The 142,606-nt window shown below is 48.8% G+C and overlaps 3 protein-coding genes across 6 annotated transcripts; 2 read left to right on the top strand and 1 right to left on the bottom strand.

Moving 5' to 3' along the window:
- The first annotated feature begins 25,763 nt into the window (after nt 1-25,763).
- On the top strand, nt 25,764-28,169 carry Islr (immunoglobulin superfamily containing leucine rich repeat). Its single transcript, XM_051197593.1, has 2 exons — nt 25,764-26,022; nt 26,202-28,169. Exon 2 carries the CDS (start codon nt 26,210-26,212, stop codon nt 27,494-27,496), a length of 1,287 nt encoding a protein of 428 aa, XP_051053550.1. The 5' UTR covers nt 25,764-26,022; nt 26,202-26,209; the 3' UTR covers nt 27,497-28,169.
- A 2,313-nt stretch (nt 28,170-30,482) lies between these two features.
- On the bottom strand, nt 30,483-106,707 carry Stra6 (signaling receptor and transporter of retinol STRA6). 4 transcript variants are annotated; one of them, XM_051197588.1, is made up of 18 exons: nt 106,596-106,707; nt 49,335-49,463; nt 45,932-45,998; nt 45,594-45,679; nt 44,483-44,622; nt 43,830-43,996; nt 42,156-42,278; nt 39,496-39,563; nt 39,219-39,298; nt 38,961-39,022; nt 37,360-37,522; nt 35,691-35,766; nt 34,792-34,925; nt 33,702-33,819; nt 33,516-33,617; nt 32,454-32,617; nt 31,865-32,020; nt 30,483-31,309 (listed from the first exon to the last, which is right to left on the bottom strand). In XM_051197588.1, exons 2-18 carry the CDS (start codon nt 49,445-49,447, stop codon nt 31,143-31,145), a joined length of 1,986 nt encoding a protein of 661 aa, XP_051053545.1. In that variant the 5' UTR covers nt 49,448-49,463; nt 106,596-106,707; the 3' UTR covers nt 30,483-31,142. The 4 variants fall into 4 exon arrangements, with proteins under 4 accessions (XP_051053545.1, XP_051053547.1, XP_051053544.1 ...); XM_051197590.1 differs by lacking the exon at nt 106,596-106,707 and adding an exon at nt 95,182-95,305; XM_051197587.1 differs by lacking the exon at nt 106,596-106,707 and adding an exon at nt 58,874-58,939.
- Nucleotides 64,247-130,409, top strand: LOC127231687 (coiled-coil domain-containing protein 33-like). Its single transcript, XM_051197401.1, has 12 exons — nt 64,247-64,652; nt 65,564-65,913; nt 84,925-85,088; nt 98,954-99,087; nt 104,153-104,262; nt 105,317-105,424; nt 108,348-108,439; nt 109,556-109,676; nt 115,804-115,933; nt 116,575-116,708; nt 117,895-117,966; nt 130,099-130,409. The coding sequence occupies exons 1-12, from the start codon at nt 64,247-64,249 to the stop codon at nt 130,273-130,275; spliced, it is 1,998 nt and encodes a 665-aa protein (XP_051053358.1). The 3' UTR covers nt 130,276-130,409.
- Nucleotides 130,410-142,606: the final 12,197 nt, after the last annotated feature.

Genomic DNA, 142,606 nt, shown 5'->3' with positions numbered 1-142,606 from the left:
CAGGCATGTGCCACCATGCTTGCTGGTTTATGTTTGTTTATTTATTTTTTTTTTGAGACAGGATCTCACTGTGTAGCCCAGGCTTGCCTCAGACTGTAATCTGAGATTACAGGTGTGAGTCACTACACTTAATGAGGATGTATATATCTTTGGAGGGTCACTGTTACACCTGTGCTGTGAGTGTGGTCCAGTTCCTCTGCATCATCAACAGCATTTGGGGTTGTCACTATTTTTGGTAGGCATGTATCAGTACCTCATTGTGGTTTTAACTTTCATTTCCTTAGTGGCTGAAGATGCTGGATGTCTTTTTAGTATGTTGTAATTCCAAGTTCTCAGGAGGCTTAGGCAGAAGGATCTTGAGTTCAAGGCCAGCCTAGGCTATGAAACAAGACCCTGTCCTTTTAATTAAAAAAAAAATCTTGTCTGTATGTCATATATGTTTCTCTCTCTCTTTCTCTGTGTGTGTGTGTGTGTGTGTGTGTGTGTGTGTGTGTGTGCGTGCGCGCACGCGCGCATGCTTTATGGCATGCACATGGAGGTCAGAGGACAACTTTCAGGAACTGGTTCTGTCTTTCCTGTGGGTTCCAGCTCAGTTTGTCAGGTTTGTCATGGGAGAGCTGTACCCAGTGAGCCTTCTTGCTGACTCAAAAGACTGGTCCTAAAATAAAACATGCTCATGCCTGTGGTCATTTTCTAATGCGATTGTTTGTGATGTGTTCAGCATTGAACCTGGAGAGCTTTTTACAAATCCTAACTACACACTAGTTAGATACTCTGTTTGCATATATCTTCTCCCATTCAGCAGCTTGTCTTTTGAGCCCTTTGCCCAGTCTTTCACAGGATAAGCCCTTTTAATTTTTATGACATCGAATTGACCAAGTTTTCTTATTTTTGCTGTTGCATCTGAGAAGTCTTTGCCTAGCATTAGATCCTAGAGATTTTCCCTTCTGTGTTTTTTTTTTATCATTAAAGATTTAAAGTTATAGATTTTATCTACATTCCTGATCCATCTCCAGTTGATTTTTTGAGTAAGTGGAGAGCACTGCCTGTTGAAAAGCCGTCCCTCCTCCATTGAGCTGCCTTGTGTCTTTGTTAGAAATCAGTTGGGCAGGTGTGGGTGGGCCAGCTTCCGGGTTCCCCAGCCTGTGCCTCCCAGTTCTGTATGGAATCCTCCACACTGTATTGATTGCTGTAGAAAGTAAACCCAAATGTCAGGTGCAGTGATGCCTCCCACTTTATTTTGCCTACCACAAGGCTATTTTAGCTACTCTGAAGGCAGTGTCTGCCTTATATATTGTAGAATAAGCTGTCTGTTTACAGAAGGACTTGCTGAGATTTGCACAGAACTGTGTTATCCCACAGACATCTTTACTAGCATGAACCTCAGAATCCACAAGCATGATACTGTTTTTCCACTTGTTGAAGCCAACTTTGATTTTGTAATTTTTCATCATTACAGATTGTATAAAGTCTTAGTGTGTACATATATATGTGTGTGTATATATATAATGCATATATAATATGTGTGTGATATATATTATATATATGTAATTTCCTTTGGGGTTATTGTAAAATGTCTTGTATGAAATTTCAGTCTCCACTCCACATGTTTTTTATTAGTATATAAAAGTATAATTATTTTTGTATGTTGTTCCTATATTCTACAATGTTACTGAACTCACTTTTAGTCCTAAAAAAATTTCTTTCCTTGGTTTTCTAAGACATTTTAATTATATCATATTGATTTTGATTATTATACTCTTGAGACAGTGTCTCACTACGTAGACCAGGCTAGCCTTGAACTCTGCTCCCTAGTGCTAGGATTAAAGGCGTGTATCATCATACTCAGCTTTTGTTTCTATGTTTGAGGGAGACTCACTAATATTTCTTTTTAGAGACAGTCTCATTCTGCAGCCCAGCCTGATCTTGAATTCACCATGTGGCCCATACTGATCTCAAACTCATGGAAGTCCTCATGCCTCGGCCATCAAGTGCTGGAATTATAGGTAAGAGCCAGGGTACTCAACTTAAATGCTAATTTTAGAGACAACTCTCATTTAGTTTTTGAGACAGGCTCTCATAATGTAGACCAGATGACCCTGATGTCATGACAACACTTCTGACTCAGCATCCTGGGAGCAAAGGGCTGGGCTTGCAGGGATCAGGCACCACGCTTACACTATCTCTTATTTGAATTATCCATGGGCTTATGTGCGCATTATCTCTCCTAACATTATTAATTTATATTTCTCCTCTCTTGCTTTTTTTAATAAAAAATATTCTCATGTTGTAGACTGTTGGAAATACTCAACTTGTGTGTTTGCCAATCAATTCTGTTCCTTACCTAGTTTATCAATGTCTGGCTTTTATCTTTGCCAGTATTTTTCTTCCTATTCTCTTTGAGTTTATTGTTCTCTCTCTCTCTCTCTCTCTCTCTCTCTCTCTCTCTCTTTGAGAATTCAATTATAAAAACTTATTGCTTAGGAGCAGATTTGTCAAAGGCTATTGATTAGATCTTTCTGTGGATCTATTTTTTAAAAGGTAGTTTTATTATGTTTAAGTACATGTAAGTAAGTGTGTGTATCTGCATGTGGGTATGTGAACATGAGATGGGGTGCTGAAGAAGCCAGAGGTATTGGATCCCCTGGATCTAGAGTTACAGACAGTCACTGCCTGACATGGGTACTGGGAACCAAAGTCAGGCCCTTTGGAAGTGCAGCAAGTACTTTCAACTTTCTGCATATTATTTTAGTGACTTGTTCAGGTCTTTCTATGTAATGTTTTCAGTGTTTTTCCAAAAAGTCTGTATTTTAGTATGTGGTGACTGATGAGGAAGTTCTGGAGACAGATGGTGGAGACAAACGTAATGTGTCTATCAAAGTAGTTAAAGCTTTACAGATGTGCATTGCTCAGTGCTAAAAACTCCAGTGAGCATTTGAAATAATTTGAGTTTCATGAATTGGACTCTGGTTCTACATAAAGTACGATATCTGGAAAATTATCTCATGCATGTTCTACTGCAAAAGTTGATCGTGATAGTTTGAATTTCTTCTCAAAGCCAAGATTATTTTTAGGTTGTATTTTATGTTTAACTATGTGCTTTGGGTGGATGTGTGTGTGTGTGTGTGTGTGTGTGTGTGTGTGTGTGTGTGTGTGTGTGTGTTTGGGTGTCCTTGAAAGTCAGAGGTGTAGGATCTCCTGGAGCTGAAGTTACAGGTGGTTGTGAGATGCCTGACTTATGTGCACAGAACTCAACTTAGGTCCTCTGCAAAAACAGTATGCACCCTTTTTAAAAATTTATTTCATATGTGTAGCTGTTTAACCTGCATATATATCTGCATATTATGTGCCCCCAGAAGCCAGAGGAGGGCTTTGGAGCCCTGGAACTATAGTTAAGGATGATTGTTAGACACAAAGTGGGTCCTGGGAATTGAACCCAGGTCGTCTGTAAGAGTAATAAGGGCTGTTAACCTCTGGTCCATCTCTCCAGTCCCTAAGCCTAGGGCATTTACAAGTATATTTTTAATTTCTCATGTGAATGATTTTGTGAACTGTTGCTGTTGGCTAGTCTCTCTTTTTAAAAATAAATTAGTTAATTAGTGAGGTAATTTGTGTGTGGGTCATTTTGTGGTCCCCTTTTGGCTTTAATTTTTCTTTTTGAGAAAGAGGGTTTCTCTGTGTAGCCTTTTCTGTCTTGGAACTCCCACTGTAAACCAGGCTGGCCTTGAACTCACAGAGATCCATCTGACCCTGCTGAGATTAAAGGTGTTTGCCACCAGAGCCCAGCTTTGGATATTCTTTTTACTTTTTTAAAGAAACTTTTAATTTTATAATATATAGTTTGTGGGTTTGTGAAGGTACCACGTTGTATTTTTCATGATTTGAATTTAAGTCATTGCTTTTGTGAACCAGTTGTTTTGTTTGTTTGTTTTAATTTCATGTGTGTTTACAGAGAACATATACTTTCTATTTGGTAAAATATTTTAGATGACCTTTAAGATAAAGCTACTTAATTATTACTGAATCACTAATATATTTGCTTATTTTCTGTCTAATCTGTGAGCTTCTGGGAGACTTATTTAAGATCCTCCACTTTGGCACAGACCCCAAATCTTAGCTACTCATGAGGCTAAGGCTGAGGCTGAGGCTGAGGCTGAGGCAGGAGGATCACAAATTCAAGGCCACCTGAGCTACAGAACAAGTTCAAAGGCAACTTGGGCAAAATAAAAGGCAGGGTTTTTTGTTTGTTTGTTTGTTTGTTTGTAATGTTGAAACTGGAGAGACAGCTCAATTGATAAAATGCTTGCTGTACAAACATAAAAACCTGAGTCTGCTCCCCACAACCCCTGTAAAAAGTGGCGTGTGGTGATGGGTGCTTGTAATCCCAGTGCTGGGGGACAGGGGTACATCTAACCTAGTCATCCAGTTCAAGCCAATGAGAGACCCTGTCTCAAAGGAATTAAAGCAGAGGTAGCTCAGAGGTTAGCAGCACTTGCTTTGGCAGAGGACCAAGGTCCAGATACCAGCATGCACACAGCCACTCACACACCTCTGTGACTCCAGTTCCAGGGGACCCAACACCCTCTTCTGGTCTCTGTGGGCACGAGGTGTGTGAGCAGGCACAAGCGCACACACCCACACACCCACACACACACACACACACACACACCACTTGAGTGCATGCGAGGACATTAATACAAATAAAATACATAGATTTTTTTTTATAAGAAAAGCTTTAAAAGGAAAAGGCCCTCCAGTTGTCTTCTGAGCTCTGCACAGAACACCCAGGCGTGTGCACACACACATACGGATCTCTTACTGTGCTTGCAGATGTGCTTTTCTCTCGCCTTTCTCCACTTCAAAGCTGTATTGTGTGAATACCCAGGTCTGTGACATCCCAGAGGGCCACAGCACCTGCTCAAGTGTCATCACCTTCTGCTGTGATTTTACCATAAATCTATTCTTCTCCTTTTTTCTGGTGTTAAGACTGCAATTTTCATTTTCTTTGTTTCATAATGTATGCCTAATATACCCCTTTCTATTATTAAAATTTATTTTTAATCAAGTATTTCTCTAAGGAAAAATCTAGCTCTTGTGCCTCTCCTTGGATTCCAGTTCCCCAGGGCAACCATTCTCAACTTTTCCAACCTCTGCTGTTTCCTACTGTATTAAAAAAAAGACATGCTTTCCTGGATTTTTTTAAGTTTTGAATTTGACATATTGACTTCCTGTGGAGGTTAAAGAATTAATTCTCTCTCTCTCTCTCTCTCTCTCTCTCTCTCTCTCTCACACACACACACACACACACACACACACACACACACACAGCTACTCAGTGCCTCCCTCCTTCTAGTATAGTTAAATTGCAATTATTGCTTACATTGATGTTCAAAGTTGTCATTATGATAATTATACAAACATTATTCACATCTGGTCCATGTAAAGACCTACACACCTGTTTCTTTTTTCTTTTTTGATTTTTTTGTTGTTGTTTTTGCTTTTGTTTTTGAGACAGAGTTTCTCTGTGTAGCTTTGGGGCCCTCCTGGGACTCACTCTGTAGACCAGGCTGGCCTCAAACTCACAGAGATCCTCTTGCCTCTGCCTCAGAGTGCTGGGATTAAAGGTGTGCACCACCAATGCCTGCCTCGCTCCTGTTTCTTTCCTTATACAACCTTCTATTCTTCTTGAAGTTGATAATTACCTTGTCCTTCTTGTTAGCTTCTTTTTTTATTTCTATTACTGTATGCAATTTACTACAGAAGTAAAATTTTCAGGGGTGCTGGATGTCTGCTAAACTACTGTCTTTATGGTTATCTGACAAGTATGTAACCCACTGAGCCATTCCTTCAGACCTCACTCTGTCTTTTAATGAGCAGGCAAAAATTTGTAAGACTTAGAATAAATGTACATAATTACTAAATGATCAAATGTAGAAAATTATGCATCACAAAAATGTCCTTAATATGAGTAAAGAAATAACAACAGATTGCAAATTTTGAACATGTGCAATGAACACAAATTACAATTTTAGGAAATTAACATAAACTGCATGACACACCTCTGCAATAATTTATCATTCTTTCCTGGATCTTAAAAATTATATTTCTAATGGCCTCAGTGTTAGTTAATTCAATTAGAAGCAGATTTCTCTAGGTGGAGATATTTTTGTCTGTCTATCTATCTCTTTATCCATGTGTCTGTTTCTAGGCTCTGACCTTTTCAAGTCATGGAAGCTGCTTCCGTGTGCATTGCAAGGTTCTTATGCTGGAGCTTGGTGTATAAAGAACAGCCTGGGTATTAAAGGAGATACATATAGAAACTAAACAGAATAAGGATTAGCTGGAACCCAAGAGCACCAGCTGGGACCCACTAGGGCAGACAGGAATTCTCTCTGGCTTTGTTAATGCAGGCCTCTTGCTGAAGAAGCTACCCATTTCACATAGCTAAATGCATACCTGACTCAGGTGTCAGGGACACTGAAGAAGAAGCCTAATGGAAAGTGGATGATTTTCAGACCCTCTGCACAAAGGATGTGACCAGGCAAGGAAGCACCCAGCTTCTGTCTTCCACAGCCTTCCAAAACATCTCTGTGCCCATCCAACTAAAATTATTCCAGAAAAGGAACTCTGAGAAGCAGCTCAGCTTAAACTAGTAAGTTGGCAAATTACAAAGCTGCTTCATAACAGTGATGACTCTTTTGTATTTTTATTTTTCCTCTCAGTGCAAGGATTGAACCTGGGGTCTCAAGCATGATAGACAGTGCCATGTCACCAAGCTACATACATATATCTCGACTTCACCAGGTAGCACTTCCCATAGAGTAAAATAAAAGACGAACTCAGGGCTTTTCTTCAACATGTTTGAATCAAAATCTGTTGTTATTAGCTGAGATTTATTATATGCATAACATCATATGCGTCAGCTTGAAGGTTTTTTTTTGTGTTTTGTAATTGTAGATATTGTTTTTGTTTCATGAAGCTCAGCCTCAAACTCCTGATCCTCTCACCTCCATGCCCTGCATGCTGAGATAACAGGTGTGTGTTATCACACAAGACTGTTTGCTTGTAGTGAAGATTTTATTACATAGCATTGGCTGGTCTAGAACTTATGTAGACCCAGCTAGCCTCAAACTTGCAGTGATCTTTCTCTGCCTCTCAAGTGCTAGAGTTACAGGTGTATGCCACCAAACCCCGGCACAATATGAAAGATTTTGTGTATGTTTTAATTTACTTATTATTTACTTTTATGCATATGAATGTTTTGCCTGCATGTATGTAGGTGTGTCTGGTGCCTGCAGAGGTCAGAAGACAATGCTGGGTCTCCTAAAGTTACAAACAGCTTTAAGACACTTGTGTGAGCTCAGGTCCTCTGCAAGAACACAAGTTCTCATAACCACCCCCACCCACTGTATTTTTCTTGCTTTATGTTTTGTTTTGTTTTGAGACATGGTCTCACTATGCAGAGCAGGGTGGCCTTAAATTCTAAAAACTCTGCCTGCCTTTGCCTCCTGAGTTCTAGGATTGAAGGTGCATGCCATAGACATGGATATTCTAACCAGCAGTATTTCATATGCCCTCAGTTTTAACTAATAGTGTTGATGGGCATAGAATTCTAGACTTGAGGCCATGTTCCCCTAGTATCTTAAGGTGTTCATTTATTTAACAATCCAGAATACATTTTTCTGTTTTGTTTTGTTTTGATACAGGGATTCTCTGTCTCTTGGCTGTCCTAGAATTCACTTTGTAGACAAGGCTGGTCTCAAACTCACAGAGATCCACCTGCCTCTGCCTCCCAAGTCCTGGGATCAAAGGTGTGCACCACTGATGCCCAGCCATAATGCATTTTTGATAGAACAATGCCTGATTTGACTAAGCCTCTGTGAGATCTGAGCACTTTCCTGACACATTGGCATATGGGGATGATAAGACAAATTCTCCTCATACTAGATTTTGTCTCTGCACCTCAAACTACACACATTGATGCCCACTGAGTTGATCCAGAGGGCAGCAACACACTCCCAGGCACCATTTTTTTTTTATAAGAGAACAAGCTGCCCATATGGACAGCCAGGCAGGTACTGGGGACATCTGAGAGGCTCTCTGGCCCGCTGAGTGGTCAGCTGACAGCAACACTGTGGTCAGCAAGAAAGGCCAGCAGAATTTCCTGGATGGCCAGACCCATAGGATTTCAAAAAGTAATAAACAAACCACTTCCATCTCAACACCAAGCATTGGGAATGCTTGTCACACAGCAATAAGTAAGAAAATATCTAACTGGGTTTTAGAAATCCAGGTGGGATGCTTCCTACCCATGGATAACAATGGGATTATACTTTACTATATGCAAAGATGTGTATGGTGTGGATGGATCTGGAACACTTTGAGTTTTCTGTCTACCATGCCCTCCCACCTTTTAAAACACTTGATTTTGTTTCCCTACTACCACTAGTCATGCTCTGTATGGCTACACATCTTGTTTCTGGTTTTTTTTTTTTTGTGGCCCTTTCTTATTCAAGAAACAAAGAAAGATGTCAGGACTGGTTTCCTCATTTTTCTCTGGCTATTGGATGTGCTTCAGATATAATTAGGTTCATTCTCCCCCCCCCCATCATAAGGGAACTACTGCTGAATGGCCTAGAAAAGGATGAAATACAGAATAAAGCAATCAGAATCTCGGCAGGAAGGGAGCCCCGTGGGTCTGTCTGTACGAGGCTGTGTGAAAGGAGAACTCCTAGAATGAGGTTGAGGGACATAATCTACCAGCAGTCACTTTGTCTAATCAGCCACCCTTTCCACACTTGTGGAAAGCATCAGTTCCCAAGGTGACTGATGTGCACACTGCCTGCTTCTCACCCATTTTGCCTTGCTGAGGCTGCATGCTGACTCCTCTCGCCCAGGCCCCAGGCCCTGCTGCCTTCAAGACAAAGCAAGCACACAGAACACAATGGAAGGTGACCCCTGCTCAGCTGTTTTAGGGAACTGGGGGTCACAGTTGAGCCCTCCTGTTGGATCCACTGGCTGTGTTCTCTTGCTTCTTCAGCTTCCCTCTAAAGATTTTGCTCTTTTCTGCTCACCCCTACTTAACCCTGAAAAGCCAAATCCTTTTCTTATTTGATTTTGGGATGTTCTTGTTTGGATTTCTAAGGTGGGAGTGTCTACCATATTGCAATAGTCTCTCTTTCTAATAATGACTTCCTCTTTAAGCACAGACTTGTTTTAAGTTGCCGAATGGTGTTACGGTCACCCTTTTCTGGGGATGAAAATGTGGATAACTTCACAAAGCAGAGGTGTCTGAGCCTTATGGTCAAAAGGCCATAAGGTTCCCCATTCTTTCCCGGGACTTAACCATAGCCAGTGTTTAACATGTATTGAAGGAAGGAAGCAAAAAAGGAAGAGAGGGAGGGAGGAAGGACTTCCTGGATTCAACAGAGAAGAAAGCTGGTGCCTGGTCCATCCTTGCCCCAGTTTACAGCTGTTACCACGGAAGATTCTGGAAATATATCCCACTGCAGTGGAAATGAATGCAGTCATTAGGTACCCACTAGGTGAGCAAACAGCTGTGACTTCTACACAGTCACACCCTTAGAACTGTGTCTCTCCCTCTGCCTCTCCCTCTCTCTAATACCAGGCACTGAATAAGTATGAAGGCCTCACATATGCTAGACCCTGAGCTACATCCCCAATGAGGTTGTTAAATTTTACTTCAAAACAATCTCATTAAGTCACCCAGGCTAATGGCTCACTCTGCAGCCCAGGTAGGTCTTTGAACGCTCCACCTCCTGCTCATCTTTTGAGTAGCTAGGGTTACAGCCCAGCCAAAGCAGAGCTCTAAAACTTTGCTGCTACAGCAGTTGGTGGCTGGTTGACAGTAACTGAGTCCATATGGCTAACTGTGACAGCATCACATGAAGCTAAAATAACTGCTCAGAAATATATATACATATATATTTGCCAAGGACTCAAGGTCCCTGCCAGCCCTTGCCTTGCTTTCTCCATATCTATCTACTAGCTCATGCAGGTTCTTGTGTGTGTGTGTGTGTGTGAGAGAGAGAGAGAGAGAGAGAGAGAGAGAGAGAGAGAGAGAGAGAGAGAGAGAGAGAGAGAGAGAGGAGGGGGCGATCTTAGCACTTGGCTCATCCTGGTGACAGGCAGGAAGTTGAGCTAAGCCTTAGCATTCTTGAAAAAGCTAAGTCAACAAAAATCTTCACTTCCCCTACCATCTCCTCTCTCCTCCCAGACCCAGGGACCAGGCTGTTCCCAACCCTGGCCGCTTAGCTGTATCTTGTTATCTCTTCATCACTCCTGGCCAGCTCTGCACTATTTCTGGATTCATATCTGTACTCTCACAAGCCAGGTGCCTCTGCTAGCTCCCTGGTATTCCTAATTCTGCTCTAGAAGCATGGAAAAATGACATTTCTCAACAGAAGCAACATCCCACTTGGGGTAAACAAATAAATAAAACCAGACCGGGCAAAGCAAATTGAGTACACATGCATGTTGCTAGTCACATGCATCACACGTCCCATTTAAGTAATTTAGTCTTTTTGGAAAGCTTATGCAAGCAGGTATGCAACTTGAAGTATTGTTATGGTAATATTTTCTTAATATCAATGGGCCCCTCTCCTCTCCTCTTTGGTTAAGAAATCATTTAAGTCCATTTTTATCTGATTACCCCTTCCCTGTCTTGCCAACATGCTAGGACAAATGTAATTCTCCAGCAATGGGAGGCATTTCCCTTTCAGCCAGATGAAATTTGGGGTTTGAGCTACAGGCCAAAGATTTCTAATATCTTCCTGGCCTTACTGTGGCTTTGTGACCCATCTTTCCCTGGAAAAAAATCCATTGCAGACTTTTACCTGCTTGTTCCAAGACTGGCACATGGCACAGCACCATGGCAAGCCTGGGAACTAAACCTAACCCAGGCCTTCTCCTGGATAGCTGACAACAGGAGCCATAAGATCTGCAGGCTCAGCTGATTCCTACTGCCCTGAGGTAGGCTGCATCCTAGGAGCTGTGTCTGCTTGTCTTCCCTCTCCCCCACCTCCCCCAGCTGGAGTTTTATGCTTGTGAAACCCGGAGATCACCCATAGCCTCCAGGACCCCTTCTCTCAGTCACGTGTAAAGCCAGGACTGGCATGATGATTACATCACCTCCCACTTTCCCATTTGCACGGCTGAATAAGCAGTGCATTAGTCTAGAAAAGTCACCCTGGGAGTTAGCTCCAGCTTAGGGAGGAGGTACACTCCTGCTTTGCCCCAAGAGATGCTTGTCTGCCATCTTTGTGGTGGGGGGAGTACAACCTGGGTGGCGTGCTGCAGCCCTGCCCCTGGCAGGGAGAGGGCTGCTCACTAATGTGGAAGTGAATCTTGGTCATTGAGGTTGAGATAGTTACATCTACATCAACCAAGCAGGCAAGCTAGAATAAGTCAGGGGGGGTTTGCGTTCTGTCATTCAGAAAGGCACTAAAACAGTGGCCTTTGTACTGAGCACACCACACCAAGGACCTCTCCTCATCATGGTGCCTCTTTGACGCCCTAGGAAATGGAGTAAAAGTAAAAGGATTCACAGGCTGTGAGGAAATGAAAAGGGACATTCAGATAATACCTGGGTTCATCCTTCTCTGGCTTTGTGAGTTATTTCAACAAACACACATGTTCTAGCATAGTGAGCAGTGGGTTGAGTCATGGCAATGAAGACATGTTTGCGACAGCTCCTGGGTGCTTTCATTTGAAAAATAGTTTCAAGCTGGTTAGCGTTTGTCAGTCTGATACAAACTGAAGTCACCTGCGAAGAAACAACCTCAGGTGAGGATTGCCTCCATCAGATTGGCCTATGGGCCTGTTTGTGGGGCACTTTCTCAATTGTTAGTTGATATGATTGATGTTAGGTTCACTGTGGGTGATGGTGTCCCTAGGTTTTATAGGTGAGCCTGGGTTTTATAGGAAAGCAGGCTAAGTAAGAACAAAGCAGCAAACAACATTGCCACATGCCTTAGTTCAGTTCCTGCCTGCAGGTTCCTGCCCTGACTCCCTTCAATGAGGACTATAAAGTGTTCAATGATATAAACCGTTTCCTCCCTCAGTTGCTTTTGGTGAGTGTTTTATCACAGCAGGGTCCTCAACACTGCAAAAACTGTTTGCTATGGCATGCACCTGTAACCCCAGCTCTTGTGAGGAGGAGGCAGGAGAACTGGGTGAATTCAAGGCCATCCTTTGCTACCTAGCAAGTGTGAGACCAATCTGAGCTGCACAAGACCCTGTTTAAAAAAAAAAAAAAGTTTTCAACTTACCCTAATTCAAGCTAGGATTTGCTTGCTCATCAATCTGTATTTTTGGCAAGGGGTATAAATACAAACGGAAAAACTCTACTCAGTCTATAGAATGTGACCTAAGAGGAATTTAAAACTTACCTGCTAACTGTCTTTTCACAGTTACTGCCTACTCCTTTTACATAACACTGAAAAGACTGTGTCTTTATTACCTGCGAGAAGATACTTTCATGATTCATGATGTGGTCTGTGCTCACTTTTCAGCTTCCCCAAAGCATGCAGAAGCACATGCTGAGATTATTATTTATTTAAATAGAATGAGATGAATTTCTGAGACATATGTATACGAGATGTCTTATAGGAAAGATGCTAAAACAGTGACCTCCTGTAAGTCAGCTTTCCAAAGCGTAGGACAAGGGAAATAAATGTCTTTCTGTGTGTGTGGGAACACATGGGGGTGGGACTGGAAGGAAAGGTCACTGCCAAATGGAGTGAGAATGCTGTTTCTTCAAGACTGATCTGAGAGGCAAGGGATGACCCTCACAAAAACTCATCTGCTGTGGGGGCCGAGTGGGGGGGGTAAGAGAGAGGGAGGAAGGGAAGAAGGAAGAGGGGGAGAGAGGGAGAGGAGAGAGAGGGAGAGGAGAGGAGAGAGAGAGGGAGGGAGAGGAGAGAAAGGGAGAGGAGAGAGAGGGAGAGAGAGGAGAGAGAGAGGGAGAGAGAGGAGAGAGAGAGAGGGAGGAGAGAGAGGGGGAAGGAGAGAGACTCTCAAAAATAAGAGTCCTCTGACACAAAACAACAACAAAATCACCTGAGAACAGCTGTTAAATAGGACTTTTTCAACTTTTATTTTATTTTTTTTTTTTTAAGAAAATGTCATTTATTTTTTTTAAAATCAGGATACAATGTTATATACCATTGTGGCCTTTTCTGACAATGAGTTTTTGTGAATCTCTTCCTACCCCCATTTCCCTCACGCCCCATTTCCCCTGTTCCTTCCCTGTAGCTGCTTCCAGATTCTCTCCCCTTCCATGTCCCATGCTCTCCTTCCATCTTTCCTTGCTACATAATGTTACCTTCTCTTGGTCGAGTTTCTAGATTTTTTTCTTAGACTACCTATACTCACACCCGTTTAATTATAAGCATTATAGGCAGAGATCCACATATGAGGGGGAACACTCAGGTTTTGTCTTTTTGAGTTTGGAGTCACCTCATGCAGTGGTTGCAATGAGATGTGCCCCATAAGCCTAGGGCATTTGAATACTTGGGCCCCAGTTGGTAGCTGTTGGGGGGGTAGATTAGGAGGTATGGACTTGTTGGAGAAAGTGTGCCACTGGGAGCAGGCTTTGGGGTTTCAAAAGCTTCGTCCCATGTTGAGTTGGCTTTCTCTGCATCCTGCTTGTGGTGTGAGATGTGAGCTCTCAGCTCTTTCTGCCTTCTTCATGCCTTCGCTCCACCATTACGGACTCTAACCCTCTGGAACCATACACTTGATCAAGCTCTTTCTTTTAGAAGTTACCTTGGCCATAGTGTTTTATCATAGCAATAGAAAAGTAACTAAGGTACCTCACTTAAACTTATGTTTTCTAGATCCTTCCATTTTTCTTCAGATTTCACTTTTCTTTACAGCAGAACAAAATCCGACTCCGTGTATCTACTACATTCCCATTGCCCATTCATCTGTTGGGGTCCACACAGGCTGGTTCCATTTCCTTGTTGCCATGGACATAGGAACAGTAAATATAGATGCGCAAGTATCTCTGTGGTGGGATATGGAGTTCTTAGACATCTCAGAAGTGGTATACCTGAGTCATATGGTAGTTCTATTTTTAGTTTTTTGAGGAACCTCCATATTGAATTTCATAATGGTTATACTATTATGTACTCCCACCAACAGGGCTCCTCTTTCCCCAAATCCTCTCCAACCTTCCTCTCTCTCTCTCTCTCTCTCTCTCTCTCTCTCTCTCTCTCTCCTTCCTTCCTTCCTTCCTTTCTTTTTTTTTTTTTTTTTTTTTTTTTTTTTGTCAAAAGGAAACCTGTAACTTATTTGTAATCCAATTTCAGTTTCACACATTCAAATGACCCCACGTTTTTCATCCATCTTCCTGAATCAAGAGGTTCATCTTAGATGATACCAAGTGTCCTTTGAGGCACTTTGGGATGATGAACTGTTTTAGACATAGATAGATGAATAGTTTGAATAATGAATCTATGGGTATGAAAAAAATCCCTATCGACGAGCATCTGCCCTACTAATAAGGCTGTCTGAAACAAGCCTTTAGTGACAAAGAAACTGGTCACCATCTATGGAGAGACCAAAATGGCCACAAGTCATAAGAATTAGTCTAAGGGGTGGGTAGAAATACTGCCCAACTAAAATGCAATTGGTTTGTTACTGAGTGCTATTCATGAGAAGACAGCATCCTGACTCCTTGTCTATAGAATACCAGTAGTGAAAATGATGCATCCCACGTGGAGTATGATTGGGAGTTGAAAGACAGAAAGGAATAACCCTACCACCCTTGGATTGTAATGTAAAATTATGTTACCATGTCAAGAAATTATTAAAAATATTAAAAATACAGGTACTTTGACCTCTTTCTTTAAAAAAAAAAAAAAAAAAGGAATTAGTCTGAGCCAGTAGTGGTGGCACAAGACTTTAATCCCAGCACCTGGGAGACAGAGGCAGGCAGATCTCTATGAGTTCAAGGCCAGCCTGATTTACAGAGCAAGTTCTAGGATAGCCAGAGCTACACAGAAAAAAGAAAGAAAGAAAGAAAGAAAGAAAGGAAAAAGAAAAGAAGAAGAAAAATTACTCTATAAAATGTAAACTCCCAGAAGCAGTTGCAAAGAGATTGCTATAGAGGATAGAAACCATATCAAAATATAATATTTTTCTGGACTGGAGAGACGGCTCAAGCAGTTAAGAACACTGGCTGCTGATGCAGAGGACCTGGGTTTGGTTGCAACACTTATGCTATTGTTCATAAATATCTGTAACTCTAATTCCAGGGGATCCAGTGCCTCTTCTGGTCCCTGAAGGCACCGGGCATGCATGCTGTACACACACACACATGCATGTAAATACACAAAAATAAAAATATGTAAATCTTTTTTTAAAAAATTATGTTTTCTCAAATATATTATTTAACTAGCTGTATTAATTACAACTGACAATCACTATCTGGTCTGACTAAGTAACTGTGTATTTTATATTATTAATATATAATAACATACATTACATTTTATATTTTGCTATATATTACATATTATATAGCAAACAATATGTAATATGTAATCCTAACTCAAATTCTATTTTCACATTTTTATGATCAAATTAAAAAGGAGCATGGTTATGAATTGTTCTGGATTTTCTTTCTTTGAAGAGAGTTCTTTAAGATTTTTTTTAAAATTACATTTTAAAAATGTGTGTGCATATGTACACATGTGGGTTAAAGGAGAAGTTTTGGGGATTGACTCTCCTTTCACCTTGAGGGATCCAGGGATTGAATTCAGGTCGTCAGACTTGTCAGCAAATGCCTTTACCCATTGAGCCATCTTTCTGGTCACCATGTTGTTGTTGAGACAGGGTGTTACTATGCAGCTCCCAAACGCTGGGTTACAGATGCATACCCCCACACACAGGCTCTTTTTGGCCTGTCGTTTTTAAACATTGGTGACCCTGTCTTATGCACCACACTTCTGAGACGTCCTCAGGCTGCTGTGCAAGTTAGCAGCCTTACCTTTTCTTCATTGTATCTTTTTTTTCCCTCCTTGGTTTTTTTCAAGGCAGGGTTTTTCTGGAACTAGCTCTTGTAGACCAGGCTGGCCTCGAACTCACAGGGATCCACCTGCCTCTGCCTCCCGAGTGCAGAGATTAAAGACATGCACCATCAACACCTGGCTCTCCATTGTATCTTTTACCCATTTCCTAGCTGATGGACATTTGTGTTTTCTAGTTTTTGGTGACCAAAAATACGCTATTCTATGCGTGTGTATCAGATTGTTGTGTGTGTGATTACATTTTTATTTTTCTTGAATCATAAGAGTAGATTTAGTGAGTTGCATGGTTAGTGTATGTTTTGTTTGGTAATCCCCCCCCCCCCCACACACACACACTGCATTATTTTCTAGGGTAGCTAGACTGTTTTATATTCTCCCCAGCAATGTACCAGCAGCCCGGGATCCTGCTCATTTCAGAGTTTAGTTCCTCTTCAACTGTGCTTAGCGCCTTACCCAGGCATTTTGATGGGCACTCACAACTGTCTCCCATGGAACCCAGACATGAAGAAAACAAGAAAAAACATTCTTCCCATGAAATTGAGGAACAGGGACAGGTGTGGAAAAGATCCAAGGAATGTGCGTGACATTAAGAGTCTGCTTTGGCTGAGGAATGGTGTGGTGGTGGGAGACACAGACTCTCCCCTCCCCCCAGGGACTCCCCCAGTGTCCTGAAAATTCCCTTGAGCTTCAAAGGGAAAGGAGGAAAGGGGCTGGGCTGGCTCTTATTGGCACAGTTCTTCGGGGGGGGGGGGGGGGCCGGGCAATCAAGCTCTTTGAAGGCAGCCAGCACTCAGCCCCTGCTTTTCCCCAAGAACTCACCTACTTCTTAAGAGCAGCCTGCAGATGCTTGTGATGATGAAATGAAGGTGTTGGAGGAGCACCCCTTGTCACCCTTTTGTGGGCTGAGAGTGTTCTTTCTCTCAGTCTGGGGAAAGTCCTCTTCCTGCCCCAGCCCCGCCCTGCCCCGCCCACCTGGTCATTTTGTTTCCACTTCTCACTGTTCCTCCACACACTGCCTTTCTCTTTCTGTCTCCCATACTTCTCTTATGACAGCCTTTTCTATCTCCTCCAAGCGCTCCTCACCCTTCTATCACCACTATTCTCACTTTCTATCCAGTATCGGCACGGGATGACAGTTTCCTAAGTTCTAGCTCTTACCCCACACCCAGACACACACAAGAGGAAAGCCTTGTGTCTTCCTGCCTTCTAGCTCCCATGGACCCTCCAAAGAGTTCAAGCTCTGAATCATGATTTTTATGTCCTTGATTCTGCCCTTTCCAACAGAGACAAACCCTATCTCGTCTATAGGAACCCTCTTCAACATGGAAGGACAAGAGCTTGATAAGAGAGACACGACTTTGGAGTCTGGTCCCCTATTGCTTTTGTTTTTTTTTTTTTTTTTTTTTAAGTATTTTTTTTTTATTTATTCTTTGAGAATTTTATACGATATATTTTGCTCATAATCATCTCCCTTCCCAGCTTCTCCCTAGATGTTAGGACTGTCCTGGAGCATGGTTGTTATACCAGATGTCTTAGTTACTGTTCTGCTGCTGTGATGAGACACCATGGTCAAGGCGATTTATAACAGAAAACATTTAATTGGGGGCTGGCTTACATGATCATCATGCCAGAGAACATAGTGACAGTCAGTCAAGCATGGTATTGGGCAGTAGCTGTGATCTCACATGTGATCCACAAATTTCAGACAGAGACGGGGAGGCGGGGCGGGGCCTGGTGTGGGGTTTTGAAACCTCAAAATCCACAACCAGTGACACTTCCTTCAATAAGGCCTCCTAATCCTTTCCAAATAATTCCACTAATTGGGAACCACCACCCTCTCAAACATAGGAGCCTATGGGGTGGGGGGCATTCTCCTTCCACATCAGGTTTACTCCAGTGACATCTCCCTCTTTCAGCAGCACTCAAATGCTGGTAGGGGTGAGATTTGTTGTGAGTCTGTCTGCCTTGAGTTTTTCAGGTCTTATGTATGCTATCATTGTCACTGTAAGGTCATATGTGCATCTGTCTTGTTTCATCTAGAAAATGCAGTTTTGAAGTTATACACCATCTCTGGCACCTTCTCTTCCACATAGATCCCTGAGCTCCGAGGAGAAAGAGGAAGGTGATGAAGACCTTGGTGTCTTTTATTCTCTGCACATTGACCAGGTATAGATTTCTGTATTAATTACCATCTACCACAAGAGAAAGTGTCTCTGATGGGGACAGAGAGATGATTTATGGGTATAGCAATAAGTCAGTAGGAGTTCTATTGTTATGTCCATTTGGCAGAATAACAGCAATAAGTTTCCCCCTCCTGCCCACTAGTGCATCTTTTCTTTTGAAACATGATAACAGAAGTTTTTGGAGTTATAGTAGGAGCTTCTGGGGGTTAGTCTGTTACACACACACACACACACACACACACACACACACACACACACTGTTGCCAGCCAAAGCTGACTCTCTACCCACCATCACACATATGAGAGAGAGAGAGAGAGAGAGAGAGAGAGAGAGAGAGCACTTGGGGTTCTATAACACCCAGAAGGCTCTAAAAAAACAAAACAAACAAACAAACAAACCTTGTGAGGTTTTAAAGCACTTCCAGTTGCCTGAGAAGCAAAAACAAACATTTGCTATGTCAGTCCAGCAAGCGACTGGGTGATTTTTGCAGCAGGTGAAGTTAACACATGGAACTGTGCACAAAGACAGGTTATTTTTAGCATTTGGTGAAGGCCTACTCATTATTCTCCTGACAATAAGAATAAAGAAAGCAATTAGAACTTCAGGTAGTTCAGAAGCTTTTCCAAAGAAGCCGTAGCCCAAATATAAGGCAAGCGACTCTCGAATACCTCCAAGCGATTGTTAGCGCTGAAAGACAACTGGATCCATCTGACCTTGGCATCCCAACGCTGGGCCAGGCAGAAAGGAAATGTAATCCTTAGATGGTCCTTGGCTCCACTGAGGCAATGGACATGAGTTTGCAATATTAGGTTACTGATTGTAAAAAGAAAAGTGATTCTTAATTATAGAAGACAAAAGAGAAGAAACAAAAGTTTCTTACAACAAGAAGCCTCAGAGTACACCACTGCTCTGTGGAATGGGAAGCCCCATTGGACACACCTGTGTTACTTAGTGCTCATGTGGACACAGGACAATAAAGAATTATGTTTATTTGTATGTATGTTGATGCTTGTGTGTGGGTGTGTACTTGCCATGACTTCAGGGTGCAGGTTCATAGGATGCCTTGCTGGAGTTGGCTCTCTCCATCTACAAGGGTTATGGTGCTTGAACTCAGTTTGTCTGGCTTAGCATCTTAATCTACTGAGTCATCTCACCTGCCCCAAGATTATTTTTACATTTTTAAATTTTACATTTTATTTCATGTATATGGGTGTTTTGCCTTTGTAGTATTTCTATGTACCACAGGCATGCCTTGTACCCTCAGAGGTCAGAAGAGGATATCTGATCCACTCAACTGGAATTACAGAAAGTTGTGAGCCATGGGGGTCCTGAGGATTTGAACCTGGGTTATCTGAATGAATAGCAAGTGCTCTTGACTGCTGAGCCATAGCCTCAGCCCCCTGGCCCCAAAATATTTTAACTAGCAAAATGAGAAGGATTAAGGAGGGGTTAAAGAAGATTATATATGTGAAATGAAACCTTTTCACAGAATGTTTTCCTCAAGGATAGACCCAAAACTAGGTGACATAAATGAAAGAAATGTATTGTGTCACAGGCCTGAATGTGAGGGCTACACAGCCAGGAAGTCCTCAGGGCTGGTTCATTCTATGGGCTGTGAGGGTGGGATCTGCTCCCTGACCCTCCCTAAGGTCTGCAGGCTGATGGCCATCGTAGGGGTTTCTTCACTTGTAATTCATCCCTCTAAAGCCACCTTCTTCTTTATTTACTATCTTTCTACCCCTGTGTCTCTACATTGTCTTCCTTCTCCATTTAACTGTCCCCTTTTGCAAGCACTAAGTTTGAACTTGGTCTTCTAGGTGGGCGTGAAGGTGTATTTGTCAAAGAGGGAGAGTAAAAAACTACTAGGCACCTTGAAGGGTATGTAACATATATTTTTTCAGAGCGTGTGTGTCTCCTCTGTTGCTTTGCCTGCAAGTGTTCTGTACAGGACTGTGGCATGTGACCACAGTAGAAGTAAATACTGACACAATGGGAAGCCCACCCTCCTGTGGAGTAGCAAGGGGACAGAAAGGAGGAGGGATATGCCTTGGGGTCCAGTTGTAAGCATCTCTGTTTAATTTCTCTCTTAGCATTAGCATGTTCTACTTCCTTGAAAATTAGGAACATTATTTGAGCTACCATGTGTTGCTGCCTTGTTTTTTTTTTTTTTTGTTTGTTTGTTTGTTTGTTTTGTTTCATTTTCTTTCACTCTTTACCCTTTGGGGGCCCACTACCCAGCTCCCAAATAAATCACTCATTCTTTCTTGTGAATGCTTGGCCTTAGCTTGGCTTGTTTCTAACCAGCTTTTCTTAAATTATCCTGTCTACCGTTTACCTCTGGGCTTTTATCTTTCTCTGTATGCCTTCCTTTACTTCTTACTCTGTGGCTGGCTGTGTAGCTGGGTGGCTAGCCCCTGGGATTTCCTCCTTTTCATGTTCCTCGATCTCTCTTCCCAGATTTCTCTTCCTATTTATTCTCTCTGCCTGCCAGCCCTGCCTATCTTTCTAAAACATAGCTTTGGCTGTTCAGCTTTTATTAGATCAATCAGGTCTAATGGATAGATGAAGTAACACAGCTTCACAGATCTAAACAAATGCATCATAAAAGAATGCAGCATATCTTGACATCATTAAAAGATGTGCTGTCCTGCCTCCTTGAAGTCTCTGCAGCCAGTGCCACCATCCCAGGCAGACTAGATACTATCTTTTCTTCTTCACATCAGGTTCCTTTGGGCTGAAGTCAGCACAGCTTTGCTGCCCTGCCCTCCCCTCCCTTTGCCCAGCAGCTCTACCAGGTCTCCCTCCTCTTTCTGTCTCCAGTCTATGACCCTACCCCTCTCTGTTACCCTGTACCTCATTGCAGCTCCCTGGATTGAGAGAAGCTAAGCCCTGTCTTCAGGAGTGTCTGGTTGCTGATGTGGGAAGCAGTGTTGCATGGAAACAGACTGCAGCCTAACCTCTTAGTGATGGGCATGTGTCAGCTCTGTGGCATGGTCCTCTGCTGTCATCAAGAGGTTGACTTTCTCACAGATGTCCCCAACCTTTCCTATAACAGTCCTCCATGTTTCCACCTCTCCTGACTCTTACTCTGTCCCACTACCCTCTCTCTTCTTCTCCCTCTCTCTGCACTGTCCCCAAGCCACTATCCATCAAGTCCATTACTTTCTCTCAACCCAGTAATCCAGGCTTGGCTTTGCCCACAAAGCTGAACTATTGCTCTCACCCACATATTATCCTGGCTGGTTATGGGTACGCCTAACAAGCGTGTGTAAAGATCAGAAAATAACTTACTTGCAAGAGTCAGTTCTCTCCTTCTACCATGTAGGTCCCAGAGCTCAAATCCAGGTTATCAAGTTTAAGGGCACGCACCTTTATCCACTGAGCCATCTTGCAGGCCACTGGGACTGTATTCTTGAAGTCTTTAGGACAAGTGTGGGTGTCTTAGTTAAGGTTTCTATTACTGTGATAAATACCACGACAATGAACAATTTGGGAGGAAAGGATTTATTTCAGCTTATAACACTCAGGTCATGTCTCCTTGCTGAAGGAAGTCAGAGAAGGAACTTAAACAGAGTAGGAATATGGAGACAATCTGCAGAAGAAGCAAAAGCTATGGGGGGATGTGAAAGCCAACTGTCAACATCTACTGAGCCTGTTTAGATGTAGCAGTGACAATCTTGCATCCTAGAAAGGCCAGCAGGCAAACCAGGGCTGACCACTCTGCAGGCTGTCAGAGAGCCCTGGAACTGGGACTAGGGCTGGTAGAGGGGGTCTTTCTTCCCTCTCTTCCTCTGTGCTCCTACTGTGAGGGCTGCTGAAGACCAAATGGCATAGGGGGCTTGAGGATCTGAGAAAAGCTCTCCGATCTTAGGTGTCTGGGTAGCCCCCGTTGTGGGCAGGGAATTTGCAACAGGCTGGAAGGAAAATGAAGCCTCCTGCATTGCATCCTCTGGAGTGGCTTTTGCAGCAAGAGCTGTCATCAATGGGACAAAAAACAGTTACTTGAAGAGGTTGTGTCCTGGAACAACAATGAACTGCCCCTAGTGTCCTGCTGGGGGTGGTCTACATATCCCATTATAAAAATGCACAGAAGGTCATATGGGGTTGACCAGTAACCCTTTGGTGGCAGAGGAGGCACTGCCCTACCCAGATGGCCTTAGTTGGACCTGTTAATGCAGAGTTACCAGTGACTACACATATGGTCTCTTCTGCTTGGGTGGGCCAACTCCACCTCATTCTCATGCCTTCAGCCTCCAGGGTTGTTCTGAAATGGAATTGTAGGGGGTCAGTGTTTGGCTACCATCAAGAGTTTTGATGGTGGGGAATGAGGAGGCTGGGATTGCTGTTCCTGGGACAGCTAGTGACAGGCCTCCATCCATGAAAAAGGTGACTCTTTTGCATTCTATGCAACTTTTCCTGAGATGCCTTCATTGTAGGAAACTTTCCTCCTCCCATCCAACCTAGAGTTCTCATTTGTGCCACAAGGAAAAGAAGAAATGAACCCTAAAATACTTTCCTTTGTGACATCTAATGACCCACCAACTCATTCATTCACCCAAGGGCTTCTGGGTCCCAGGTACAATAGCAGCCTGTGTGGAAGAACAGATGACTTCGAATCAGAGCAAAGTGGGGAAATAAAGGCTGGGCAGGGGTTCAGTGAGGACAATTAGTGAGAAGAACCCCAGACTTGGGGGCTTCAGAAGGCTGTGTGATGAGGTGATTTCTCTTTATTTTTCTTCTCCTCCTCCTCCCTTTTTTGTTTTGTTTTGTTTGCTTGCTTGTTTGTTTGCTGTTTGCTTGCTTGCTTGCGTTTTTGAGACAGAGTCTTTCTCTACACAGCCCTGGCTGTCCTGGGGCTCTGTACACCATGCTGGCCTCCACTCACAGAGATCTATGTGCCTCTGACTCATAAGTGCTGGGATTAAAAACCTGTGTCACTTGATTTCTATTATCTGTGCCAGAAGGAAGCAGCCACAGCAAGAGGGGTTAAGGGTAGGAAGGGTGGTTGATCTGTCCTTGGGTGGGCTTTAGAGAAGTAGCATAGATTGGGGACAGTGGGCTCTTGGAGGGCCCTCAGGTGGGGCTGATGGCATGGATTTGTTCAGAGCGTGCGAGCAGCTGTGTTCTGAGAAGCCTAGTGAAGCCCTCCTCATCAGGAAGTCGCCCCTGACAGGCGCTGAGGTCGAAGACTCCCCTGCTTAGTTGAATCTGGATATGGAGGTCTTCACCCTCTGCTCATTCCATACAATTCAGGACTTGCCTCAAACTCTTGCACACACTGTGGAAGGTGGGGGAGAAGGCAGGAGCTGAGGGCAGCACAGAAAACGGCATAAATAATGGAGTCTACAATAGCATCCTAGCTTCGGATTTGATGTTTGCAGGCAGCATTCTGGGGTCTTTACAGCTTCCTGATGGGGGGGTGTGTGTGTGATAAGGAGGGGGCGTGAGGAGCTGGGGTGGGATTCATTGTATACTTCCAATCAGTGATACCCATTTCCCCTTGGCCTTGCAGAGAGAGAGGGTTAAGCTGAGTCACAAGCAGACTCTGTCAGGTTACCAGACAGGAAAAGGAAGCATGGGTGAGGGCTGCTGGGGGAGATGGATAGGCATGTGCTGTGGAAGGCAGAGCAGTCCATGCTAGGAAGTTGTTCCTGGCTCCCTTGTTATTTGGTTCCACTCCAGCTCTTTTGGCTTGAGCCTCTTCCTTGCTCCATTCCTATCCACAGTCCTTCCTGTTTGGAGAGAAAGGTTTTAAACCCTCCCCACAAGACACAGCTGCCCCTTTCACTCAGTGTGGGATGGCAGACCTCAGGAGTGGCTCCTTTCACTCAGTGTGGGATGGCAGACCTCAGAAGTGGCCCCTTTCACTCAGTGTGGGATGGCAGACCTCAGAAGTGGCAAAGCTGACTACACTGTCTGGCATCTATGACAGGTCTTGAACACTGTGGGCACTGAGCCACAGAGACTGACTGTCCCTGAAGTGAGGCCCTTCAACATTCTTCTGAGTGCTGGGTCCTGGACCAGGGAACCTCTTTGTCTGCAAGCCAGGGTGTCCAGGACCCTCAGCCAGTGACACCTCTGCCAAGGCTGATTTCTGTTCTCTGTCAGGCATGCTGTCATCCTGCCTGTACACACACCCTGCTCAGTGTGGGGCTGAGCTGGAGCCTTGGGAGCTCCCTGCCCAACAACCTCAGTCTGCAGGATATATTTACTTAAGAAAGAAAGAAAGAAAGAAAGAAAGAAAGAAAGAAAGAAAGGAAGGAAGGAAGGAAGGAAGGAAGAGCTGCCTAATATTTTGGTTTCCCACCCAGGGGCTGGTGACTGTTCCCTACACTTTAGCCTTCACAGTTTTTCATTGAGACACCCCAGCACACACATACACACACAAAGACACACATCAAGAGAGATACACAAGAATACACACTCCTCAGGAGACTAATTCATATCCATATACAAACACACTGTCCCACAAAGTCACACAAAAGCATCCTCAGCCTCAAACTCTCATGAGCACGGTGTCTCTTGCTGCATGTCCCTAATATACAAACTCATCCACACACAGCAATGCCCACTCTCCCCCACCAAGCCCACAGCACACACACTCAGCTGCCCACACAAACAGCAGCACAGCCAGGAGAGGAGGAAGGGCCTCTGCTTTTTCCTTGTTGGAAGTGAGGTTAGAAATTTCCCACTTTCCATGATATCCAGTTTCTTACCCTTCCCCCAATTTAAAAAAAAAAAAAAAAAAAAAGTCCACTCAAGCTTCATCTTTTCTTGGGTCCTGCCCAGACGGTGCTGTGACTTTAAGAAAGTTGAAGCTTACAGAGAGAGAGAGAGAGAGAGAGAGAGAGAGAGAGAGAGAGAGAGAGAGAGAGAGAGAGCATATGAACAACCCAAAATTTGGCCCCTTTCCCCTCCAGTTTCTGGTGTCATTTATGAAGCAAGGCCCCTGTTGCTGAAGCTCATTTTTGTTTTGTTGAAAAGAGTCTAGGCTGCACAGAGCCTTCCCTGCAGCCCCTGCTCAGTGCTGTCTCAGGCAATCTGGTCAGCAGGGTATACAAAGCAGCCAGCCCCCTCCTCCAGCATCCTGGTCCTGCTCTGGCAGTCCTGGTCTTGTGGACTTCAAGCAATCCAGTCCTTTGGTGCTTAGGTTCCATCAGAAGGGGCTCAACTTGACTTCAGAAGAGCAGTTTGGAGGTAAGTCAGGGAAGAAGGGGCCCCCACAGCTGGGGGTGAGGGAGTTGGGAGTGGAGGTCTGCTAGACTTCAGGCTGTGGGTTTGATGGACTTGGAACAGACCCTTTCTCCAGAGAGCGTCTGCTTGCACAATCTCAACCCCAGAACTCCCAGCTGCATTTGAGATGAGCCTCTGCCCCCACCCCCACCCCCCATCCCCACCCCTGCCTTAGTTGAGAGGTCCTGGTTGGTTTATTTAGGCAGCTGCATGAAGTAGTTTGAACAGAACAGGCCACGGAGTGGGAGGGGTGGAGGGTGTGTGTGTGTGTGTGTGTGTGTGTGTGTGTGTGTGTGTGTGCATTGCACAAGGGGCCTTGTCTGGACCAGGGCAGCAAAACATACCTATGGGGGGCTCCAGTGGGAGGGGCTGTAGCCAGGATGTGGGAGGGCAGAGGGAGGTTCTGTGAAGCACTGGGGGAGGAGGTGGCTGGAAAACAGATTCAAGTCATAAAGTCAGCTAGGAACAGGCCGAGGCAGAAAGAGCTTTGTGCAGAGGAGAAGCTGGGGTCCACTTCCATCCTGTCTTCTCCTTGCCTGCCTACACGACCTTGGCAAGTCCAAACCCTCCTATGGGCCTCAGTTTCTTCTCCTATGGAATGGGGGTGGTGGGTTAGGTGGTGTTGGATTCTGTCTGGGTTATGCAGGGCCTTCTAATGGCTGGGGTCTGAGGAGGGACAAGGCCTTTCTGTGACTCCTTAAGCTAACCTGGGTGGCATGCCCTTCCCCATAGGAGGTACCATGCAGGCACTGTGCCTGCTTTGCTGGGCTGTTCTTCTGAACCTGGTGCAAGCTTGTCCGGAGTCCTGTGAATGTGGAGAGAAGTATGGCTTCCAGATTGCAGACTGTGCCTATCGTGACCTAGAGGCTGTGCCACTAGGCTTCCCAGCCAATGTGACCACACTGAGCCTGTCAGCCAACAAGTTGCCAGGCCTGCCGGAGAGAGCCTTCAGGGAGGTGCCTCTACTGCAGTCACTGTGGTTGGCACACAATGAGATCCGCTCGGTGGCTGCTGGTGCCCTGGCCCCACTGGGTCACCTCAAGAGTCTGGACCTCAGCCACAACCTCATCTCTGAGTTTGCCTGGAGCGACCTGCACAATCTCAGCACTCTGCAGCTGCTCAAGATGGACAGCAATGAGCTGACCTTCATCCCTAGGGATGCCTTCCGCAGCCTGCATGCCCTACGTTCTCTGCAGCTCAATCACAACCGCCTGCACACTTTGGCCGAGGGCACCTTTGCGTCGCTCACCGCGCTGTCCCACTTGCAGATCAATGACAACCCTTTTGACTGCACCTGTGGCATTGTGTGGTTCAAGACATGGGCCCTGGCCACAGCAGTGTCTATTCCAGAACAGGACAACATTGCTTGTACTTCACCACATGTGCTGAAGGGCACCCCGCTGAGCCGCCTGCCACCCCTGCCGTGCTCAGCGCCCTCAGTGCAACTAAGGTACCAGCCCAGCCAGGATGGAGCAGAGCTGTGGCCGGGCTTTGTGCTGGCACTCCACTGTGACGTGGATGGACAGCCAGCCCCCCAGCTTCACTGGCATATCCACACCCCGGGTGGCACAGTGGAGATCGCCAGTCCTAATGTAGGCACTGACGGACGTGCCCTACCCGGTGCCCCTGCAGCCAGTGGGCGGCCACGCTTCCAGGCCTTTGCCAATGGCAGTCTGCTTATCCCTGACTTTAGCAAGCTGGAGGAGGGCACCTATAGCTGTCTGGCCACCAATGAGCTGGGCAGTGCTGAGAGCTCTGTGAATGTGGCATTGGCCACTCCAGGTGAGGGGGGAGAGGATGCACTGGGCCACAGGTTTCATGGCAAAGCGGTGGAGGGCAAAGGCTGCTACACAGTTGACAACGAGGTACAGCCATCTGGGCCTGAAGACAATGTGGTTATCATTTACCTCAGCCGTGCTGGAGCCCCAGAGGCTGCGATAGCAGCAGAAGGGAAGCCTGCGCAGCAGCTTCCAGGCCTGCTTCTTCTGGGTCAAAGCTTGCTTGTTGTCTTCCTTGCCTGCTTCTAACCACACCCTTCCCAGCTGGCTGCAGCAGCCCCAGCGCCTTCCTAACTCCTCCTGATCCTGCCAATGTTCCTTCTAAGTACCATGAGACCTGGAGTTGGTGAGACCTGAGGTTGGCCTGGGGACTTTAATTTTCCTACCTCCCTTTCTAAGCTCTTCCAGGCCACTCATTATTCCAACTTGTAGATCAGCTCAGAGCTAGCAACTGGGATAGATTCATATCCCAGAACTCGTAGTCTGTGGTGCTAATTGCTGCTAACAGCATTGTCTGTGCTCCTAGCAGGGGCAGCATGCTAACAGGGCAACAATAATGCCCTAACTATGGCCCACCTTGAGAGTTCTAGGTTCTGAGGTAAGGAGCTTGGGACGCCACCCAGGTGGGCACTGGGGCTGGGCTGGAAGGGAACCTGGAGTGGCCAGTACAGGACCAGGAAAGGAAGTACTACAGGCAAGGGCTGGGAAGCCTAAAAGCTCTCCCTGTCTTCTTGATGCCCTTGGTAAAATGTGGAAACCATCCCTGGCTGGACCTCTTTCTCCTCTCACCCCAAATCCCACAGCCTGTGCCTGCCTCTCAAGATACTTGCCCCTCCTTTATTTCCAAGTATGCACCAGTGGCCTGCCCCTCCAAAGTGGCTGGTCAGTCTGGGTTAACAGAAAATAAATAAATAAATAAACAGCATTTCTGATGCTCCCCTTCGTCTGCCTGGAAGTCTGTTGGGAATCTAAAAGTCCTTTTGAGAGAATGAGACAGCCACATGGAAGAGTTGTGCCAACACAAGACAAGGACTTGTAGGACATATTGCAGAGTGTTTCTGGTGGCATGGGAGGAGAGCCCAGACTCATCGCCGGGCCTTGACATGAGCCAAGCCGTAGATTTTCTGTCTCCAAACTAGCTCATGGGACAGGTGGGATGGGAACCTGAGCGTAGCTTTCTGTGTTTCGAAAGGGGTCAGGCAAGAGCTTGCATTGTAGACCCAAGGAGAGTGTTAGGAATAGAGCTGGAGTCAGATGAGAAAGAGCAAGGGATGAGACTGAAGGATGAGGAAGTAGGGGACAGAGGACGAGGAAGAAGCTGAAGAGAGCCTTGGAGGAAGGGACCGGGAATAGAGCTGCACCTGGGCTTTCCCTCTAGAAAAAGGAAATGGCCCCAGAGTGAAACCCTCTGACCGATGGGAGGCCTGGGAGTTGGAGGCTAGCCACAGCGGTGAGGTTGTAGATACCTCTGCCTGTAGAGACACTGCAGAATGCCAGGCCTGTGCTGGGTCAAAGGTGCCTCCCTATTCCCCACCTTTAAAGGTTGGATGTGTGCACACAGGGTCGGTGACTTTCAGGGGAAAGGCTGCCCCCCTTCCCAGAGCCCCAGGACTGCTGAACTAAGCAGAATAAAGGCAGGAGGTTAAAGAGTCTGAGGGAGCAGCTGTGAGCTTGGCAGCTGGCCAGTGGCTCCCCCACACTGGGGCGCACGTGTAGGGCCTCCTATTACCCTCATCCTTCTCCAACTTGTGGGTCATGCTGAGGCTTTGTTAGGCAACAGCTGGCCGGGGTCAAGAATGTCTTCACATCTGACCCCCCATATCCTGTATGCTGTGTTCCTTTGGGTCAGTTACTGCACATCTCTGGGTTTCAGTTGTGTCAGAAATGAAAGGGTAGAGGGCCAGGAATGTAGCTGAGTTGACGGAGTGCTTGCCTGGCATGCACGTGGCCCTGGAGCAGTGTTGCATGTCTGTAATCTTGACACTTGGGAGGTGGGCACTCAGGAAATGAAGCCAGGAAGACCAGATTCTTATAGAATAGCAAATTTGAGGCCAGCCTGGGCTACATGAGATCCTATCTCCCCAAAACACAAAGAAAAGGCAGTGCCTAAAGGTCCAATTGACTGACCATCTGGACTTCACAGTTCTGACTTGGAGCCCAGCATCCCCATTCCACTCACCACTGAGCAGGCTGGGCATCTTGAGGGTCTACCTAGTACCTGTCACTTACCACTCAAGGCAGAGCAACATGGGAACTGTTGTCTCCAAGGAAACTGGGTACTCCTTTGTGTTGCTCTTTTGTGGCTTCCGCTGTCCTTGGTGTATGGCATGAATTCCCAGCCAGCCATGGACCCCCCTAACTGGCTGCCACCATGTGGACCAGCCCTATCTGTAGTTTCTTACAAAGCCTGTGAAGAAGCTGCGTCATCTTCATCTCTATATACTCATGCCCCCCCCCCCCAGTATTCCCTTTTCCTGGTCTTCTTCTGGCTGAATCAGTTTTCTGCATCACCTCCTCCAAGATGTTTTCTTGGATCCTCTCCCACCTTCAGTGTGAACCAGGCCCCTTCCTTTGATCCCTTGTCTTGTGACCCAGCCAGGTTAGATTCTGTTGTGATTGTCTCCCTGTTAAGGGCAGAAGCAGTGTTGGAGTCATCCTCCTGTGACTGTGTGGGTTATTGATACCCCACATAGAAGACATTTTCAGTAGGCTGGGGGGGGGCTTAAAACATGCTTTTTTTTTTGGCCTCTGGGCAGTCCAGGTCATGGATTTGAGGGGCCAGTAGGTAGCTCTGGTGACCCCTGTATGTGCTTGATCTATAGTTGGGAATAAACATGATTTTGAGAGTCCCTGGCTCAAACAGGGTGGGGAGACATGGTGAACCACATCTAAAGCGTCTCTCTGATTCATACATCTTCCATCTCCTCTAAGACCCCAGTGTGTCTGTATCTCTGCTGCTGCCTGCATCCCTGCCCTTGCCTTTAGCCTTCCCTGCTCTGAATGACATCTTTCTCCCCTCTGTTCCTTTCTTTATTCTTTAGGATCTCTGTCATTCCTGCACGCAGCCTCTTCTCCACAGATCCTGCCCATCCTTTAAAACCTGGAAGCCCAGGAATGGCATCGTAGGATCCCCAGCCATCATCACATAAAACAGGCAGTTTTCTCTATCCTCACCTGGAGTCCATCCCAGCACCCCAAGTGTCCCCCTACTCCCCCAAATCAACTTCAGATTAGATTTACTGACAGTGTAGGTGGCTCTCCTGAGAGCCCTTCCCCAGGAGGAGGAATGTTCCTCAGGGCACATTTATTACTAGGAACACACTAACTTCTTTCATGACAACTAATGGCATTAAAACTACAAAAATATGTAGCTCTTGGAGTGGGCAGCTCAGTGGGGCCTCTTGGAGTCTGACTTGGCTGCACTGGAAAGAGTGGTAGGAAGAAAGAGGAAGGAGAAGCTGGGGCTGAGAAGAAGCCCACACAGACTCCACCTTCAGGGTGGAGAGTGGGGCCAGCTGGGATGGGAGATATCCAGACCTTTCATCCTCACCAAGGAGCATGAGGGGCCTGAGTGAGGCCCAGCAGGCAGGCTGAGGGCAGAGCCAGTGTGGGGAGGAGAGGCCTAAATGTGGCCACCCCTGTTCTGCCAGTTTCAAGACCCACCAGCTGTTTTCTCTAGATCCCTAGCTGGTAGCCTGGTGGACAAGCACAGACCAAAGTCCTCTTGAGGCTGGTGGTGTAGACACAGTGACTCCAGTCTCCTGATCCCACAGGGATCTGCTGGCTGGCAGAGCTGCCGCTGGGGGAGGGGGAATGCTGACATGGATGGGAGGGAGGATGGTAGACAGGAATGTGCCTCAGCACACACAGCAGGGTGGCGTGGTTTTCCTCACCCTCAAGGCTGGGTGCCATTGGCCTTGGCGCTTAGGGCTGCCTTCCGCAAGGCCTGCAGGCTTGGATTGTGTAGCAGTGTGTAGGCCAAACCCCAGCGGGCCCTACTCTGGCTGCCTTTGGGTCCTGCTCCCTTGGCTAGCAGGTCCTTGGTCTGTAACAACTGCATCCCTGAGGGAGAGGAAAGGAGGAAGACGTAAGGAGAGAGAGAGAGAGTGTGTGAGTTCCAGCCAAGCTTCCACAGGCCCCAGACCCGAGAGGGGTCTGAAACCTCCAGGCACAGCCAGGGTTCCAGCCACTAGCCTGGGAATGGCAGAAGGCTGGGCTGCAGAAGCATGCTACTCTGCTGGTGGAAGAGGAGAGAGGAGATGAGGTCTGTGACGAACTAGAAGCTGTCAGGCTAGACAGCATAAGGTGGGGTTGGAGGCATAGTATCCTCTAGCATAGACCTCCTGGGCAGAAAAGGAGGTGTTGTCTCTTTCCAGGAGGAAGCCTTGGAGGAGTGTCAGGACATCCATTCTAGTCTCTGTGCACACATAAGGTACATGTGTGTGCAAGTCCATATTAAAGAAAAAATTACCCTGAGACCCAGGCAGGAGGCTGACAACAGGAAGCTCAAGGACAGAGGATGGGAGACTTCCTGCTGCTCACTATTTTGGAGAGGCCTCCTGCGACTCCTCCCTGAGAAACTGGGAGTCTGCATCCCCAACCCAGGTGAAGAAGTACCTTCTTCTTCCTCTGCTTGTCTGAGGCTGTCCTGGGGGGCCAGTGGGGGCCGGGACTGTGGACTTGGTGCATGAAGGAGCAGGGTGCAGAAGGCTATGACTGCTGGGTGTGACTGGCTGGCCTCGATCCTCAGGAAGTTTCGGTATGTGTGATAGCCTAGAATTGGTTGGGGACAGAATGCTGAGGCAGACTAGAGGTACCCAGAAACAGCAAGAGGCATCCAGGGAGATGTGTACACACTAGCATCCAACCAAGCACGGCACACACACACTGCACACAGGCACTGGCACCCTTGTTAGAATACACCACACCCACCCTGCTGCACAGGCTTGTCCTGCACCAAGAAGCTCTGTCATTTCTCAGCACACTCACTCCATACACCTGTGGAGCCCTGGCAGTGCACACACACACACACACACACACACACACACACACACACACACACATGGTCTTACACCACAGAGCCTTGGCAATGCTCACACACCTGCTACACATGCATACAGAAGCATACATACACAGATCAGCTCAGAGGTCAGGGTAGGGCAACTATCTGGACAGCTCAGTCCCCAGATCCTGCTAGTGACCTTACCTGGATCCAAGGAGGCAGCTCTTGGTGGCAGCAGGCTGAGGTCCATCTGGCCAAGGTGAACAGTGTTGTACAAGGAAAAAAGAATCACTCGCCAGATGGCCACTACAGCTCCCACCAGCATGTTGACAGGGAAGAGAAGAAAAGTGGCTACGCCGAGCATGCGCCTGGGGGTAGGGAGGAGAAAGGCTGAGGCAGGCCTCCCCGTACCCAGTCCTATGCCAGACCAGGATGGCAGCCCCAAACTTCAGGCACTGTTGTTATCCAATGACTGACATTTACTGGAGACATTACTTTTTTACCTCCCAGGGGAACCAACGTTTACTGGCAGGTGTCTCCCTCTATCATTCTCTCCCTTGGTTTTTGAGACAGGATCTCTCACTCAATACGGAGCTCACTGATTTGGCAAGACTAAGTCGGCCAGCAAACCCCAGGGATCCTCCAGGCGTGTGCCACCATTATGTGGGGGCTGAGGATCAACTAGCATGGCAAGCACATTACCAACTGAGCCATCCCTCAGCCCTCCACCTGTGTCTGTATGTGTTCCCACCTTCCTCCTCTGATACTCTCCCACACCCTTGCTCCCAAGTGAGGAGGAGTTTGTGGTGAAGAGTACATCAATGGTCCTCAAAGTAAGAAAGGCTCCTGGCAGAACTTGGCTGACAGCTCAGTGGCAGAATGTGTCTACTATGCCCTAGACCCTGGGTTTGCAAGGCTGTGGGTTCTTAGCACCCCCAAAATCTTCTGGGAGAAGACTGACTCTGTGAAAGACAGGAAAGAGGCATTAACTTTTTTTTACTTTATTTTTATTCCAAGTGCATTGGTGTTTTGTGTGCATGTATGTCTGTGTGAGGGTGCTGGTCCCCTGGAACTGGAGTTAGAGCAGTTGTGAGCTGCCCTGTAGGTGTTGGGAATTGAACTTGGGTCTTTTGGAAGAAAAGTCAGTGCTCTTAACCACTGAATCATCTCTCTAGCCCCAGAAAGAGGAATTTAAGGAGGTAAAATCTACAGAAAGAGAGAAGAGCCTGGGACCCGAGAGAACCACAAACTCGGGGGCCATCTTACTTGTTGGTCAGTTCTGGGTAACCATGGTGAGTCTCCAGGAAGACCCAGTGGGCTGCTATGTTCTGCAGGGTTACAGCCAAGGCCAAAGTCAGCCAGAAGGGCCTGTATGTGGGCAGGATGAGGAAAGGGATGCTGTTAGAGGACTCTATGGAAAGTCCCAGAGCCCCTGATCTTTGCCTCACTCACCATGTGGATTCCAGGGATCGCAGGAGCAGGAGGTTTCTGCCATGGAGCAAAGGTACAAACACCAGGAAGGCCAGGATGGTGGTCCCCAGGAAGAAGATGACCTGCTGTACCAGGAGCCCTGCAGGGGGCAGAAGGGACAAGGGGACAGACAGGAGGTCCTGTGGGAGCCAGCTTACCCCTGCACTCTAGGAGGCTTCTGTGGCTTCTTCCATTCTATGACACTGCCTGAGCCCTGGATTTTTGTTCTATAAAATAGGGGTAATAGTTCCTGCCTTGGAGGGTTGTTGTAAGACTCCAGTTGCCTCAGAATCCATGGTATTTCCCCCAACTTGAGCCTGAGTTTGGAGCACAAATTACCTTTTAAATGAGCATGTGTGTACCTCTGAATCAGAGCTTAGTACCTGTAGGGACTGAGTGTGGCTGTGGAAGCCATCAGGCCACAAAGTCACCTGGGATGATGTATACAGAGAGGCTTGGGATGTCTAAGGTTGACCAAGATGAGAACACAACTTTTTGTTCTACTCTTTCCTCCATCTTGCATCCCCTTCTCTCCTCCCCTGGGGGAGAGTGGGAGATCTCAAGGCCAGGTCTGGCCTTCGGATCTGCAGGAGAGGTCAAGTCCCTCACAGTTCAAGTGTGTTGCACACTGTGTTGTCTAAGGGGAGAACTTGAGACATGGTCTAGAAAACTCCTTGAGGCTCATCTGACCGGACTGTCTCAGGCAACACTGCTATGCAGCCTTCACATGTCCATGGAACCTTGCTTGCACTCCCCGGGAACAAGGAACTCTTCACCTTGAGGCAGCCCATTACGAACAACTTTCCCTTACAGAAGCAGCCATATGCCACCTTGAATATGCCACATCCAGACCCAGGTCCATTCTGCCCACAATTACCCAGGGATACCTTCATGTGAAGGGCTCCCTTTTCTGGGGGCTCCTGCACTGCCATCTAGAGCAAGTTTCCTGAGAGCAAGGGGAGCAAGTACATTCCTCCTACTGCTCTTTCTTTGCCCAGCCCAGTAAAATCCTTGCCAAGTATCCATCCCTCCCACCAGGTCCCAACTCTAGGAACATGACAAGGGGGCTCACCGAGGCAGCTGAAGGCTGTCTGATAGGCGCTGAAGTGCATCCAGCAGACTATGGCTTGGCGAGAGGGGTGAGTACTCTGAAGAGGGGGACCTAGGTCCAGGGCAGCCCCTCGGTGCAGTGCTTGAAGGTTGGCCCTGGATTGAGAACAGTGACCTCAGAGGACAACACAGTACCTCTAAGTGGTAGCTAGCCCAGGGTGAGCATCTGGTCATCAGCAGGGAACCTTAGGGCTGCAGGAGCCTGGAGGTTAACAGTCTGGGAATGGTCCTCCAGAGGAAAGTCTGTGTAGTCTTAGGAGACCCCAGATAGAGACACAACCCGAACCTTCACTGGAAATGATGGAATTGGAATCCAGCTGGGTGACCAGAGAGGCAGGCAAGGCAGAGGGCCTCAAACGCCAGGGCAAGTAGGGCCAGCTCTGTGGTCCAAGTCCCTGAGTAGGAGCGCTGAGGCCTATTGAGTGCTCAGAGTAGGGACCAGTTCTCTGCATCGCTCATTCCTTGGGACAACCTCCTCAATGCCCCCCACCTTCAGGGGTGCCTGCTCACCCTCTGGCTTCCGCTTCTCTGCTCTTACTCATGCAGTCACTCCTGCCTTTGGTACCCTTTGTCCTGCCCCTTTGACCACTGGAATTGGATTCTTCTTTGCCAGGTCACCTTCTCACAGGCAAACTGCCTGGCAATCCTGGCAATGTGTTGTGTTCTGTACCACTCACAGATCTCCAGGACAGCCATACATGCCCCTCGGGCAGGCAAGACCCACCTTCTCCTCCCACCACATACAAAGGGGCAGGGGTACCTGTGGCAGCCTGGACTACAGAGGCTTCTCCCTCCCTCAAGTCCTCAGGACTTGGACCCCTGCCATACCTCTGTACTAGAGTGTCATGGCTTGTCACTGACCTGTGAGTTCCCAGGGAACGGATCAGGAGCAGGAAGGTTAATGAGCAGGACAAGACCAGAGCCGAGATATAACATGCTGGATGAGAGAGAGAGTGGGGAGGACGGGCTGGAGGATTTCCCACAGCCTCTGACCCTTATCCCTCACTCTAAGGAGAAACCACTAAGCCCCATCTCAGGTTCTTAGGTTCAGCATGGGCTGACACCCTCTACAGCCCCATCCTGCTCAAGAACAAGAAAGAAAAAGGGCACGGAGGAGCCACAGACCTGGCCTTTGCCTTGGTTTTGTTGCTTACGTTGCTATGACCCCAGCAATGGGAGATTCCTACCTGGCATCTGCCTGCAGCTCCCCTCTATCTGCAGATGTAGCTGTCCCTCAAGAGGGCCTTGTGACAATCACAAGTTTCACTGATGGCCGTGCTGCTGTGGCCCACCTCCCATAAGGACCCTGGCTATAAACCCATCTGCACTTCTGGTAGTGGTTTTGTTCAGACCACAGAGGGTCATGCCCTGCACCTACCATAGTGAAGGAGGTGGCAACTATTACCTATCTCTTCTAGGCGGGGCCCTTCTCAGCTTTCTCTCCCGCACCCCTCACCACACACAGACACTGAGGTCAGGTCCGTAGTCTCTGTAATGGTGGCTAGAGAGCTCTGAACACATGTGTAAGAATGTAATGGAGGACAGAGAGCTCTGAACACATGTGTAAGTATGTAATGGAGGACAGAGAGCTCTGAACACATGTGTAAGGATGTCATGGATGCCAACCAGCCTTACTCCAGACCCTCACAGCAGGCTCACAAGGTCTCTCACAGGAATTGTTCAAGGAGGGATTAACAGCTCATGCCCCTGTATGCTCCCCGTTCTCTGCCATACACTACCAGCATGCCCTGGGATGGTGTCAGGAAATATGTCAAACAGCTACACCACCATCTGCAATGTTGGTAGCCTAAGCTCTAACCATTGCGTGCTGTTCCCCCAAAGCCAGAATGCTCATTCAGCAAGGGACACTCAAGTGGACCGATGAGACAGGTCCCATGAATCATGACTATCAGGCTTTATGACAGACAGGGTGGAAGGGAGCACTAACTTGGGCTTCAGGAGACCTACATTCTATCTACTGTGTCTGACTGAACAACCAAAGTCTGGCCCCTCTCCATGTGTCCCCCACAAAGCTTCTGGGAGAGAGTAGGGGTAGGTAGGGTGTATCAGTCCACTGAAGGGACAGCTTGTGTTGTCCCCTGGCTTGAAGCTCATCTCATGGGAGGCAGGGAGAGGGAGAGTCTGTCTAGGTAGACAAGGATTGGGAGGAGAAAGTGAGTACTCTGCCAGGTGCTTCCTGTGCCAAGAGGATGCTAATAAATCCTAGCCCCCATCCCACACACACGCCTTCTCCCTCCCCACCCTGAAGTCACACGACCATGGGCTTCTCTGTCACTATATCTAGACAGTTGGTCAAAGACACTGGAGCTGTGACATAGATGTCACAAAGGTTGATAAGCATCATGTCATGCCCTGTGAGATGTGGAAGTGCCAACCACCCCATTTTGAGATGAGGAGTAGAAAGGGGCGTGGCCAAAGGCATCCTGTGTGTTCATGGCAAGCCATCACCAGGTCCAGTAGCCTGTCTCCCATCCCCACTACCGCCTTTAGGGACACTAGGCAAGCTCACCTTCCACAGCCCATAAGTGATGCTTCACCAGCTGTACCACCTCCTGCCGGTCCTCGGAGAGCACGATCCCAAAGCCAGCCAGCAGGTAGGAGACATCTGTGGTGATCCCCTCCCTTACCTTCTGCACAGTAGGCACTACACTCACCAGCAGCAGCAGGGCCACCTGGAAGAGCCCTGCTATGAGGTTCGGGGTGGGGGGCAGCTGTGTGCATAGCAGGCCCCATCACCCTGGAAAAGTGTTTCCTAGTCTACCAGGGGAGACTGTAGCAGGCTGCATCCACATGCCCCAACCACCCTGAGCCTGGGTCCTTGTGCCTTCAAATAGAATGCGACATGAATGTATGACCTTAGCCCAGGAGGCTGAGGATAGGCCTCCATATAGCTATCCCTATTGATTTACCTCTACTTGTCTATCTAAGATTCAAAATACAAACATTTCCAACTTTGGGCTAGGGTGATATTTCAGTCAGTAAAGAGCACCAGTCACTTTACTGGATTCGATTAGTGTGAACCTGAATAGCATGAAGCTGAATTTGGTTTCCCAGAACCCATACAAAAAGTTAGGCTCGGTGGCTCCTGCTCATAATCCCAGCACTGTGGAGGCAGAGACAGGCAGATCCCTGGTGCTCGCTAACCAGCCAGTTAGCCTACTTGACAAGCGCCAGTGAGAGATCCTGTCTCAAAATGCAAGGTAGATGGCAACTAAGGAATAATACTGGACACACACACACACACACACACACACACACACACAGGTGCGCGCGCACGCGAACGAGTGTGTGAGAGAGATTTCAAACTTTTCCATAGCAAAGAAAACAAATAAGCATTAAAGTTTGACAGACCTGGAGTCAAATTTTGGCTGCCCTGAGATTCTAGCTGTAGAAAGTTGGCTGAGTCTGGTTCTTTGTGTCCGAATTTCCCATTTGTAAAATGGAGAGAAACCAGACCTACATCATTTCAGGAGTTTTTATTTTGTTGCTTATTTGTTTGTGCTTTGAGACAGGATCTCCTCTAGTCCAAGCCAGCCTCAAACTAACTTCGTAGCTGGGGAAGATCTTGGACTTCTGAACCTCCTGCCTCTACCTCGGCTGGGATAACAGGCATGTGTTTCTGTGATGCTAGGGATAAACCCAGAGCTTCATACTTGTAGGCAGGCACTGTACCAACTAAGATACAGCCCTAGTCCCTGGTAGTTTATTTGTTTTTAAGAGTTATGCTAAAGGGGGTGGTGATATATTCAACATGACAACTCACAAAATCTTCCCAGCATAGAAAAGTGGCTTTATTTCTTCTCTTTTATAGATGAGCTAATAGGTTCAGGAAGGTGGAGAAACTTGGCCAAGGTCACTCAAGAGGTAAACAGTAGAGGTACAATTTAAATTCCTATTTTTGTTGACTTTGAAATTTGTGAATCGTCATATGAACCTGCTGAGGGCTGGTATCCCTCCCACAAGAATAGGCTAGTGTTTTCAGGAGACTCAGAGCAGCTGATTGGATGAGGGGGCACACCTGGGGATCTGATTGAGGCCTGAGCTGTCTCAGGTTTGGGGGCTGAGGTCCGGGGTTCAGCGACAAAGGGCACTACACACTTCAGGACATACCTGATAAGTGGCTGTTCCTGTCAGAGTGGCTGAGATCACCAGCTTCAAGGGCAGGCGGAATCCTCCAGTCACCAGAAGAAGACATGAAGAGAACAGTGTGACCCAGACTCTTGCCTCATCCCTTTCAGGCCAGGCCAGTATATCCCCTGACCAGGACTGGCAGCTGTGCCTACATTTGAGGAATTGGCTGACCCTTCCCACCAGTTTCTCTGAGCAAAAAGGCTCAGCCTAATCCTGGACTTGCACTGAGCCACGTACCTGGCTGTGGAGTGTAGATGGAATGTTGGGAGCGGGCCCAGGCCCAAGACAGGAGGCTATGCTTGGAGATGGGGTGGGAGCTGCAGACACATCCAGGTAGGTGGAGCTCAGAGGAAGCCCTCTGCTCCAAGGCCACATCCAAGTTGGATCACTCTTCATCTTTCCAGACCATGCCACTACCAGGAACCTCCTCCACAGCCTTCACCCGGTCCCATCCTCCCACACATGACTCCCAGAACGTCATCTTCCTGCCTGCTGAGGTCTGCCCAGACCTTACCGGCTGTCCAGCTTCTTTGGGCAGAGGAGGGTTCTCAGATACTTCTCGGAGTAGCTGGTCTGCAGCCCCTGTGTGGACAAGTGTTGGAAAGATTGAGATCTGCCATCAGCTGCCCCCAAGTCCCTGGCCAAGGATACTGAATGGATGAACAGACACCATGTGGTTTCTGTAATGCCTCCTGATTAGGACAGTGGTGGTAGAGTCAGGGGAGGCTGACCTATGACCTATGGGGACAAGCCATACCCCAGAAAGCTACATTCTCCACAGATATTCTATCACAGAGCCTGAAACGCTGGGAAGTTTTTCCCAAGATCCCCTCTTAGTCATATCTCGGCTTTCTGACCAGGACTGGGGCCAAGGGAAGCCTGGACCCCATGGGCTCACTTCTGCTCAGGACACAAGATGGTGCTAGACTAGGGCACATACCCTAGTTCCCCTCCTGCTACTACTTACTCTAAGGAGATCACAAGGGAATGGGATTTACCTAAGCCACATTCCAGGTCTTAAGCTGCCTACACAGAGGCAGAGACCCATGGGGAAGGTGGGGTGAACCTCTGCTTGGATCAGTGGGAGAATACAAGCAATGGTTACCTGTTGCCATGGCAACCTGAGGACCCAGGGTAGGAGTGGGTCCCTTGTGGCTTAAATCTTTCTGACAAATGTCCAAGAAGGGTTTAACTCTCCCTTGGAGGAAGGGCTAGCCACGGCATGGAGGTGGGCAGAGGAAAGCCTGGGAGGTGGTGGGAGTACATGTACCCAGGCCACTGTGACCCCTGGGAGACCCCAGGCTTCACAGAGAGAATATAAACATCAGGAAGGCAAAAGTGGTGAGCACTTGGGGTCTTGCTACGTGTGGATAACATATCTGGAACCTAAAAGGCAGGAGCATCCTGACAAGAGCTTCCTCTCCCCTCATTTCTCCTCGGCTCCAGCTCAAGGCTTACCAAGGCCCCTCTGCCAATCCGTAACCCAAGCAGCATGCACCCAGGAGAATGCCACCCTGGGAGGTCCTGCTCCTTGGCTACCTGCTCTAGGTCAGCTGGGGGCAGTGGAAGTGGGGGTGGGGGAAGCTGTGTTGTTTAAGTCCATGCTTGTGCCCAAAGATACTCAGCCAGGTGGAGATTACTGCTGGATTGTTCCCCATCTCTTTGCCCTTGCTCCCCAGCCTGTGCTTTATCCCTTCTGGGTTTGATCCTGAGCACCAAGTAAACTGGGCCTTCCCACTGCCTAGGTCTCATGACCTCTTCATCTACATTCCTATGGCTACAAACTCAAGGCATCACTGTCTAGGCTTGCTGTGGTATCCTCTCAGGGCACTACCTGCAGGAGGTCTTAGTCAGTAAATTCTGGTCACAAATGCCAGCCAGCACCTGACACAGGGGAGGGGCTTAGGAGCTTCTTGATTAGTTTTTAGTGTCTTTCAAGAATGGTGTCTTGCATCTATCCCTCCAAACAATTCACAACACCTTCTTTTCTTTTTATAAAGACAACCTCTCTCTCTCTCTCTCTGCGTGTGTGTGTGTGTGTGTGTGTGTGTTGTTTGTTGGTTTGGGGTTTTTGTTTTGTTTTGCTCTTTTTTTTTTTTTTTTTTTTTTGCTTGTTTGTTTTTCAAGACAGAATTCCTCTGTGTGTCATGGCTGTCTAGAAGCTCACTCTGTAGACCAGGCTGGCCTCAAACTCAGAGATCTGCCTGCCTCTGCCTCCAGAGAAGTGGGGTTAAAGGCGTGCACCACTACTGCCTGGCCAAGGTACACTTATACCCTAGTCTGAACTTCTGGTTCTCCTGCCTCTGTCCCCCAAGTTCTGGGAGCCACCATGCCCAGTTTACTTGGTGCTCAGGATCAAACCCAGAGCCTCATGCGTGCTAGGCAGGCATTCTACCAACAGATAAAACCTTAGCCTGGCGGAGGTTCTCTTACATGCTGTGGTCTGTCCTGGCACAGGTGGGTCTGGAAAGTCCAACCCACCCTTCATCTAGCTCCTTCCTCTGCCTGACCCCCTCCCACTCCTGCTCCTCCCTGTCCCTCAGACTCTCACTGATGCCCCCTCCAGGAAGCCCCTTCCACGGTCACCCCCTGCCTTGCATCTGATATCATCAATAGTTCAGATCAGGTCAGAACGAGCTTCCTGAGTCAGCCCAGCATCTGCAGATCTCTGCAGCATCACAGGACTCTTGATAGCTCAGTGCTCCAACGGTACCCTCCAGGGTTTCAATGACAGAGCTATGAATCTATGGGTTCAGTTCTGCTTTGCTGAGTCCCCACTCTGCACACAGTCCAGTGCCCTGGGGTCCCTGGGGACCTTCAAGAACCTGGCCCAGACCAGCCTCTGCCTGGGGACAGAGATAGAGGACAGTACAAAACAGTTATTCTGAATTTTTTTCTGGGGATGGCAGAGAGTAAAACAGCTTGCCAAACTAACAACTGAGTTTGATCCCCAGAATCCACATGGTGGAAGAAGAGAACTCACAAAAGTTGTCCTTTGACTCTGGTACTCTCTCTCTCTCTCTCTCTCTCTCTCTCTCTCTCTCACACACACACACACACACACACACACACACACAGGGGGGGAGATGCAATTTTAAAACACAGGGGACACAGACATAAGCAGGCAGGTGTCAGGACAGTGCTGGTACACACTTTACTTGGGAGCCCGCTTACCTGAGATCCTGCTTCCATCCGGTGACGGACACTCAGCACCAGCTGCACTGGGTACCAGAGGCTCAGAAACCCCAGGCCCAGAAGCAGAGGCAAGGAGGCCAGCAAGGAGTAGTACTTATAGATCTAGATAGAGAGACACTCAATCAGACCTACCATCTGCCTTCTTCCCAGGGTCCATGTCCCTTCCCACCCAACACAGGCCATGGTAAGCCTTCTAGTTCTAGGACCTCTAGACTGGGTTACCTCCCCATCTTGTGTCCTAAAGGCTTAAACAGAGACCTAAAGAAGGTGGCACAACCCCTTCCTTCCTATACTCCCATGGACTTCAGTGACGCCTGAAACCAGACACCCAATTTCTCAATGTCTGTGCTCCCAGCATGTTAGGACACACTAGACCAAAAGGGGGCTGGAGAGATGGCTCAGCTGATCTTCCAGGGGACTCGGATTTGGTTCCAAGAACCCACTTGGCAGTTCACAACCATCTGCTGCTCTGGTTCTGAGGATCTGGTGCCCTCTTCTGGCCATCATGAACACTGTAAGCATGTGGTACATACACATGTGTCCATACTTGTAAATAAAACACTCATATACATTTAAAAAGTTAAATAAAATTTAAAAACAGACAAAGACCTAATTTTGTCTGGTACATTTGTCTAGTACATGCCCCAACACCCACGTGAGACCTCGCTGGGTCAGCCCCTTCCATGTTCATTTATTTGATTTTCAATTCAGTGTGTTTTTCTTGAGAACTTAATGTGTGCCAAGCTCTACATGGTGAACAATACCCAAGTCCCTTAGCAAAAAAGCTTCTTAGTTTTTTATGTTTGGGATCTTTGTTTGCTATTTTTAGACAAGCTCTCGATATGTAGCCCAAGTTGGCCTCAAGCTAGTGATCCTCTTGCCTCAGCTTCCTAAGAGCTGGGATTACAGATGAGATCCATGATGCCTGGAATTTAAAAAAAAAATACTACTCTTCACTTTCCTGGAGACACTGGTGCTGCCAACACCATGTATAGGCTGGGAAACTGAGTCTCAGACAAGTGACTCTTCTCTGAGCACTTAGTACTAGGTAACATCACCTTGCTTGTGTATTGTGTCTCTTCTGGAAGGGCAGCTCCTAGAAGGTCAGGGATTTTTTATTTTGTATATTTCACACCTGAAAATGTTGAATGAAGAAAGTGGGGACTGAAGAAGTGAAGGGTGACTGGAAAGTGAATGACACTGTGAAGCTGGGATGTTGGGTTGTCTGGCTAGAAAGCCGAGGCACCACTGTTCTGTGGGTCTGGATTGAGGGGCTTTGTAGTCTCAGCCAGTAGCCAGCAAAGCTGTTCTGGGGTTCTAGAATTCTTCTTTTGACCTCTGAGGCTATTTCCTCACTCAGCACTTGCCTCTGTCTATTCTCCCTGCCCAAAGGAGGGCTCAGAAACCAGAGAGGGATGCTATAGGCTTCCTTATCTTCACTCTGCCCTCCTAGGCTGACAGCTGCTGGGGATGGGCCCAGGTCGCTACCCCAGGCCTCAGCCCCAGAGCAGCCAAGCTTGGCACAGATGTGGGTTGAAGGGCATGAGAGCCTGAGAATAATGGAGGGAAGCAGGGAAGCCCAGTGTGTGGAAAGAGGCGAGAAGAACCAAACAGGTGCACCCATTGCCTTAGGCTACTGTGAATGGGGGTTACCTTGGGGTCCTGAGGACACTCGGCTCTCTGCCAGACCTGAACTCCAAAGTGAGCCCAGGATAGCACAGAACCCAATAAGTACGCAGCTCGGTGTTCTGCCGTGGCACAAGCAGCCAGAGGGTAGTAAAGGACTGGGTAGTAGAGCAGGGCCAGTAGCTTCCAGGGCCCTAGACAGTGAAACAAATGACAGCCACTAATGGAGAGAAAGGCAGAGGGCCTGGACCTGAAGCATCTCTCCTGTCTATCTTCTAAGCCCCTCAGGTTCTTCAGTGGGTAAGAGCTCACTTTGCCTGGGTTGGAGCAAAGGCTATGATCTTAGCCAAATTACCTCTTGAAGTCTCTGTCTCCCCGTCTGTGAAAAGGAAAGAATCACGTGTTTTAGCACGGTACCTGAGTAAGTACTCGGCAAACTAAGTACTGTTTTATCACTGCTTTCTTCTCTGACCCTTAGTTCTCTCTACTGTAAACTAGAGCTATTAATGTTTCCACCCTTTGAAGAGACTGTTGATCTAAAGAGGTCACTCTGCGGCCAGAGTACCCCCTACTGACAGATGTTCCTGTTGCTATCACCTCCCCCCAGCCAACCTTAACAAACCAGGACCACACCCTGCCTTTTCCCATCAGGCCAGCCCCAGAATTCCCTGCATAGATACCTGGGCTGGATGCTGCCTTGAGTCTCAGGAAAGGCAGTGGGTCCTCATCAGGGAGCAACAGGCACAGATTGCTGAAGAGTACCACAAAGACAGCAGTGGGCACTATCCAGGATCGGTCCCCAGCCAAGAAATCCACAGGGCTGCCACGGACAGACAGGACACAGGGAAAGCACTCAGTCTCTGAGTCTTTGCCCCTTCACACTATGCCCCCTAAACTGGGAACTAGTCAGTCTACCATCCAAAGGGGAGAACGGAGATCTCTCTTCACTGCCCAGTCACTCACTGCCAGCATGTTTGCAGAGGGCCTAGCGCCTATCCTGAGCTGGACCCTGAGGCTAAAGGCAGGTGGGAACAAGCTCTTGGTGCTCCGCCCTCCAGGAGAGCTCCAGGAAACATCCGCCTCCATGGGAGTAGATCTGTCTGTCTGGGCTGGCAGGCCTTCAGAGAACACAGCGAGTCATAACATCCTTGTGCAAGACCGTCTCCTTGGACTGGGTGTGGATCAGGGCAGAGGGCAGACAGCGGGCACGGCAGTCTCAGGCTTTTGGTCTCTGCGTCTCTACTCTAGCTGCCCTGGTTCTCTAAGAGTCCAACCTCCTTCACCTTACTCCCCAGTGAAGTAGACTTCTCCCTGCCCCAGACATCTCAGGCTGCTTCCACAGAAGTCCCCAGTTCCCAGAGGACTTGAACCTGCCGTCTCCTTCTTCACGCAGCCCAGTCCTGTGTCCTCAGAGTGATACCTGCCTCATTCTCTGAAGTGAGTTACACAGCCAAAGAAAAAAGGAAGTTGCAGCCGTGGGGACTGTAATCACTCACAAATTGTGATCAGAGGATGTTCTCAAGGGAATACAATGATACAACACCAGGAGTTATTGCCACTCTAAGATGCCTACCAGGACCTTCATTTCCCTGGAATTCTTTCCCCTAGCTCCTGAACACTCAAGCAGGTGGATGGAGCAGCCCCTCCACCTCCCTCGGTCATACCAACCTGAGATGAGGACTCTAGAATGAGAGAGTCAGGGGTGTTTCTGAAGTCAGAGCTGCCACCCACCCTCCCAGAGGAGCCTTGTCAGCTGGGCCTCAAGTGGGACTTCCCAGAGCTAGCACCAACCTGGGCAGTCCGGGCCTGCGGCCACCACATCGTGGCCAAAGCCTGCGACGCCTCACCAGCAAGGCCAGCAGCAAGAGAGCCAGGAGCTGGAAGAAGAGAGCAGAAAAGGGCTTGGATATCAGGCGTCCCAGACATCCAAGACTTGTCCCTGCCAATCTCAAAGTACTCCTCACCCACCCAGGGCATGCTCAGGTGATCTTGTGGGGTCTGGCTAAAAGATGACAGAGTCTATGAGGGTTGGACTTGGTCAGTACTTCTGGTTTGGGGGGCACTAAGTTCCCAGCATCATTCCAAATAGGAACACAAATCCCTCTGGTGGCAAGCTGGGCTGGACTTACTGACAGTGAGGCCAGGCAGGCATGGGTCAGGGCAGGTGGTGCACTTGGCTGGCAGGGGGGGTCCACTCTGTGGAACAAACAAATGACAGGTTTAGCTGGATCTAGTGTTAGAGGAGGCCTCATCAGCATCTCCCTTCCTCTACCTCTACCCCAGCCTGCCTAATTCTGCTTTTCAGGGTCAGTCTGGACCTCCATACCCCTGCATTGTGCTGGTCCTGTGCCATGCTATAGGGCTAGAGACAAGGGAGTGATGGGAAATGCAGAGTACGCAAGCTGTGTCTGAATATCTATTCTTGATCACCCAAACACTTCCTATACTCCAAGGTCATCATCATCCAACCACCTCTAGGAGACTCCTGACTGCCCAGAGCCTCACGGACCCTTGTGGAGCAGAGGTTGAGCATACCATCAAGTAGTCCAGCATTTAGTCCTGTCTGGTTTGCTTCTGATGCCTGATGTATCTGGAACTGGAAGGGCCCTTTCTCTTTCCCCATTCCATCTCATTAAAAGCTTTGGTGTAGTGCCAAACAGGTTATATTGCTACACAGGGACCTGAGTCAGGGATCCAGGCCATACAGTTTTCCATGCTCCACTGCCTACTGAGCTGAACACACTAAATGAAATGTCCCTTTTCTTAATCACCACAGAGGCTCCCTGGGAGGACCGGCAGAGGTCCTGCTCTGAAGGTAGTTAAGCCCAGAAGGAAGCCAGTGGAAATAAAGGGCTCAATGAGGACCACGAATGCTGCAACTTCCATGGCTGGGTCATGTGGCAGAGAAAGCTTGAACTAAAGACAGGTAAGCAGGCAGACTGGCTGCCAGGGCTGGGATAGTTCTCTAGAATGCCAAGCTTGGGTCTGAGAACCAGAGGGATGTTTCCAACATCAGGCCTGGGAAGATGGGGCTGTGGTGTGTGTGGGGTGGGGAGGTGGGGGAGGGCAGTGAGGAGTTGGGAGTGCAGAGTAGGGAAAGGGTGAAGCTGGAATGAGTCTGCTGTGGCTTGACTTCCCTGGCGAGGAGGCTAGGCCACCCTCTTAGACACCTGCATGCTACTGAGCAAAGAGGTGTACAGAGCCCTAGGACCATCACTGGGCTGGCCTGCTCCCTCCAGCTGGCTTTCTCTTGGGGACTCTCTGAGCTCATCATTGAGGTGGAGGAGTCAACTGGGTCTTACGGTGCAATTTCTAGCCCAGGCAAAGCTGCTCCCATAGGCAACATGCCTGCCATGCAGGAGTGTAAGAGCTGGATATCCATTGTCTGAGCTTGGATATGTGCAGTGTGACCAGCCTCTGGGCCTCAGGGGCATCACGTAAGTCCCTAAACCCTTCTCCGTGTCCAGTTCGGCTCAGCCCAGTGCTTCCAGCCTTTACCAGGACAGGGATAAAACATGCTGTCCCTTGAGCAACCCCCAACAAACCAAAAGCCACCTCAACCCTGGAAACCTTATTTAGGGCCCTGTCTGGGGGGACCTCTGGTCCTTATTGAACATAAAGTTCCTGACACCTTGGTTTAGTGTGTTCACTGGGGATGAGTGGGGCCTCAGGCTTTGTGTGATTGGTCAGACAGGATAGCATAGATATTACCATGGGAAGAGCAAGGAACTCCCTCCTGGGAGAACTACAAGCAGGTACTAAAGAGTGTAAAGGGGAGAGAAAGTTCTATCAGGCTTTTGAGAAGAAGGTTGGGGGGGGTCAAAACTGGATCACAGCTATGAAAAAGTCACCTTGCAGAGGTTTGGGGCTTGAGTTGGACAGAAGGTTGGCATCTCCATAGGAAAAGAAGGGAAGAGGTGTGGGAAAAGCCTGAGCAGAAGACAGTGTGGCTGGCACTAGATACGTCTCCCCATTAGCTCGTCCAGAGCGAGGCCAGGGCAAGGTTAAAGCCGGTATGGGAGGCACTGTGGAGTCTGCCTGCACAAGGCAGAGGCCTCAAGCTTAGAAGTCTGTGGCTGAGACCATCCTGACCCTGGGGCCCCACCCTAGCTCCATCCTGCAGTGCAGGGGCACACTAAGGTACAGAGAGTCTGCATCCTGGAAGTCTTCAAAGCTTTGATGTAGCATACCCCTGGGGTGTCTGACTCACATAGGCAGAGGTGAACCCAAGTTCACCTCGTAGGGAATCCCCTGTACTCCGGGCTTCCCGTTCTCATCTTGGGGTGGGGGCAGTAGGATGTGACTAGACTTGTTTTGTTTTGTTTTTTATATAAGTAAATTTGTAATAATCCCCTTCATTCTACAGACCCTTTTCTCTGCAGACCCGGTTCCCACCATACACTCTCCTTATTCTGAGACTGTGCACAGATTCCCCAACAATAGGACACGTTGCAGGCACCTGGCTTCCAGCCCATGCCCAGCCTAGTCCCTGACACTCTCAAGGACACAGTTTCTGATTGGGCTCTCACCCTAAATTAGGAGCTTGGCCCCTCCTCTAGTCCATGCCAGCATGGCCCAGTTGGGAATGCCTGGGGAGGGGGTCACCAGGGCCTTGCTGACCACAGACTTCTTCTGCAGGTGGCCAGAACCCTAAGTCCTCCAAACAACAGCACCTTCCCTCAGGCTTGGGTGGAGCCTCAGTCCCTGCTGGGTGACCCCAGCTAAGCCATGCCACAGCCCTAGCCTCTGGGGAAGCACTTGAGCGGTTTTTCCTTCTCCAGTTTCAAATTTTAATGGGGAACAGATGCACACACATCTGGCTTAGTACCTCCCCTCCACCCATATCACCCCACCCCCACCTCTCTGCCTCACCTTTCCAGTTCTTCAAAAACCCTCAGATAAAGCAAGGGCCAGGGACAATACCAGAGAGCTGAGCTCAGAGTGCCATGGAGGCAGAGGGTCTTAGGGAAGAGAGTGCCGTGCCACAGAAAACCTCAATGCCCAGACTAAACAGATAGGAAGCGTCCAGGCCAAGAATTCTCAGGATGCCCGTGGGGCGAGGTGAGTTGGACTGCATGCACACCCTCCCTGGGCTAGCCTGTGCATTTGCTGCAAGAACCAGCCTTCCATACCTCCCTAAACCCCACTCAGAGTGGTTCAGAGATGGCCCTAGCTTTCCTCAGTAACTCCCCAGGTTTTCCTGCAAGGGTTTCTGACTCCCCCATGCTTCTAAAGCTCCGGGTATAAAGCTTATACCTGTCACAGAGGTCTGTGACACCGTACTGCTTCTCATCCTGGCTGGCTATAGGCCAGATGGCCTCAAGCCCTCTGTAACCAGAGCTCAAGAACTGTTGTTCTTGGGTTTAGAGATAGCCTGAAGTTCAGAGAGGCTGTGACTTGCCCAAAAATCACACAGCAGATAAACGGGAGAGCTAATCTTAAACACTTGCCCAGGGTCTCTCTGCCCCCATCTCGGCAACCTCTTTACCCTAACCCTTTCTGATAGCTGGCTGAGCCAAACACCAAACTTACCCCTCTGGCTGCACCTCCTCAGGCCCTAGAGGCTCCTCGATGTACCAGCTGCTGTAGTCATCTGTCATCCCGGAGGAGGTCTGGTTCCCATCCTCTGCTGCCTGGGATGCCATGCTCCAACCCTTCTTCCTTGAACCCAGACAAGGGAGAGACAAAAAAAGAAAAAGGGGGGCATACAAATGTGAAAAGAGGCTTAAAAGAAAAAAAAAAGAAAGAAAAGAAAGAAAGAAAAACCCGAAACAAAGGAACATTTCTTCTTAATCCCAATGGTTACTTTCTTGCTTTTAGCTCTCTGGGAAAAGCTGTCTGGGACTTCAGGTCAGGGGAGGGCTGGCAGTGAGGGGAGTAGGGTGGGGGGGGCACCCAGGAGTCTCCTCTTGTCTTTTCCCACCCAATCTTGCTTTGGTCTGACAGAGTTTCCTGCACCCCTGGAGTTCCAGGCTCTTGCTGGAGCGCCTACTGGGCCAACTGACCTGCTACCAGCTGGTCCACTTTCAAAGATTTCCCTAGTGCAAACTGCCCTCCCTAGTGCCCGCACAGACCCCTTCCTTCCCCGCCCCAAGCCCACCCAGATGGACCCGCAGACAGAGTAGAAAGGGGGACCAAGGAGGAAGGAGCTGCAGAGATGAAAGGGTGGGCGGGCTGTGGCCGGCTCCACATGGTCTGTCCCACAGCTGGGCTCCCCACCCCTCCTGCTCTGGGGTCCAGCACAAGCCCTCCCCTCTTTGCCCAGGCTCCCTTGAGACCGTCCCCCAGTGTCTGCTTGCCCCTGGCCTGCCCCTTTACCTTTTTGGCCTCAGTGCTGGGAACACACCATAATTCTTGCTGAGCCCCTGCAGATGGATGGCTGCTGCCTGTGCACATGTCTACCTCTAGCACCTGCCCCAACTCTCCCCCCTAGGCACAGCCCCTCTGCAAAGACCAGCATTGTGGCATCTTAGGACAACACCCTACTGAGAGGCTGGCCACAGAGACAGGGAGGAACCTATCCACATGGCCTCCTGAGTATATATGAGGGAGAACACACGTGTTACACTAGTAAAACCTTTTTGTTCTTACGTCTTGATTTCACAAGAAGATAACTCACCCCCACAGGCGGAAATGAGTCCTTCAAACTCAAACCAGACCTGCAAGAAGATGAACCTCGCCTGCCTGCTGCTGTGTTTGTTCCAGCCCTGGTGAAGGGGTGAGGGTTTCCTATCGTCCCAGAGGAGCTGGACCCCTGGCTGCCCCCTCCCTTCCCTGGCCCAGCCTGTAGGGAGGAGCAAAAGGTAGACAAAGCAGAAAGCTCTTCTTAGCTTAGCTCAGGACCTAACACTCTGAGGCTCCCAGCCCTTCAGTGCCCCACAACCCTCCCAGCACTGATGCTGAAAGAATCTGGGCCATGGCCTTGCCCAGCTAGATTTTAAAAGCATTTTTAATGACATTTATTTTAATTTGTGGGTGTGTAGTCTGGGGGGGGGGCAGCACATGCCATCACAGAGGATGGCTTATAAGAATTGACTCTCTCTCTCTCAACCATTTGGGTCCTAGGGAGGACAGAGCACTGGACTGTGGGCCCTTGTGACACACATCTTCACCCACAGAGCCATCTGACACACTCCTCCTTTAAAAAACAAACAAACAAAAAAAAAAACCCCAAAACGTTAATTCATTTATTCTTCCAACAGAAACTTACTGACTGCCTACTATGTGCCAGTACTGTGACATGAGAGCTCTGAAGGACACCAGCTGGTCAGCAGGCCCAGACAGAGCAGAGGGGAACTTGTTCACTATAGAGGGAAGCCCCTCGTGAAGTTCAGAGTAAACAGGGCCTCCATCTCATAAGCTGTCCTCTGCACTGCCAGCCAGGCCCAGCAGGGCTGATGGTGGCCTGAGCCCTATGAACCTTCTCTTCCTCCTTCCTGAAGGACCTATATTCCAAGAGGAAGACTCCAACTTCCCTCCTGATCCCCCAGAAGAATTGCTCAAGCAGAGCTTTCTCAGACACAACACAGGTGCCTACACCAGCCCTGTCTGATCTCAGGGTTCAGGCAAAACCTGCCTCTCAGGCCTCCTGTAGACTCTGTGGACAGGGCCCTGCTTCTCAGTCCCCTGCTCTCTTTCCTTCCCTTGGGACAGTGCCTGGTCTCCAGATCACAGGGACTTTAGAAACAGTCTGGCAAAAGGACTCCTTGCTTCAGCGACCCTTCTCCACTCCTGGGCCTGCGCCATAAGGTTACTATGCGCCAAGCTTGCTGGAGCCCACTGCTCCAGTGCCAGAGCCTAGCATGCCCTTCACCTCTCAAGGGTCACAGACACTCAGCATAGAGAGCAGTCGGCCCCTACTGATTTTAACCCTGCCTCCTCCGATACCTTTAACAAAGAGAGCTCAGTCGGCTTCACTGAGCAGGTGATATGCAGTCTAGACATGAGGGGAGGGAGGTCGGGACCCCATCAGGCTGCCTGAAGAGCTTCTGTCCACTCAAGGGTGAAGCCAAAGAGACTTGTCAAGGCCAGGCATAGTCACTGCCCCCACCTCCCTGTACCAAATCTTCTCCCGCTGAGGAGATTCATATAAATGCTGCCCCAGACACCGAGATACCATCTCCCTTTATCCTGGAGAGATGCAGCAGCCACCTTGATGGCACGGATAAGAAAAGTATAAAAAGTGGTTTTCTCTGTTGGCATGGGCCCAGGAGCAGCCTTGAGGCTAGTGCCTGGGGCAGGGCAGCCCTGGCAGGGGAAGCAGGACAGGTTCCCACATGGCAGTGGGAAGGAACATTTAGGGAGAGGCAGACTACCTGTGCTCTACTGGTTCTGGCATCCAGTGGCATCCCATGGCATCCAGCCTATAGATCCTTCTATTGTGGCTTCTCCCCCAAGACTGTCTTCAGTGACTTCATGGCTTAAGAATGTGGACGCACCACACAGACCTTGTTGTAGCAAGCATATCAAAGCCACAGAGCCTGGCTGAGGCTGTTCAGTGCCCCCCATGACTTCTACCTACCCTCTGGTTCCCCCATCTACTCCAGTGGGGCCAGGAGGGATCCATGGGCGATGGGTAACCATGTGTCACCAGCTGAAGACAAACCCACTTCTTAAGCCCAAGGTTCTTTCTTCCTCAGCCTGAAACAAGAACAGTGTGGTCCTTCTACCTGCAAACCAGAGGACTAGCTCTGAGAAGATGGGGGATAAATCAGATCTCCTAGCCATAGGGGCAAGCCAATAAGGAGAGAGGTTGGGATCCAGGAATAGTAAGACATGCTCTTGAATGGTTTCTGCAAAGTCCTGGACAACAGGCCCAGCCTCTTCCTTGGTGGCCCATGTACCCAGGAAAACAGCAGGTAAGTTCTACTCTCAGGGTAGGGTGCCAGAGAAAAGAGACCATTGTAAGAAAAAGCTGTAAAGACCCGAGGAAAGCAGAGGGCAAAGGAGGAAGATCAATCTTGGGGGCTTCCTAGCAGAGGGGGTATGTGAGGTCAGAGAGATCTAGGCATGGTCACAAGAATGAAGTGTCTTAGGAAGCAGAGAGAGGGGATACAAGAGGCCAATGGAGCAATGGAGGGTAGCCTATCTGAGCTCTGGTGACTAAGATGAGGCTGATGCCCAAATGCCAAGACCTCCTCTAGCTAAGGCCATTGGCCATCTGGGCTTGATAGGGAGAAATTTTGTCCCTTGGGATGGAGCTGGTCCCTAAAAACTTTGGGCCAAGGCTTCCTTCCTCTCTGTGTTTTTGTTCAAGCTGATTAACCCTGAGGAATGTTTGTGTCCAGGAATAGAGGCCCACGTGCATGCCTGTGGTTATCAAAATCTTCAAAGGGCAAAGTGCTAAGCTCAGAAGGCACCAACAGCAACCTGCCAGGAATGAGGGTAGCACCCCAGAACCTCAGAAGGACCCCAGACCACCAGTGCTTCCCCTGAGGCCCCTCAGAACTTCACAAGCACACACATACCCATTCAAAAACCCCAAGACTTCAGCCTGGGGAGAGGGAGAAAGAAGGCCCAAGCCTCGGTGAGCATTACCCAGAGCCTGCAGACCCTCATCACTCTCCACCCGCCTACCCCAGCCTTGAACTCTAAACCCAGAAGCACACCCCAAGTCCCACAGCATCCAAAACTTAGCTACACCCCCAACCTCACAGAAAGATACAGGGCCCTTGGGTGCTTAAGTCTACTGTGGGGCTGGGTGGTGGCCCCCAGATATCATGCAGGTAAACAGAAAGGCAGTCAGCTCTAAGTAAAGCAGAGGGTTGGGAGTCTGCCTATCTGTACATAGCGTGTACACACACACACACACACACACACACACACACACACACACCACCACCACCATCAACATCATTAAACAACCTAAACACAGACAGGGGCCAAACTATCTTGGCTCCACACAGTGGGCTGGGAAGCAGGTCTATTGGCTGCCAAGCTTGAGAGAAGTTAATGTGGGTGTTCTTTATCTCTTTCTTCCTCTGCCAAACAGGAGGGTCAGAGCATCGTGGGATGCCTCCCTAGACTTCTATGCTTCCTTACCTATACCAGCACGCGCTGAGTTGGAGTAAGGTGAAACAGAACAGAGTACCTGGCTGTGCCAGGAGAGTAGTATGTTCTTCCTCTCCCCGGGGAGCGAGGAACAGACCAGGGGAGGGATGATGTGAAGCTCAGCTTCTGCTCAAGGCAGAGGCGACTTTCTTACTCTCATGGAGTAAGGCGGCTCCCTTTTGGTGAGATGGTTAATGCAAGGCCAGTGGCTTCCAGATGCTACTCAGGCTTCTGGACCTTCAGATTTGAAGTGACACAGGCCACGAAGATTGCACAGCTGTTTGTCTGGGAGTCTCCTTCCCCTTATGTCCTCTCTGGGTGGTACCACTATGGTACTGCCTTGAGAAGTGGGCTTGAACTCTAAGCTGACCACCGACTGCTGGCAGATCTGCTGACCACACAGGACAGGGCTTTCCACCCTTCTCTTGTCTCAGAACTTGGGTCCTGCTCTGATGTGACTTTTGCAACATTCTTGTACTTTCTTTCAAGCTCCCACTCACTTCCCAGCCCCCTGCTGTGCCCATAGTTGCAATCTGGTCCCTCAGAAAGGCTCTCCCTCTGACCCTCCCCTTCGAGCCTCCACAGCCTTAGTCCCACTTCACCTGGAGAGCTCCCTTGACTGCCCCTTCTGGACTCCTTCCACTCGTTGACTGATCTGGGGGAACCGCAGAGTGCCTCTGACCAACCAGAGCCTTCTTCTCTGTGTCCTGCCCTGCTAGAGCTGGGATCCCGGAGGCGGAAGCTGGCTGGTTGTGAAGCCAGCAGTCCCCACACCTGCTTTAATGACACTGCTTGATCTCTGAAAGGCAGCCCCCTCCCAGTCCCATTCCTGCCCCTCTTCCTGCCCACTCCCCCAGACCTCCTTCCCTCAGTGCTGGGATCAGAGGGACCTACCCCCCTTCTGTCCAACTCAGCTCCGTGCCCCTGAGCTGCTGGGGCCCCACAGGATACACTGAGCCGCAGTGTGTCTGCTGTAGCAGAGTATCTCCGCCCCTAAACCATTTGCCCGAAACTTGATCCCCTTGGCCCTCAGAATCACCCCCACTTGAGAAACCCAGGCTTTGATGGCTGAGTTTCCCCAGCTGTGGCCATGGGTAGCTCAGGGACCCCCCCTACCTACCCTCATTTGTCACCATCCATCACTCCCAGAGGGCCATGGCCTGATGAATTGTACTGAGCCCAGCCACCAGCTCAGCTTTTAATAACTGATCAGCACCCTGCTGCTGCCCAGCTGGGCTGAGATCCCTGACCATGGGGTAGGGAGGAGGGAGACCTCACTTTGATGAAGCTGGAATTTCTGGTATGAGCCATTCTAGGAGGAAGCCAAAGAGCCCCCTCAGAGACCCTCCCCTTCCAATCCTCACAAAGAGGCTGTGAGGCTCTAGGCCCCATTCAACAGCATAGCACATTTCTGTACACTCCCAAGGCAATGGAAATAACAGCAGATCCTTAGCACCCTATGCTGCTCACCACACTCCTCCAACATCCTCCTTAAAGGGATGCCCTGCAGGGAGGCAGATGCATGGGGGAGGAAAAGGACACTTAGAAGAAGCTATACCCTTTACTGTTACAGGCAGAGTAGGCGAGGGCTAGGACAAGAAAAGAGTCCAGCTTCTCAGGAGGAAGGCCTAGAGAGGGCAGTCTCCTTTTGGAAAGAGAAAGTTGTTGTAGTCAGTCAGGATGGGCAAGCTGGGGGCCATACGCTATCAGTGGCCAGGAGAAGAGAGCAGGATTGTGGACAATGCCCAGCATGGAAGAGGCAGAGAGAGAGAGAGAGAGAGAGAGAGAGAGACTACAAATAGCCCAAGGCTATGGCTATGAAGCTGTCAGTCTGCTGGGTACTGATGGCCCTTTCTCCTGGGAGAACTATTAGTGGGTAAACCATGTATCAAAAGAATCACCTGCCCTACTCTAAGGCACTGTGAAGCCACCCAAGGCTGTTTACAATAGGAAAAAATGAACAGCAATAAGTGCTCTATGCATCAAAAAGTCTTGATAGTCTACAGTGATGACTCTTTCACTGTGATAAAGGCGACACTTCCTGATACGATAGGGCAGATTCCGACACACTTTACCCGGTAGCAGTTATCACCTTGTCAGTGGCAGAGTGGTACAGAAATCACTATCTGTTTTATGCTTCAGACAAGAAGATGCGTGTGTGTTTGGATGAGGACAGAAAAGGTGAATCCAGCAGGCATACAGCACATCATCGTTCAGAGCAGTCACTCTGATGCCATTTGCCACAGGCATCCTTTTGCAGGTTCTTGGTCTCCTAGATAAAGGAATTTTTTAAAAAAAGATACAGAAGAGACCTCAAGGACTATTTATTGGAGTCAAAGAGAAAGACAGCCCCCTAACTAGCAGGGCCTGAAAGCCCTGTGTGTGTGTGTGTGTGTGTGTGTGTGTGTGTGTGTGTGTGTGTGTGTGTGTGTGGCGGAGGAGGGATGTCAGAATTTCTGAATCTAGGAAACGAAAACCAGAAGGTTCAGCAATGAGTCTGAGACCTTCTGCATGAAGGGGCAGGGCCTCGAGGTGTAGATGGACAGGTCTTACTAAGGGGACAATAGCATCCCATTTCCTTCTCCTCGCCTTTTGGCTTATGCAGGTCTCCTTTAGGTTGCATACAGGGTTCTTCTCTTTAACCCCGGAGAGATAACAAACAAAAGCATCCCCCAGGCTAGTCCTGATAGGAGAGCCACTGGCTGGCTGTCTTCCACTGACCACCTAGCAAGTCATTTGTAAAGAGAGCTACCAGCCATCAGACATGCCAGTTCGGGTGCCAGAGGATGCCCACATATTGGTGTCACATGTCCTGAATGGTGCCTGGGATGGCCCTCTGTAGCCGATGGCCATTTCTTGTCTCCTTTCTTCCTGCCTGATTCATTCTCAACACATGGGGGAGGGGCAAAACCTGACATGTATAGTGTTTTAATAAGTGAAAGGAAACTGGGAGGATGTACTGAAGCCTGAAGTGGGTAAGGAGCTGGGAGGCAGCATGGACTCCACTCTCCAGTGTCTGTTGTTCATCCCCCAGGCTCCCTTGCAGCCAGATGCAACCCTAAGACTAAGCTTTCATCAGTGAAATGGAAACATATTGAGTATAATTCTTAGGACATGTTTTTAAAAGAGGGTGCTTTCTTTACCTCTTCCTCCTTCCAGAAGGCTAAAATGCATCTGGAAGGCTAGATCTCAAGAAATCTTCAAGGACTAAGGTAGAGGTTGTGAGTTAATTAGAACAGAGCAGTAATTTAGCTGCAAAGGTGGAGCCTGAGCTGAGACTAGACCATAAGGTGAATAGTCTATCCTAGGTTCCACAGTCTGTCATAGCCAAAGGAGAGTTAACCATAGAGATCTTGTGAAGTAGTAGGGTCAGCAACTGAGGGAGAAGTTAGGTCAGAGATTTCTACCCAGCACATCCCCCACCCCCATCCCACTGCTCTATCCCCAGGGATCTCCCTTCCTCTACCACCGATTTGCTCTGGAGTTAGAAGACCATAACTAGGACAAGGGAAAGACCCCTTCAGCTCATTAATTCAAGTGACAGGTCATAGTTCTCAACACCTTGTCTGCCATGTGCAGCGGTCTGTCCATCTCCAATAGTAAGCTTGTTTTCCAACTCATTATCCTGCCAGGCTGTTAATCCCTGCCCGTCAGTCCCTCAATCCTGAACATTAGCACCCTTTGTCTCCATCTTTCTGTGTCTCTCCCTCCTTTACTTCTTTCTTCTCTCCGTAAGAAATGCCAAATATGAGTCCTTTCTATCAAATACTGCAACATTTGTACTTACGACAACCAATTCAAATCTGTTTATCTTCCCCGACTTATAAGACTTTTATGCAAATGTTTTAATCCAGTAAAACCCTTGTTTACACAAAGGCCCACTGGTGCTGTATTCCAGGAATTTGATGGCCTGGAGTAGTGACTCCTTTCCTCTTCCATCATTTCCAGTGTGCTAACTCTTTTCAGACTAAGCAATTGAATTAAGGCCATGAGATGGGACTCCAGCTGATGGGGAAAAGACACAGTCATCTCCTGATTAAAATAGAAACCAAATGCACTCCAGGTCTCAGTGTTTGTTCTTCTGAACTCACCCTCTTGATCAAAAGGAAAGTTTGCTTTGCCCAGATATTTCAGTTGGAGTGGTAATCTCTTTGTTTGTCTCAAAACTTATTACTATGCCCTCCCTTTCTCACTTTATAATATGTGGTTGCTTAGGCTGGCCTTGAACTTGTCGTAATCCTCCTGTCTCTACCTCTGAATGCTATGATTTGAGCCATTATGCTTGATTTAGGATATATTCTTGTCTTTCCTTTTTTTCTCTATTTTACATGCATGTGCATGTGCATGTGTGCATCTCTGTGTGTTTATCTCTCTGTGTGCACATGTGGGCATAAGTCTCTCTGTGTATGTGTGCATGTGTGTGTTCCTATGTGTATATGCATATGTGTGTACCTCTGTGTGTGTGTATCTCTCTGTGTGTATATGTATGTGTACCTGTGTGTGTGCATATGTGTGTGCACCTCTGTGAGTGTGCATATGTGTGTGTACCTCTCTCTGTGTGTATCTGTGTATCCATGTGTCTATAGATGTATGCGACTTCAGTTATCATCCTCAGGAGTGCTGCCTACTCCTTTGTCGATCATTGACCTGAAGCTCAACAATTAACTAGGTTTGCAGGGATCCTCCCATCTCGGACTCCCCAGTTCTGGGATTATAAATGATTTCCACAGCACCCAGAACTTTTATGTGGATTCTAAGGATCAAATTCTAGTCCTCCCACTTGCAATGCAATCACTTTACCATGCCCTAGTCCATCATGCCTCTCCTAACTGTTGGTGTGTCTCATTCTAACTATGACAGACATGCATTCTGTTCCTCCTTCCCTCACTAAGAAATTTGCTTCTTCCTCCTAAATGTTTCAGATAGGATCTCTCTTAGCCCCTACCTGCCTCCATCTGGCTCCTAACCAGGCCAGCTCCCCATGCTACTCAAACCAGTTCCTGCTCAGTTCTATGGCTTACCTGCTCTGTCTGTCAGGAGTTCCTGGAGGCCTAGAGTCTACAGGCCTCCAGTCTACAATCATGAGCCAGCTGATCCGCCCAGCAGTCAGCACTCAGACTCCCAAAGGCCAGTGCTGCTGACTCTGCCAGTAAGCCTGCCCTCCCCGACCTGCCACCCCAGGAACTTTAGTCCTCAGAGGCAAAACTGATGAAGAGGTTTGCAGGGGTGAGCCCCAGAATCTCCCCTGCAGCCTCTGCATACTCCCACAGCTCCTACTCTGCCAAAGCCAGGGCCAGAAGATTTCAGGAATGGCTATGGCACTGCTGGCCTGCTCAGTATTGAGCTTGGGGCCTCAGAGACTTACAGGGGACTGAGGGGGACAGGTTTAACAATTATCACACAGGAGATAGTTTCCAGGGAGCCGGTTCCTCCATGCAGGAAAATAACTGTGTTTTTAACCTATAGGCTTGTAACCTATAAACTGAATGATTATAAGTTCAAGCCCTCCTGGCCCTTAGTCTCTCAATCTGCCATGTGGCGATAGACTGATTGTCTGTTTCACTTTGCAATCCTGTCACCCTATGAGTCTGTGACACTCAGACCTGAAGAGAACAGGATGAGCTTGAGAAGGAGGAAGCTTTGAAGGAGCTGGGAGGGCGCAGGAAGCAGACCTATAGGGAGATGGGGTGATCTATGGATCCCACAGGCTGGACATCAGGAAACCTGAGCCTACCCTCCCCACCCACCTGCGCTCTCTTCCCTGTTTCCTCTGGTGGAAGAGGGTGAACGTCTCAGCCACAGGTCCCAGCAACTTCCAGGGAACTCTCAGATGTCCCTGCTCTTGGTGAGAACTCAGCTCTGTGCAGAGGCCAGGAGTGGGTAGGCAGAGAGGGAGAGGGAGGTAGGTGCCTGGAGATGGAGGCCTAAGAGCCCTCAGGAACCCTGGGGGCCACTGGCAGGCAGGCTGAAAAGAATCATTGTGAGAAAGAGGAAGAGGCCCTCTGGGGTGGCTAATTACAGGCCAGGCTCTTCCAGACCCTAGCAGCCTCTGAGTGGCCATTCTTCTAAGAAGAAAGGGGAGTCCAGGGGCCCATTAAGGCTTTCATGCTGGGACTGCAGAAGGTATCTTGGAGGTCAGACGGCCTTCGGAGACTACTGATTCCCTGCACCTTTCTCCATACTCAAGGGGCATAGGCCCTGCCACCCAGCACAGCCTTGCCTGAGGTTTGCTGAGGTTTCCCTAGACTTTTGAAAGATGTTAAAGGGGAGGTTCCGTCCTATCTCTCTATGCATGGTAGGACTCTGTTTTCTCACATCCTGATATGCTAAGATGCTATGACCATCTCTGCAGAATGGAGACCAGAACTCTTCTGAAAAATCTAAGCATCAGGGGGCCTTGCCTCCTGTCCTGCCACATAGTACATAGTCCATTACGGCTTTCCTCTCTTTTGGGCACACCAAGGCTCCTCAAGCTGAGTTCAAAAGCCTCAAATGGTCTTTACCTCTCACAGAGGGGATCCAGATAAAACAGCCACAAATAGAAGCTGAGTTTTATTTAATTTCTTATTGATATATTTAAAGTTCATGGGTGTATTACCTGCATGTATGTCTGTGCATCAAGTGTATGCAGAGCCCACAAAGGCCAGAAGAGGGTGTTGGATTTTCTGGGACTGAAGTTCTAGAGGACTGTGAGCCACCATGTGGGTGCTGGGAATCAAATCTGGGTCCTCTGGAAATGCAGCCAGTGTTCTTAACAGATAAGCCATCTCTCCAGCCCTGGTGAAGTTGTCTTTACTAATTAATTTACTCATTCATTCACTCCTTGATCCTTTAATCACCTCCTGGGTCCCTATTACTGATCTGGGCACACAAACTGTCACATGTTTCCTAAAGAAATTTCAATAGAAGATGGGTAGGTCATCGGTTGCAACAGGACAAGAAGGGTGCAGGGTAGCCAAGGAGAGGGTCGCTGGAGGGTCTGAAGGTAAAGGTTTTGTGCGGCTGCAGAAGGAACTGGGCAGTGTGAGCAGAGGAACAACACCAGCAAAGGCAGGCAGTGCAAAGGTGCAGGATGGACCTGGCAGGTGCAATCTGAGCCTTCCCTAGGTTGTTATCCTGTGGGAAGTGAGCCGGTCTGAAAGGACAGTGCTGTGAGGCTTCATTCACAGGAGGACCTGCAGTGGGCCTGTCCAACAGCATCCGGACACAGAAAGCAGAGGGTAAGGTGCCAGGGAATGAGGGCTGCAGGGAGGGGGCTGCTGTTCAATGGGAACAGTTTCTGTTTTAGGAGATAAAGAGTTCTACGGCTTGATAACAGAGCAAGGAGAACATACCCCTGAACTATACCTTTAAAAACATTATCTATTTGTATCTATGTAATTTCAAAAATCATTGGCGTTTTGTTGTTGCTTCTTTTCTTCATGTAACCCAATCTGACCACAAACTTGATGTAGTCAAGGATGACCTTGAACTTCTGATCTTTCTATCTCCCCCTCCTGTATTACACTCACCTTTATGTGGTCCTGGAATCAAGCCTAAGGCTTTGATGTGTGCTAGGCAAGTATCCTATCAACTGAGCTACATCCCCAGATCCATGATTTTTATTTTTTTCCCTTAAATTTTGTATTACATCTATCTATATTTCTATCTATTTATCAATCATCTGTCTGTCTCACTATCTATCTACCCACCTATTTATTGTGTATGTTTGTGAACATTTGTTCCACAAATCTCATGTGGAAGTCAGAGGACAATTTTTTGAGAGTTGGTTCTCTTCCACCAAGAAACAAAATCGAGTTGTTAGGTTTCGTAGCAAGTGCCTTTACCCTCTGAGCCATCCTGTCAACCAAGTTTTTGTTTGTTTGTTTGTTTTAAGTAATGCATACAAACACACAAAGTGAGCCTACCCTAGAGATAGAGTTGGAATGGGATAGTTGGAAAGGGATGGGATGACAGACAGTGGAGGGTCCTAAAAGCATGCTGAAGCCAACAAGAAACCTCAGAGGCTTTGTGAACAGATGGAGAGGGCAGCAGAGAGGCCAGCAGTTCTCCCTGGAAGAACCAACTGGGAAGACACAATTCTACACATAGGCCTTGCCTGCTGGAGAAGGGTGGGAGGGTACAGTGTGAAGAAGTCACCAGGTCTTGGGGCAGGCAAGATGGCTCCTCATCTATGGCATCTCTGGGAATGGCTTCAGACACATGAGGGAAGAGAGTTGTTTGTACCAAGCCTCTTTGCTTCAGGAAAGGCCTGGCAGAGACAAATCACAGGCTCCAGTCCAAGGCTGGCCACACGTGGGTTGTCAAGCAGCCCCTACCACCCACCATCTCCCCTAAACAGCCATTCTGTGGCCCTTTTCCCTGTGTGACTTCCAGAGTTCCAAACCACTAGAGCTACAGGATGACTCACCTACCCAACTGCTGCCCATCACACAGAAGGGGCACCAACACCCAAAGAGAAGGGATCTACGGAATGTTGGGTAACTAGAACTTTTCCTTGGGGTCTCCTTGGGGAAATGAAAAAATTGAATTTGATAGTTGTAAAGGAAACCTGCCACATACACTGAGATCCTTATCTGTATTTGTCAGTGTCTTTCTTCCCTAAATGAAAATGGTTTCAGCTGTCATGGCTAACTGAATGTAAGCATCTGCTACAGACTCAAAACTGTCCTGCAGCTTCAGGCTACAAAATTTCCCCAGTAGAAGGTATCACAACCTTGGGTTGCTCCTAGGACATGTTTTGTAGGGGAATATATAGCTAGACTGTACTCCTTAGGTTCAGACCTCAATTCTCACTGGTCATTTGTTCTGGGAAGTGTCTGAACATTCTTCCAGCCTCACATTCTCCATCTAAAAAACATGAAATAGTCATGTCACTTTATAGACCCACAAGAATGGCTGGTGCCCAGAAACTGCTTAGTGGAACGCATCACTAATAGTAGTGATATTGATATCATTGGTATGGTGATAATGGTTTTCTTGATGGTGGTGATGATGGTAATTGTTGGTATCTAGATGGTATGAAGTTTATTCCACAAGCACAAACTCTGAACCAGATGTGGCCCCATGCCTGTAGAAAACAGTGAACAGGAGGTAAAGCCTACAAGGACTGTCCTTCTGGACAAACACAAGGCCACATATATGGGGAACTGCAGAAGAAAACACTCAGATTAGGAGGTCAGAGAGACTGCTCAAACGGCAATGCCGTTTCTAGTAGCTAGATAAACAATATATAAACAGCAGTGGGAAAAATAGAAAAAATGTTCATTCTTGAGGTGAACCCAGAGTCTGGTATTTCTTTCTACCATTACTCCCTCTTTCCAGGTACCTGTGATGCACACTGCTATGCTTGCCACAGTAGGTAATGAGCGTGATGATGATGGTGGTGGTGATGATAATGATGGTAATGATGGTGGGGGTAGTGATGGTAATAGTGGGGATAATGGTAAGACAGTAGTGGTGGCAGTAGACTTGCTCTCTACTGAGAAGTGTTAGGATCCTCTGATTATCACTGAAACCCAGGACCAGGGAGCACAGATTCCTGATTGACAACATTGGTGTGAGAGACCAAATTCTCTCTGCAAAGTGAAGCTGTGTGTCTTGATTAAAGAAAGCTGGCTGCAGAAACACATACTGATTGGACACTCCCTTCCCACATCCACACTAAGGACTCTCAGGTAGAGACATGCTCACCAGAAATAAGAGAGTTCTGAATACCATATACCCACGTGCCCCTCATTTTTTATAGAACATATCATCTCTTTACATACTTGAGAATTTGAGGCAGTGTGTGTGTGTGTGTGCTTGTACATATACTATGTGTATATATTTAAGAATGTATATGTCTATGAGTACATATGTATGTGTATGTGCACATGGAGAGGTCAGCCTTGGGCCTTATTCCTCATGAACCTTTTTTTTTTTAGACAGGAACTCACTGATTTTTCTGGAGTGACAGGCCAGCTCCAGGATCTACCTATTTAGACCTTCCCAGGTTGAGATGATAGGCATGCACCACCATTCCCAGCTTACATGGGTTCTGGGAATCAAATGCACATTCTCAAGCATGTACAACAAGTAATTTACTGACTGAGCTAGCTTCTTGGCCCTTGTCATTTGTTTACATGTTCTGTGTTTATCTTTGTCATCTCTACCTACTGCCTTCACTGGAAGACAGGCCTGGGGGTAGAGGGGGCAGGAACATGTGTTGGGGTCACTGATATATTCAAAATGCCTAAAGCAGCACCTCGGATACAGTAGGTTCTCAATAAATATTTGCTGGAAGGTCAAATGCTAAATGGGAAGAATTAATTGCTGCTTTTGTTCCCTAGTTCAGGCTCAGTTTCCTGGCTTGTTGCCTGGATCCTTCTCAAACAAACAGAGAAGGGTGAGGTATGGCTTCAAATGCCAATCTGTCTGCTTTCAGAGTGGAAGGGGACTATGAGCAAGAGAGGACAGAGCTCTGCCTGGACTTCGACTCGGCTGAAGCCATGGCCTTCAGAGGTCCTGATCTCCACCTTCCTGCATTCCTGATGAGCCAGAGGCTGAAGGCAGAGGAGATGACATTGGACCTGGAGTTTGAAGTCTTGAGTGTGGGATTTAATGAGGAGGGCAGATATGCCCTGAGGCTGTCAGCTGAGAACCCACTGCAAGCAGGCTCCGGGGCTGGAGTGCAGTTGCGAGTCAATGATGGGGACCCCCTCCCAGCCTGCTCTGCTGTCACTGAGGTCATTGAGCAGCAGGCCCCTGAGCAGAGCCTCACCTTCACCAGGAACAAGTTTATCTTTACTTTGCCCAAAGGTACAAAAAAGAGTCAGGGGTTGGGGGGGGGGATGGAGAGCCTTGGGACTTTGCCCTAGACCTTGTCAAAACCTTGGGGAGCTTCAAGGGAACAGGGAGAGCCATAGACAGGGTTCTAGGCTTCTAGACAGACTTCCAAGCTGTGCCTGTGTGATTGTGTGACCTTGGGCAAATGCTGGCCCTGTAAAAGCCCCTGCTTCCTTCAGCGTAACATGGGGATGCTGACACTGTTCTTACAGGGGGTAATGGTGAAGGAGAACTAAAGGGGAGGTTTGGGTTTGAAAGAAGCAAGCCCAAAGCACGTCTTAAGCTTAGAGCCAGTCTTAAGCAGTGAACGTTACATGGACTAATGCTACAAGCCCCCTAAGCACCCATTGGTTATAGAAATGGAGAATGGACAGCATGGATGAATAGGAGACCCTGGTCTTGCCTTCTGGGAACTTACAGATTAGATACAAAAAGGCAGGAATTCTGAGTCAAATAATAGCTAAGTAATTTAGAAGATCCAGGCTTAGAATGAGACCTATCTAAGTAGGCTTCCTGGTGGAAGCCCAAGATTAAGGTTGGCCAGAAATCAGGGACTTGCCAAACTCTTCCCTGGTCCTGAGTGGTGTCAGGACCGAGAATGACTCCCACAGGCTGTAAGTTTTTCCTTCCTTACTCTGGTAGACTCACATGAGACAAAGGTAAGGCCTTGGGGGAGGCCTGAGAGGAATCACCCACAAGAGAAATCTTAGCCAAGCACACTTGGGTTCATCTCAAGTTGCCCTAGGATCCTAAATGCTCTTCTTATTCCCTGGAAGAGAGAGGGAGACCCTGGAGACCACATTCAAACCCATGTTCTCTGCCCAGGGTGTAGGAAGAGGGAGGGAACCCCACAGACCACATTCAAATCCATCTTCTCTACCCAGGGTTCTGCAAGAATGATGGGCAGAATGACGCACATCTGCGTGTAGAGGCACTGAGGCTGGATGGACCCTCAGGACAGGTGGCCCAGAGGGTAGGTGAGGCTATCTTCCCCATCTACCCACGACCAGATGAGCCCCGAATGAACCTCACAGCACAGAAGCATGAGGACCTCTATCGCTACTGTGGCAACCTGGCTCTTCTCCGAGCAAGTGAGGATACCACAGCCCGCCACTGCGGGGGCCTGGCCTACAGTGTAGCCTTCCATGTGCACCGAACCCCTGAGTCCTCTGTCTCAAACTGCCTTGTGGAGCCCAGCCAGCCAGAACTGATGTCCCTACATCCAGAGCTACAGGTGGGTAGTACTCCTGGGTCCTTGCTCAGGACATGGCCTCTGATAAAGCTTGCTGTCTGCCACCTTACAATCCCCAGCCTCAATCTCCTACATTCTCAGCAGACTTCAAGGGAGGCCCTAAGTGACAAGGCTTTTCTGTGAGCCCATCCAGCTCCAGCACTGACCAGGAAGGGCTTAGCTAGGAACCAGGATCTTGGCAGCATCAGGCTCAGGTGAGGCTCAGGTGAGGAGTATTAGTCCTTTTATAGGAAGTTTCCCAATATGGCCATGACCAGGCTTCATGTTCAATTGAGAATTCACAGAGCAAATAGTAGCTTACTTCACAGGTGGAGAAAACATACCCATGATTCTGGATTCCACTAAATCTCAACATTTATTGGGAATCTCAGAACACAGTGGTGTGTGGAATCCAAGGCCTGGTCAGTCCCTAAGCACGGACTGTCTCTAGATACAGTACATTTGGAAACAATATGGGTATCACACATGACCCTCAAGGCTGGCAGCAATGCTCTGAAGAGGGAGTGTAAGTCCGGGAAAGGCTTCCTCAGATGTGCCATTTGAGAGGGGTCTCCCATTCCTCCTCCACTCATTATCTGTTCACTCCTCCATCCCGTATTTGACTGTGTCAGAGCCACACAAGGTGGGTGAGGGTTAGGGGTGGCAATTTTAGGCGTAGGGGAGAAGATTCCAGGAATGAGGTCTAGTATAAGCTAGCAAAGAGAAGGGGATGGTTCAGCTGGCAGCAAAGGGACAACCTGAGGTGGCTCTCCAAGGGCACAGCTCTCCTGCTCGTTCTCACTCTCTCCCTCTCTCTCTCTCTCTCTCTCTCTCTCTCTCTCTCTCTCTCTCTCTCTCTCTCTCTCTCTCTCTCTCCCTCTCTCTCTCATGCACATGCATACACTCTAGGCTAGCACTGAGTAGAGCTGGGAGATAGACTGCGTTGGTCATGGAGAGAGGTGCAGTGAGGGAAGAAGGGGGAGGAATTGAAGCTATCGCTACCATGACAGAGAGCAGAAGTGGGTATAGGGAGGCACGGGAGGGGGATGCAAGGAAGGGATTTTAGGTAAAGTTAGCAGGCATCATATGTCAGGGACCCAGGAACAGCTGCTCTTGCCCAGGCGTCCTGGCCTACTAACACAATACACTCTAACCATTCTCCATTCGTTTCTGGATTAATTAGCCCACCTCTCTGACCCCTCTGTGTTCAGCTCTGTTCTGTTCTATTGTGAAATGAGATGGGTAGCCTGGGTGAGTCTGAAAGCTCGCTGTATCCAGAGCCTGTGCCCTGTCCCTCCATCTAATGGTGCTATCTAGAGAGGAGGATCGGAACCCAGGAAGAAGCTGTCCCTGCTCTTTGGATCCCAGCACAGCCTGCCCAGCCTGAACCACATAGACAGTACATTCAGGCTATGCTGTAAAATGGGGGTAAAAGAGGTTGGGACTGCTGGGGGGAGGGGGCTGGCTAGATGGCTGCCTCGACCTCAGCAGCTCTAATTTCTGTTATTTAAAGCCATCATCTCTGCGCCACACTCCCTCTTAAAGTGTCAGATGTCTGCTTCTACCAAGACAAGAAAATAGCTTTCAAGGGAGAGGAAAATGGCTCCCCTTGGGTGGGGGTGGGGGGTCAGCAATCACAGCCCTGATGACAGTGCCAGAGCCCACAGACAATGGAGGGCTCCTTGTGAACAGGGGACATGCTTGCAGTTAGACAGACTCGGTCCTGCAGCTCAGCCTAAGGAAGGCAGGCTCCTGTCCCTATTGTCACTTGGAGGCCTAGGCAGAGCACTAAAGGCTAGTGGGGCTCAGCAGTTCTTTGGACCTGTGGACTAGAACATAGGGACCCTCATAGCCATACTGTCTCCCTGCCATGTGGATAGGGACAAGGACATCCAGATAAGATGATTTCATAAGGAAGCAGGAATTTTACCCAGGAAGAGGGTCTTCCCCTGGCTCTCTGGTTGACAACTGAAGACGAGGTAGGCAGTGAATAGGAGGAATAGAAGAGACAACAGAGAATTTCATTTGGGACTTCCAGCACAACTTCAGCAACTTCAGTTCCCGAGTCCAGGAACAGATTTTTGGGCTCCAGAAACAGAAGCTTTTATTCAAAGCCATTTCCTCCAGGAAGCCTTCCCAGCATAGACACCATTCCTGCCTAGCTATTGTCAGCCCTGTTGGCACCAGGTGTCTCAACAATCTATTCAGTTTAGAATTTCAGTTTCACGAGTGTTTTTTGCTTTAATAGTGTGTGCCATTTTTCCAAGCCACAACAGATGAAGGTCATGGGACGGGGGGCAATAGAACAACGGGGTGAAGGGCAAGCAGGCATCAAACTGGGTTGCAGGGACAGGGCTCAGTGAGTGACCAGGCCCAGGGCTCAGCATGAATGTCTGCTGACTGAGTCTGAATCCTTTTGTTTCCTGGGCATGGTGCACCGGTTATTTGGTTCTAATGGGCCACACTGAATGCTGTTGCTTTAAGATAATATTTTCCTGGAGGTGGGCGCAGTTAGCAGGAACTGTTCCCAGGAATTTTTCCAACATAGACAGCCAGGGACTGAGGGTGGAGGTGGCTCATAAGTACCCTGACTCACAAAGGAAGACCCCAGGCAGAAGCTACCAGGTTCCCTGTAGCCACTGGCTATCACCCTCCTCCAAGGCACAAGGCCTTCCTTAGATGCCTGCCCACACCTGGTATACCTGAATTCACCTCCTGGCAGCTTTGAATCCATGTGACTAATCGTCTGTCCTTGCTCAGAAAAAGGGGTATGATCAGAAAGGAGGTACAGGGTCTGTACAGTGCTAGGCAGAGGGGACTCTGAGAAGAAAGAGGGTAGAAAGTGCAGGCAAGTCTGAGCTCTGACCAACTCCCAAAATGTATGCCTCCTGGTGGGGTGACTTAGGGGAGGCCCTGAACCATTATGCCTTCAAAGGCCACTCATCTTCCCATAGGCAGGGCTGTTGAAGACAGAAACTTTGGGTTGGAAATTCCCAGGGTTGAAGTTTCTGGAAACAAGAGTTTAATTTCTTGCTAGTAGCTCTGGGGGCCACCTTGGGGATTCCTGCCATTGCAAACCTCAATTTCCTCCTGTAGTTCCCCAGGAAGAGGAGGGAGGGTGTGGTGGGAGCCCTCCCCACAGTCACCTCTCCCAAACAATTGCAGTTTTGTTTCATGGAAATGATTCTGTTTCCCTGGAGACTTTTAAAAAGACACTTTCAATTTTTTTTATTTCTTCCATTTAAAACACCTTTTTATTTTATTATTATTATTATTTTGCCCTGGAGGAACAGGGAAAGGAAGAAAGCTAATAAAGCAATCACCCAATGCGAAGCACCTGGCTCTAAGCCTGTGGATTCTGACTATGGCTCTGGTACTAAACAAGCTGGGGGCTTTTATTAAGGAGAAGTGGAGGAGAACCGAGCAGCCATGGAACAAGCTGAGTGGCTTGCCTAACCTCACCTCGACTCTTGGTCCCTACACCTCGGTGGCAGGGGAGTCAGTGTTCTTTCCCTTTGTTCCCTCCCTCTCCCCACCCCCCTTCAGCCTGTTTGTTCCTAGTCCTGATTCTGGCTGGAGCTGCAGGCCAGCACTTTCGCTACCCCAGGAATCCTCCAGCTTCAGGCCAGAGCCCTGCCAGTCTTCACTCTCCCTCTCCAAGCTGCTTTTAAATTCATTATGCCTTTTATTGCTTGCTATTGCATGTGCTATTCCCATTGCCCTGGAGACTGGAGTGGTTCAAGCTGGGGAGGCACACGATGTGGATTTCATTAACTCCACTCTTTACTGCCCATTCACTCTGGTCTGGAGGGGTAGGGAGGGAGACTTGGGCACCTCTTTGTTCATGCCCCATCCCTCAGTGCCAGCCCACTCCCCCGAGCCCACTCCCCTGGTCTTTCAAAGCATCCACTTGCTGTAGAACTGGAAGAGAAGAATGCTGTGACCCATTTCACAGGTTGGAAGATGGGTCTGGGAAAATAATGCTGGGACCACAAAAAGGAAGAGATGGGAGGTGCGGCAGGAGAGAGCAAGTTAGCCCCTTGCCCTGGCTGGAGTAGCTGCTGTGTACTGGGATCCCAAAGCTGTCCCTTCTCTGCCTCTTTTGCCTCCATCAAGTCTGCGGACTGCAGCTAGCCAGCTAGCTCTTCCTTGCAAATGAGGCAGTTTTATGGGCTTTAGAAAAACACTCCAATTGTTCCCTCAATTACCCTGGAGCAGATTGAATATATTAATCTCTCTCTTAACTGGAGTTAGAGACTCAGCTGCCACCCCTCCCCCCAACCACCAGCGCCCTTCTGCAGGCACGTGCCAGGGATTGACTCCCAGCCCCCATCTTCCTGGGCCTGGAGCCCCAAGCGGGTCAGTTTTGGCCTTAGTAAATTCTCTCTCTCTCTCTCTCTCTCTCTCTCTCTCTCTCTCTCTCTCTCTCTCTCCCTCCCTCTCTCTTCCTCTCTCTCCCTCCCTTCTCTCCCTCTCCCCCCCACCTACACACACACACACACACACACACACACACACACACACACACACACAACCCTGTTTTACATTTCTCTATCAATTTTCATTGATTTTTTTTTTCTCCTCTGCCATTATTTGAAAGAGCTCTTTTCTTAAGTAAACGTAATCATGGGACTTCCACCCCCCCCACCCTCTTACCACATAGGGACTGGGCGGGGTCTGAGACACTCCCCTCAAGCTCCAGTGACAAGTGCCTCCAGCTTAAACACACTCTGCCCCAGGCAGCTGAGCCCTGCTAAAAGCTACCTGAGGTTTCCCTTTGTAGCGCGATTTTCTTTTATTTCTGTGGAACAAAGGCACTGTCAAGACGTTCTCAAAGAGCGCTGTCACCCATACAGAGAGGGGTGTAGCCTGTCTCTACGGTAGTGAGGCTGTGGCTGGCAGAGCAATGGAGTAGTTCTGGCCCTGGGGAGGATGGAGCAGAGAGCACTCCCAACCCCTCCCCAAAACACACACACACACACACACACACACACACACACACACACACACAAAATCAAGGGGAGGAGCTAGGGTCTGACTGTCTCTATAATGGCCTGCTGCCCACCTGCTATGAAATAATTCCTTTCAAGGAATCCTCTAGGGAGAACCAGCCCCCCCCCCATGGTGGCTATCCTGGCGCCTGGATTCCATATTTATGTCCCTACACAAGTCTGTGCCTCTACCTCCCAGCTGCCTGATCTTCAAGTTGTCTCTACAGGCCTGGCATCCTGTCATAGAGGCCCGGGTCAGCTGAGTGGACAGAGCAGCCAGCTTTCGATGACAGGCAGGCAAATGGGTCAGAATGGCATGGATGCAGGTTAAGCTCTGGTTTATCTAGCAGCATCTTGACTTTGCACAAGTTGCAGGATTTTCTCAGCCTCTACTTGCTCACTTGTGAATTGGGTGAGAACAACCCCTATGTCTGCTATTGCTGGGCAGATTTAAGTGAAAGTGGAGTAGCATACAGTCCAGTGTGCCCCGCATTCACCATTTTAATGAAGGCTTGCAGTCCTAGTAACGAGCTCACAAGCTCACGGGTGAAATCTGTGTTGAACAAGGCACATAGTACAGGCTTCCTTTTCTGCACCTAGAAAACAAGACTGCTCCTTCTATACCAGCCAGTCTCCCTGAAGAGGGGTGCTATGGACTTGTGAATCCCCTGATCCCTGGGTCAGATACCAGACTGCAGGGTGGAGAGGGCCAGTCTGGGTGCTAGTCTGGGAAGTAGCTCCCTTAGCAGATTGTTGTAAGGGAACAGAGCAGAGCAGATGGCCCTGCTGGCCCGCCTCCTTGCTGCCTCTCCCCTCTCCCACCAGCAAGGACTGGTGCTGAGTCACACCTTCTGAGAGAGAGAGAGAGAGAGAGAGAGAGAGAGAGAGAGAGAGAGAGAGAGAGAGAAGAACGGAGCTGGGGAGATGGAGAGGAAGGGGGTGCCTGCTTTTGAAGTCCTCTTAATCAGTCCAGCCCCAAATTCAGGGAAATGTGGGCCTACCTCTCATCTCCAGAGGTCACCTTCACAGATATTTAAGCTCACAGGAACATACATGCACATAGTGTTTATAGATATGCAAAAGCACATCCAGTCCCCTCACAAAGACAAGATCACAAGAAAAACATACATAGGAAGCACACATGCCTCCATATCTAGACCCACGCCTCCTGGCCTCATCTTTGTACAAATCCCCCAAGCACAATCCCTCCCAAGTGACTAAGAGGCTTGGAGACATGGCATGTGTGATGTATGAGGTGAGATTAAAGCTCGGTGTGAAACTGGTATTTAATACAACTCTGACAGCAGATGGGGGCAGGCAGTCAGGAAAGCTGACAGCCTGGTTGCTTTGGTCTCAGTGAGGTTTGCCCTCCCAGGCAGGGGTCAGCACAGCTACTCTTAGCCAGGGTTGGGTTTGCAAAGTCTCAGGATCAGCAGAGGCCCAGGCCAGCAGAGAACGGTGCCCTTTCCAAGATAAAAGGAGCATGCATATGGGTGTTCTTCTTCCATTTGGCTCCTACAACCTGCCTTGTGTGTGGTCCAACCTCACTTGACATAGGAGATATCTATCCATCCATCTGTCCATCCATCCACCCATCCATTTACCAAACTGTCCATCAATTCTATTCATTTGTGTGTCCAGCCCTTGGGAAAATGTCCAAATAGGCACAGAGGGGGAATAGGAGGTACTAACAGTGATTTTCCAAACCCCAAGGACTCAGGTGACAGCAGAAAAGCAACCATTGAAGGATTCAGAAGACTGTAGCTTTGAACCTCAGTTCCCAGCTCCATCTGAACTGTTACAACTCAAATGGCATCATTGCCCTCCTTGGGCCTCAGTCCTCAAGCAAACAATGAGCACAGTGAAGTCTATCAATGAGGCTTTCACGGTGTAAAACCCCTCACAGACATCAGGGAGATAGTTGAGCCTTGCCTGGAGGACAGATGAGGCAGAAGAGAGAGGGTTCTAATGGAGCTCAGAAAGGACACAAAGTAGAGGTGGGATGGAGCTGAGCAAAGACTGGCTGGTAAGGAGAAATCAGGAAACAAAGAACTGTAGGGATGATAAGGAGGTAGCATCTCCATGGGCTCTGGGATTTCTTTCTGTCTCGGAGGCTACTCTGAGCCAGACTGACAAAGGCAGAGCTCATACCTCACTGGGTATCCACAAAGCCCATTAGAGCAGTGGTTCTCAGCCTTCCTACTGCTGCAACCCTTTAATACAGTTCCTTATATTGTGTGGTGATTGCTACTTCATAACCATAATTTTGCTACTGTTATGAATCATAATGTAAATATCTGATGTGCAGGATATCTGACACCTGACCCCTGTGAAAGTGTCATTCAGCCCAAGGGGTTGCAATCCACAGGTTGAGAACCACTGTATTAGAACATCACCAGGGTCTTAGAAAGTGGGCAGGGTGAGTATTCACTTTCCTTGGAGGGAGCTAAACCCTGGAGGGGGCAAGGTCATGCAGAGTTAGCAGCAAAGGCCAAGCTGGAATCCTGCTCTCCACATCATGTTCCAGACTTTCTGCTCTAGCAATCAGCACCAGGGAAGGGGTGAGGAGATGATCAGCTGCACCCCTTCCCAGACAGACTCACAATTTGCTAGCTCTTCCTTAGTCCTTTGCTTCACTTTCTTGGATCCTGGGACAGGATCATAAGGAAGTAGTTTGCTTCTTGGTGGCATGATATGATATGATAGATATTATATATTATATAATATACCATACCAAGAGTAGCCAAGACAGGTTACCCAGTGTTCAACTGGGTGGTTTGAGAGCAAGGCTAGAGTGAAGTTGGGCTTGTCTGTGTGCAGAGTTCAGGACAAACCTGGGGGACCACTAGAACTGACTCATGAGACTTAGAAGAAGTATTGCATAAAAATTCTGAGCATGTGAGTAAAACCTCTGATGAATGATGGTGTGTTTACACCAACCAAGTGCCACAGCCAGACTTCAGACTCAGGCTAGCATTCTAATTCTCTGCCTTCTACTGTTCCTAAGGGAGTCATGTTAATTCTCTGATTCCTCGTCTGTAGAAGGGCCATAATGCCTCCCTTACAAGATGATTGTGAAGATCAAGTGACATACTGGTGTCCCTGTGGTCCAGGAGAGCTGGGAGGAGACAGGATCACCTAAGCTCCTCAAAAAATAGACAACTTGAAAGGTCCCCTGGGTTCAGCCCTGAAGGTAGGAGAAGCCATGCACCTGTCACCTGTAGGAGGTGAGATTTGTTGATCCCTGATTCTGAGCCAGGTCTGGCCTCTCAGAACTCTCAGGAAGACAAGAACAACACAGTGAGATTACAAAGTTATCGGGTACAGGAGGGGACACAGATTGGCTCCCTCTGAGAAAGTTAAAGAAAGAGAAGATGATACTGTTGTCCTTGGTACCCTGAGAATTGGTTCCAAGACCCCTCAAAAGCCCAGATCTGTAGATGCCCAGGTTATTTATATAAAATGGCATAGCATTTGCATAGAACCTATACAATCTTTCTGTTCAATAATAATAACTATTACTACTACTATTATTAAGAGATAGGGTCTTATTAGACATCCCAGGCTGGCCTCAAACTTGGGATCCTCCCGTCTCAGCCTCCTAGGTGTTTGGATTATAGGAGTATACAATTGTACTTGGTTCTTCCTACACACTTTAATTCATCTCTAGAGTTCTTATTGTACCTAATGCAACATAGGTACGATGAAGGTAGTTGTACTGTATTGTTTGAAGACACAAAAAGTCTGCACGCTCAGTGCAGATGCAGTTTCATTTTATTATTACTGAGGTGCCAAGATCAAACCCAGGCCTTGAGCAAGCCAAGCAAGCCAACCTTAGAAACTATTTTTCCCAAAGGTCTTAAAATATATGTTTAGTTAAATAATATACATTTAATGTATTTTTAATCCAAGGTTGACTGAATCAGAGAACATGGAACCCATATATGTGGAGGCAGACTGTACTGAGTCAGGACAGTAAGTAGGGAGGTGGGTATTGGAAAGTTCTGTTTCTGCTGGCCTTTGGCTGTGGGACTTCACTGGTGCAACCCTATTCCTGGATCAAAAGGCCTGGGAAAGATGTCCTGACAGAAGTGTAGAACAGTTGTGAAGCACACAGGAGCACACAGCAGGAGCTCAAGATGCTGGCTTCCTCAGGCAGGCTATGGAAACAAGGCTGGAGACTGTATTCTAGGCAGAGGACAGCTGTGCAAAGACACAGAGTTTGGGAGATGGTGGTTTCTTTCAGGGACTTGGAGATTATTGGGGAGGCAGTGAGCTGGGGGCCAGTGGGGTCCTAGCCATAGTTTCCTCCTTTCCCCCAGAAGAAAGTTTGCCACACTCTTTCAGGCTGAATGGTGCTAAGACCCTTGGGAGAGCATGGCAAGTGTAGAGATTATTTTAATCTTCCTCTTAGAGCATGATTGCTTTCTGTCCCCTGGTGTTCCTGAAGAGACCTCCCTCCCAGCAAAATGGCTTTCTAGGCTCCTCTCTCTGCCAGGAGACAAGACAGCTGGGCCAGCTCCATGCTGCATTAAAACACTGCAAATGTGATTTCATGGCCTCAAATCAGATTAGGGCCAAAGGTTCTGCTCTGTAGTGGAGGCAGCAGGCAATGTGGACAGGAGTACCCCGTGCTGAGCTGGAGGTCTGAGAGAGAGCCATTCCAGGCACAGCTGCCTGAACAAGCAGCTTCCTATAACTGGGGCCCCTCAGGCCCTCTGTTTTATCCTGGCTGCAGTGTCAGACTTAAGACTTGTCCTGAGGTGGGAGCTCCAGGCTTTAATGCCCTATTCCCAGGTTACCTATGAATACAAATTCTTCAGCATGGCTTCAATAATCTCAGCCTCCTCCTCCTCTCCATCCCCATCTTCCTTTTCCTCCTTTTCCTCTTCTTCCTCCTCCTTCTCCTCCTCTTAGCATGTAAACCAGCATAGGTTTAAGCATGCTATATAGCCAAAGATGACCCTGAACTTATTCTCCTCGGCTTTACCTCCCAAGTGCTGTGTTTACGGGCATGTGACACCATGCCCAGTTTTATGCAGTGTTGGGGACAGCACTGTGTATGCTAGGTGAACACTCTACCAATTGAGCTTCATTCCCAGCCATAGTTTCCTTGTGTTTAAAATGAGAATTACAGAACCAGGCACACACATATAATTCCAGTGCTCAAGAAGCAGAGGCAATAGAAATACCACAAGTTTAAGGTCAGCCTAGACTAATATAGGGAGTTCTAGGCCAGCCAGGGTTACATAGCAAGGACTTGTCTCAAAACAACAACAATAAATAAATAGGAACTATAGAGAGGATTAATCTATACAAAGTACATAGATAGAACTATTCTGTGACCTTCTGGATTTCCACTAAGCATTAGTCACTCTTCTGAGATTTACAGATGCTGTCTACTCTTATTGGGGGAGAGCCACTAAGAAGTACCACACAGATATCACTGTCCTAAGCTAATGTAGAAGAGGGGAGGGAATCATTGTATGCCAATGTCACTCCTCACTCACCAAGCACCTACCAGATACAAACTTTGTGTTGTGGGGTCTCCTGAGACATAACTTCCCCAGGCATGATCCCTGCCCTCAAGGAAGACAGACCCTGTACTAGAAAGTGAATAGTGGATTATGAGCTGTGGTAGGGGATGTCCATGGGTGGTGGGTCTGACACAATTATGTGGGGTCTGGGGTCCTGTTTCAGGGAAGATTTGGTGGTGGATAACTGTCTATGACTTCAGCTGGGGAAGGACTATGGGACAGACAGGGCAGCATATCTACAGTCCCCAGGGCTGAAGCAACCATGGCCTACTCAGAGGAAGCTGGAGCATAGGTGGGAAATGGAGATGGAGGAAAGAGAGATGGACATTCTCGGGACACACAGGCCAGACTGGTGGAAGTGTTGGGCTGAAAGGGCACAGAAATATGCTGAAGACTGGTTGATACACAAAAGCCTCCTGCTGAGCAGACACCCTCTACCTTGGCAGGGCACCTGTCACCTCTGGCCCTTCCTAATGGAAGGGAATAGGGGGGAGATTCCTCACTTACCCTTTATTCAATCGCTTGTTAACGAGTTATCGATTCTTTTAAAAGAAAAATGTTCAAAAGCCAGGCTGCATCTTTAGCAAAGTGATTTATGAGTTGACAGTGGGACCTAAGCTGCCTTAGATGGGAGCTCAACACTGAGAAGAATATTCCAACAGGGCAATCAATCAGTGTGCCTGCTAAGCAGATGGAAGCAGGGCTGTAGCCAGCATGAATACCACTCTCTTTGAGGTTACCCCTGTGTCTGCTGGAGACAAAGCCAGGGCCATGGGTGCTCTCTATCACATAAACTGTAGACACCTTCTCTGGGCTGTCCAGTTCCTCCTAGCCCCCATTATTTTGTCAAATACTCTCTGTCCCTCTGCATGGAGTCAGCCAACAAAGCTGCTTAGCTGATGAAGACACTGGGGTTACTAAGGTCAAAGTGACTACAGCAAACCAGGGCTAAAGGTGGGCCCCATAGATCCCAAGATAGCATGCATTTTGTATCTAAAGTTTTTCCTGCTCCCTTGCTAGTGTTTGGGCTAATCGTCCTGGGACCTAGAGGCCACTAGAACTAGGGCCGTAAGACACTGTCACAGAAATGGCCTGAAACAAAATATGAACACACCCAGATTCAGCCCAGTTGCCATTTACTGAGGTCCCCTTTGCATACTAAGGGACTGAGAGGAGACAGAAGTAGTCTCCTAGACCCTCCACTGTTAACTGTGGCCTACATGGCCGATAGGTCCTGTCACTACAGCCTTCATCCATAGGGTTTGGCCAAAACTAGACCAGGGCCACATTAATACTACCAGTCACACCTCAGAAGTCCTGAGCCTACCTGCTGGGGGCAGGGGCAAATGGTCTGTTAGTGTTGGGTAGCAGTGGCCTCCTCCAGATGCCATGCCACTCTGTCCAGATGAGCCTCCAGGACAGATCAGTTTGCTCTTTATAGATGCCATCATCTAGCTGCTGTAGTCACTGAGCCATCTGCCCACCCCATTCAAAAGGTTAGGGAGAACTGAGGTGTGGTTCAATAGCAGAAGGCTTGCCTACCATGGCCTCGGGTCAATCCCCAGCACAGAACAGTAACAATGGAAACAACCCACAGATACTCATGTCTGGCCTCAACCCTGTCCGTGTTACCCTGATTTTAAAAGAGAAGTAATGAGGATGCAAGCCTTTCTCCCAAATGGAAGGGAGAGGCTGCAGGGCTTGCTGGCCATGCTCACAGACTTTCCAGCCAGCAGGCCTGGATTAAAAGTCCAGCTCTGTCTTCAGAGCCAGGTGACCTTGGGCAGGTCTGTTTCCTCAGAGCACCTACTCCTTACTGGACAGAGAGAGTGATGAGGGTTGTTTCAAGGATCATAATGTGAGGCTTAACTGAGACAGTGTATGTAGAGCTGCTGGCAGGAGCCCCCACTCAGTCTATTCATTAAATGCTGGTGTGTGCAAAGATGCCAGGGAGGGGATGATGACAGTGGGGATTGTAGGATGTCAGGTGCAACCACAGGCTACAACAAGGGCTCACATAGCAGCTGTCTCAGGTTTAAGAGGAACAAGTTGGGGTTGTCATATCAAGCAACCTTGAGACCCCAGGCTTGAAGGGCAAGAGTTAGGAACATAAACTCAGTCCCAAGGGCAGCTTTCTGGCACAGCAGCCTGAGTGGCCTTGGGTGCCGGGATGAAGTTCCCCAGATACTTGCAGGCATCTCAAGGAAGCCCAATGCAACTAGAACCCAGTGTGGTCATCATGGAGGCACAGAGTGGAAAAGGAAGAAAGGATCTGGGGTGCAAATGAGAGAGGGGTCTCAGTCTCAGGTCAGAGGTGGGCTCTTACTGCACCTGGGCCTCACCCTTCCTAAGATGGCCAGTGAGTGTGGGATCCACCTATCACTGTTTCCCAGTTCTGATTCCTGATGTATGCAGCCATGCCCTGGTTTTTACATGGGTACTAAGGATCTGAACTCAGGTCTTCATGCTCACAAGGCAAGCACTCTCCCAACCAAGCCATCTCCCCAGCCCTGTGTTTATTGTTAGGCAGAAGGAAGACAAATACCCAAAGATGCTACTGATTCAAGAGAAATCGAACTTTATTATGACTTCTCTGAGGACAGTGATTGGGTCTCCTAGGCTGTGATTGGAACCACCAGGGACTGGGAGCAGTGTGGTGGGCCAGTCACAGAGCCTGGGGACATCAGGCAGTTCTGAGGAAAGAAAGGAGGGCTTCTGACTCCACCCTGCTATGCTGCATCTGTGTGACTGATTCTGCCCTGTGATGTCATACAGTGTTGCCTAGGTGATCCGGCTAAATGGAAAACTCTGTACTTTCCCAGGACTGGGCAGAACAAGGATCACCCCACTTCACCTTCCTGAAGGTGCCAGGAATCAATTCCCTAACTCCCTGCTTAGCTGGCCATGTCCCAAACACCCCCAAGCACCTCCACCCACAAAAGCTCTCACTTCTGAGAAAGACCCAGATTGCATACACCCACTCACACTTCCCCTACCCAGTCTAAACCCCAAAGCCAGTGTGTGGCACCCATGGGACCACACTGACAGGCAAAGAAAGACTCAAGGCACCCGGGCCAGCTGCCTGGAACCTGCTAAGACTGTGCTGATACTAACCCTCGAGACTGTTAAGTGAGCACTCCTGCCCCCAAGGGGATGGGACGACAAAAGGCAAAGGTGAGGCGGGGGGGGGGGGGGGCAGAGTCCAACAGCTGTGTGGTCTCATCCTTGGTGTCTGATGGTGACAAAAGTGTTCCTTCTCTGGGCTTCAGTCACTACTGTGAAATGAGAGTGGTGTCTGATGGTCTGTTCTCTGAGGCTCTCAGACATGAAATAGTTTCTCAAAGATGGTTGCTGACTTGGCCTCTGCTTGCCTGAGAGCCTGCTGATGTTGCCCGTCAGCCACCATACGATCCTTGGTTGTATGGATCTCTCTCTCTCCTTCTCTGTCCTCATCCTTGCCTTCACCTTGAACATAAATCTTTTTTTTGGGGGGGGTGGGGTTTCAGGACAAGGTTTCTCTGTGTAGCTTTGTAGACCAGACGGACCTCCCACTCACAGAAATCTGCCTGCCTCTGCCTTCCGAGTGCTGGGATTAGAGGTGTGCACCACCACCGCCTGGCTGAACTCAAATCTTGACCTTATGCAAAGAAGGCATTTTTGGGGGAGTCCGTTTTGATCACTGCTGTATCCCTAGCACTCAGAATAGCACATAGGATAGAATAGGTGCTCAATACAGAGTTGTGGAAGAGCAGCAAGAACCTACCAGGCTGAACCAGAGCCATGAAATGCCACCTGTTCACCACGAGGGCTCGCTTGCCTTTCACCAACCAAACCTGTGACTGTGACATTTACCTATAAGGACAGACCAGAGGCAGTGGATGCAAGCTAAGGATGCCCTCCCTAGAATATCGTATATTTGTATTTCTTTGATGTGTGTATATATGTATGTGCAGGTATGTGTACACATGTGCATGCATGGGGGCTAGAGGCAGACATCAAGTGTCTTCCTTTATCATTCCCCCTTGTATGTTTTGGGTCAGGTTCTCTCATTGAACCTGGAGCTCACTGATTGGCTAGACTGGCTGGCCAGTGATCTCCAGAGAGCTAGGATGCCTTTCTAAATCCCTCACTCTCAAACCTATCAGTGCTGGGATCACAGAGTCAGTCTGCCAAGTCGCCCAGCTTTTATGTGGATGCTGGGAATCTGAATTCTGCTCCTCATGCTTGTTTATTGGAGGGGTTGCCCTTTTTATTTTCTTGTTATTACTGTATACCTAGTGCTCACAACAATGCCTGGCATAGAGTAGGCGCTCCATAAAGTTGTGCTAGCAAGCACTTTACCCACTGAGCCATGCCCAACCCCCTCATTTCACTTCTTTTGCCATTCCCCAGCTCATGACTTTTTTACTGGGGCAGTATTCCAAATTTTACTGATCTTTGTTCATTAAAAATATTAATCTGTTTATTTATGCCACTTCTCTCTTGTCATCTTTTTTCTTTTTTCCTTTGCTGTCTGATACAGGGTCTCACCATGTGGCCCTAAATTGACCAGGAAGTCAATATGTAGACCCAGCAAGCCTTCAGATTTGTGGTGACCCACCTTCCTCTGCCTCCTAAGTGATAGGATCACATGAGGCAGCAAGCCTGGTTATAATTCACACTGTGAGGCCCCCTCCCCACGCTGAAGACTAAACACAAGGGCCTTAATGCATGCCAGCCAAGCTCTCTACCTGTGAGCTATCTCCGCAGCCTGAACTTTTAAAATCTGTAGTTAAACCTATCAGCTATCTTCCCTATGATGTTTGACTTTTTAAGCATATTTTCTGCGCTGCTGAGGATCCAGCTTGGGGCCTTGCACATGCTCAGTATGTGCTCTCCTGAGCCCTGAGCCTCAGCCCTAGGTCACTGTGTGAAAAGGCACTCCTGCATCAGCCACAGCAACTTCATGCTATTTCCAGTCAACCCTGCAAGCTCTAGGGGCTGCAAGCTCTAGGGGCAGGCATAGTAACCCAGGAAAGGAGCCTTCATGAAGAAGCATTAGAGAGGTCACATATCCTGAGTCCCTCTCCTCAATATAAAGGGGCTTCACTTACTATCCTAGTGCCCAGGCAAGGCTGGTCATGAAAGCTAGGTCTATGAAGTACTGTTTCTATTGTTGCTGTTGTTATTGTTGTTGTTGATGGTGGTGGTGGTGGTGGTGTGTGTGTGTTGTGTAGTTCAGAGGATAACTTTTAGGAACCAGTATTCCTCCTACCTTGTTCTGAAGCAGGATCTCTCTTGCCTTTTTGCCCATCCCACATGCCAGGATAGTGAGTTGGGAGTTTCTAGGCAATTTTCTGGTCTCCATCTCCCACCCTGCCTCAGCAGTGTTAAGATTACAGCTGCATGACACCTCACCTGGCTTTTTCTATGGATTATAAGAATCCGACTCTGGATGTCAGGTTTAGGCAGCTCACTGGCCCAAGAGACCATTTTAAGCCCAACATCCACCACAGTCTAGTAATTTAGTAATTTGCCCAAATGGCATATCAGAGTCACAAGACCCTCTCAGCCCATCATCCCTCTTGAAGACCTAGCACAGCCTCTTCAGCTGCTGTGATTTCAGATATGGACCCTTCCGGAAGAGACAGATAGGCTTCTTAGCTTTCCAGATTGCTGGAAGAGCAGATAAGAGGGAGTGAGTCTCAGTTCACCCCTTTCCCTGGCAAAACCACCTGAAGCCTGCTGAAGCTGTGACTTGTCTGTTGCTGGTCCCATTGCCTACTCACATCCCTCTCCTTCCTCAAACCTCCAATACTGCCCCAAGCAATGAACATTCTGGGACTCCCAAGGACATCTGCTGGCTGCTCCTGGCTTGCGGAGGACAAGTTTACTTGCATGGATGGACAAGATGTTAGGACTAGCAGTTTTTAAGCCTGCCTAGGGCCCAAGTCCTAAGGGGTAGCTGAAGGAACTCTGCTTGGAAACTGGCAGACTTTGCTCTTAACACCAGCCTGTGGGCTGTGGTCTGTGAGGCTGTAGTCTGCTGATTTCTGTATCTTAACAGCATTGTATGGGTGGGTGAGAGTGGGACCTGAGAGACTGTGATAAGCATGCAGTTCTGCTCTCATGGAAAAGGATTCTCTGCACAGGGTCAGCATCTTCACCCCATTTCCGTCCTCACAATAATATCTATAGCTCTCTATATATGTATTTTTTTCCTATTCCTCCACAAATTCTTCAGTGTGACTGGGGACAGAGATAGGCAGAGCACAATGGTCCTGATGCAAGGACACCACGAGGAAGGAAAAAGGCAAAGTGAAATTTGGCAGCCCTGGCTCATCACATGTCTGCCCTCTACAGGCGATACCTTGGGCCCAGCCTTCCAGGGCCTAGGGCCAGCTTGTCCATTGGTTATATGCCTGCAGACCTCACCAGGAGATGCCTGCCTAGCAGGTGGCCTCAAGCACACAAACAGTACTTCTGCAAGCTGTATTTCCTGGAAGACTGTCTTGAGAGGGGGGCATGGAGGAGATAGGAAAGGAAGACACCCAATCCCTGGAGCTGGCAGAGGCCTGGTGGCCTCCAGGGCTGCCAAGGAGTCATGGAAGCCTTAGACAACTGTTGTGGGAAGGGGCCTTTACTTCTGTGGCCCCAGAGTGCCCATGGCAGGCTAGTGTTCTCACATCAGCAAGGATGTCCATCTGGCCTTACAAAGGACATCACTCGGCTCTCTTAGCCTAACTTCATGGAGCCTTAGACATGCCAAGCCCAGGAAAAGCTAAATCACATATCATTCTAAACATTCCCACTGGTGTGCAGGGAAACAGGCTCTGAGTGGGAGCATCTCAGAAGAGACAAAAGTGCTATGATCTAGGTCTCTTGGCTTGCCAGCTGCTGTCACTCCTATATCAGGAACACAGGAAAGCAAAACTGCTGGGTGATGGCAGGTTGTAGCAGGGTAGAGAGCAGCGGAAGCACTGATGGACCTAGGGGAGGCAGGAACTGTGAATACTCCCCCTTCTCCATCTAGAGGAGCGCCCCTCCCCTCCCCTCCCCTCTACCCACCCTGGCCATGCAGGAGGGCCTAACTCTCATCAACACCTCTACAGATGGTGAAGGGCCCTGCTGGCTCCTGTGGGGGTGGGGAGCCGGTTCATAGGCAGAGGAGGAGTCTCTGCCGAGCTGGCACGTCTAGGGCTGGGAAGCCCTGTTCTCACCTCCTAATGAGACAACTTGTTATGCAGGGACCACAGCCTGCAGCGAGTGAGGGATGGGCAGGGATGCAGCAAGTGAGGGATGTGGCAGGGATGTGGGTTTGGAGTCTTCAGGAAAGAGCTGTCCAGGCATAGAGAATACTAGGACAAGGGCTGAGGGGCTCTGGGGATGAATAAGGGAGCTGTGGCTCCTGCTGTGGTCACCCCTGCAGTACCATGGCCCTGAGAATCTAGTTAAATGGCATTCATTAATGTTCCCAGTGCTAAGCCACACTGTTTCCTTTTCCCATGCTAGCAGGCAGGAAAGCGGAGCTCAGTGGTGGTTCCTGTCTGATCCCATCCCTCATTGTCCCATAGGATGAATATGAGATGACACAGGTGGCCTGAGGTGAAGGCATAGGAAAGAAGAAAGGTGCCAGCTGCTAGGACCTAAGGAGCAGGTGGCATTGAGGAGTTAGAGACAGAGGCACCTGCAGAAGCTTGTGGAGAGACTGTGATTACAGCTAAGGTGGGCTGACCACTGCTGCAACAGGAGACACACCAAAGGCTAAGGAAGAAACAAGAGAGACCCCGAACGGTAGCGTATGAGACAGAGGTAGGGAGAAACTGGCTTCGAAGGCTATTGTTCTGTAGTTCAGGAAGCAGGGAAGTGTTACAGAGAAGGAAAGGTATTGGGAGGAATCGACAGTCAGGCCTAGCAGGCCACAGCCCACAGGCTGTATGCAGCCTCCTGCAGCCAAGACTCTGTGAGCACAGTTCAGCACAAAATCATACTTACTCAAAACATACAACTTGTATTTTTCAGCTTTATTATTTGTATTTTATCTATTGTTATTGTGTATGTGTGCATGTGTGAGTACGGTGTATGCATGTCATAGCTCGCATGTTGAGAGGAGGAGAAAGCTATTTTAGGAGTCAGTTTTCTCTTTCCACCATGGGTTTCTGGAATCCACCTCAGGTCATCAGGCTTACACAGCAAAGGGTGAGCCAGTTCACTGACCCTTTTGTTGTTTTGCCAGGCTGGCCTCACGCTGGAGCTGAAGATGACTTTGAACTTCTGATCCTTCTGGTCCTCCTGCCTCTACCTCTTGAGGGCCGGAATTATAAGTGTATACCACCATCAGCAGTTTTTATGAAATTTCTTCCTGATTTTTGTTTTGTAATTAAATACAAATCCCTAGCCAAAATTACAATGTCAAAAGCTCCCAAGTGCTTGGTAGAGGTTATGGGTAATGGAAGAGAGAAGTTTTGTATCAGAATAGTCCACTCAGCCCTGGCTCTCCCCCACAGGTTTCTGAAGAACCAGTGGACCTCCAGGATACCTCCCAGGACCCAAATCCTGACACCAACTACCTGGCTCCCTATAATAAGGAGACTGTTGTGGTCACTCTGCATGGAGCTACCAATTTGCCTGCCAGCAAGGATGGCTCTGACCCATGGCCCTATGTGGTGGTGTAAGTAGCTGCAGAAACCAGTGTAGGGGTGGGGTTGGGTCTGTGAGCAGAAACCATCTGATGAATATTTGGAAACTGAACTCCTGAAGGGACTGTGGTACCCGGAGATGTCATACTAAGGCTGGACAAATGAGAGGCCCTCCCTGTCCCTTGCTGTGTGGTAATTGCTGCCAGGGCTGAGCAGGGCCTGACCTCACCAGGGCAAGGCCCTTGTCTACAGTGCCTATGCTGGGCTCAGTGCGGGGTGGGCATGGTCAGGGCAAATGTCATAAGCACAGATCTGAGTTCCAGGGCATCTGTCTTTCGGGGGGAAAAATTGATCTAGGGGGGACATGTGCTTAGAAATAGAAACAGCACTCCTAAGAATGAGAATGAGCTAGTGAGCTGGAAAGGCAAACATGGAAAAACTCAGCAGGTCATCACCTTTTACTGGACATTTACATCCCACCTTATATAGAATGGGCTTTTTATTTTTCCTGGAATGCTGTTACACGAAGCCTGGGTGGGGAATGGCTTCTAGTCTTTCTCTGCCAACTGCTCTTTGGCTACTTTAATCTTTCTGCATCTTTCTGAATTCCTTCCTTGCTCTCCTGTCACAGAACGACTTGGAGTCTGCTTCTCCTGGTCTTGGGGGATGCAAGAGCCTTTGCTGCGTGTAGCCACCCTCTGGGGGCCCTCACCTCTCCTGGTCGTTTCTGTAATGGGTTCTAGTCCTTTAGTGCATCTCTCTCTCTCTCTCTCTCTCTCTCTCTCTCTCTCTCTCTCTCTCTCTCTCTCTCTCTCACTCTCTCCATGGTGGCCAGGGCCTGCCATGCCATGTTCGCTGTCTGCTGCCCCTCAAAAAGCATATGAAGCAAAACCACAGCCAGCCAGCTTTCCCTGTGGAGGGAAATTAGCACTGTGCAAGAATGGGGACTTTTTGGCTTCTGTGACCTCCTACAGTTCTACCTGACACCTCCCTGCCTGCACCAGGCACTTCCCACCCACCGCTCAGTCCCTTTGGAGAATGCCTGCCCCAGCCCTCATGTGCACACCCACTAAATCTTCACCTTCATTGCATTCCTCCTGCCTCCTCCTCCAGGCAGCCAGATCTACCAGAGTAGATCCCCTAGCAACAGCAACACATGTGTTTCTTATCTGTCCCCAGAACTGAGGCTTCTTGAAGATCCTGGGTCTCATTCTCCATTTCTCCAACATGGTCACAGACTAATAATGGTCTAAGGATGCAAAGCTTGGCTAAGACGACAAGTAGCCTTTCTCACGCCCCCTTTCCCGCAAGGCATAGAGATTGAAGAACAACAGGTGGGGCTCTTGCCTGGTTTGCCCAGGAAAACCCCACCAGCCTCAACCCAGCTTCTTGCCCTACCCCCCCCCCCCAGCCCCATTTCTTAACCAGGGAAGGACAGGTGGCAGAAAGCTGCCTTGGCGGGAGCCTGGTTTCTACTGGGAATGTCCCTCAGCTTCTCAGCTATTTCCATAAACCAATTATCACTGATCATCTCAGGAGATTGAGGCCCTGCTTGTCACCAATCCAGCCTGGGCTGAGGAGGGGAGGGGAGCTGGATGGCTGCCTTGCTCCAAGACCCCTGCACTATCACCCTGTTGCCATAGGAACAGGCAAGGGAGGGGAGTCTAGGGCATGTGAGCCTGGATGGGAGTGTAAAGAGCTGAGAACACCCTAGTTCCTCTGACCCTACGGCACCACCGCATGTAGGATAGAAAGTGGGAGGTGTACATCCCTACTCCCCTTTTCATGATGGGAGCAGGGCCTGTGCCAGGCTACAGCCTGGTCCCAGAGCTCCAAGCTGAGCTGCCAGCAGCTCCAAGTGGTGCTAATGAGATGCAAATGAAAAGGAGAAGGGAGGGCTTCTGGGAATGAAGGCCCAGCTGCCAGGACCCAGAGATGGCTTCCAGTGCTAACCCCCAGCCCCAGGTAGGAATCCCAGAGGGGGGGACCAAGAACTCAAAGGCCCCAGAGCTGAGTCCTAGACCCTAGAACAAATTTGCTGTCTTCCTCGATCTGATTACAACAGAGAACAGCAAAATATGCAATAAGAAAGTCCACTGAAGTCTTTTCTCATATGGGTATTTCAATGTGTGTGTTTTAATTATAAACATTTGAATGTAAATCTGAAACTGTTAAGATCTAGAAGTAAACAGTTTTCCCTAGGATCCTTACATTGGTCTTGGCAATGCTTTTTTTTTTTTTTTTTTAATTTGACATCGAAAGTATAAGCAACGAAAACAAAATAAACAAATGGGTGACAAGAAGCTGAAAAACCCTGTGCAGCAAAGGAAAACTACCACAGACTTGAAGAAGCAGAATGACCTAACATACGTGCAAACCACACATCCAATGAAGAGTCAATGCCCAGAGAATATGGAGAACCTACACTCCCCAGTACCAGAAAGTCAATTTGATTTTAAAAGGGCCCTGCTATGATAGCACACACCTTTGATCCCAGCTACAGGAAGGCAAAGGCAGGCAGATCTCTGGGAGTTTAGTCCAGCCTGATCTACAAAGTGAGTTCCAGGACAGCCAGGGATACACAGTGAGACCCTTTCTCAAAACAAAGAAATAGAAACAGGCAAAGAGGGCTGGAAGTATAGCTCTGTGGTAGAGTGCTAGCCTAACATACACCAAGCAGCATAAACCTAGCATGATGGTGCACGCCTGTAACGTTAGCACTTGGTCACTCAGGAAGAGCAGACATTCAAGTTCATCATCTTGAATACATAGTGAATTCAAGGCTAGCCCACGATGCATGAAATCGTCTCAAAAAAAAAAAAAAAAAGTACAATTGGGTGTCAGGTGTAGGAGAAGGTGCTCAGTGCTACTAGTCACCATAGATAGATAGCCACTAATCACCAAAGATATCCAAATCAAAATTTGAAGATCATCCCACTCATCTCTGTTAAGCTGGCTATTATCAGAAAGACAAGAAGTAGCCTGATGAAAGTGTTTGTCACCAAGACTGACAACCTGAGTTCAATCCTGGATCCCACATATATGGGAGAGAACAGATTCTCACAAGTTGTTCACTGACTACACAAACTCCACGGCATGTGTACCACTCCACCCCATGAACACCCAGGTAAACAAGATTAATTAACTAATTAAATTTAATAAAAATTACAAATATTGGTGAGGATGTGGAAAGAAGGAAATCTCTCTACACTATGGCTAGAAATGCATATTTATACATTGTGGAAACTCCTCAAACATTAAAAATAGGATTAGTATAGATCTATCAATCCTACATCTGTATACATATCCAAAGGAAAGAAGTCAGTGTCATGAAGTGATAACTGCATCCCTATTTTGTTATAGCATCATCATATAAAGATATGGAATGAACTTAAACATCTAACCATCACTGAATGAGTAGATAACACACATACATATACATGTCATATGTAACTTTCTATAACATGGAAGATATAATGCTAAGTAAAATAAGCCAGGCATAGAAAGACAAACACCACATTATTTCATTCAATGTAGAATAACATTGAACTCACAAAACAGTGCCAGGGTCTAGGAATGGAGAAAATAGGGAGATGTCAGTCAGAGTCCAAACATACATTTATAAGGTGAATTTGGGAATCTACTATACACTATGACAACTATAATTAATATTATATTGTAGACTTTAAATTCAGCAAGTCTTAAGCATTCCCACCACATACATACAAAAGGATAACTGTGAAGGATGGATGTGTTAGCTCGATTACATGGTATCATTCATAGAAGGTAAGTATGTCAAATCCTGGTATACACTTCTAATATATATTATTGTTACTCTTCAGTTATACCTCAATAAGGCCAGAAAACACACATATACATGCATACATAACATCTTACTCCAAGTACTTTTACCATGTTTTCTGGTGTCCTGAGTCTAGTCACCCATCTTGGCTTACTGCATGCACTCTGCCTGTCCATATAGGCCCACCTCAGATCAGGGTAGGGATCCTGGTGTCCTTGTCTCAAACTCCTTCTGTCCTCTTTGGCTTTATTGCTTTCCCAGCAAGCAGATTTATAGTTGAGGTGGTAGGCTGGGACATGAACCCCCAAACTACTCATCTATATCATTAGAGGGAGCTGCAAAGGGTTCAGGCCACTTCACCCCTCTGTAGACTGTAGCCCCAGCCAGTCCAGCTGTCACAGCTGTCTAGCTCAACAGGCCCAATTGCTTGTTTTATGGTTCTGCCATTCTCTCTTTAAGCCACTTTTCCAATCCCACTCACTACCCCATGGCAACAATTCTCTCAAGTCCCTTGTGGGCACTGTACCTCAACTACATCCAAGGAGCATCTCGTCTGTGTGGTCTCCCAGTAGCACTAGACTGTGGTGACCACTCACTATCCTTAGATATCTTGGCTTCCAAGATACTCTACTCTCGCTTCCTCTCTGGCCTTGCTCCTCATGTGTCCCACATAGAATTAAATGTTGGCTTACCCTGGTTTCCTCCAAGGCCACACATTCCTAATATTCTCTATGCCATCTCATGCCCATCCTGGCATCAGGAATCACATCCTGCCCCATTCAACCTATGTCTAAGAGCACCACACACACACACACATACACACACACACACACACACACACACACACACTTGTCCCTTGTATTTGGCCATGTCTCTCTGCCACCTAGTAGGCCACTGTAGTTTTCCCACCTGCTAGGTACATCCAATCTTGCCCCTTTGCCAACTTCCTTCTAAGGAAGGTTTCCCTTTGCTTCTGTGGCATCAGAGTACCTAAGCAACCCCATGGCTTCTTGCTGCTCCCAGGATGAAGAGAACTCCAGGCCCACCATGGCTGAGTCTTCATTCACTGGCTCTTCCAGCTTCTCAGCAGCATGACCCCCCCCCCATCTATCTTTGTTCCAGCCATAATGGTCATCTCGGTCTTAAGGAAACACTGTCCCCTCCCACCCCGAGTCTTTGCACCCCTCATCCAACTTTACCTACTCTAAGAAGAGACCTCTGATCTCCCAAGCCAGCATCTCCCCATTGCACACCTCCACAGTACTATAGACTGCCACAGTAGATTGCTGCCTTTATGTGGTTATTCACTTGCTGTTCATCAGGTCTCACTGATTCCAAGAGCAACCACCAGGTCTCTTTTGTTCACTCTTCTCTCCCCATTACAAAACCTATGGAGTGTAGGAAGCTGGAAGCTAGTAATGGATGGATGTATGGATGGGTATGACACTGTCCTCATTTGCTGTGTGACTTTTGGAAAATTGCTTCACCTCTGAATGCCCAAATGCCTCATGTGGGAAGGTCTGAAGAGCCTTGAAGATGGTAGAATCAGGAAATGGGCAATACTGGCAGGTTCAGGGCAAAACACAGGGTAAGTAGTCCTCAGCCAGCACTCATATTGGGCACATGAAACCCCCCCCCAAAAAAACCCCACAGGACAGTAGAAAGAAGTCAAACTGGAGACAGGAAGACTCAGAGTCTGGCCCACTGCCCCTCCCTTCCAGTATGACAGCCTTCCAGTCCCTGATCTGCAAAGTCTCAGACTTTCCATGGACCAGGATGAGTTTTGGGTTCCATGTTGGTACAGGTCTGCTAGGCTGGCTTACTCTGTAGCTTGGGAAACTGTCTATTCTTTAGTGCCCTAGCTGTATTGCACAAGGCGACTCCACACCCAGGTCTGCTGGACCAGTGCCCAGGCCCCAGGTCTCCCCTAAATTGTCCAGTGTCCAGCGCCTGTCTCCCAGCCTGGCACAAAGAGACCTGTCAGTCAAAGCCCAGCAGGGACCAGGAAGGCAATGGTCCTGACAGGTGGGGGTACCCCAGTGGGCCGGATGGGGGAGCACCAGGAGATGGCCTGTGGATTCTGACCCCTGGCCAAAGTCTGGGGGAAGGACTGCCAGTTCTGGCAGCTGCTGCCTTGGCTGCCTGCTGCCCTGAGCTAATGAGTGGGGCATAGCCAGCCTGGGTGGTTCCTCTGAGCATGTGGCCAGCCCTGACTTAGCTGAGCTGAGGGTGAGAAACAGGTCAGGAGCAAGACAGTGACAATCAGGAGTGAGCCCAGACCCTGGCCCACACTGAGCCTGGTCTTGATTACAAATGGTTCTGTCCTTTGTGACTAAATGGAAAGGACATTGGAATTAGACAATAATGGTTCCGGTATGAAGAGAGTTAAAGAATCCCATCTTGGAGGCAAATGTGAGCAGAGTGTGTGAAGGTTTCAGACCTCATCTTACATAGGGATGTCTTGCTGCTCACAGCATTTCTAAGACCCTTGCGGTCCTACAGCAAATAGGTTTTCACTGGAGGATCCAGGATTTCAAATTCCAAAGCCCCTTCTACCTCCTGTTTGAATTGATCTTTTATGCAGTAGTTTCCCCTCTTGAAAGAGAAATGTTGGCATCAAGGACCTAACAGGCTTCCAAAGAGATGCAGTGACCAATCTGGAGATCCAGCCTGTGCTCTGGACATACCCACCCGTCCCTGTAGCCAAGGGGCCACAGAGGGCAAGAATCTAAGCAAAGAAGGCAGAAATCTGGGATGACTCATAGGTGACCTCTACCTCAGCAACTGTAGAGTTGAGCTGAGCAAAACTAACACTAATAGTGACCATACTTGAGAGAGAGTTCCAGGAAGAAAGTGGCCCCCATGTGTAAATTAGTCCTGTTTTAAGCTTACCAGTTCCCCATGTATACCTAACAGTAGGGGAAGTAATATTGTCCCCTGGAAGTAGTCAAGAAAGCTGAGGCCCTGGAGAGTGAAGAACTGGATTGAGGTGATTGGCTGGTCATGGAATGGAGCAGATAAAAATAATAATTCCCATCTGACTGGACGTTGGTGGCTCATGCCTTTAATCCCAGCACTCAAGAGGCAGAGGCAGGCAGATCTCTGTGAGTTGGAGGCCAGCCTGGAAAAAAATCTGACTCACTGGCTCTAGTAGAGATCTTGTCTTCAAGAAGGATGCCCCTTTGGAAAGAGACAAGGCTGGGGAGCAGATCCTGGGTGGGCCCTGGGACTCCATCATCTTGTACTCACTAGGCCTGTAGCCCGATTTCCTCCCCACAGCTGCTCCATATGGTTTCACCCTTGAGGCTCAGAGCCTCCAAATTTTTGTTCTGTGTGAAGCTCCCTAAGTCCCAGAGCTGTAAACACAGCTGGTGTCAATGGTTAAAGCAGGGCTGGCCTGGGACACCCCCCGCCCCTGCCAGACTGTAGTTACAAGCATTCTTTCCAGATGTTCCTCCACCAGCTCAGCATAAGGCGCCTGAGGTCTCAGACTGAAATGAACATTCAGTCCCTGACAGTATGAGCTCTCCCTGGGGCATCAGACTCCAGAGAAACAGCCGGGAGGGCAATGTTGCCCAACAGAAGCAAGCATGCTTCGGGAGAGGGCAAGAAACAGGGCAGAGAGGGCACTTTCTGAACTCCAGGGCACATGATGCGTAGACCCCAGAGCTTTTTACTGAGTATGTGCAGAGCTCCTACCAGGATGCTGACTCCCCAGACACCATGGGCAGCTGAGAGCTTGGGCTTCCCTCTTAACTTCGCCCAACTTCCTTCTGCCCCATCTGGGCCACGATGGCTTCAGAAACAGGTGTCTGGTGGTACAGTGCACAGCAAAGACAGAGGGAGGCCACCTGGCAGGGGCCAGCCACCTCTGGGTCCCAGTTCAGCTTCACCTGCCTTTGCCTCCTCCCTGTGTCTGTCACCTTCCACTTAGCCACACAGCTCCCTTCAGAAGGGGCTTTACTAACAATGACGAAGTTCATACCTTCAGGGCCAGACCGGTGACATAATCCTGAGGTCATTGGTATGTAGCAGAGCCTGGCAAAGCCAAGAACCCTGGCTCTTTCAGAGTACCTCCACCCCAACAACTGCCTACTGATTTCTGATTTTGGGGAATGAATTTGGGCTTATCTACACTGTTTTGAAATCTAGGTTTCTGTGTGAAATCCAGGGCTGGCAATGCAGGCCGAACAGCTGGAATCTTCAGTGGTCCTTCATAACTGTCCCCTCCCCAACCCAGCTCAGACTCAGGTGCCACATCCAGCCTTGCAGGCTGGTAATCTCCTTCCAAGAGAGTGACTTTGACCCTTCGGCTTCTGTGAGCAGGTATCACCTTTTCTTGAGGTCTCCCTTTTTCTCATTTCCGGGATGGCCAGATTCCCTTCCTTCCCTGGGACATTCATCTAGTTTCCACACCTGCAAATACTTCTTCCAGCTCCTTTGTGGTCTCTTCTATGCACCCCTTCTCTCCTTGAAATCTCTTCCACCCCAGGCTCCCTCACACTGCACCCTAAAAATTCCAGAAGCCCTGGATCCAGTTTGTACCTCCGTCCAGCCCTGTGCATGGGTGTGCAGGCAGCAGTCTCACCCTATGTTAGCCACAGGGCACCATTAGTGCAGGAAAGGTTTATGGAACGAGTCTGAGTCCATAGCAGTAGAGCCAGGAGCCAAGACTCAGATCAACAACTGTGTGCCTGAACCCCAGTCTGCCTCCTCTGGCCTTCAGGGGGGCCATCCTGGAATCCACAGAAAGCTGTGGGGTTTATCTCTGGAAAGGATAAAGGGTAAATTCCTCTCCTTTTCCACAGATAGGGATGGGGCTAAGAGGATGGGAGGGGGGAACTAGGTGTGACCCCATCTTCCCAGGGATCTTGATACCTGAGGAACGTTCTCTGGGTGCTGTGAAGGTGTTAGAGGAATGTGATTCAAAAACTAGCTTAGAACTGTGGCTGGGGATTCAAAGGATGGTCCGTGTGCCTAGCAAAACCAGAGCCAAGATCCACCTATGAGGCCTTGTGACAACAGAGAGGCCAGGATCTGGGCTGGACCCCTGAATAGGTCCTGTCCCTATAGCCACGCTTTGCTTCCACCATCTTCAAGGATATTATACTGGGACAGCCCTTGGAACCTGAATTTGCCCTGTGCCTCCTGGGCAGAACTGAGAGCTGATGCAGCATAGGCAGGGTCTGTGTCTGAGCCAGAATGCCCAGCACAGCTTCAGGAAAAGAGCTACTTCCATGTGCCTTTCCACAGCCATTTTCTGTCCTTATTCACACTAGGCTGGGACCCACTGGCCAATGCTGGGAGAAAAGACAAGAGCATCTGAGATGACCAATCAGGTCCCTCCTCCTGAATTCTGTAGTGTACATGGGAGGAAGGAGCTAGTAAGGTGACACTGTCCCAACTTCTTTGTCCTCTGTCTCCCCAGAGACTGAACAGGCTCCAGTCCCCAGTATTTGGGCAAGGAGATACCCCAAACCTCAGAATTAGGAATGATGAATCTGAACATCCAGGAAGAATTCTGAGACTGGGAAGTTCACCCCAGTATCTGGCCTGGATCCCTCCTTGCTAAGGGTGCTTACAGAGGCAAGGGGGTTCTAGAAGAGTGGATGGTCATTGATTGATCTGTTGAGAAGATCTCAAGACATGAAACCTTCTAAAGTTGTCTCACTCATACCCACAACTTGTCACGGGGACTGTCATCTGCCCCCCACAAGATTTTGGTGCCACCCTATCCTAAGAAGGTGACTTTTAAGAGCCACATCAATGATAACCCAAGATACATGCCTCCATGGCTTACAGGTAAGGCAGGTAACACACTGTCTTTGGCCTGGTGCTATCCCTGGCCTCAGAAATGATCATTGGAATCAGGGACACTCCCTTTCCAGAGGAGAGAGGATGTGATATTAAATCTACCCCAGACATTGCATTCTGTGAACCAGAGTTCCCTCTTGAACCACATGAGAAGATCCATCTGACTGACTGAGTTCCAAAAAGGGCTGACCTCCCTACCCCACGAACGGTTCCTCTAAGAACGGCTGAAGAGGAAAGGGATGAGGTAGAGAGACAAAGTCTCGTTTTGTTTGTTTTGGGTGTTTTTTTGTTTGCTTGCTTGTTTTGTTTTTTGGGCAATGAGAGCCCTTCACTTTGCATAATATAACAGCTCCATTTATGCCCTAGAGTGACAGATGCTGCTTAGCCTGGAGCCCACAAGGACTTGAACAGCATTGAAGCCAGAGAAGGGATGCATGATACAGGGGAGTGACTGTTGGGCTGGGTCTGAAATGAGAAAGGATGAGAAGGGGCTTTGGATGGGTCTCTACCTGACTCAGATCAGCCCCTCTCCTCTTTAATGATTCCCTGGGCACAGCTTTTTGACCAATAGTTCCCACATGGCTTAGCTGAGGCCAGAGGAGTCAGTCCTTTCCCTTCCTTATGTGATCTCAGAGGCCCTGGAGGTGGGCCTGGAATAAAGAGAATGAGAGAGGAGTCAATCAGGAGGCCCGAAAGCCTGACTGTCCAAGTCTGCCCCTCCTATGACTTGCCATGAGCCAACTCCTGACCTCCTCCAAATCTGCAAGGCTTCATTGTGGAAAGGGTCCTCTTTCTGGGGACATCTCTGTGACCCCTGCCTCCTCCAGACATCTTCCCTTGCTAGCCATAGCAGGTAAGCTCCAGGACAGGAATGCAACCATTGGCCCACTCTGCAGAGGTTAACTCTAGCTCCTACCCCTGTTGGGGAAGATTGACCTTGGGGAGAGGTCTTCAGGCTGTTAAATGCCTCCCAGGAGGAAAGCAGACTTGAGACCTGGGAGTCTGGCTGCCAGTTGCCTCCTAGAGGATGAGGAACCTGGTGTACTTGGCTCATGGGCTGACTTGAAAGAGCCTGGCATGGTGGGGGTTGCCTGGTGTTCTCAAGATAGGCCCAACCACACACCTGGCAGCTGACCTCAAGGACACCTAGTCTGAACCTGTCTTCCCACCTCTCTTTAGGTTCTCCAGGAGAGCCATCAACAGATCATAGTGGGCCACTTTGAAGGGTAGCAGGACCTTTTGTCAGCCATTTCCCATCTAAAGAACTGTCCTTCATTTAGCCTGTCGAAGCCTGCTTGAATGCCTCCCTCCCTGAGTTTCTGGGAACTTTGTTTTGGCCCTACTCATCCTGCTAAGAACTCTTTAGGACTCAGAACACACTGAATTAGGACCCTTCCCTTTGTTTTGCTATCCTGGGTGGTGAGCTATCCTGGGATTGTCTCTCCGAATAAGCACAGGCCCCCTATGGGGTTTGCTCTGAAGTTCTAAAAGGACTGGGAGGCCCAAAGGACTCTGGGGCAAATGGGGGAGAGAGGTTCAGATGGGACTAGAAGACAGCAGAGGCAGCTGGAAGCTAGCAGTCAGGGAAGGACAGGACTGAGATGGTGAAGGATCACCAGAGAGATGGCTCAGTCAGTAATGTGCTAGCCATGCAAGTATTAGGACCTGAGTTCAGATCAATCCCCAGTACCCATGTAAAAAGCCATGCTGCCTGTAACCCCGGGCTTGAGGTGCAGACAGAAGGATGCCTGGGCCTTGTTGGCCAGCTGTCTAGCCAAATCTTTTCTGAGAGATCCAGTCTCAGAAGAGATGGAGAGAGAAATAGGAAGGTATCTACAGTCAACTTCTAGCCTCCATATACATGTGCATACTCTTACATGCACACACACATCAGGGTGGCAAGGGAAGGAATGGGTGTAGTGGGGCATGCAAACTGAAACAACACGAAACACATGCCTCTCTGTGTGCATGTTTGTGGGTGTGTGTGTGGAGGTGGGGTTGCTGTGGGTGTGTGGGATGGATGTGAGTGTGTGTGTGTTCCCCAGCCTCCATCCATGTCTGGTGATTTTCCACTTCTCCAACCCCCAGCAGTAGCCTACAGGAATCAGGCACCCGCATTTTCCCTTAGTCGTGACCTTGAATGGAAAAACAAAAAACAGAAGCTTCTCATTCCCTCCCACTCACAGCTGTGCTTGGACTTGGCCCCTCACGCCATGTTGAGGTGAGACCTTCAGGTAATGCAGGCTTAGAGGCCTGGAGTTTGTCAGACACACTCCTCTTGTACCCTGGGGGAGGTGTAGGCCTTTTGGGGGGAACTACATTTTTGCACAGCTTGGAGCCCAAGGCAGCTGCTCCCCTCCTCTGCACCCAACCCCAGTCCCATCCTGCTGAGACTAAACTAGGTCTGAGCCCTGAGTAAATAGGCACCAGTGTCTTTGGCTTTGATTGCGGCTGCCAGGCTGTTTAGCAAAGGCTGCCCTTTGGAGATGGGGAGGGAGGAGTCTTAAACCTTGGAGAAGGATGAAAGGGATGCAGATCTTAAAGCTACGGGGACCTGAGGTTGTGCTGGGAGACCTGGGCTCCCTCAGAACATGGGGACCTAGAGCTCCACCAGGCACCAAGATCACAATGCCAGATTGGGACTGGGAGTCAGGAGTCAGCTGGCCCCCTGTTTCCACTCTGGAAGGAGACAGAACATTCTCCCCACCCCCAACTCCAGTTCTAGATTCTCATCGAGGCCCAAAGGAGTCAGCCAGCTGTGCCAGGAAAAGCCATTACCCTTACAGACTCCCCCACCTGCTAATAGCTTCCTTCTCCACCCCCTACCTTCTCCCCTGGGCCTCCCCCTCTTCCCTTCATCTCAGCCCCCTACCCTGACCACCTCTTGGCTAGGCTAGGGAGACTTAACTCTTTCTGGTCCTAAGGGGAAGCTCTAACTTCCTCCATCCTTTAACTCTGACTTGTTCCGGCAAAACCCCTAGAGCTTGAATAGAGGAGGGGAGAAGATAGGCACTGCAGGAAGAGAAGGGCTGTCAAGGGGCAGGCGTGAGTTCCGATCTCAGCCCTGTCACAGGCCAGCCCTGTCACCGGCGGCGTTCTCACACCCTTGGTTTTATGTTTTCCGTGCGCATACAGTCACTTGCAATCCCTAAGAGCCCCCAAGGATGAGCCTGTGTGGGGGCAGGACGGTGACATGTAGGAGGCCTGCTTTCCTTCCCGCGTGTCCTTAGTGAACCCACATCTCCATGGCTGCTGTGCTGTCTTCCCCTGCCTCTGTCAGAGGTGCAGAGCACCAGTGCGGGACTGAGGTGTCTCTGTGCACTTTCATCAGTGTGGTGAGCTGATGGCAAAGCCCGGGAGCCCTGGCTTTGCAGGTGCAGCCATTAAGACAGAGAACAGAAGAACAGAATGGCAGGAAGAGCTCATGTGGCACCCTTCAGTCAGCCATGATCACAGAGATAAAACAAAGGGCTCTCAGAGGGGGATGCACCAGATCTCCCCTGCTGGGTGTTTGGTATAGCTCCCCTCCTACAGACTGGGGCAGGGACTGCTCATCCCTGATCAAAGGATATTAACACAAGGATATTAACCCTTTGACTGAGCTGTCTGATGGCCCTGGATTTCAGGGACACTCACCTCCCACACCTACAGGCTCTACTGAGCCACAAAAAACCCAGGCTCCTGCCTCACCTGCACAGCCTGCCCCTGAGAGCCTGTGTGGTCAAGGGCCGGGAAGCTCTCTTCTGCCCTGTGCCCAGCACCCAGTGTCTACCCCAGGGTTCTGGTCAGAGGGGATAAGGAGATAGTTTACCCCATGGAAAGGGTTCAGAGCTGAGGCATCGGGTCAGCCTGGGACTCTGACTCAGCCAAACACTTAGAGAATTGAAAGCCAGGAGAGGGCAGCTTAGGTGGGTGGCACAGGGCCAAGTGTTATCCCGAAGCATTCTACCATTGAACAGACCTCCAGAGAAGAGGGTCCAGATGGGGTCCCTGCATATAGGCACCTGCCAGGAGCCCTCTTTGGCAAGGGGCAGGAAAGCAGATAGGTATGACATCTGCCTTGCTTTCGCTTTGAGCTTCTGCACCTAAGAAAGGTGAGCAAGTGGCCAGCAAGATGGGTGATCATCAAACAAGACAGCTGAAGGGAGAAGCCTGGCATGCATTGAGCCCAGGCTGGCATGAGTGTGTATGGAGAGAGTTGCCCACTTTCTGTCCCCACGCAGTGGAGCCCAGGAAGAAAGCAGAAAGCCTCCCTCTAACTCAGCTGCCCTTCCTCTCCAGAAAAACCACATCAGAGGAAGCCACCACTCACAACCCCAAAGCAGCGACCTCTGTGACCTCAGAACCCACCAGAGCACCCATCTGGGGGGACACAGTGAAAGTGGAGATCCAGGCAGAGGATGCAGGACGAGAAGGTGAGGCTGGGAGCTGGGGATTCGCATGTGGGAAATACAGGGAACACAGCCCCACCGGCATGGAAGGCAAAAGCACAGGCTTGTCCCAACACAGCTGGAGATCACCTGAGCACCTCCCTGGGCTCCCATAAAAGCATTAGGAAAAAAATCCATAATCCCATCATGCTTCATCTCTACAGCCTGCTGGAAAAATGAGTTGTTCCACATAAATGAATTTTCCAGACAATATGAGCTTATCGTTTTTTTTTATGACAGTTGCTGTTATTTTCATGGTTGTTATTACTGCCATGTCCCACTGAAATGGCATGTTATAGTCTTGTGGCATGTCCCCACGCATCCATCATTAGAGTCACCAGCCTCTAAGAGGAGCTATGCTCCTTAGGAGAGAACACTGAGGCTTAGGGAATTTAAATAACACAAGTCCTGGGTAAGCATTGAGAGACTAGGCATCTTCTATCACTGGAGCTCCAGGTTCTAGCTGAGTTTTATTAATGCCTCTGGCTAGAATGGATCTTTATCCCTGGCCAGTCCTCCCTTGGTCTTGGACCAGGTGCTTGTATGCACATTTGCCAATGCACCCTGTGTGTTTTCTCAGTGTGAGACCATCTAATGTCTACCCTCAAGTGAGAGGTTGGGCTGGGCATACTGAAGTGACTGCTGATGCCAGAACTGCCTGAGAGCAGTGACTGACACTGGGCAACCTGGGAGCACCAGTACTTGGCAGCCTGGGAGCACTGGCACTGGGCAGCCTGGGAGCACTGGCACTGGACAGCCTGGGAGCACTGGCACTGGGCAGCCTGGGAGCACTGGCACTGGGCAGCCTGGGAGCACTGGCACTGGGCAGCCTGGGAGCACTGGCAGCATAGAGCAGCGGTCCCCTGCCATGTCCCTGGACTCAACTAGTCAGATCAGCATCCTCACTTCTTGCAGGTGGCTTTAAAAGAAAAGGTAGGCTTTACTGCCCTCCTTGTTCACCTCACAGACCAAAAGCTGACAATCAAGAGACTGTAGGAGGGAAAGAGGTAACACAGTGGGCTCCCACACTTGGGGAGAAGGCAAGAGAATATTTGCCTTCCCATAAAGGAAGAAGAGGAGCTGTGGGGATGGTTTGAGAAGACATGAAAGAGCAGAAAACAAACAAAACCCATCCTGAGGTTTCACCAGATTCACATGTGTGCTTGTACACCCACACCTTTGTGAGGGCTCATGTGTTTATGTGAATGCCTGCTGTTGCATAGTATTGCTGTGTATCCTCCCACCCCATGTGTTCTCTCTCTCTCTCTCTCTCTCTCTCTCTCTCTCTCTCTCTGTGTGTGTGTGTGTGTGTGTGTGTGTAAGTTAGTAGCAATGATAGGTGGACCCTGCTCCTCTGCCATGCACAAAGAGGGTGAAATGAGGAAGAGTGTGGTGAGAGGTCAGTAGTCTTGGGTCTTCTGTGTAGCTGGGGGGCAGGACTAATTGCAGGAGGGACAGGAGGGTGAAGAGGCCACATGAAACAGAGAATATTGGCAGGCACAGATTGAAGTTGCTTGTTGGATCCTAGTTGGAACTGGTCACTGTGGTGATATCTACAGAGAGGGTAGGAAATTGGGGGCTAGGGCAAGAGGCAAGAGGATTGGGGGGAGGTAGCTTGAGGACATGTTAATGAAAAGCAAAAGGGTCAAGGCCAAAGTAGGCAGGTAGCCAAAATGACTTCTTGGCCACACAAAAGGAGTGGTGGGAAGCAGAAGGGCTCAGTGCCCAAACAGGAAGCTAATGAAACATTTGACACAAGAAGACAAGATCATGGAAGGAATGGCTGTCTATTCACCCAGTTACAGTTCAGGGCCAGCTTCCTACAAAAAACAGGGTGTCCCAAGATAGGTAGATGCAGGATCTCATAAAATCCTGATCAGTTTGGTGGGTGCAGAGTCCATGGGGAGTGGGTATGCGTTTACAGCTTCCTTGGCTACTGTTGTCAGATCTTAGCTGGGAGTCCTGGGATCCCCCTGCAGAATCTTCTCAGGTCTGTCAGGGATGGGTATGTGGAGAGCTACAGATGGTTAACAAGGAGAAACTGGTGAGAGCTGGGACTGGGCATATAGGGTTCCTCATTCATAAGTCCTTCCTCAGAAATCTTAATAATTGGATAAGATTTCTCTTTTCTGTTAGGTTGTTTAAAGTATACAGAGAAGCCCAGAGTAGCTAAATGACTCCCTAGAGGCCAGAAAGCAAGCAAATTAGCATCTTGGTAGGAGAATCCAGACCTGCTGATTTTAAATCCTGGAGGTATTATACTTTCTTTTGGTAAATTGCAAGACCATCCAGTGCCTCTTTCCTTCTTGGTATGGATCCTATGGAGCCCACTCTTGGTAAGGGCCTTCCCCTCTCTGTGTTCAGGATAGCTGTAAGGAAGACTGAGAACAAAATAACAGCCTGCTACCCTCTTGTCACCCCATTGCAGATGGGAGAGGTGCACAGAACAGCAGCAGCTGCTCATAGTACCTTAACATCCTCTGGGAAAGGGTGCCCCTCAAGCATAATCCTTGTCCTCCCTTGTCATCTCTTAGCTTCTCCTTATTCAGGCTCCATCTTGCTTCCCCCATTCCTTTATCCTTCTCCTCTGTCCTCATTGCCCATCTCTTCCTTCTTCTCAAAAACAAAAACAAACAAACAAACAAAAAACCAAAAGAAAATAGATTTCCAAGAATGAAGAAAATGCATCGAGTCACCGAATCCAGCCTCTTTGCTACCCATTTCCTAGCTATGTGGTGTTGATCCAGTTCCATGCCCACTCTGAGTGCCACTGGTCATGTTTTAGAGAGAAGGAGGATGATGCTTGCCATAAGAATTTGTAGGACTAGTAGCTAGGTACTTGTTACCACCATGCCTGGAACACAGCAGGTACTAGTGAGTGGGCAGCTGATCATTTCCAGGATGCTGGCTTTATCCTTAAAGTTTATCCTGATTTTAGGAGACAATGTGGTCTCTGGGAGGTGTTTACTAAATGGTGTGTTGATCTTCATTCTAATTTCTTTGGAGTAGAGACTGGAAAAGTGGCTTAATGTTTAAAAGCATTTGCTGCTCACATACATTTGTAACTCCATGGTTTAGTTACAGTTTCTATTGCTATAAAGAGACTCCATGACCATGGCAACTATTATGGAGGAAAACATTTTGGGTAGTTTGTAGTTCAGAGGTTTAGTCCATTATCATCGTGGAGGGACATGGTGGCGTGTAGGCAGATATGGTGCTGAAGAAGGAACAGAGAATTCTACATTTTGATTCAAAAGCAACAGAGAGTGAACCGAGACACTGGGCATGGCTTTAGCATATGAGACTCAAACCCTGCTTCTACAGGGACACACTTCCTCCAACAAGGCCACACCTATCCACCAAAGCCACACCTCATAATAGTGCCACTCCCTATGAGCTTATGGGGGCTATTTGCAATCAATCTACCACACCACACTCCAGTTCCAGGGAATCTGACACCCTCTTCTGGCCTTTGCACACACAGGGCTCTCACATGGAGCACATGCATACATGTAGGCAAATACTTGTTCACAAAAAATGAAAACAAATAAAATTTAACTTGGAGCAGGCTTTTTAAATTATGTCTATTTTCTGAGTATGGGTGCTTTGTCTACCTGCATGTCTGTACCTCACATGCATGCAGTGTCTATGGAGGCCAGAAGGGGGCATCAGATCTGGAACTGGACCAGTGTTGTTAGTTGCCAAGTGGGTGTTAAAAATTAAACCCAGGTCCTCTGAAGAGCTGCTAGTACTCTTGACACTGAGTCCTCTCTCTAGCCCCATAGAGTAGACTTTCTTATACTGAGAGCTTTCTTTAGTAGATGGTTTTTCTTTTCTGATCCTCTGTTTCCCTACCTAAAACATATGAGACACACTCCTTCCCGTCCACGCAAAGAGGCAGTGGGAGAGTATATGACCAAGAGAAGGGGCCCTATTCCTGAAAATGGCATGTTCACATGTCTATTGCCTTATGGGACTGGGCTTGGTCCTATGTGTCCATTCTGGGGCTCAGAGGTTCTTCACATTGGGAGATTCTAACAGCACATGGCTTGGAGTCTTGCCCTGGATAGAAATGCAGATAATGCCTATGGGTTTACATGTACATGTGTGTTCCCTTACATGTACATGTGTTGTGTGACTTTTCCAGGGGTAAACAAATGTGTTTACCCCAGGTGGTGTTCCATGACAAACTAATAATTCCTCTCAAGTCTAGCTTGATGGAGCAGACAGTTTACTTAGGTTGCTTCAAGGAAGGAGTTACTATATTAGTTTCCTTCCCCCATTGCTATGATGAAACACTGACCAATAAAAACTCGGGGAAGAAAGGATCTATTTGACTTACAGGTTGTGTAGTCCATCATCAGGGCAAAGCAAAGCAGGAACTCCAGACAGTAGCTTCGAGCAAAAATCAGTAGAGGAACTCTGCTCACTGGCTTGCTCACTTCTTTTCTATAAAGGCCACGGCCATCTGCCTAAGGACAGCACCACCCACAGTGGGCTGGGCTCCCCTACATCAATTAGCAATTAAGAAAATGCCCCCAAAGACATGCCTACAATTCAATCTGATGGAGGCAGTTCTCCAGCTGGTGGTCCTTCTTCCCACATGACTCCAGTTTATGCCAACTTGACAAAAACTAACCAGCACAGTTACAGGAGCACAGTGACTCAAAGGCAGCAGTACTACTGAGGAGCTCACCCTCAGCTTGGGTGGCATCCGTGCATGGAGATTCTGACATGGCATAGCTTTTGGGCAGCTCCATCAGAGAGTCTCCTTTTACCAGTAATTGCTGACTGCTGTTAGCATCTTAGGGAGGGGCTTGTGAATCTTGTAACTTTCTGAGCCTTTTTATTTCTTGGTTTTCCTGAGTCTTATGAGTCTCCCTCCTCCCTCCAGAAGGGAATGCTTAAGCTATGAAAATGGCTACACGAGGAAAGGCATGCATTCCTCCATGTGCTCCATTGTCCGTCTGTCTCAGCAATGTCCCCTGCCTCTCACTGCCTCCCATCACTGGGAAAGCTCTTTCCCCACCTCACCCGCTACTCTTTCCAGATGTCATCCTCAAGGTGATGGACAACAATAAGAAAGAGGAGCTGGTGTCCTATAAAGTCCCCATTAAATACCTGCGTATCTTCCACACATACCACTTCGAGTTAAAAAAGGTAAGCCCAAGCAAGCACTAGGCTGTGAGCCTAACCCCTGGCTGGGTAGTGCTTTGATGTTCCCAAATGTTCTCTGAGAAGAGAATTGAGGGTGAGCTCAGGTCATGTTCCTCCCAAGCCAGAGATATGGAGTATAAATTTGGTAGTCAAAATATTCTCCAGAATGAACCCTGTCAGGGGGACAACTGAATACCAACCTGGAGTAGAAACTACAGCCTCTCAACCTTGAACTAGACTCCTAGTGCTGATTGGTGAAGGGGAAGATTCACTTTCATTGCTTATGTACTTATTAAGCACCTGAGTGCCTGGTCCTGGGCCACAGAGGAGCAGAGCATCACTTAGCTCTTCTCCAACATGCACTCGAGACCCTTTCCTTTCAAAGGAAAGGAGCATGTGAGGTAAGATTGTCTGGGTTCCTGTTCTAGGTCTAGGTCTGCCACTTACTAGTTGCATGTCCATAGGAGTACACTTTACCCTGGACCTCTATTGCTCCATAGCAAAGGCAAGACAAGGCACCTCCGGGCAGGCTCCAATGTGGTGATGGGTAAAGTTGGAAGAACTCAGCATGTGTAGTTCCCATCCCTACTCCTTCCCCCAGACCTTGGCACTCACCTTCTTGCCAAGCAACTCTGGTGCCAGAGATCACTATCCTCCCTGGGCTGCAGGGCTACAGAAGGGGCACCAGGGCAGGAAGGAAAGCAAAGACCCCAAGAGACCCTGAAGGTAGCCCTAGACCTGTCTTGTGGGACATCTGCCAGGCCCTGCTCTCTGTCTACTTACACCCCAGGCCTCCTTATCACATCCTCACCAAGAAAGAAGGCAGGCAGTAGTCCCTGTGAGGGCAATGAAATATTCCAATGGAAAGGGGGAGATTTATTGGCTGATCTTCTTGGAAGAGCTCCCGGGGACTATGAGCTTTAATTACAGCTCAAGTCCCAGTGGTGCAATGGTAAGCAAGTGTCCACACAGGGCTGGATTTATGACCAGGCCCTGCCCCTTAGACATTCTCCTTCCTATGTATCTTCTGTCTCCATTCTGTCTTCACCCCGTGCAGTCTGAGAAAGCTGATGAAGCCACTGCCAAGAGCCGCCTATATGCCACCATGGTTCGGAAGAGCAGCTTGCTACCCCGCTACATTGGCTGTGACCATACAGCTCTGGAGGTACCAGCACTGGGGGACTGTGGGGACTGTGGGGACAGGTGGAACCCTTGATCACCTCTGAATGGCCTGAGAGATGGAGCAGAGGTGTCTAGGGAAGAAATAAAAAAGGGTAGGAACAATGAGACCTTTCTAAATTAGCCATATCGGGGGCAGCGAGATGGCTCAGTGGGTAAAGTATGTGCTAAACAAATCTGATGACCTAAATTCAATCCCTGAAATACACATAGAAAACTGACTCCACAAGGTTGTGCTGTGATCTACACACACACACACACACACACACACACACACACACACACACACGCATGCCAACACCATGGCACAAACACACCTCCCACACACCAAGCGCATGAGACTCCCAGACAAAACCTGTCATTTCCCTGGCTTGTCCTCAAGTTTGACTGGTCTATTGCTTGAGCATTTACAACCTTATTCACTTGTTCACATGATGGCTAGTTATACATCCTCATCTACCGGGCAGACCAAGCATGAGCCATACCATGACCTTTCACCTTTCAGCCCAAGGACAGCTTCAAGAGGAACGATAGGTACTTGAGGCACACATGGCCCAGGCACCTGGACCCTCAGCCTTTCCCTGGGCAGCATATTCATATCCACAAATGTCTGTGTGCAATCCTTAGAGCTCTGACATAGCCTTCTCCTACCCCCAGAGACCTGATCTGATCCCTTGTCATGGAGCACCATGAGCCTGGCAGGGCAATAACTGATCTCTAGCCCCATGTCACATCTTGGGACTCGGAGACCCAAGTTAGTCTGATATAAGAGCCCAGAGACCCTGAACAACATCTCTGATTCCCCTCAGCTACCGGCTGGATGTCAGCAGGTGTCTGTTTCCTCTCTTCTGTCTGGCCCCTTTCTAGGACAACCAGTCACTCCTGCATATGAATCAAGGAAGAATTAAGTCAAGATGGCTTGGCTGTCCACAAGCTTCATCCAGGGAAGGGGCCACATCCCCAGGACAGTGGACCTGCCCACCCCTGCCTCAGTCTTCTGACTTGTCTAGCAGAGTCTGAGCTCCCTTGTCCCCCAGAAGCCCACCTATCCACTCCCGTTCCAACACAGACCTCTCTCCAGAATATGTCACAGAATATCCACAGAAGCACCTGTCTCAGGAGACACAGTGGGAAAAGAAATTGCTTCAGCTACTCACCAGGCTGTCACAAGCAGGTATACTGCTACAGCTGTCTCATTCACAGATGGCCAGAGTCAGCACACAACAGGTGTAAATTATCCATCCCCTACAGACACACCTAGACCATTACCTTCAACCCTCATACCTGTTGAAGTTCTTGTGAGCAATAGGGCATGACAGCTCTTCAGTGACATCAGAGGCTCACCTGGGGGCCCCTGTGAGAGCCAAAAGGCACTAAGGATGGTTTAAGTGTTACCAGCTCACACCTGTGTGGAGTTAGCCACCAGCAGCCCATCAGAGACTGGTCCAGACAGAAGGGCCTTAGGGGATGGTCATCAAGCGAGAGAGGTATTCAGAGCAAGCCCCACCCCCTGGGCTTCTTTTCCCAGTGGAGAGCAGAGCCAGAAGACACAAACTCTCAATGCACAGGTTGGAAAACTGAGACCTAAAGAGGGTCTGGGTCTGGTCAAGGTTTTCCAGCTGGGGCAGACCCAGCAAGGGAATGACTGTATTCAGGGCCCCTGTCCTTCATGCCTTTTTCCTTAGGACCCAACCAATTTTTGAGGCCAGTTCAACTCCACCCTTCCTAAGGCCGCCATGTCTCTCTCACTCTGTCCGCAGGACTCTCTGTTCTTCCATCCTTCTCCTTAACACTCAGCAGCACAGAGACACCTCTCCTGTCATCATTCTCCCTTGCCCTCTTGAATGTCACAAACATTGTTGACTCCCTCTCTGTGCCAGGTTCTGTGCTAAAAGCTGGCAATACAACAGTGAGTGGTATGCATGTGTGTGCCCATGCCAGCCTTATCAAATAGAGAGCAAACAAAGAAGCTCCAATTCTGGTGATTGCTACAGAGGAGGACGGCAGAGGCCAAGAGAATGGGCTTCTTTAGTTATTAGAAATGGACCAGGGATGGTGCCGCAGAACCTAAGGAGAAAAAAATAGCTGTCAGAATAAATTGGCAGAGGATGAGGATGGAGAGGTCCAGAGACAGGAATTGGAGTGCGCAAAAGCAGAAGCAACAATGTGTTAGGAGAGAAAAAGACTGCAGCATAAAGAGGGGTCTGGGGAGCTGGCAGGAAAGCAGAGGAGCAGACAGGTCAACACTTATGGGCTTTGGCAACATGGCGAGAACTGTGAAATGAGGGCTGCCCAGGCAATGCTGATGCCAAGGATTGCCTTCTCATCCACCCTTTGCTGGGAAAAGCCCTGCAGTGGACAGGCACCAGGGCTGATGAATGCCAAATCAAAAAGTGCCCCGTATGAATCCTGACATTGGATTGGGAGACTCAGTACAGCTGGAGAAACCAGTCCTGGGCTTAGTATCCCCGATTTACGAAGTGCCTTCTCCTCTCACATAATCAGAGAACTACCTCTTGTAACCCAGGAGGATCCATGACCACAGTTTTGTTCCAGAAATTGTCTGGGCCTCCTCCCAGACCTGGACTCCTGCTTATATACCTTGTCCCTCAGGGCAGCTGAATTCCAGGAATGCCCCTAGGAAACCAGGGGCACTTTCCCAGTCAGACTCTACTTCCTGAAGTTGAGAAAAGCCTTGAGCAAAATAAAAGGCAAGGAAAGCAGGGGTGGGGAGGAGCACATCCCAGAGATGGGTAGTAGCATGACAACCATGTGATCATGGCAGGTGTAGGGATGGGATCATGTGATCATGGCAATTATACGGATGGGATCATGGCAGGTGTAGGGATGGGATCAGAGATGTTAGGGGTAGGATGGGAGCCTTCAACTGCTTCCTCTTCTCCTTCCAGGTCTTTCTTCAGGGAGTCAACGAGCCTCTGGTCAACAGCCCCAAACCCATGGTGGTGATTGCTCGGGTGGTTCCCAGCTACACTGAGTTTAAGTAAGCGGATGTAGGTTAGGAGGGAGAGGAGGGCAGAGGCTGGGATGAGGAAAAGGTCCCCTTCCTTAAGTTCCCTCTAAACTCCTTCAACACACACCTTGAGTTTTCCATAGCAGACTTTGCCTTTCTCTTCCAGAAGACCCTGAGCCCTGAAAAGAGAAAGTGGGGACTCTCTCCTGAGATTTCTGAGCATGTAGGGCCTGAAGAGCAGGAAGGAGATGGTATCAAGGAGCCCAATAGAGACTCCTTTCCCAGCCCAGGAGAACCTCTGCCCCCCCCAAAAAACCTGCCATCCCAGGCTCCCCTTTCCCTGTAGGGTTCAAGGCTTCAGCATCTGAGGGTCCCCAAAGTAGATGACCTAAAGCCATCTTGGAACATGAGTCCTGCCTGGGTGTGTCCTTTCTCAGCTCCTGGTGGTGTCTACCCCGGTCTCGGCATGTTTCCCAGTTCCCAGACCTCCTTTACAGTGCCCTCAGGAAGGAATTCAGGCTAGAGTGGCCACTGATGGCCAAAGAGAGGGATGTTCTTCAGGCAACGTGATTGCTCTGTGACAGCACCCCTCCCAGAGTTGGCTGTCTGCCTGTCACTGCCCAAGCTGATCTCCTGATTCATCCCTGGCTCTGAGGACTTTTTATAACCCAAAAGCCCCACTTTCTTATTGGAGGTGTGATCACTAATGGCCTATTGCAGTGATAATACACCAGTGGGCCCAAACTGCAAGCACGTGTGCATGTTCCCCCACAGGCCCTTCACCCTTAAACATAAGCCAGGATCTCCACAAGTCAGGAGGAATTCTGATAAAGATTTTCAAATATGAAGTGGGGAAGGCAAGGCCCATTTTGAAGATGGTAAAGGTGACTTGCTCTGATACAGCCAAGGTCACCTCAAGTCACTGCTAAGAGATCCTGAGAACTATGGCTGTCATCTCCTACCAAGTTGAACCTTGCCAAGACTTGAGCCGGAAATCACCAGTGTGTTTGTTACAAGGTCCTAGCTTAAATGAGATGGACCACTGCACTCTCCCCTGCACCTCAACCCAGAGTCCAAGTGTGAGCCTCTGTTGCCACGCTGGCCACAGGCCAGAGAGTGACAACTCCTGTTCCCTTGCCTCTGCAGGGCCAGCCAGGCCAGGCAGGACCCTTCCTCTGTGGGGCTGCCCCTCACCCAGATTTCCTTCCCTATCTCATCACCAATGAACTTTGATGTGCCTCGGGTCAGCAAGAATGGATGTCCTCAGGTATGTCCTTCCCAACCGCGGCCCCTCACTGGGGTATACTAGTAACAGACACATTCATTCATCATGACATCATCGGGCAGCTCAGCTGACTACTGAAAAGCATTTGCTACATCTCACTGCTTCCCAGAATCCTCTCCTGTGTGCTACACAGAACCTGCTCTCTCGACTCCCAGAGATACTAAACATCCATCCAGATCATGTCTAATCTAGTAACAAGCCAGCAGGAACTATCAGAGCTACAACAAGCAGAGAAGAGGAGACACAAAGAACAAACAGTATGGATTCCACCTGTCACGGGGCACCTCAAACCAACAGTCACAGGGACAAGAAACACAATAGTGTTATCAAGGGCTAGGGAGATGAGAGAGCAGAGAGCTACTGATTTGTGGGTATGAGACACTTAGGATGATGTGTGGACGGGCATGCGTGTGTGTGTGTGTGTGTGTGTGTGTGTGTGTGTGTGTGTCTGTGTGTGTGTGTATGACACAGATGTCAATGTCCAGTTTTTTACACTTTAGTGTTTTCATATTTTTAAAATTTGAGGAAAATGGGATGTGTTCACATGCCACAGGACAAGTATAGAAAGTCAAGAGATAAACTGTTCTCTCTTTCCACCATATGGGTTCCAAGGATTGAACTCAGGTTATCAGTCTTGGCAGTAAGCACCTTTCCTCACTGAATTGCCTTGCCAGCCCTTCCTCACATTGTTTTTTATCTGGAGTTCACTGACTCAGCTGACTGGGTGGCCAGCAAGTCCCAATGACCTTCCTGTCTGCCTCTCTGTGCTGGAGTTCCAGGTACTGGGTCAGAACTCAGATCTTTAGCAAGGTCTTTATGTAATTGATAATTTTCTCAGCCTCCATAATACGTTTTTAACCAGAGAAAAGGAATGTTTATGTCTGGATGGTTAGGGAAGGCAGATCTTGACCCTTCGCCTTGTTTTTGAGACAAGGTTTCCTTATATACTCCCATCTGCCTGCCTTACCCTCCCAGCCCTGGTAAAATAGGCATGTGCCACTATGCCAACTTAGTCATCACTTTTCACACTTTTTCCTTTTCATTCATTATTATTGTATGTATATGCATCATATAGGCAGGGGCAACCATACCACAGCACACATGCAGAGGTCAGAGGGCAGCTTTATATGAATTCCAGAGAGCAAACTCGTGTGCTGCATACATGCTGTGGTATGTTTGCCTCTGCCTATATGATGCACACACACACACACACACACACACACACACACACACACACACACTTAAAAGGAAAAAACCTAAAAAGTGATGATCATGCGCCTTGACAGCAAGTCTCTTTAGCACTGAACCATTTTGCCAGACTATTGATCTTCATGTTTTGATATGAAAAGGTTTGTCTAGGGCAGTGATCTATACAGTAATGTATATAGTATAACCCAAAATGTAGTACATGTTGGGAGTGGGCAGGAAGACATATGTTTAAATACACTGAAAAGGTGCACAGGTCATGACTGAGCTCAGGAAATGGCCAGACTGACCTCCTACAGTCTGCATGCCACTGGGAGCTTGCTGTACATGATGGAGGAGGCTTAGAAGACAGGGTGTTCTTGGAAGTCCCTACTGTCATCTGCCTGCTAAAATTAGAACAAGACACTCTGTTGGAGCCCCAGCTTTCATTTAGAGGAAGACATTTAAAGAAGGCTCAGGCACAGGCCGATGTGATGGCAGTCAGAGAAGGATGGGATAAAGGGGAATCATGGGGACAGCTTCAAAACCAAACCAATCCTCAGCCTGATTTCCCCAGAGTCATCTCACACATGGCTCTGCATTTGCACAGAAAATTATGAACCAATCAGCAGCTGTCCCAAGGGGCAAGAGGTACTGCCTGCTTTAATGAGTGAACCTCTCCAGGCCTGACCACTGGCCATCTCCACTGCCTAGCTCCACATGAATGCAACTCAAAGCAGATTTCCCAGTGCTTTTCCCACATGTGGGACTCCAGGCCAGAGCCTAGCAGAAACACTTGCTAAAGGTTACCCATTATGGTAGTAGCTGGATGAGGTTTAAAGCTGCATGTAACCTTGCAGAGATGCCCAGGGCCAACAGGGAAAACAAGTGAGGAACAGGCTGGGAAGTAAAGGGGATCTGGTCAAGAACTCTGAGCCTAAAGAGTGCACAGTCTCCTATCCTGCCCCTTCCAAGCTTCATCTCTCATCTTTGCTGTTGGTAGAATGGGGACTGAAGCAGATAATATCTAAGTCTGGTCCTCTTTGACATTCTTGGAGTACTGTGAGTTTCTTGTAAACCCCTTGTCAGGAGCTGCTAGGCCCAGCAGACCTAGGTTGGAGTCTAGTTGTGTAGCTTAGTAGTTGTATGACCTTCAACAAACTGTATGATTCCCCCAGACTCCTCCCTGACTAGGCTGTTAGAATGGAAAGGCTAACTTCTGTCCTCTTCAGAGCTTCACACCCTGCCTGAGGCCAGTCTTATCATTGCACCTGATGCCTTTGATGAACCCCACAGAAACCCAGGCTCAAATGGACCTGTCTACTGCCATACATCACAAGTAGTCTTGGCTTTAGATGCTGCAAAGTGGTCACCCTTAAGGACATGATCTCTAACACCTAGACTATCTGGGCAACTAATTGCTCCTGCCTTTCTTGCCTGAGCCATTACAGCAGCCTTCCTGTTCCAACCTTGCTCATTTGTTCTTTGAGAAGCAAGTAAGGTATGCCCTGCCCCAAAACTATGGCTTCCCTTGGACCCTTCATCCCTCTCACACACAGGACAAGCCATTAGCTATGCCCTGTTCATCCAGACGCAGAGCTCATCACTCCAGTTCTCACCCAGCCTCAGGGAAGACTCACCCACTGTTCTCTTCATTCATCCTCTCTCACCTCCAACCTTGACCTCAATCCTAAGCTCTTCCCTGCCCCAGCTAAGATGTATGGCATTCTCCTTACATATCCTAATTGCCACCACAATAACTTGCTCAGGCTCTGCATGATGGCAGGAGTGGGTGGGTGTTTATTCAAATGCATGTATATACTCTATACTCTTGGAAAATAAACTCCAGGAAGAGGCAGAGTCTGTCTCCAGCTCTCACATGGTCCCTGCAATACCCTACAAGTGTCTGATGTGATGTCCCAGGCAATACTTGCTAAGCTAAGTCAATCTGAACTTTTGTCTACTAGAAAAATATCCATTGGCTCTTTCAACCTTGCAAAAGGCTTTCAAAGTGTGAAGCACAAGGAATTTGGTGAGAGAGAGACAGAGAAAGGGGGAAAAGCCCATAGGTCCCAGAGAAGGAAAGGAACCCACTGTGATCCAAACAGTAAGCTTAAAGTGGTCCCTGGGCCCAGAGCCAAGGGTCCTAGCTTGCTCAAAGCCCCAGCTAGCACCAGCCCCCAGCAGCACTTCCTCCCAGCATGACTCCACTGCCAAAGCCAAACAGATAGCAGTGGATGAGGGTGAGAGCCAGGGTGAGTCCAGAGGAAGCAGGAGGAGGAGAAAGGGCCAAGGGCCCATGGAGTGAAGGCTCTGTCCCCAGGGAAGGCAGGTCTGCCTCAGTGGCAGAGGGTTAATGGCTTTTCTGAAGATCACAGCTGAGGGTTAATCATATTCTTTAATTCCAAAGCCCACCATAGCCTTTCCCATTAGCATCTTCAGGCCATGTCTACCCTATACCCACCCCCCTCACCCCTGCACAGCATACAGATCAGCCACTAACACTTTCATCTCTACAGGGCTGATAATAGATTGTCATTTAACCTTGAGTCCTATGCACACTCATTTTTGTATGACAGAGGGAGAAAGAGACAGAGCGAGAGAGAGAGACAGAGAGAGGTAGCAGAGAAAGCAAGAGAGAGAAAATATGTATGATTCACCCTCTCAAATTCTAGGTATGAAGGGCTTTCTCCTGGGGGACTTACTCTGGGAACCCATTCAGGAAGAGTGCTGTCCCTCACCGGGCAGGCAGCCACTTACAACCTCTTGCCATGTAGACTCCATTTAGATCTGTTAATAAGTCCCACAGCAGACAGCTAGCATCCATTAAATAACCCTTTCCCAGGATAGAGGCAACAAATGAGGCAGCAGGAAATCAAGTCACAGCCTCTCCTCCCTGAGGGCCACAGGGCCTGGCAGCTGGCCCAGGCAATGTGGATACCTCCTCTGATACCCAGGAATTGGGAGGGTCATGGTGAGGGGATCAATCCTGAGAGATCAATACCAAGGTCTACACAATTGACAACTGGCTTCTGGGGCCTGGACTGCTGGCCACGTGGCTGTCCCCGAGTTTCTACCATGGTGTCTTAGGGATGTGCCCATGACTCCAGCCACTCTCATCTACCCCTGTGTCCTTGGGGACAGGGAACAATTCAGCCAGGCCTTGGGCAAGGCTCCTGAGGACCAGAGCAAACCCATTGGTGTGGCAGGCGTGAGGGCCCCACCAGGTCAGGAGGAGTAGGCCCGTGCTGTTATTTCTCCATCTGGCATCAGTAACTCCTGCAGTATCTGTGCTGACCTTTCCCTGTGACTGCTAAGCCCCTCAGGGGAGCAAAAGTTAGGATCATTGCCACTGTGGCCGACAGCCCCTGGAAGGGCAGAGGCAGGGCAGCCCATGCTGAGGCCATGCAGGGCTTCCTGCTGAGAGTTATAGGCTATTTCCCCCGCCTTCCTATCTATGTGGGTTCTGGGATTTTCCATGAGTCCTCCCCACCCCCTTCCAGCGCCCTTCAATGTGCTGAGCTGTGTCACCTCCACACCTTGTTGCTTGTGTCACTCTCCCACCTAGAAGCCCCTCCCCTCTTCTTTCACTTCTCTGGTCCAGCTTCCTTTGAGGTTTTTGGACCACCCAGAGTCTCCCTCGTTTGGACATTAGTCAACACTGACACATTTCATCTTCCAAGCCATCCCCACCTGTGTGCCCCATCTGCTGTGTGATGGTGCCTTCAAGTCACCTGAGTCCCTAATGGTCTGAAGCCAGATAAACCCAGGTTCTGGAACCTTCTGAACAGGGATGGGGTAACTTGAATGCAATAGTAAGGGACTGTGAATGTTGGCACAATACTGGGAAAACAGTACACACATCTAGCAAGTACCCTAGAGCATGAAAATCCTTTCACTGAGCAATACTTTAGATATTTGTACTAAGAAAGTAGTCTGGGATACAGAGGGATGTGGCAAAGAGGAACATCCAGCAAGTGTTGTCATGGAGAAAAACATCAGAGAATGGGAGAGCAAAACGGCTCAGAGAGTAAAGGTGTTTGCTGCCACACCTGGCAATCTGAGTTTGATGATCCAAAACCTACCACGCGATGGAAGAAAATAACTTATTCAAGCAAGTTGTTCTTCAACCCTGTGTGTGTGTGTGTGTGTGTGTGTGTGTGTGTGTGTGTGTGTGTGCATGCGCATGCGTGCTCATGCTCATGAGCATACACACACACACATACACACACACAAATTAAAAACTTAAAGATAAAAAAAGGAAAAATCAGGGCAGTCGGACATGACAATGCATCTTCTGGAGAAGGTAGGCTCTGTTTTGATTTTTAAGGTCTTATTTAACCCAGGCTAGCCTCAAACTTGCTACATAGCTAAGGTGTCCCCCAACTCTTTATGTAGCCCAAGTTGTCCTTGAACTCCTGATCCTCTTGCCTCCACCTCTCAAGTGCTAGGATTCTAGTTCTATGCCACACAGAATATCTTAGTTACTAGAGTCACTTGTAATGAGAGTTTCTTGAGAGTATGGGTATGCTCGTGTTTTGATTGTAAATGGAAAATGGCAGAATGATGGTAATTATAAATATACAATATGCACTAAAAAAAAATGGAACAAAGTGGTATTGAGTGACTGTCCTCTTTTTTTTTTTTTTTTCCTGGTACAGAGTTTCTCTGTGCTACCCTGTAGACCAGGCTGGCCTTGAACTCAGAGAACAGCCTGCCTCTGCCTCCCAAGTACTGGGATTAAAGGTTTACACCACCACTGCCCAACTTGAATAATCACTCAAGTCTTAATGTAATAATATAGGAGTTTTCCCTTTTATTTACAACTTATAACTGGGACAAACACTTGTGACATGTAAGGGATATGTGTACAACCATATCTGGAAGAAGATATGACCTCACATCTGCTGCCACATTCTTCCAGCTGTCCAGGCCTGGGGGACCCCCAGAGCAGCCCTTATGGAACCAGTCCTTCCTTTTCCAAGGCCGAGATGGAGCCACCAATTTCTCAGGGGACACAGCTCTAGTACTGGAGTATTATCCTTCTGCCTCAAGTAAGTGCCTAGTGTCCCATCAGGGCATAATTCATCAGGAGAGAACCGTTAAGGGACGTTTTGGCCACCTGCCTCTGCTTTCTGTGAGGACTGCCTAAGGGCCTCCAGGAACCAGGAAGCCTATAGTACAGACAAAAGAATGGAAGAAGGTCCAACTTAAATCCATGTCCATAGACCATCTGCAGAGCACAGACCAGGAAATGTGGGCCTGTCCCTGCCTGGACACCATAAGCATCCATCAGTGAGAAGAGAGTGTACTGGAGAATGGCAGAGGAAACAGCTGATCCCGAGTCCCAGTCCCATAGTCTAAATTCACACACACACACACACACACACACACACACACACACACACACACACACACACGAGGACAGAGACAGAGTGATCCAGAAAAATATCTATGGATATAAAATCTGCTTAGAGCTCACTCTGAACTAATATATCTCTAAAGAAACAAAGAGGCTGAGTGTATTTGTATAGGGCAAATGAGAGGCAGGAAATCAGGGGCATCAGGAGCCTAGAGAGCTACATGACCAACACCAAGGATAGAGCCCAGGGAATGCCTAAAGACCCATCTAAGAATCTGGGTGGTAGGAACAGGAAGTTGTTGACAGGACAAGAAGTTGTCCTTCCTCCCACAGTGAAAAGCAGTGAACCGTGGACCCTCAAGCAGCCCCTGGGTGTCTCCGTGCTACCACTAAAGTCTCGTCTATACCACAAGATGTTGTCAGGAAAAGGCTTAAAGGGGCTGTATGTGGAACGGCTCCCCATCACTGTAAGTCCCTACTATTCATTGGTCCCCAACATGGTCCCACCTCACTCCTGTTCCATGGCCACACCTATAGAAGGGAATATGGCTTCTTTGAGGAGGGTATCAAGTCAGGGTTTCTCTATATAGCCCTGGCTACAGAACTTGTTTCCTTACACCATCTTCCTCTAGGACTGGGACAGATGACAACCTTTCCAGACCTCATTTCTCCTCTCTATACACACAGCCAGGACACAATAAACAGGGTTATACTCCAGCTCTGGGGGCAGACTGGCTGAGCTCAAATTCTGTGTTTACCACTTGCCAGCTTACATGTGACCATATTCCTTTCTGTGGGAAAAAATATAGTAGCCGTGCCTCAGTTTCCTTGTCTATAACACATACACTCATGCACACACACACACACACACTCACACACACACATGCTCATGCATACACAGAGAAGAGCGCTTGGTCACAGAGTTTCTATGGGATTTGGTTAGGAAATACATAAAGCACATAAATAGATTCTCAATAATGTCAGGCCTGGTGGTACAGGTCTGTAAATCCTGGCTACTCCAGAAGCTGTGGTAGGAGGATGGAAACGTTGAGGCTTGTCTGGGCTACAGAATGAGTTTGAGACCAGTGTGGAGACCTTGTCTCAAAACAAAAAGTTAAAAAAAAAATTTTTTTTAAAGAACAAGGCTTGGGAAGAACGCTTGCCTAGTACGCAAGCTTACAAGAGACCAAATGTTCAATCCCTTTGAAGGAAAAAAAAAAAAAAAAAACAATTCTATCATTACTGTTTTTATCATCATTTTTAATATTTTTTGAGACAGAGTCTCACGTGTCCTAGGCTGGCCTCAAACTCACTATGTAGCCAATGATAACTTTGAGATCTTGATCCTCCTGCCTCTGCTTACCTAGTGCTGGGACTACAGGTTTGTACCATCACACCCAGCGTCATTGTCTACTTCTGTGCCACCATTCCCCTAAATACCCCTGACATAACAGCAAGCAGGAACTTCTGCTCTGCCAGACAAGTGCGGAGGTGCCAGTCAGGTGTTGAATGAAGTGAGCAGGGCCACGCAGAGGTGGTGCAGGAACATGGGGCATCTGCCCATACTCCTTTGTACCCTCCTGCTTCCCAGGGAAGCCAGAACAAGAGAAGGGGCAGAGGCCATGTAGACTCACTGCCTCTTCTCCTCTACAGGACACCCACCTAAAAACCATCGATTCTGAGGCCCCCACGGTGAACCTCTCCTTGCAGCTTCTTTCCTCTGAGGTAAGGATGGTGGCCTGGAAAGGCCAGACATGTGTCAGCTCCCATAACCCCCAGTGAGTGACAAAGTCCTTCACAGGGGCTAGGGAGAAGGAAGAGTTTGCTGATTTAGTTGAGAAATTCCAGGGGGTTTGAGACCCCAGGAAATCAGAGTGCTGCAATTAGGAAGAGGCAAGAACGAAGGGCCACTAAGACAAGGAGTCTGCCTCTGCCCCAACCTAGACTAAGCCACACCTCCTTGACTGGGGATCAAAGTTCCATGAGAGTGACATGAGAGGGTTCTTTTGGGGGTGCAGGCAGGATGTAGTTCCTTGCAGTGTAGGACTGGTGGCCCAGTTCCTTGCTGGCTGCGAGGCAGGGTGCTCTCAGCTCCTGGAGACCGCCCACAAGCCTTCTCACCATGGTCCTTGTACTGTGATGCCAGCAGGCACAGCTAGTCCCCAGCACACTTTGAAATCCTGACTTTCTCTGTCAGCAGCCAGAGAAGACTCTGTGCTTGTAAAAGAACAGGACCAGCATCTTGTCTCGGGATCTTCTGTGTCCTACAACCCAACAGAATCATGAAAGCCATGGCTCTCTTTTTGGCAATTCTAAATATTGAGGTGTGGGGGCTTGGGGTCCCATTTTGGGATCCTGATTGCCACAGCAGGGTCCCTCCAAGTAGGAAGTTTACCAGGGCAAGCCCTACCTGGGGGAGGTCACTGATCCTCTATCCAGGTCCACTCGAGCTTTGACACTGGTCATGGCTCTAGTGTACCTGAAAGCTACCCACTGAAAACTTCTCTTCCCTCTCTGGTACTAGGGTGTGGGCAGTCTGATCCTGAACCCAGGAAATGTTCAAGAGATGATAAGGGCTAATCTACTCTTGCTAGCTTCTCAGGATAGGAAAAAAGTCCATCAGCTGTGGACTTGTGTCCTTATCCTTGGAGAACATGGGAATTCCATTGTATGAGGAGACTATCTGGGAAGATGACAACACAAAAGCCCCAGTGTATTGTTCACCATCATCCTCTCCAGATCCCTCTAATCCCTGCTCATGGCACCCACACCTGTACTCACCACTAAATCAAAGGCAAGAATAAGAAAACCCACAGAAGTCACAGAAAACAAAAGACTCAGGGTGGCTGAGATGGTTCAAGCCTGATGACTTGCAGTGGATCCCCAGAACTCACATCAGTGTGGAAAGAGAGAATGAATTCCACAAAGTTGTGCTCTGATCTTTATGTGCATATTCATACACACACACAATACATACACATATACACGCATATACATGTGCACACACATACACATATGCACACACATATATACACATATGCACACACATATATACACATATACACACACATACATACACATATGCACACACATACATACACATACACACACATACATACACATACACACACATATGCACACACATACATACACATACACACACATACACATATGCACACACATACATACACATATGCACACAACACATACACATATACATACATACACATATACATACATACATACATACACACACCACATAACTAATAATATGTGCCCCATGTATAATAACTAAAAACTTCAATTAAAATATTTTTAAATCCTAAGAAAGGAGAAGCAGGGAAATATAACATCTCTCCCCTAGTATCCCAGCCTTCCAGGCCTTCTCAGGGTCTAGGATCTGTCAATAGGCACTGCCAGTCTCTTGTAGTCTCCCTCTGCCTCCTACCTTGCCCCAGGACACATACTCCGCAACCAGGGAAGGAGAGACAGAGTAGGTACCCCTGGCCAGGAAAATGATGGGGACAGACAGTCAACAGGCAGGTGAGTAGGACATGTCCTCTGTTGCCCAGAGGCTGGGCACAAAGGTCTCCAGTGATGAATTATTCACTGGAACTGCACTAAGTGCAGAATTAATCCCTTTCCTTCCAGCTGGCAGCCTCACTAAATTATCCCTCCAAGTCATGCGGGAAAACACTGCCGAATTCATTTAGTTGCTGAGTGTTTTGATCTGGGCCTTGTGATTTTAGCTTCCCCTTTTCCTTAGCCCTCTTCCCTGGAGGTGGGGGGGAAAAAACCTTTTAGTAATGGATTTCTAGGAAAAAAGGAAAAGAGAGCAAAATTAGGTGTGTACCAGAAAAAAAAAATAGCACTAGCAGAAATGCAGACCCAGAAGCCAAGAATTTGTACACAGAGGTTTCTATATATATCTACGTTCATGCAGTCACAAATGAGTATTTACACAGGGACAGTCACATATGCACAGATATGCATGTGTACACGTCTCTTCGATGTTGCCTATATACACACACACCCACAGACATAAAATGACATTTTCACACCTGTCGACACACACATAATCCCTCTGTAGCTTATCTGTGCCTTGGTGACTCCATCTGAAAACTGGCCAATCAGTGACTCATTTTGACTCTACAATGTTGAAGACCCATTTAGGGATATGACTGTGGTAATGCTGGTGTGAGTCGATTCATCATCTGGTCTTTGCAGCAATGACAGCCATCTCTATGCAATACAGAGAAAAGGAGTTTTAACATCTGTCACTGTATACAGTCTAAAGAGAATTTCTTAAATGCCAGACACTGGGCAGGTCAAAATTTTACCGTGTGACCTTGTGGACTGAAGTGGGGACATGACCTGGGGCTGTAAAGCCATGTTCCTCAAAGTACATTAATTCAACTAATTTTGGTCATGACCCTCACCTTGTATATTGCCACCTTCCCACTAAGGGTTAAAAGAAGAGTGTTGAGAACTGATGAAAGGGTCAGGTAATGATTAAGGTACATCTAGATGTAGCTGGATCCCCATCATTATCCTCACATACCTGCAAACAGCATGCACCAGTCCTTATGTGCTGGGGTTAAGGGCTAGTACATTAAGCAAGACAAAGAATAAAAGAAAAAGTCCTTCCCTTTATAGACATCGGGGACAGAGAATAGAATGAACACATTAGTTCATGAGTAGATACTGGTTAGTGATATACAGCCTGATGACCCTTGAGATGATAAAATCTAGAGGTCCCTGGAAAGGCTGTTTGGCATCCCTGAATAAACAATCTGAGTGAAGCTGGAGCTTAGCTACTGTGAGAAGCCAGGACCCTTCCACCATGATGTTCCACCTCAGAAGAGGCTTCAGCTTTATGGCCCATGCTATGCTTCTTCATGTGCAGTCTATGGGCCAGTGATGGCAGAGTCAGAACAAGGACCACCCATTAATTCCTGCCAGCACAACCTAAAAGCTCTAGGAGCCACCACCAGGAACAAAGTACCAGAGTCTTGTGTGCATTCCAGCTGCCCTAGAGGAGCTTAAGGTGGTAGGTGTCTCGGGACACCTGGCCAGCACAACTAACAAGCCCATCCTTGGGTAACTCAGGAGGGACATAGAGAGGAAGTGCTCCCAGCCTGAGGGTTGAAGGTTCAACACAGGCTGTTCTAGTCCCTTGGACACTTGGCAAGCTCAGTCTTCCATTCTCGTGGTTTCCGTACCACCCACTCACAGAGCTCAGGGACAAAAGTGTGGTGGGGTGTCCAAAGAGACAACAAATCCACCAGGACAGGAACATCCTCGGCCACACCCACCAGCATAGGTGGTCATCCTGTCTTCTACCCTTGCCTCGTCATAACAGGGAGCTCATTCCCCTTAGCAACAGCCCCCCCCCCATGACACAGCAGCTGACTCTGGAAGATAGAAACTTCCCTCACACTGAGATCCCTTGCCTCCTGGGTCTCCCCTTGCTCCATGCTCCCAGCTTCAGCTACTGTGGCTGCAGTGCACCCTGGCAAGCCTTCTGCAAGGATGGCATCATCAGCCAGAAGGCAAGCTGGCAGATTGATCAGCTAACACAGCCTGTCGGCTCAGTGATTGGCAAGCATTGTCTGTCTCTGGTTTGGGGTATTATGCTTCAGAGGGGATTGTCAGTGGCAGGAGTGTGGGGTTGTGGTTGCCCTGGTGTATTGCTTCTCCGTGGGTGTTTGCTGCCTCTGGTGATCTGTCTGAAGCTCGAGCTGTATGTGTAGGAGAGTGCCTGAGCAAAACATGCAGGTACATACATGCACCAGGTCCTCTCTCCCTTGAAGTCAGTAAGGAAGAATTCAGAGGACATAGGCACTGAGAATCCATGACCCCATAGCCACTCCATAGACGGCAGGAATCAACCTTTGGCCTCCTGCTTTCCCCCTTTGATCTCAGCCTTTTCTCTTTGAAGAGGGGGGATGTGTTGTTTCTTACCCCCAAGAGGCTTTGCTAATCCAAGGAAGGCAACCTGCCTTCTTTTAATAATCCCAACACATCCTGGGTGCCCTCCAGCCTGCAGGCAGCCTCTTTGAAGTACAGCCCAAGATGAGCAGATCTCCCTCTCCTGACCCTGGTGGGCACATAGTAGGTGTTCATTGGGCCCATTCTTACCTCTGCCAGGAAATGCACCTCCCTGTAAGTGGGGCAGGACAGGACCACATGAGCACTTTGGTCTTGGGGACATTTTCACCTCTTAGAATTAAGATTCAGAATTTAGTGACTGACCAGTGTTGAGGGACATCAGTTGGGCAGACATCAGGCTTCTCATGTGTGGCTACCCCTCCTCAATCTGCAGCAGCATCCAAGGACATGGGGAAGACTTGGAGCCCTTTGGATGCCTGGAATCTGATACAAAGAGGTGTCTTTGAGGCCTTGCTCTCAGAGATAGGTGGCAGACACAGTTCCATTGGCTCTTCATTCTCTTTCTCTCTCCCTGGAAGTATGGTAGAGCAACGTTGTGACCACAAAAAAGGGCCACCCTGGTGCCTTCCTTACAAAGTCCTCTCTGGCTGCCAGCCCAGAGTGAAAAATTAGCCAGGTGGCTAGAGAGACATGGCAGAGGACAAGTATAATCAGACAGGCTTTGGATGAATTTTTTGAAAGCCCTGTGTGATTGCTTTGGGTTGGTCCTTAGAGAAATCTTGACCCAAAACTGCATCCATTTCCCCACCAAACTCATCTGCCAGGACAGCCTGTACCCAGGGTCACACAGCTCTATCCTCTGTTAGTCTGTCCTTTGGAAGATTCTATTCCCACCCTCAGAGTCCATCTCTCAAAGGAGGAGGACGGACCCAGAAAAGAGACATGTTTCCTTCCAGCATTTCTCACTATCCCTGGCTGCCTTCCCTCCAGTCCCCTGTGCTCTTTGTCTTCACTCTTTCAGGCCAGACAGCAGGAGACAGAAAGCTCTGCCCCACCCCCTCTTTCTCACAGCACCCTTCCCTCACTGGCTCAGTCCCAATCTGGAGGTTCAATCTAAAGGGACAGGTGCAGGTGGTAAAAGCATGCCTCAGTTTCCCCAGGGCCAGCCTAGCCCTTGAGTCACAGGTGCAAGGAGTCTGGTGGGGGCTCATCACCCTTCTTCCAAGCTTCCCACATGCTTTTCATCTCTCCAGTCACTTTCATGGGTGCTGCATGCTCTGAGGGCAATATGGACACCATAGTCTGTCTTCCATGTCGCTCTTCCCGTACAGGCTACCTCAGAAAGGAAAGAGTCCAGTACTTCTTTACACACACACACACACACACACACACACACACACACACACACACACACACAGTCCTATAGACTCCTGGCTTGCTTCTCATGACAAGAGCTCCCCCACTCCCCCACTCCCCCACTTCCTAATAATAGAAGCCCTCTCTGGCCTCTACAGCTCCTTGTAAGCCTCTTCCTTCCTCTCAGTGTTTCTTCCCACCGGCCAGCCCCCGTGTTCATGCCAGGCCTCCTGGCATCTGCAAATTTTGTTGTTGCTTTCCTTTTTTTGAAATAGTATCTTAGTATGTAGCCCAGGCTGGCCTCAAGCTTACAGTCCTACTGCTTCGGCTTTCTGAGGGTTGGAATTACAAGTATGCCTCTGCCATAACAGTTTATTTACCCTCCTCTGCCTAAACCAGCTTGCCCACTTGACAGGCCCTTCACATACTTCACTTCTGATTCCCATACTCCTGTTTATCTATTCTTGACCATTCTTCTCTTAAAATGTCCTCCAAGACAGTGACACACCATTGGTAGCTTTGGGCAGCACAAGACCATCACTCCTGAGTCTGCTGATTTGAGTCCTTTCAAGGCAGTGAGGGCCACTGAAGTGTGGAGTCCAGTCTATAGCACCTGAATAGGACAGCTCGCCCTTGCCTGGTACTTCTGCTCTTCCATTCTTGGACACGCTAAAATGTGCTTATGGTATCTCACCTTCATCTCATCCTGTTTTCTAGGCTTAAGGTCACTGTAGATGTTGATTTTATAACACACTGAGAGTCCTCCCTGTCTGCTACCCCAGGTCCAGATCATCCATGATTATAGTCACACACAATGCATATCTTCAGACCTGGGTTTGGATCTTCTCTGAGCTTTCCTTTTCTCATCTTTAAAGGGAGTTGTGATCCTACATACTTAGGAAGGTAATAGGTGCTGAGGAGAGAGCTAGGGCCTGTACTGAGACCCAGGACAGGGTCCTGAAAGCATTCAGAAAGGGAGCTCTCAGCACTGCACCAGAGCTGCTGACAAGTATACTGAGTTCAGAGATGGGGGCAGGCCATTGGGATAAGGGAATAAGAGAACCCCCTAATCCATCACTCAGCACCTGCCCCTCATGACAGCTGCTCTACCAGCTTTCTGCTCATGCAGACATCAAAAAGCCTTGTCAAGTGCTGAAGATAAACATCACCAGCACCACATTTGTTTTCACAGCAATTTCTGCATTCTGTGTGTGTGGGGGGGGGCACACATGTTCACGCGTGCTCACAATTGTGTTCCATAGCATGCATGTGGAGGTCAGAAGACAATTTGCAAGAGTCAGCTCTAAGGCATGCACATTGTCAGACTTCATGGCAAACACCTTTACCTCCTGAGTCATCTCTCAGTGCTCACAGACGATTTTCTGAGAATGAAGAAATTTTAAAAAGGTGATTACCCCTCTCTCCAGATGTTAAAATTGCCAAATTTCCCTGACTAGATCTGGGGTTATGGAAGAAATGGATATATAAAAACCTGCTTCTGAGTCTGGGACCAAGATCCTGGCTATTTCTGGTGTGAGCAATTCAAGAGGCCTGATACAGGCTCATCTCAAATTTATCACCAGCCTCAGAGCCATTCTTGCCTTGAGAACATGAGCTTGAAATGCCTCCGAAGAAACAGTGTCCTAAGTTCTCTGTGCTGCTTTCCTTATGAGCTCAATGCAGAATTTGTTGACTGAAGACATGAGAGGAAGAAATAGAGGAGTAGAAGCTTCTAGAAAAACTTCTAAGAAAGTGGGAGCTGGTCTAGGTGTTACAATAAAGTGCATGGGGGACTCGGAGGATTCCATGGCAAGTGAGGGTGACCTAGGTGGAGGGACAAACATGTCAGGCAGACAGAGCTTAGTGAGGAGTTTTATTACAAAGGGAAAGAAAAGAGAAAAGAGGTAAAGAGACACAGAGGCAGAGAGAGGACAGAAGAGAAGGAGAGAGGAAAAGTCCTATCTGCCCAAAGGGAACAGCAGAAAAGAGAGCATAAGTGGGTGGAGATCTTTCTTTTAAAGGGGTCCTTTGCATCTGCATGCTGACCAGGGTACTGCCTGAGTGCATTCTGCCAGGTGACAGGGGCAGGCCAGCATAATGCCAAAATCCTTACACTAGGGATTCTCCCCAACTCAAGACCAGACCAGTCTAGGCTAGTCCTCCAAACAAACCAGATGGATCCCTGGGCCTCCCAAGATCACACATTTATAATTTTATCAGGGCTCTACTTATTTGGGCCCTGACCCATACCTACCAATAAAGCACTTCAACAGATTACCACTGCATGTGATGCTGCACTGAAAATACAAGGCCAGGGGAAGTGTCACCCAGAGGTGTGGTTTGCTTTATACTTCAGATAGTGGCTTAGAAATTGGGAAAGCAGAGGTATATCAGAGACCAGCACCAGCAATGACATGGAGGCTTGTGGGATACGTAGATGTTGTAGTAAGCAGTGACCCTGGACTTGTAAGTGGGGCCCAGATTGTGGAAGGATCGGGTAGATGACAGGACACAAGGTTTGGACTTTGCCAAAAACTGATGGGCAACAATAGAAAATCCTTAAGCAGCAATAAATAGGGTGTGGCTCTGTCCAAATGTGAACAGGGGCTGCTGAAATGAAGGTAAAAATGATTCCTGGCGCATAAGAGTGAATGAGCCCACAGTCCATCTACTAAGTCACAGACAAGGCTCTAACACCCCAACAGAATAAAATAAAATAAATAAAATCTTTACCACCCTCATTCTAACCCCCTGCTTGGGGGTGGGTGCAGTTTAACACCATTTTTCTGAAGGATATATCCTGGTTCCATTGAGTACTAACACGTGAGCCCCTTTTGGCTGGGAGAGCCACTCAGATGCTCAAACCTGCCATAGCTGCAACAGCCCTCAGGATGCCCTAAATGAGGCTGGCCATATGCATGGGAGGCCCTCTTGAAGGGCCTGCTGTCTGAGCCTCGCCTACAGCTGAAGAGATAAGAACCTACAACTGCAGCCCACAGGAAATGACAAAGCAGCGACTGATCAGGGAGCAACTGCACAGGGCTCATTATGAGCTTGCCAGCGGGCGAGCCACCCTTATCAGGGAGAAAATTGTATCAGACCTCCTGAATTACTAGCGATTGGAAGCAGATTTCTTGGGACGCACTTTGTTAGATACCTAATGAGCAGGATACAGGAGAGCAGAGCCCTAAGCCTGGCGGGGCGGGGGACAAATGTCTTTGTTAAACAGAATTTGTCAGTTTCCGCTCCAGGCTCCCTGGGGAGGGTTCAGGGCCAGCTAATTGAATTAAGAGCCAGTGTTCCCCACCAAGACAGCTCAGGGCGGGGCGAGAGGCAGGCTGGCCAGAAGGCGGGCACTTTCAGCACCGCGGACAGCAGCTGCAGTAGGGTTGCTTTGTAATTGCCAGGGCAAGCAAGAGCTGTTGCATTTTGCATGACCAGGGATCTAGGGATGGAGTAGGGAGGAGGGCAACAGAGGTGTTGAGGGTTGGGAGGGAAGACAGCTGACCTAAAATGCTGCCAGCTTGGAATGTCATTGGCCCAGCCTGTCTCAACAGACCCACCCCCCCAGTGCTGCTAAGAGTGCCTGCTGGACATCTCCTCCTCCCATGTTTTTCATGTGGTGTTCAGCAGCTGGCACAGTACAGGGGCTGGGTTGGGTGCTGAGTCTGAGCTGGTGCATGGCTATGCATCTCTTTGAGCTTTCAAAGTCAGTCCCCAATTACAGTTCTAATGAAGCAAGATCTGCTACCACCACGGAGGTACAGACTGAGGGGCCACTTGTCAGCCTCATGCTGCCCCAACAGGCCTGCCAAATAGAAAAGCAAATAAACAAGCCTGTGGTGAACAGGCAGAAAAGAATGGGGCTAGCAGAGCTGGCAAGGCCTGAATAGGCAGTTCATCCACAAGGTTTTACTCTCCTGCCCTTCCACAGCCTGCCCCCTCCTAATCGGCCTGCCTCCCCTCCTCCGCAGGGTACTCCCCTACCTAGCAGAGACTGGTGGAATGAATTCACTGTTCTGGATGGAGAGTCTCATTTTTAATTTATCTGTTATGAAATTAAAGGAATTTATACATAGTATCAGAATCTGCCTAAAAGTATCTGGTGACTGTGTAAGTCTGACCCCAAAACATCAGGTCCCACATTACTGAGTTGGCCTAGCTGGTCCTGGGACCATACAGGATGGACAACAGGGAGACAAGCGGTGGGGGAGGTGACTCCCTCCACAATTGTCCCTGCTTTCTGTAATGACTGGGCCACCTCTGGAGACCTCTTTTGATTTCATTACTCCTACTTCCTCCTCTAACTGGATTAGATGGCAGTCTATGAAATCCAGGGCATTGAGATTGGCTTTCTGCCTGGAAATGAGGAGAAATGTCATTACAGGTCCTGAATCAGCATCTCACCCGAGCTTGGACCCACCTGGTCACAAGGGAGGTGGGTTTTGCCCTGGCTAGTTATTTCTTATGTTTCTACCACCCACCCATCATTCTACACAGTAAGCATTTTATGGCTATCCCTCTGTAGTCAGTCTGATGTTCAGCATCTTAAAATATATTTACTTTATGTGTATGAATATTTTGCCTGCATATATTCCTGTGTACCATATGCTTGCCTCGTGTCCATAGAAGCTTGTATAGGGAACCATATCCATGGGTGCTGGGAATCAGGAATAGAACCCAGATCTTCTGGAAGAGCAGCCAGTGCTCTTAACCTCTGAATCAACTTCCCATCCCCAAATGTGCAAAGTTTCTGGATAGAAGACAGATTTGTTGCAAACACTCACTTAGAAAACCCCAAATCCTGCCCTGGGCACTTCCAGGGCATAGAAGGCTCAGTGTCATTTGGGAAGCATCTAAGTGAATCCTGCTCCTCTTCAAACAAAAGATAAAGTAGTAAGCTGGGCTGGTGTTCACAGATTTAAATGGCCTGCTAAAGTCAGCCTCGGGTCACTAAATGCATCCCTCTTCCATGCCAAGAGCATTTGTACATGTTTCTCTTAGGAATTATCTATTTTACTCCCATTCAAAGGAGAGGGAATCAGAGCTTAGGATGTCCCAGGCAATTCCATGTGTGTGTGAGTGACCCCTAACTCTGCTGACATAAGCATGTAAAAGCCCCACGTTATAATGCATTCCTGAATCCTGAATTGTATGGCACACAAAGAAATTATTGCAAACACCTCAGTGTTCGAGTACAGCATTTTCATCCCAATTATGTAGTTCAGGTATATCATTTTCATATAGTGTCCACTTACTGAGGTACACCCTCACCCTGTTCATTCCAGCTGTTTAGAGGCAGACACTGGGCACCTGGAGCCCTGAGCATGTCTCCCCATGGGCATTATGCCCATGGCACTGTTTGCTTTGAGGAGAACACCACCCAGTGAGTGAATGTGTCTGCATTGAGGCTGGGTGAGGATTCCAACAGCCAGTGCAGGGTGAGATGGCATCACATCTGAGGCCTCTGTAAACCAGGAGACTGAGTGATGCTTCAAACAAAAGGCTGAAGGCAGAGCTAACAATGTGTTTCAAATAAGTCTTCCTTAAGTAAAGAAAACTATTACACTTTTATTAATTTTGTGTATGTGTGTATGTGTCAACATGTGCCATGGTGCCTGTGTGGATGTCAAGGAACAACATGCAGGAGATAACTCTCCTTCCGCAGCATGGGTCTCAGGGATCTAACTCACATCTTCAGGCTTGGCAGTAAGCTTGTTTACCTGTGGAGCCATTTCACCAGCCCCACAAAAAGACCATGACACATGTTCCTAAGGCTAAGGAATATAAATTTTTGTTAGAAAAACAAAAAAAAATTACAAACTAGCCTAGAACCACAGAGCAATGTGAGAGTACAGGTAGCCAATACTGGGCTGGAAGAACCCAGAAACCCCTTTACCAAGGACAGAGGCAGAGGGCTTCCCAAGGGAAGAGGAGGGAGACAAGAGAGGGTAATGAAGAAGGGCTCACCACAGTGACAGACACTCTAAGGGGGTGATCAAACCGGACGATGATAGAGACGAAATGGACATTTCGAGTGAGGCATTTTAGAAGTTGTCACTATGAAGAGTATGGAGGTCATTGGTGGCATACTCATTGAGTACCTATAAACACGGAGTGCCTACAATGAGCAAGACACTGGAGATAATGGTGCTCTTGCTTACACGAAAACTCAGTCTTGGTGTGACTACTGGGAGAAGGCAGAAAGAGTCAATAAACAACCCCACTGTTTGAAAGGGGTTTTCATAGAGTAATTACTGTGAACACTGTAAAACGGTATGCCATGAATTATGGGGTTACTATGGAGTGGGGGTGTGGTCTCTGTGTCAAAGGGCAGGGCTTCTCACATAGGTGAGACCCAAATAATGGTAAGGGGACAGTTGTATAAAGATTCCTTGGTAGAGAAAGAAGCAGGAGCAAAGGTCCTGAGGCAGTGACTTGCTTAGCTTACTGGAGGAATTGCAGGACACTGCTGCTAGGACCCATACGCAAGGGGCAGAGAGTGAACAGAGGACAGGTGTGCAGGGCCTGCTGAGCCATGCCAGGAAGCTTGGAGTATAGCAGGCACCATGGAAGGGTGGGTTCAAAGTCTTTCTCCATCTTTTTTAGAGGCCAGAAAACTTCTTGACACCAAACAAAAGCAAGGTTCTGCCCATCCTGAACCCCAAGATCCTAGATGAGAACCTGGGTGCCATCCGTGAATCCTGGTCCATGAATTCCTCAGACACCACTGCAGAAGCAGAGGAGCCTCAGACACTGCGTGACATGGTGAGTGCCTCTCCCTAGGACATGGAGGACTTGTGCTGTGATGGGGTAATGGGGAAGGAGGGTCAAGAGCCACCCCTGAGATCCCTCCCCAGGTGGCAAGCAGACCACCCCTTTGGCACACACTGCATGTGAGTTACCCTCAAAGACAGGCTAGTGGGAAGGAGGTGTGCCTCCGTTTCAGTTTCTTCGCCTTTTATGTGGGCTCTCTGTAATGCCTTCTCAGCCACATTCAGCCCAGAGTACACCCCTCAGGCCATGGGAAGTCCCCAAGAGACGAGCTGTAACTTATAAAAAGGACACTAAACTATTTCCAGGCACAGTCTATGTCTTTGATCTTGGGACCTGGTCTCAGGATGGTTACTTCTGAGTCTCAACATCTTGGTACAGAGAGCAAAAGAGCTTACACTCAAAAGACAATCTCTCTGAAATCCCCAGTGGAGACATCACCACGCCAGCCAATGGCCATGAGAGATTCCCTCTGTGGCTTTCCTACGGCCATCCACAATGGATCCCAGGAGCAAATGCTGTTCCAAAAAGCCTGAAGAAAGCCCCAGGCAAAGCCACCAATCTAGTCCTCAGGTCTCCCCCTGTGAGGACTGGCCCTTATTCACTGGCAGTCTCCTTACCAACCCTTGGCACTTGGTAACTTTCTGAAACATGTGCCATAAGACAATAAGCTGCTGCTTGCTGAGTGTACCCAGGAGGCCCCCACATGGAGCACCCTCCCCCAGAGCAGAGCCTTCCTGACCAGCAATAGCTCTCGAAAACATTTCCAGCACACACACACTCCACCTTCGCCCTGCAGAGAAGCAGAACTCAGGAGCCACCTCCAGCCCAGCCATCAATTGCATTGAAAATAAAAGTACAGATCTCAGACAGGGATATTTGGGACAGCATGGTAAACCAGTTCTTGTGAGCTCGAACAACCTGACCCAAATCAATACAGAAGAGAAAGAAGGTGGGTTTGAAAAAGCCAGGGTAGTGAGAAAAAGTGAAGTGAAGCCAGGAAGGGGCAGACAGGAGGAAGGAGAAAGTGAAGGAGGTCCTCCTTGGTTATCACCCGAGAGTTTCAGTGAGTTCCTGCCCTCGCCCCACTGCCTTGGAGGGAACCAATCAAGCCTCAGCCCTACCCAATTCCAGAGGGCAGAGTTCACCCTGAGTCACACTACATCTGAGAGTAGACATGCAGACCCCTACTTGAACATCTTGGACATAGTATGAGCAAGGAGTGAGTAGTGCCAAGCCCCACCCCACAGCTGGTAAGGTCTGAGCTGAGGGCAGCAAGTCTGAGAGCCTAGGTCATATGCAGTGGTGGACACACATAACTTATACTGTGCATTTGTCTGTGGTGGGAGACATAGAAAGGGGTGGAATTTCTGGCCTGGAGGCTCACTGAACCTGTGAAATTGATTGAGGATGATAAAGAATGGGAGAGGAGGAGCAAACAGCTTGGGAGGAAAAGGGCCTGGCAGGATCTGTGGGTAGACATTTGAGGACCCGACTTTAAATGTCAGAAAGAATGGTATAACATGGATAGACAGCCAGTTAGTCTTGACTTTTTCTTAAATACAGGAATTAGACTGTGGCCTGAAAGTTAAGATGGGCCATTAAGAAAAATTGTTTCTGACCAAGAATAACCACCATTTGTGACCTGTTTTCTTTTAACAACGGTGGCTATGACCTGGTCCAGAAGTAATATGATACCTGCCCAAGACTCCCTGGCCTTGTCAACCCATGCTATGTAGCATCCAGAGAATTCTTAGTGGCTGCAAAGGCCTGTGGTTAGCTAACCCACATTCTGTGCTCCATAAAAGGCAGTGGCCCTGGCCCTCTTTCCTGCCCATTCCAGTCTACTCCAGACCATGCTAACTTTGAACTCTCCTTCCTGACTCTCAGCTTCAGCCTGTATCTTCCCATGCCTGATTCAGCCCTCCAATACAGCACAAGGACACTCTCCCCGCCCCTGCTCTTTCCCCAGCCCCCTTGACATTACTTTATCCTAGCTGCTATCCTATAAACCTACAGACCAGAGCTCAGAAAAATGAGGGCAGGGCCAGCCATATACTTTCCCATAGCCAAGAGAACCTGGTTGCAAGTAACAGAATGTGGTTGGGTAGCAACAGTCTACAGCTCCACGCCCAATCACAGCAGCTGTGCAGCCATGGGTCACTGTTCCATGGCAACCAAAGAAAATTACATAGCAGTAGATGAACTCATGCAACCAGAAGGCACACTGACAAGCAGCAGTGTACAGCCGTGGAACCCAGGAGTGTGGCTGCATAGTAATAGACCCTGGTGTAAGATGATGTCACCCATCACTCTAGGGCAGGGAGACATGACTGTGGGACAGACAAAGGCACAGTACCTGAGGTTCAAGTCACAGACTTATAGCAGCAGATACCTGAGGGACCCTGAGGCACCTGAGCATCAGTGACACAATCCTGAGGTATGTGACTTGGGGCCTGTATCAGACAGTGTCATCAGCAGAGCCTGTGGGTGAGGCAGGGTGCCTTGTGGCACAGTAGTTGTGCAGTGACCCCAGGATGAATAAGTGGCCCCTCTGTTCTGTTTTGTGGCCTTGGCTGAACCTTTCTGCATCACCTGACTTCTGTGGCGCCTCAGTCTCCGTCTAGTGTCGCCATGCAGTCCCCAGAGCCTCAAATCCATTTTATCTCTGGCTCCCTCCTGAATCTACTTGGGAGTACTGAAAATAGAACATTCTCTGGAAAGATGATCCTTGGGGATGGAAGGGCAGGTAGAGGGGATGTAGTCTGAGGTCTTCCATGCAATGCTCCCTGCCCCTCATAGCACACAGACCCCAGCTGGGACTCCTACCAAGTCCAGACATTTTCCCATCCCCAGGCACCTACCTCTAATGCAGTCATTCCGGGGACAATTGTTTTTTCAGAGCAGTAAAATGCTCAGTGCTGGATGGGACTGCTGAGATTAAGGGTAGGACCCATGGCAGAACTAAGGGAAACAATGTGTCCCTTAAGAGCAGGCCAGAGCACACATAGCTTTGAAAGTGTTGTGCTCCTGAGTCATTCTCAAAAGGACGGTTCTCCCAAAATGCACTTTGCCAACATCTTGTCCTTATCCAATGGACAAACCACCTCACTCTAGCTAGCTAGTGTCTCCTGATGCCACCGCCACAGCAGGTAAACTGAAGGGTTCTGTTTAGTCTCCAAAGGGGTGGAATTCTACTCATAAAGATCTATGAGACCTCTCCAGCTAATCAAAAGCCTAGGATGGCCCAGCCTAATGAGTGCCCAGTGAGGCCATGGGGGCAAAGGAGGAAACAGAGGCCTGAGAACTGGAGATCCCCCTCAGATAGGAACAGCCACAGCTATCAGTGACACAGCGCAGATGCGCATGTGAGGGACGGACAAGCAGGGGGACATGATCCAGACAGAGGACCTTCCTAAAAGAGGTGAGGGAGGAGAGAGGACATAGGAAGGCTTCCTGAAGGAGGAGGACCAGGCTTCAGACAAGGTACTCACTGTCCTTTCCACCCAGAGATTCAAGCAGGGCTTGTTCCCTTCCATTGCCCTCCACCCCACCATTGTTTACTTGCTCTCTCCTTCTTCCCGCTACACACACACACACACACACACACACACACACACACACACACACACGTGCGCACACACGTGCGCACACACATGCACACATTCGTGCACACACACACATTCGCAGACACATGCCATTGTCTTTGTATATTCCCATTTCTTTCTGATATTACCCCCACTCTCTCCTCCCCTCTTTCTTTCCCCTTCCCTCCCTCCCTCTGCCCTACTCATAGCGGCTCAGAGGCCTACCAGAGTGCCGCCCCCTTCCCCCCATAGTAGAAAATGAATAATTGACAGGGTTGTTAAAAGATTCAGTGGACTTTTCTAAGCTCCCCATGCTGGAATAACTCATTTCTTTCATTCTCTCTTTGAAAGCCTTTCCCTTCCCTCCTCCCATCCCCTAGTCCCTGCCCTACCCCCAAGCCTAAGCTTTTCTTTCCTTCCCTGAGTCTATGAGTCCTACAGGCTCTGTCCTTGACCCCAAGGTCTCCTTAAGTCACTAGCTGTCCTTGTCCTGTTTAAGCTGCTCTTAGGGGTGGCAAGGTGACTTCCCCTGAGAAGGCCTCCTATGCACATGGGAAGAAAGGCCATGTGGGCGTCACACAGCCGAAGGAGGGCAACTTGGCCTAGGAGGGCAGACTCCCCAAGGCCAAGGCCACCCTCCCAGGCTAGCACAGAGGGGTTTCTGCTGCCCCTGCCCAGTTCTGTCACTTCATGTCCCTGTGCCCTGATTGTCTGTCTGTAACATGGGAGAGCTGCTCCCTTGGGCAAAGCAGACCAGTAAGGCCTTGAGAAGGGAGGCTGGTCATGTGACCAAGATCCGTGTGAACTGAAGCCTTTGTTCCTTCTTTGCATGGCCAAAGGGCAACCAGTCTACCTATTTACTCCCGGCTAATGGGGCCTGGCCATGTCCATGCCACAGAAACTCCCCTGCTCCAAGCCTGCCTCATTCTGAGTCCCTCATATCTTCTGCCCCCTTCAATAGCCCACGGCCACAGGGCACAGCCTTGTCTGCTCTAGCTCCGTACTGGTCCCTGCACTCACTCTCATTACTCCTTGAAGTAACCTTGAACTCAACCTTCCTCTCTGGGCTCCATGCCTGCCTCTGTCAGCAGAAGACATTGGAGCAGATGTGCCCTAATTCCCTGAGACTCTGCAGTGTAGCTGAGCCTCCATCCTCCCCCAGACCCCACCCAGGTGAGTGGAGACTCAAAGCTGACTTTGGCTCCCTCAGCACCACCTGGTAACAGGTGACCTCTGTGGCCACCAGCAGTAGTCACTAGAGGGAGACCCAGTATTCCCTTAGACTCTATTCACACAGGTTAACAAGAAGTAGAAAAACCTCCATGGAGAGAGAGCCTCAACCTAGAATACCTTGGGCTAGGTGGGTATCACAGAGGCCAAGAGTAAGATCTCCAGGCCCTGAGAGGACATCTTTCATTGTTACCACCACCACCACTGCCTGGGGACCCAGACCCTGCAGAACCATAGAGACAAAAAACAGAGGAGAGGGACAGAAGCCCAGGCAGCCAAGAGCACGAGCCACTCAGGCTCATCTCGGTATCAAAATAGACAGCTGGCTGGGTGCCCTTCAGATCACAATGCCCAAGCGACCAGCCATCTTCTCCACATAGCTGCTGCTCCATCCCGCCTACACCACCTCAGTCTATAGTGCCCCCAGTTTCTCTGCCTCCAATTGTCCAGCCATTCTGCTCTTCACCTTCCAGCAAAGGTCTATGCCAGTGACCTCAAGGTGTATGTCCCCACACACTTATGAAGGCCTCTGCAGTTTCTCCCCCTCCAGGCTGGAGGTCACCTCAGGGCCCTCCTCCTCCTAACCAGGAAGCCCTGTGTGCTGGCACCAAGAGGAAGGGGTTCTAAAAATAAATGCAGACAACTTGCAAAAGTCCCCATCTGGCTGAGACCTCAGCAGTTTCTTCTCTTTCCTGCGTTTCTCTTTGCTTCCTCCTCAGTTCACACTGCAGGAGCATACGGGTGCGGTGGAGGGGAGAGAGAGGAAAGAGGGAAGAGAGGGAGGGAGAGGCATGCACAGAGAGTGTGTGTGTGTGTGGGGGGGGTTACCAAGCCTTTGAGAGATGGGGGAGAGACTGAGAGGTTAGAAAGGGAGGAGTGAAGCTGTCATCCCACGTGGGGGTCTGTTGCCGCTCTTGCTGACGGAGCTCCGCCTGACACCCACAGCTCTAACACTTTGTCTCAAGTCTACCTCCAGAGCTGTGTGACTTTAGAGAAAACCTTCCACCTCTCTGATCCTGCCCCCTCCTTGTCAAAGGAAAGGAATATTGTCTCCTTGCTCCCTCTTGAGGCTGTGAGGAAGATTAGCAACAGTTTGGGCAGTAGGACAATGAAAACAGCCATAGCGATCAGGCTGTACAACCCTTTGAGGCCAAAAAGAAATCTCCAGGCCTACCGCTCAGACTCTAACTCCAGAGAGCCTGTCCCCAGACCCCTGCCCACAGTTCCTCACACTCTCCCCACCCTACTGCGTCTCAGGCGGGCCATTCTCCTTCTCCATTCATCACCTGAGACTAAAGAGATTAATAAACGAGACTCATAACTCAGCTACTGGGATGCGCCAGATATTTACGGCTGCATTTCAATTTGCAGAGAGATTAAGTGTTTGTCGATTTATTGTCTCTCAGTGGGTGTATGCTGGAAGCAGGCAGGCTAAGCAAAGCCCCCTGCTGGCCAGCTCCCCTCCCCCACTCCCTCCCAACCTCCATCCCTAGAGCTAGGTGGAAACCCCTTACTGTCCAGCTTTGAAAGCTACTGCCCTCTGGAGGGGTTTACCCAACTAAGCAGGGAGACAGAAGGCCTTGACTTAAGGTGAAAGCCACACCCACACCACTAGGTTGACTCCTAGATACCCAGGGGCCAGCATCCCCTGCCCTACAGTGACTATCAAATGGGTGAAGTCACTCCACTCCAGCAGGCCAAATACCAAATAGCTTCGTGGTTCACTCCTAAATTCAGGGTTGATTATTTAGGACAAACACAGAACTGCCATTTATACCTTGGACGTAAAGACATTGGGGGTGGCCTGGAGAAGTCCCTGCAGTGCTTAACCAGGGAGAGCCTGCATAGGCCCAGAAAAGTGAATCTGCCTGGGAAAACTGGGAGAAAGGAGAGACCTCAGGGACCAAGAGGGAAAGATGAATTGGGCTTAATGAACCAAGAAGAGACTTGGTGCATACCAGGACTGAAAATCTCAAGAGCTCCCTCCTTCATGTACCCCAGCTGCTTCTCAACTCCCCTCCCCCCAACACACACACAAGGTCAATCATGTGTATTCATTCATTCAGCCAGATTTTCTAGCTCTACTTTGTTCCAGGCCTTGTGACTTCACTGTAAGGAAACCACCACTGATTTGGGTAGTTCTAGCAGAATGCTGTCAAGAGCTGTGTGACTTTTGAGAAATCACTCCATCTCTCTGATGTTAAAGTAAGGGATCAATCAGCCTTTCCTACTTACCTTTTGAGGTCTCTGAGAGGATGGACAAGAGCGGGCTGCAGTGCACTGGGACTCTAAAGAGCTATCCACTATTCAGCAGGCTTGCTAATGATGAGTGTGTTCATAGGGTCTTTTAGACTGAAGGGGAGCAAGAGGAGACAGTACAGCTCATCCCGGTCCTCTCCAGAAGCTCTTCCTCAAGTGATAGTCACTTAAAGATACCTGTGCTCAGAAGCCCCAGGCGAGCAGAGGGACCCGCAGGAAATGTGGGGAGGAGGAGATGACAAGGACCAGGACACAGTCTTCTCCAAGGACTGAATCTAGCCTTAACCCCACTAGCTCTGTAGGGCAGGGCACACTTTATATGCTTTGGGGTGGGGACAGATGTCAACTGTGATAACAGAGAATGAGAACAGAAGCCAAGTGTGAATGGTTGCATTATGAAAATCCCGACAGGTCCAGCTTCACTGGTAGCAGGGAGATGGTCCCATAAGAGGGATCTGCTGCCCTGCTGAACAGAAATTGTATGTGTGCGTGCGTGCGTGCGTGCGTGTGTGTACATGGACACGCATTCACATATTTTCTGAGCCTGGCCAAGATCTCACTAAAAGGCCCCATCAGGCCTTCCAAGCTTATCCTCTTCTAGACCTCCATTTCTTTGTCTGTGAAATGGGAAGAACATAGCCCTCTAGGAAGGACAGAGGAAATCTTCCAGGTATGGGGAAGAGACCTAGAAGGCTGCTGGGGTCTGGTTTAGCAGCTCAGCACCTGCCAAGTATCTGAAAGATCTGTGTGAGAGATGCTGAGGAAGAGAGATCACCCAGGGCAAGTGCCTTCAGAGGCAGAAGAAATTATCCTCAGAGAGAGTTCCAGGTGAGAACAGGGTGAGAACATGGGCTGGCAGTCACCCTGCTGGCCTTTGCCAGGCTGGGTACGGTTCTGGGTTTGATCGTGTCCTTTCCATCATGCTTAAAGAAGCTGGAGCAAGTGGATCAGTCTGTAACTTTGCTCTCAGTAAGATGCCAGCACTGCCTGGTGCTCCAGTCCATGTCCACCCTGCCCTTGATTAACTGGTGGTGGGCAGGCAAGGGTATGGTTCCACAGGAAACAAGGTAGAGAAGATGAGGTCATTAGTTCCTAAGGCTGAGTCAGCAATTCTCAGAGACATATGCACCAGACCCAGGGACAGCTGGGGGAGATTTGCTGACCTGGGCCCTGAGACCAGTCCCTTTCTTCAAGCTGCCGCCTCTCATGCTCCTCATGATAAGCATACAATGCTGAGCATATGTGGTGTTAATACAGACTAAATTTCAGCCCCCAGACTTTTAGTCATAACTCACTTAATCTTTATTTCAACTCAGTGTTGTACAAGTAGGTACCTTCCCTCATCTTGTTGCCTACTAGGCCCACCAACAGGCTTGACAAACTCAGGCCTAGGGCTCTAACTCAGAGCCTGGTCTCATAGCAGCCACAGCCAGCCAGGCCTAGTGACTCAGAACACAGAAGTCTGAATCCTGACACATACTCCTACTCCACCCCTTCTGGGATAGAGAGCTGCCTCAGTTTCCTGGTAACCATAGACAGCTGTATGCTCCTCTTCCCACCCAGGCCAAAGCATATGAAAGCATGAGAGAGGCCCCTTCACCTCAATGTTCAGTTACAAATGGGATGAAGAAGCCAACCATGGAATAGGTCCTATCCCCTGTCTCAACCAACGCACTGTATGCCAGCCGTCAAAGGAGCCCCGGATTCCCCACCTCAGACCCTACCTGCTAGTGTGGTCCTGGGAGGACACAGCCCCCTCCCCTGCCACCTTTTCTTCTCATCCCATTGTTTCAGCCCACAACCTCTTTAGGGTACATAAGGGTACACTGCCCCCTTATGGAGCATCAGGCCAGAAGCAGCAGAAATTTCCCAGGGCTAAAGTGGCACAGGTTCTGGGTGGGCATATCTAGTGGTCCTACTTACTCCTCACCAGATGGGAAGGGTCCTGAGGAGAGCCAGGACAGGACTGAAAAGCAGGGCTTCCTTCGAGCCCAAAAGGCCCTGTTGTCCAGGGCTAAGGACCCAATTGTCCCTTGTCCCTCCTTCCAGCTCTGTGACTCTATTAGGATGTACTGTGTGCTCAGATTAAATGCTGCTCAGTACAATCCAATTTTCTCTTGATACAGACAAGAAAATCATAAACACACACACACACACACACACAGAGAGAGAGAGAGAGAGAGAGAGAGAGAGAGAGAGAGAGAGAGAGAGAGAGAGAGAGAAAGAGAGAGCTAAATATCCAATCAAGCCTACAGATAATAGAGAACAGTCAGTTCACCCCCAGTTTAATCAGATAAAATGCCCATTTATCGGCTCCTGCCCATGCAGACATCCCGCAGTCAGCAGGCTGCAGGAGTGTGCACGAAGGGTATATAGGCTGCATCTTTAAATCTTCAGGGGGGTGGGGGACACTGCCCACAGGAGACTAATTATCGTTCTGCCCTGAGCCAGCTCTTACTCAAACAGACAAAAGGGGGCTCCAGCCTTGTGGTACTAAGCCAGCTGAAGAATTATTTTTGCTCTCAGATATGCAAATCTATTAGAGCGTAGTGGGCTTCAGGGACCTCAAGTGGCGGTTTTAGGGGGACTGCAAGCATCTCAGCTTCCACATCAGGCTTGGTGGAGACCCCCTCTTGATCTCTATTTTACTTGTGGTGGGCTGTGAGGCTGAAGATGAAAGTATCCCCTTTTGTCTCCCCTATTCTTTATGGGATAAGAGACACTTAGGAAACCTGGGAACTGAGTCCAGATGAGCCCTCTTCTCATTGGACCACCTCCTGCTTGAGACACAGCCCATCCAAAGCACAGATGTCTAAATCTGCTTGCCATCTTCCTTGGTTTGCCACTTCCCTCAGCCCTGCCTTGTGAGTCCCTAAGACTCTGAAGTCTGGTCCTAAGCCCTCACCAGAACCCACAATATTCTACTTGGGTCTGACAGCTCCCTGCACCCCCACCAAACATCAAATAAATCCCCTACCAGCAGCTTGCTGCTGCCTGCTTGGGCTCCAGCCGGGGCTCTAGCAGGTGTCTGCTGCCTGCTTGGGCTCCAGCCGGGGCTCAGAGCAATCTCCATCATTTTAACTATTAAATAGGGATAATACCACACAGGTTGGCTGTGAGTCTTGGGTGCCTGGAAAAGGCTTTATAAGCTATGAAAAGTCCCTGGTACTGGGTACAGGGTATAATTTGGAAAGAGATCTGGAGGACCAGTTTTCATTTCTCCCTCTCCAAGACCCTAAATGACAGTTGTTAGCTGCTTCCTTGGAAAAATCTATTCATCCCCACTCTGCACTCTCCACTCTTTGATCCCCTGACTTAGGGGAACCTGCAGCTGGAAAGAAAGGATGGCACAGAGGCAGAACACCAAGCAAGCTTGATAAAACTGACCTGTGCCTGAGATGGTCAGGGGACATTTCCTGACACTCCAAGGAGGGTACCCCCACGGAAAGCAAGCTAGCCCATTTTCGGTCAGTTTTACCCAAATCTAGATATAACTGGGAATAAGAAATTTTAATTGAGAAAATGCTTCCATAAGATTGGCCTGTGGGCAAGTCTGTGGGGGTATTGTCTGGATAAATGATTGATGTGGGAAGACCCATTCTACAGAGGGCAGTAACCACAGGGGTTACTGTGTATAAGAAAGAAGGCTGAGCAAGCCATACTCAGTACTCCTGTATGGTCTCTGCATCAGGCCCAGCCTCCAAGGTCCTGCCTTGAGTCCCTGGTCTCCCTGGATGATATAAGATGAAGTAAACCCTTTTCTCCCCAAGTAGCTTTTGATCGTGATGTTTTACCACAGTAGTAGACACCTAACTAAATAGTGCGTTAAGCCCTTCCCTCTGGGTTTTCACTGCCTGGAAAAAAGACAGGACCCAATGCATTAGTTACTGTCCTCATTGCTGTGGTCAAATGCCTGGCAAAAAGCAACTTTACAAAGAACAGTTTTATCCTGGGTCACAGTTTGAGGATACAGTTGATAGCAACAGGAGCAGGAAGCAGCAAGTCACATGACAGCCCAAGTGAGGAGGCAGAGAGATGACTGCTGTTGCTCCCAGCTCCCTTTCCCCTTTTTGTTTACTCAGGAGCCCAGCTCATGGAATAGTGACATCACTAGGGTGATTCTGTCTCAATTAACCCAATCTAGAAACTGCCTCACAGACATACCAGAGGTGTCTCCTAGGTGATGCTAGGTCCTGTCAAGTTGATACTCAAATTAACCCTCACATCTTAGCAGGGAAAACACTGGAAGGGGGTCGTGCAGGAGGGTGAGGCATGAGGGGAGAGTGGCCAGAAAGAGGCTGAGTGACAGGACAGGTGAGATGGGACTCTCAAAGGACCCTTGAATCCTGGGCTGGAACACCAAGAGGCCAAGGTGACCACAAGACGTCTAGAAGCATTGCCCAGGATACCATAAGCTAAAGCACTGTGTGAGGCTGTGAACAGTCTGAATGAAATGGAGGCTGTCGGTAGCACAGGACTGAGACAACTGAGCCTGGGCTGGAGGCAGGAAAGGTGAGTTGCATGAAGACAAATAGGTGGTCAACTCATAGCTCTCAAAAGACAGTTCCAGGTAGAGGATAGGATAGCCTGGGAGGTGAGTGGAGCATGCCCCATCCCCAAACAGGACACCTCTGGGAAAGCCAGTGAAGCAACTGTATCCAACCTTCTAACTCTGTGACAGATACCATCATCTGCAAAATTCAGACTCAAGAAGTAATGTGTGTGTATGTATGTATGTATGTATGTATGTATGTATGTATGTATGTATGTGTGTATATATAATGTTTTGAGTAAGTTTATGATTTGATGTTGGGCCACATCCATTGCTATTCTGGAAAGCAAAAGTCCTGGGGCCACAGGACAGACATGTCTGTCCTGAGTCTGCTCTTCCTGGCTCCCAGGCAGAGAGTGCTTCCTTTCAAGGAACCCTTCCAAAACTGGCTAACAGATGCTCAAGGGAGCCAGGTGTCATTTTCATCTACTGTACCAGCTGCCCATGACCAATGAGCCCCCTGCCATCTCAACTCACCCACCAGTCCACACACATACCACCAGGCTCAAGGTGATCTTTGGATCTCCAAAAGGCCTAGATATAGAGCCAGGGCCCCTTCCCCAGGCAGATACCGTCAGAATCCCTCTTCCACAGCCCCTGACCCAGGCTTTCTCTTCTGGCCAGATGCCTCCCTTTAGACAGTGAGTGGGAAGCAACAACCACACAGCTTCACAAGAATAATTCAAGGGGGGTGGGTAAAAACAGCCTCCAGTTA

This window comes from Phodopus roborovskii, unplaced genomic scaffold, assembly GCF_943737965.1.
Source record: "Phodopus roborovskii unplaced genomic scaffold, PHOROB, whole genome shotgun sequence".
In the NCBI taxonomy this organism is placed as follows: Eukaryota; Metazoa; Chordata; class Mammalia; order Rodentia; family Cricetidae; genus Phodopus; species Phodopus roborovskii.
Note: the sequence above shows the minus strand (reverse complement) of the source record. Positions and strands in the feature narration are given on the sequence as shown.

What these genes read in the sequence shown, in the direction of transcription:
- Islr (XM_051197593.1), top strand. Translation starts at nt 26,210, where the DNA reads ATGCAGGCACTGTGCCTGCTTTGCTGGGCTGTTCTTCTGAACCTGGTG.
- Stra6 (XM_051197587.1), bottom strand. Translation starts at nt 58,935, where the DNA reads ATGATTGTAGACTGGAGGCCTGTAGACTCTAGGCCTCCAGGAACTCCT. An exon ending in ACTCCTGACAGACAGAGCAG is followed by an intron (nt 49,464 to 58,873) that starts GTAAGCCATAGA and finishes TCTGGGTTCAAG; the next exon opens with GAAGAAGGGTTGGAGCATGG. An exon ending in CATCTACACTCCACAGCCAG is followed by an intron (nt 39,023 to 39,218) that starts GTACGTGGCTCA and finishes TGGTGACTGGAG; the next exon opens with GATTCCGCCTGCCCTTGAAG.
- LOC127231687 (XM_051197401.1), top strand. Translation starts at nt 64,247, where the DNA reads ATGGCTTCAAATGCCAATCTGTCTGCTTTCAGAGTGGAAGGGGACTAT. An exon ending in CCATGGCCCTATGTGGTGGT is followed by an intron (nt 85,089 to 98,953) that starts GTAAGTAGCTGC and finishes CTTCCTCTCCAG; the next exon opens with AAAAACCACATCAGAGGAAG. An exon ending in GTGACCATACAGCTCTGGAG is followed by an intron (nt 105,425 to 108,347) that starts GTACCAGCACTG and finishes TTCTCCTTCCAG; the next exon opens with GTCTTTCTTCAGGGAGTCAA.